Raw genomic sequence first — 117,699 nt, forward strand, 5'->3', positions numbered from 1 at the left:
CAGTTCCCCATGAAGCCAGTTAATGAGATGAAATTCAACCTGCAGAGTTTATTAAAGGGTGCTCCTGGGACCACCACCTGTGCAAAGGAAGGAGCGTGCAGTGCACTTTGGGAGAGGGCCTCAGCCAGTCTCACAGGACACCCTGAAGCTTGATGGCCCTTCAGATTTGTCCTGAGATGGAACTAGGTGGCTGGGCCTTTATATTCCCATGTAAGGCGTGTGATCTTAGGCAAAGGTGCTCTCTGAAGCAGAGGCAATTCCAGGGAAGGCAGAAGTCCTTTAGTCCTGAGGAGATCTGAGCAGGAATGCTACATTACAGTATTCACTCCTGTATCAGTCCCCTTGGGCTGCCGGGGCAAAATACCACAGACTGGGAAACTTAGCAACAGAAATTTATGTCTCACAATTCTGGAGGCTGGAAGTCTGAGATCAGTGTGCCAAGCACGGTTGGGTGAGGGCCCTTTTCCAGTGTGCAGACTTCTGTTCTCGTGTCACCACAAGGTGGTAGGGGCCTGGGAGCTCTGGGAGATCTTGTTTATGACAGCATTAATCCTGTTCAAGAGGGTTCCACCCTCAGGATCCAACCACCTCCTAATGGCCCTACCTTCTAATACCATCATGTTGGGCATAAAGATTTCAACATGAGAATTTTGACAGGACACAAACATTTAAACCATGGCAACTGCAGTTCACTCCTTGTACCCTTAGATCCACCTCTCGGTATAAATTTGAGGAACAGCTCTTCCAGGGTTCTGGAGGAAGGGGCCTCTTCTCCGAGAGAAAAATTAGAGGGGAGGGATATGAGACAAATTACAGCTCTTAACAGAGCTGTAGGGCCACAGTAGGGCCTCTGTTAATCCTGTCTTCTTCCTCCACTCTTCTAGATTTGTGTCACCTTCAGCTAACACCACTACTGGTCTCCATGGCTTACCTAGTGGCACCACCCAGACCCTCGTGTGCAGGAGATCTCAGTCCCTGGATTTTATGTCCCTTTCAGACTGTGGCTGCTAAACCTGTCTATAGACCATCAACATTAGGCAAGAGAGTACCAGGAGACACCCAGCCAGACTACTTGGATATGAAATGTTTCTCCTTGCCCGCATTATGTAACAGCAATGATCAGGGTCAGTTACTTCTGCCAGCACAGTGCCTCCTCTTCACATGCTGTCTCCTGGCCAAAGTGCCCAGGTAGCAACTGTAGCTAATGTTTCAGTGGATCCTATGTCTCCTGGTGAAAAACATTCCCAGTGTTGGAAATCAAAACTGTCAGCCCGGGGAAGCCAGAATTGCAGAGACAAGAACAATTTCCCAGGTGGGTCACTGGGAGTGATGTAAGCAGGGCAACTCTGGCTTCCACTGTGTGTGGTCTCCTGGGGGACTGTGCCCCATCCTCATAAGGCATTGCCTATGAGCTGGACACAAAGGGTGTTTCTCTGCTCTGCCAGGCTGATAGTTTGAGTGGTATGATATCTAATATAAACTAGATTTCATGGTCACGTGCCCACTCCCAACCTCCTTTGTTGTCAAGTGCCTCCCTTGCTTTGATACAGTGGGATATAGGACACCAGTACATTAAACACCACGACCAAGAACAGCAAATCTATATCCAAATATGGGCCTTTTCCTGACAAGACAAATGGATGAAAGGGGCCATTGCAGTCCAACTGCCAGGTGGTTGGTTGGTCTCCTTAGAGTGTATTCATTGTAGTTGGTTCGGGCTGCCATAGCAAAATGGCACAGACGGGGGGACTTAAGAGACATTTATTTTCTCACAGTTCTGGAGGCTGGGTGCCAGCAAGATAGAGTTCCTCCGTCTTCCCCTCTCCTTTGCTTGAAGTCATTTTGATGTCTGAAACGTTGTGACATTTTTCTCTTGAAAGCTTGTAGGTCTGTACCTGGATTACTCTGCAATGTCAGGTGATGATCTTGAATAAGCATCCTTGGACAAGTCTTTGCACTTGTATGAGTTCTTCTGTAGACTAGACTATTAGAAGTGGAATCTACTAAAACTCTGTACGTTTTGAAATTTAGTAGACACTGCTAAATTTCTCTAAGATCACAAACTTGCACTAACAGTGTATGAAATTGATTTCCTCTACTAAAACTTTGTCTAATGTTTCCCAGTCTCATGGATGAAGACAATTGACTAATTCATTGCCACATTAAAATTTGAGTTTTAACCTTTTTTCATTGAAAAAAGGCTTTATATTCTATCATTCTATCATTTGTTTTGCAATTTAAAATAAGGAAGTTTGTGTTAGTGCTGTTGGAAAAGAATGCACTCTCCATTTTCCTGGTCTTACATACCATCTGATCATATCAAGGAAAGCAGTACTGAATGTGGGGAAATGGCAGTATTAGAATTTTTATATTTCCTTCCACTGTTTACAGACCCAGCACAGGCTCTTGAAAAATCAAGTTAAAGCAATTTCAATTGCTTTGCCAACCACACATAGGGAAGGTAGTTTTATATACATAGAGCAGTGGTTAAGATCCTAGACTCTGGAGCAAACTGTCTGGATTGGAATCCCAAGTCAGCCTCACCAACTGTGACCTTGAGTGAGTTACATCTTTGTTTAATCCATCTGTAAAATGGAGATGGAAATGGTACTTATACTACAGGGTTGTTATGAGGACTGAATTAATATGTGCAAAATATTTAGAATCTGACATGGGATGGGTGCTGTGTCTGTGATTAAATGTCTTATCTGTGTAAAAGTGATGATAAGTAATACAACACTTATTGATCTCTTCTTTGCATTGGAATTCAAACTCTGAAGATACGGAAATTAAAACACTTCTCTATAGGAGCTTATAGTGTTGAGCAAAGACAAGCAAATAATGACAAAATGTGATAAGGAACACTCAGCCCAATTTGATAGAGCTGGAGAAGGTGATACCTAGACTGAATCCTCAAGAACCAATGACCAAAAAATACAATTAAAAAAAAAAAAAGAATCACCATCTAACCACTATGCTGGAAACCTGAAACAACTATAAAATACTCAAGTGTCACCTGTAATTGGGGTGGGGGCAGGGGAGACATGGCAATAAATAAGTAATACCTCCCCCTGCAAAAAAGAAGCAATGACCCACAGTAGCAATTAGAAAAGAAAAACTACTGGGGCAAGATGAAACTGGAAGGGTTATCTGGGACAGGATTATGAGCATACCATGCTCTGCAGTTTAGACAGGTAGAAAGGAGTCTTAAAGTGTAACTTTAATTTTTTTCCCAAGTTATACACCTCTTTTTTTGCCAAGTGTAATAACAGTGCCATTATAATAAAAAATGCTTGCATTAGTATTTTTTTCAGATTTTTTTTTTAGAGAAGGGAAGGGAGAAAAAGGGGGAGAAACATCAATGTGCGGTTGCCTCTTGCACACTGCCCTTACTGGGCACCTGGCCCACAACCTAGGATGTGCTCTGACTAGGAATTTAACCCTTTATTTCCATCAGTGCCCCCACTCTAGTCCTCTTCTGAACTTGTTACTCTGCAGTCAGCCCAACAGATTGTTTATCTTATGTTGTGCTATTATTCCTGCTTTTCTTTCTACTACAGTCTAGAACATCCAATTCATTCTCACATGAGTGTTCTCCTAGCCTGGAAACTGGCAGGCCTGTGTGTTTAAAAAGCAAAATTTTAAAACCCACAGCACCCCATTCTTACTTGTCATTCAAAGTTATCTGATACTTCATTCACACCCTTGACCCAGTGGCTCACTATAGCCAGCTGTTCATCATTGCCCCATTTGCTGACCCTCCCAGAAGTGGCTCATAAATTTCAGGGAAACTAGAAAATAACCGAGCTAGTCTGGCAGCCCTCTTACAGTGGCAGTACTGTTCTTTATAGCATCGTGTGCGCTAACCACTTTTTAAATATTTTCCATTCTTAGTCATTGGCAAAATACTTTCCATACGTGTATTTTACTTAATGGTTTTTAAAAGTAATATACCTCAAACTGTTAACTGAGAATGGGTTTTATTTATTTTTTAAAATATATTTTATTGATTATACCATTACAGTTGTTCTATTCCCCCCTTCATTACCCTCCACCCGCACACTCCTTCCCCCACCATTCTCCCCCCCTTAGTTTATAACCACGTCTCAAGTTCTTTAGATTCTATATTTCCCCCACTATTCTTTCCCTCCCCCCTATCTATTTTCTACCTACTGTCTATGCTATTTTCTGTACCTTCTCCCCCCTTCTCCTCCTCCCTCTCCCCTGTTGCTAACCCTCCATGTGTTCTTCATTTCTATGGTTCCACTCCTGATCTAGCTGTTCTCTTGGTTTGCTTTTGTTTTAGGCGTGGTTGTTAATAACTGTGTGTTTGCTGTCCTTTCACTGTTCATATTTTTCATCTTCTTTTTCTTATATAAGTCCCTTTAGCATTTCATATAATAAGGGCTTGGTGATGATGAACTCCTTGAACTTGACCTTATCTGAGAAGCACTTTATCTGTCCTTCCATTCTAAATGAAAGTTTTTCTGGATAAAGCAATCTTGGCTGTAGGTCTTTGGATTTCATGACTTAGAATACTTCTTTCCAGCCCCTTCTTGCCTGTAAGGTCTCTTTTGAGAAATCAACTGACAGTCTGATGGGTACTCCTTTGTAGGTGACTGTCCCCTTATCTCTTGCTGCTTCTAGGATTCTCTCCATTTTAATCTTGGCTAATGTAATTATGATGTGCCTTGGTGTGTTCCTCCTTGGGTTCACCTTCCTTGGGACTCTCTGAGCTTCCTGGATTTCCTGGAAGTCTATTTCCTTTGCCAGACTGGGGAAGTTCTCCTTTATTATTTGTTCAAATAAGTTTTCCACTCATGGCTGTTTCTTTCCCCCTTCTGGTACCCCTATAATCCGGATGTTGGAACGTTCAAAGATGTCCTGGAGGTTCCTAAGCCTCTCTTCATTTTTTTAAAGATTTTATTTATTTATTTATCTTTAGAGGGGAAGGAGAGAGGGAGAGAAACATCAATGTATGGTTGCCTTTTGTGTGGCCCCTGCTGGTAGTAAGCCTGAAAAGAACCGGCCTGCAACCCGGGCATGTGCCCTGACTGGGAATCGAACTGCGATCGTCTGGTTCTCAGGCCCGCGCTCAATCCACTGAGCTACACCAGCCAGGGCTCTCCTCATTTTTTTGAATTCTCATTTCTTCATTCCTTTCTGGTTGGATGTTTCGTTCTTCCTTCTGGTCCACTCCATTGATTTGAGTCCCAGTTTCCTTTCCATTGCTATTGGTTTCCTGGATGTCTCCCTTCATTTCAATTAGTTTAGCCTTCATATGTTCCTCTAATTTGTGACTATAATCAACCAGTTCTGTGAGCATCCTGATAAAGTGTCTTGAACTGTGCTTCTGAGAGGCTGGCAGTCTCTCAGTCCCTTAGTTATTGGCTCTGGGACTTTGAGTTCTTCTTGCACCATCTTTTGGGCTGTTCGTGCCTGTTACGTATGAGGAGCGGAGCCCTAAGTGTTTACCAGAGCAGGGCAACTCAGTTGATGGGTTGTGATGCTGTATGTGGGGGCGGGGTCAAAGAGGAACAATGGTGTCCCGTCTGCAGCCTCCCGCTGCAGCCCCCACAGGTGGTCCATGCCGCAGCTGCCACCGTCACCTGGGCCCGCGCGTTTCGTCCCACTGCACTTGAGTGTGCCACCACCGTTAGCCCTCCACCACTGGGTTCGCCCCCTGGGGCCTGTGTGGTTTGTCTCACTGTGCGGGAATGTGCAATTGCAGTCAGTCTGCCCCACACCCTGACTGGGTCCGGGCTACTTGCGCGCCTAGGTCTGGGGATCTTTCCTGCCCGACCCTGCTCCGCTGCTGGCTCTGCCCCTCTTACCGTCCAGGTTGAACGGTTAGTGGTTGTCGGACTTCCATATCATTCAATTTTCTGCTTTTTGGCTGTGTCTTTGTTCTCCAAACCTTTGTTGTATTCAAACTTGGTTGTGGGAGAAGGCAGTGTTTCCACCTATGCCTCCATCTTGGCGGAATGAGAATGGGTTTATTTTCACATATTTTTAAGATTTATTTACTTTCAGAGTGGGAGAAAGAGGAGAAACATCAGTGTGGTTGCCTCTTGCACACTCCCAACCAGGGACCTGACCTGCGACCCAGGCATGTGCCCTAACTGGGAATCGAACTGGTGACCTTTTGCTTCACAGGCCAGTACTCAGTCCACTGAGCCACACTAGCTAGGGCCATATTTTTTCTTTTATAGTTCTGTAGTCTTTGGGAAATTACTGGGATGGGCCAAAGTAAGTTTACAGTTGTTCATATGGAAAGACACCTAATAAAAGAATAAACTGTTTTGCATATTCACAACTGTAAACCTACTTTTGCCCACCTCTGTATATATTCCTTTTTTTTTAAATCCTCACCTTATTGCTTTTTAAAGAGAAGGGAAGGGAGGACAAGAGACATGGATCAGTTGCCTCTCATACAGGTCCCAACCAGGGACTGAAGCTGCAGCCCAGGGACGTGCCCTGACTGGGAATCAGCCCATGGCCTGTTTGTGGGATGATGCTCCAACGGAGTCACACCAGCCAGGGCAACATCATTTTTGTAATTAAACAACAGAAACCCCAACAAACCTGAGTTCCCTATTTTAAACAAACAGGAGGAAAAAGCCCTAATATTCTGGCATGGCCAACTCACTGCATGGATGAGCTAGGCATCCAATCTTAATGGTTATCTAAATGTGAATAGAGTGATTATCACATGGCATTGTTTCTTAGTGCTTGCAAAAGGTACTTAAATTTTTTTTGGTTAAGTATATACCTGGAATTTTATATCACACATATGAAGAACAATGAATAACTTCAATCATATATGTACTCCACTGTGTTGATTGTTCGTTGAAGGTGCAGAAGGATGGAAGCTGGGCTGAGGTTGTGGTCTCGCCTCTCCCCTGACCCCAAAGAGGCCAGACTTTAAGGTTGTTTCAGAAGAGCCTCTTCAATTTTATCAAAAATAACAAACAAAACTCCAAACCTAGTAATAGCATGTTAATAGTTTTAACACAGTGACTTTTTTTATTTTAAGCTGTTTATTGTAAGATAATTTACAAATATCTTGCTGTCCTTAGTAATTTAAACAATGAACCAACAATTTCTTCTGACCAGGACAGCAGTAAGCTAAAACCACATCAGCTGGCTCAATTTCTCTTCTTTACCTGAAAAACAAAGTACAGAATAAAGATTAATAAGTATTTTTGGAAAAAATCATGACATTAAGAGATAATACAGGGAGTGTTGCTTGTCTGTTACCATACAGCTAATGTATGTTTTTGTCTATTAATTTCATGCTATGTACGAACTACCATAATCAACCTATGGCCTATGAGAAACATGTAAGGTAATATACTTAAAGCCATTGTTGGAAGTTTACAGTGTATTTTTTCTTGTTATATATATATGTTATACAACACTCAAGAATTTTTTTTCTTGAGAAAAGGGTATAAAATGCGAAATCCACTCTTGATAACTGAAAATTGCCAATTGTTTTTGAGTACTTTATTATATTGGGTGTCTTGTCTTTCTTAGGCTTTTTAGTTAGGTTATGAATAATATATTAGATACTTTGGGATTTTAGTTGGGATTTAACATAGTTTGCATTTTAATTCTTTGGTTCTTTGTTTCTATTAACCCATGGCATTATTTTAATAAGTGTTATAATAGCAACCTATAAGAAATTTTGAAAAAGATGACCCATATTTAAGTGGGGGTTAAAGAACTGAGTTTACATAATAAAATGTTACTCTACACTAGTGGCTCTCAAATTTTGGTCTGGGGACCCTTTCATAGGATCCATGAGGGGAAGACCACTTCCATAATAATGTTATTTGCCTGTTTTAGTCTTATTCTCGGGAGTATCTGGCAGTTTTCAGAATGTGATATCCTAATGGCATGAATACATAAAAAGATGAGAATGTTGCTGTTTTTTTTTACGTTTGAGAACCACTACTCCTCACCAATCTATATTTAATATCTCAAACTAATTCCAATTGTCTATACTTAAGGTTTACCTGAAAAAGCCCCCCAGCATTGCCCACTTATGCGCTCCCGTAAGTTGGCTGCTACTGTGAACAGGCCCAGCAATCTAAACCTCTCATCAGTGTCACTGCTGCCAAATTAGCTTCAGCCCTAACGGGGTCTGTTTTCCGAGAGGGGTATGGGAAGAGTGTGTGAAATTTTACCACTTTACCTCTTGTCTGAGGACGAAACTCGGTTTCATTAATCCCTGGTTATTATATTAGAAGAAAGAGACAAACACAAACAAGCTGGTCAAAAGGCAATCCATGCTAGTTAATTCATGTACAATTTCCAACTAAAGAGGTCTGTTTCCTCATTTGTTACCTTGAGGATATCACATACTTACCAAAATATTCCTTTAAAAGAGTCAATCAGTATATTAAAAAAAGTTACAGATCTCAATCTGGTTAGAGGCAATAAAGCCACATTCATGCAAGTAGGCAAGACTGAAAGTATAATTGAAATCACTACTTTTCCTATAAATAGCATACAATATATTGTAAGTTTTAGGCTGGCAACTAATATCTGACACCTCAAACATTATGGTTTATTCATGCTTTTTATTTTATTACTAAAGAGCCAAATGTGTTTGTGTTAAACATCATTAAAGTCTTTAACCAGAATAAACTGATAGGTTAGAAAGCATGCAAGTCCATTCATAAAAACAATCCAATCTTGGGGCTACAGAGCTACCTTTTTTTTTTAAAGAAAGATTTTATTTTTAGAGAGAAGGGAAAGGAAGGAGAAAAAACAGGAACAAACATCTATATGAGAAACATAGATTGGATGCCTCTGGTGCTTCTCCAACTGGGGACCTAGCCTGCAACCCAGGCATGTGCCCTGACCAGGAATCAAACCAGTAACCTTTTGCTTTTTGCAGGAGGACACCCAACCAATAAGCCACATTGATCAGGGCCAGAGCTGACGTTTTATAAACAATGTAGAAGGCCTTTCTAAAAGGTGACAATTTAATGGTTAATTTCCAATTATTGGAGTTCTTTTATTCTCAGTTTTATGTCTTAAACCTCCTGCCCCCTATTTCCCTTGATTTGCTGCTTTGTAGTAAGGTTCCCCACATTTTTAATCTAGAAAGCCCCTAGTCTGCAATTTGGCATAAGGTATATCCTCATACTTTATTTCCAGCTTTCCTCTTTTAAAAAAGAGCAGAAAAAGAACTCTGGTTCTCTGTATCTTACAGCCCTGAACCTTCGGAATGCAGTCTTTCCTCCAGGCCTTCCCACACTTGCCATCCAAGAAGAAATTGGCTTAGCATTGGCATTAGGACGTATAACAAGGAGGATAATGAGTAATATAATTATTTAATCCTTGGATTAGTCCCCGTGTTCTAGATGACAAAGTTGAGTTGCAGAGGTGTACCTTAACCAAGTTTTAAAAAGACATTAGGTGGCAGGGCCACTCATTGCACAGTAGTCTATGATGCTACTAAAACATTAGGGACCAGGCTGAGTGATGGGTTAGTCCATCAAGGAAGGATCCTTAAGATAGCAAAGCTGCCCTGGCTGGTGTAGCTCAGTGGATTGAGCACAGGCCTGCGAACCAGACAATCAGGGTTTGATTCCCAGTCAGGGCACATGCTTGGGTTGCAGGCCAGTTTCCGGCAGGNAATGCAGTCTTTCCTCCAGGCCTTCCCACACTTGCCATCCAAGAAGAAATTGGCTTAGCATTGGCATTAGGACGTATAACAAGGAGGATAATGAGTAATATAATTATTTAATCCTTGGATTAGTCCCCGTGTTCTAGATGACAAAGTTGAGTTGCAGAGGTGTATCTTAACCAAGTTTTAAAAAGACATTAGGTGGCAGGGCCACTCACTGCACAGTAGTCTATGATGCTACTAAAACATTAGGGACCAGGCTGAGTGATGGGTTAGCCCATCAAGGAAGGATCCTTAAGATAGCAAAGCTGCCCTGGCTGGTGTAGCTCAGTGGATTGAGCACAGGCCTGCGAACCAGACAATCGCGGTTTGATTCCCAGTCAGGGCACATGCTTGGGTTGCAGGCCAGTTTCCGGCAGGAGCCAGTTCCCTGCAGGGGATGCAAGAGAAGCAATCATACATTGATGTTTCCTTCCTCTCTCCTTCCCTTCCCCTCTAAAGATAAATAAATAAAATATTTAAAAAAAAAAAAGACAGCAGAGCTGATGTAACTAGTAACTTATAGAATGGTCTCAGTAGGTTTTACTTGTGTCTCCCAGTTTCTATCCTTGAGAGACAATACTTAAGGACCAATTTAAATTTTACCTTAGTGATGAACCTTCCTTAATTCTTAAATATGAACCTATGTTTTCACATATCAATAAAATGTTATTTCTCCCTCTTCTGAACTTCCAGTTCTTAATATACTTATGGCATGTTTTTCATTCACTTAACCACCATTTATTGAGAAAGTATGTGCAGGTGATGGGCCTACAAAAATAAGACAGTCCCTCCTAAGCCTAGGACCACAGAAAGGCAATTCCTAAAAAAATGTTTAGTGCTAATAAAGAGAAGCACAGGATGCTAGAAGGGTACCCCACCCAAACTATGCAAGAGGGTTTTCTGGAGGAAAGGATTCCCCCCAGCTAAGTTAGGAAGGATAGACAAGAATCAGTCCAATGAAGTACCAAGCGTGCAAGGGGAGAAAAGAATGGCATTTGAGGCAAAAACACGTGCCACCCTGAAGGTGAGAGGGCATGATGTGTTAGTAGAACTGGAAGTAGATCAATGTGGCTCAAGTTTTAGGAAAGTGAGAAATGGCAGTGGTAAGAGGCTAGACTATAAAGTGTTGGTGGCCAGAAACCATAGGTTCATATACGCATACATCAAGCAAAGCTGTTTCTGCAGGATAATGTGAGAGAATGGGTTTCTATCATCTTCATCATACCACTCTGTCACTGGGTCAGCAATTTTTTCTGTGAATGGCTAGACAGTTAAGTACTTTAGGCTTTGTGGGTCACACACTGTCTCTCTTTTTATAACCCTTTAAAAATATGAAAACCAGGCCCTGGCTGGGAACTCAGTTGGTTACAGCATTCTCCAGATATGCCAAGGTTGCAGTCTGACATATGGTCAGGGCACATACAAGAAACAACCAATGAATGCATAAATAAGTGGAACAACAAATCAATGTTTCTCCCTCAAATCAATTTAAAAAGTAAAAGAAAACCATTCTTAGCTCTGTGCCTCAGTTTGCTGACTTTCATTCTACTGCAATTTCAAATATCCTCCCTGTCTAGGCTGTGAGCTTTTTTGAGGGCAAATAATGTCACTGTTACATCCTCAGTGCCTAGCACAGGGTTACACAATTAAAAGACTCTCAAAATACATATTTCTTAACCCTGGAGAAAAACAACAAGGATCTGCAGTAAACGAGCATAAAGGAGAAAAAGTCATGGGCTATTCAGAAAGTAAAACTTAGAGAACTTGGTGACCAGTTAGTAGGAGGGGACAAAGAATGAGTCAAAGACACCTTCTACACATTTGATCCTTCATCACAATTATCTGCACATTGTTTAATCCCATTAGACAATAAATACCCTGCAAGGATCACATCCTTTAACAATTATACTTTGCATATAGTAAGTGTGCAATTAATAATTTTTGGAATAGACATCTCATTATCTTAATCCTGGTTTCACAAACAATATTCTCTTGAGGAAAGTGGTACACTGACTTCCGGTGCTGACATAAAAAAATTAATAATTTTAAAAGACAGATTTTATAAATGATACTGAATTGTCCACATCCCTATTCCTAATGCTTTAGGAATGTGAAAGCTAACAATACATTGATTCCTAAAATAAGAAACTAAGCCTGAAACAATCATAATAAACCAGAGATTCCATTTTCACCAAATTTTTATATCCTAACAGTAGGGATGGATATAAAACTAAGAAATGGATCACTGCATCTTTAACAGGCAAAACAAATCCAAAGACTTTTAAACATCCAAAGGTTAACTAGCAGACTGAAGGCAATCTATGAGTACTTACAGAGCTGCAGCACCGGAGATGATTTCAATCAGCTCCTTTGTAATGACAGCTTGGCGGGTACGGTTGAAGGTCAAAGTCAATTTGTCGATCATCTCAGCTACAAACAAAACAAAGCAAAAAGATTAGACAACATTTACAACTAACAAGAAAGGAATATTTCATTAATTTAGTCATAGCTGTATGTTGCTCAATGTAACAATAAGATTTGGGGGTGTTTGTTTTTGTTTTTCGTGGGAGGGACAGGAGTGGTGCCAAAGTTGTCCCCCCAAAATTTCAAGATGATATTTTTAAATATCTGGTGAGTACCTTTTCCAAGTTCTTGCAAATGTACTGCCTTCCAAGTAAGAGATACCTCCTTTAAGGCATACAGTATTACTTCTCTATCTTTTCAGATGAGAAAATTCAAGGAAAAAGATAGTATTTGGTCAAAAGTTTCATGGTACCAGCAGTAAAGCCTAGGACTAGGTCCTAGCTCTCTTGCTTCTCGAGCTACCTAAAGAACGGTCACGTTTTTGATGTGAGGGTCTTCATGCCACTCCCCGCAGCAGAATTTTCTCAGAAATCTATTGTGTGCTTACAAGCGTTCTTGCTTGCGTTGTCCATGGCTGTCATCCTGGCGCTTTGCTCACTCGTGGTAGATTCCTTCAGAGAATAGTAAATGATGTTGGCCAGACTGTATTCCTGGTAATTCTGCAGTACGTCGGCATCAATGTCGTCATAGATACTCATGCTCTCTGTTAAAACAAGTGGTACATATCTCTGACTTAAATCAGTACAAAAACTGATTTAATCAAAATGACTTACTATTATAAAAATCCTCTATAATTACTGAGCAGGAATAAGTGTAAAGTCAAAAGACTCAGTTCTAACAATATCATCTATTTTCACAATGTAGAATACAACAGACTTTCAGCAAAATATGTAAACAAAGCACTGGATATTTAAAATAACTACTACATTTTATGGGCATGAAGTTGTCTAAATAACATCTATTTGAGTGCCTGGCACAAAGCCAGTTTTTTTTAAAATAAATTAAGAACAAAAACTAGTATAGTATAATACAAAAATTTCAATTCAGGCTTTTGATTACTGGAGAAATTATAAAGTGTCAGGAAAATGAAAGCAGAAAAATGTTTCATTACAGTAACATGGTGAAAACATTGCTGTTTCATCAAACTTAAGATACTACAGGTTATGATCCATATCTGATGTAACATTAAGAAAATAACATAGCCAATTAAAAATGATACGCTGTTGACTAGGAGAAGCATCCCAATTTCAGAGATGTAAACAAGTGTACATCTTAGAACAGATGAAACACGATACACAAAAGGGGACTTGGGAAAATAAAATCATTTCCAGAACACTGTTTCTAGAATGCTTCACTGAGTAATGGTGACTCTATTCAAATGATAAAACAAAAACTTACTGGGCCAATGTATATGAATGCTGTGGACACTGTTCTAATCTCTATTCTAGAGCTTCAGATTAATTGGAGGTTAAGGTAGAGTTTGCATACAGAGACTGCAAAGCCAATGTCTAGCTAGGCTCTCTAACACAAGGACAGAAAACATATCTAATGAATGCCCTCAATAGATACTTAATTAGTTCAATTAATGAAGAGAGTAAGAGTAGCCAAACAATGCAGATTAACACATCATGGAAGCCATTAACAAATGTTGATAGAAACAGCCCAATATCATTTTGCTCCTGACAAACTATTTTCCTAAATGTACAAATCTCCCCTTTCTTTGTGGAAAAATACCTGTCGTACAAAAACTACGTACCAGCACTTGCAATGGTATTAAGAGAAAAGATGGGCTTTTCTTCTGTTTTGTAGGAGATGACAGACCTAGAAATGACAACAAATGCAAATTTCAAAATATTAACTTTTAAACTGTTAACATTTACTCATTTTAAAATATGAACATAAACATAAAAAGCTTTGATTTCTAAAATTTCCTTGCCTGAATCGATTAAAGATGATCGATCCTTCATCAAATTCATACCCAGAATTTAGTAATTCCAGGGCAATGACTGATGCATCTCCAAAAGTAGGAGGTTTCCTTCCCACTTCTTTGAATGTCACCAGAAACTGGTCAGAATGAGTCCTATGAGAAATACAAGAGAGCACATAAAATAGTTCAATGGATTTTTTCCTTCTAAAAGAATGTAGGAAAACAAGGAAGAAATCACTATGGATCAAGCAATTTTTTGCTTGGGGGGCGGGGCGGCTGGTGTGTTCACTGAATTAACTTGTTCCATAATTATCATGACTATTACTTTTCTTCAGCACCTGCACAGAACTAAGGACTAATAATCAGGCCTTTCTTATTTTATATTTCTCTATGCCTTTATTTTTCTTCTTCCAGTCTTAATTAACTGTTGTTCATTCTGACATTTGTAGACTGTGATAGCTCCTCAAAGTTCACTCTTCATTTTCTTTTAAATTTTTTATTTATCTTTAGAGGGGAAGGGAAGAAGAGAGGGACAGAAATATCAATCAATGTATGGTTGCCTCTTGTGCATCCCCTGCTGGGAACTGGCCTGCAACCCAGGCATGTGCCCTGACTGGGAATCGAACCGCGATCCTCTGGTTTGCAGGCCTGCGATCAATCCACTGAGCTCCACCAGCCAGGCTCATTCCTTATTTTTAAAAATGTCAATAGCTTTTGATATTAACATTGCACTCCACTTATGGCTTGGCTGAAGAAGCAAAACACAAGTAGAAAATGGGAGAAATCTATATATTCCAGTATATACTGGTAAAAAAACAAAACAAAAAGGGTATAACCTACCCTTTTACCCATAATACATATTTAAATTACCTATGAAGTATACCCCTGATTTTATCTCCAATTCCAACAATTTTAACTTCTTTCCCAGCTGCTGTGAGCGTAGCCACCTCACTTTTCATCTGTTTAGCGACTGAGGAGTGGATAGCACCACAAAGCCCTCTATCTGAGGACACACCGATAAGGAGGTGTTTCTTCTTTTCTTCAGGCCCCTTAATATCAGCCTTTTCATACAGAGCTTAAAAACAAACAAAAAGCAAAGCAAGAATTTTTATATGTAATTCATACTAAATATAGTAATCCCCAGTTTACAAAAAAGCTGGCTGTTTTCAAAATGATGCATTAAAATTTCGGTGGCATTTGACTAATATAATCAAACCCCCGTGTACTTATTCCATTAACAATTAAAATTAAAACCAAAAAGGTTTAAATCTCTATATAACAAAGGTTCCTAAGGGCTCAATAATGGCGACTTTATCTTAAATATTGACTAAAAGATATCCCTGGTACCATTAAAGAACTTTTAATGACGCCAGAATTATAGAGGTGTAACAACTTATTTACTATCAGACTTCTATATAATGTAAATCCTCAGTATACAACATGTCTGAAAAAAACTAGGAAGCAAATCTTTGCTAACCTGTTTATATAACCTGCATATCAAGCTCTTATAAAAATCAATAATATCCTTAGGTGAGGATAAAATAAAAAAACTGGTGATGTTAAAATAATGATGCCAATTTCATGTGTGGGGTTACTTTAACAACCTCACTTTGTTGGTCTAGTTTTCCAGGAAGCAAAGGCCAAGAGAAGATTCAGTAGGATAAAATATACATGGACTTTACTAGGAGATATGCCTGTGAGAAAACAGGAAGTCAGAGCCATCATACCATGCTGCAGGTCTGAGCCATGGAAAGAAAGGTTGAGAGGCAGCTTCCCAGATCACTGTGCAATTTAAGGGAAGTCAGTAAAGCTGCTGGGAACCCCAGGTCTCCCAAGAACACGCCTGCCTCTATCAGCCTGTGCTCAGGTGCAGGCCAGGAGCAGGCCACAGAAAACATGGCATGGAAGCAAACGCAGGATGGACTTCAGCAGCTGGTGCTCACTGTAGTTGCAAGGTCCATCTTCATGGCTACCACATTCACCCATTTCAACAGAATTCCTACCACTACCTTTTTCAGTATAGAGCAGTGATTTTCAAATTTCAATATCTGAGATGCTCAATAAAAAGCAGACAGATGCTCAACTCCAAAGTTGAGTAGAGTTGAGTGGGGAGAATATTTCTTTTAAGTTTCTTCGTATATTTTATATTGTACAGTATAAAATACCTACTTTACAGTTTTAAAAGATTTTATTTATTTATTTTTTAGAAAGGGAAGGAAAAAGAGGAGAGAAACATCCATGTCTGGTTGCCGCTCACATGCCCTCTACGGGGTACCTGGCCCACAAACCCAGGCATGTGCCCTGACTGGGGATCGAACTGGTGACCCTCTGAATTGCAGGCCAGCACTCAACCACTGAGCCACACCAGCCATTTTAAAATATTTAAGTTGATTAGCCACTTAATATTTACCAGTTAGTATATTTTTAGTTTGAAAGACTGAAGTGGATTGGCAACCTCAAGTTCGAGTTTTGGTATTTCTCCACAAATACTATAATCAGATATCTAAGCCAGTTTCTTATTTACTATATAATTTTGTGGTCATAGACTTTTGAAGGGTAACAAATTTATTATACTTGTTAACACCACCAAGTAAAATGACTTTCTTTTTTCATATAAGTAACTAGAGAGTAACTTACCAATGAACATCTGCTGAATCTCGAACTAGATGCTCAGTATTGTGTTAGGCAAGGAAGGAGACATGAAATCAAATAGCTGCAGCTGATAAGAATTATTAAAACCTAACTCAGCAACTCTCCTCTAGGGGAAACTAAGTATGTTGTTTTAAAGCAAGGAGCCATTTCCACTGAGGCCTAGTGCTGTTATCATTTCCTTGAGAAAATATTCTTTAGCAGTATAAATGTATGCTTAAAAAATATGGAAAAACACAAGACAACTACTGCACAGACCAATTTACATCTAATACACAGATAGATTAATATACAGACAGATTAATACACAGATAGATTAATATATTTCAAAATATTAACTTTTAAACTGTTAACATTTACTCATTTTAAAATATGAACATAAACATAAAAAGCTTTGATTTCTAAAATTTCCTTGCCTGAATTGATTAAAGATGATCGATCCTTCATCAAATTCATACCCAGAATTTAGTAATTCCAGGNTGAATCTCGAACTAGATGCTCAGTATTGTGTTAGGCAAGGAAGGAGACATGAAATCAAATAGCTGCAGCTGATAAGAATTATTAAAACCTAACTCAGCAACTCTCCTCTAGGTGAAACTAAGTATGTTGTTTTAAAGCAAGGAGCCATTTCCACTGAGGCCTAGTGCTGTTATCATTTCCTTGAGAAAATATTCTTTAGCAGTATAAATGTATGCTTAAAAAATATGGAAAAACACAAGATAACTACTGCACAGACCAATTTACATCTAATACACAGATAGATTAATATACAGACATTTTAATTTGGAAATAATCAAGTTTCACCTTCTTTATAGTTGATATTTAAACATTGCACTCACATATATAGTCATAGCCTATGTCCATGATTAGTTGGTCAATTCTCCACTGCAGCATACCACCTCCTCCCTACCACGTGGTCCTAAAATACCACATCAGAATAGGATGAAATCAAGCAGTGGAGTTTGATGCTCTATGTTGCTAAATTCTTTTCATGGTACATTGAACAAGGTAGAAAACTTTTCAGAGTACTTAAAAAGTTAACATAATAGGTATCTGATCTCAGGCAAGTTACTTGATGTCACTGAGCTTCAGTTTTTTTCACCTGCAAAGCAGAGGTTGAATCAGTTCCTACCCTCAAAGGGTTGCTGTGAAAAGTGAGTACATGTAGTTCTGGCTGGTGTGGCTCAGTGGACTGAGTGCCAGCCTGTGAACAGAAAGGTCGCTAGTTTGATCCCCAGTCAGCACATGCCTATGTTGCAGTCCAAGTCCCTACTGGAGGTGTACGAGAAGCAACCAATGGATGTATCTCTCACATACTGATGTTCCTCTCCCTCTTTCTCCCTCCCTTCCCCTCTAAAAATAAAAAAATTAAAAAGAAAGGAAAATGAGTACATGTAAAATACTCAGAATAGGCTCACCATCATGGTAAGCACTAAGTGTAAGTCATTAGTAATGACCTTCTTTATGTTAAATAGTTATTTGTAATTTGTGAATTATACTCTTCTCTTACCCAAAGATCCTGTTCCATACACTCGAGCTGGTTTCAGCTCCCTTTCAGCTCGGGCATATTTTGCTGCTGCTACCATTTTCATAGACTTGGTAATTTTCTGGATGTTTTTGATTGACTTCAGTCGCCTGGTAACTGAAAAACGGAAGTGCTATGTTACGATAAAAGAGTTATAATGTCATTTGTGAATATACTGAAATGCAGTATTTTTCTAAACTGCAAGGCAGAATAATTAGCATTTAGACCATCAATTAACAGCATGATGCTAAACTAGGCTTAATGTTACAATGAGTACTAATAAAAGGTCAAACTCAGGTGACAACACAAGAGAATGATAAATCATACATTAAAATGGTATTGAAAATGGCCTTCAACCACATATTCCATTACATTTTTATATATCTACAAATAGTTTTTATTAATTAAAACATTATCATTCTACAGACAATAAATCAGAACCACCATGTTCACCTCTCACTGGTCTTTTCTAAAACAAGTTCAATGCCCCATTTGATGTAGACTTATTTTATTGGTTTTGACCAAATATATAATGGGCTTTAAAAAGCAGTGTAATTTTGAAAGTATTATTTGTCAAAATTTAGTTTTTCTTAATTCACATATTGAGACAAAGTACTTACTATCTTTCAAAGTTGCCATATTTCGAACTTGGATCCTGAGAATAAAGGTTATACAAGTATTTTAGTTTTTTAAAAGATAGCTCAATTATATAACATTAAAAACTCTCAAAGTTACTATGTTTAAAGAACACCCCATAAAGAACTACTCAAATATAGGACTCTGATGTATATATATACATATATAAATTTTAAATTCCTTAATACTGATATACCAAACCCTGTATATCAAAGGCCTCATTTTATTTGACCTAACACAAACTTTTCACTGAAGTCACAATGGCATTCACACATGCCCTATTCCCACCTGCATGTCTTTGCCTGTATTCTTTTCCCAACAGAAAAGTTATTTGCCCTGTTAGGCTACTCAACTCTCAAGGTCAGCCACTATAAAAAAATGCATTCCTTGATTTTCTTGGTTCACCAAAATCTTTTAAAATAACAGTTATATATTATAACACAACAAAATGTGTGAAAGTACCATTTATTTCAACCAATTCTTAGCTTCTCCAATGGAATTCAGTAAACATTTACTAAGTAGTAACTATTCTTCAGGACATGGTCTCTGATCACAAGCAGCACACTATTATAAACGAGATTTAGGAAAACTTAGAGTTACATAAAATTTACATTAGATTTTTCTACAGTCTTTAAAGTATAACACATAAGCCTTAAAATGTAATGTTTCTGACAGATAAGTATGAGAGGATCCCTGCCCTATGGGGGAAGACAACATGTTATCCAACATAAATTATCTTCCAGCCTTTAAATCCATACAAAATACCAGTGTTGGCCAAGTAAGGTCCACGGGAGAACTGAAGAATCAAGAAACAAATGTTTATAAGCCCACAAATCAATTTAGTTTTTCAGTGTATCTTGGACGGCAGTGAAAAGCACAAAATGACTTTGGAATACTGATGACATGCAGACAAAACAGGGGCTGCTGCGGCTTCCAGACAAAAGAAACAAGGATCTGCACTAAGATGTCAGCAAAGCCAACAAGAGACTAAGTGTGAGATCAAGTTCATAAGAATGAAAAGGAAAACAGTAAGAATGACCCAAAATTTTCTGATTGAATGACCTGAGTGGACAGTGTTGTTATTAACCAAGATAGATACGCTGGGTGCAGGTGATCTTCCTGGGAACAATGATTTTGTAAATGATACGGTTAAAAGACCATGGGACCAGGTGGAAATGTCCAATGGGTATGAGAAACATGTGAAGTTTTGAGATTTGAGATACATGTTTGTAACTATCAGTAAACATAGTAGTTGATGCCTCCCCCCCAAAAAGAAAGAAGTGGAAATAGGATTAGAGAAGCAGAGGGACATTCCTAATTCTATGAGGTTAGCATTATCCTAATACCAAAACCATATAAACACAAGAAATAACAATTAGAAAATAACACCTCCCATCAACAGAGGCAAAAATCCTCAACAAAATATTAGCAAATTGAATCCAACAATATATTAAAATGAATTATACACCATGATTAAGTGGGATTTACTCCAGGTATGTAAAGTTCATTCATCATTTAACAATCAAGTATGGTAATATCCATCACGTCAACAGGTTAAAGAAAAATCATATGATCAAGAAATGCAGAAAAAGCATCTGACATAATGTAATGCCCTTTTATGATAAACACCTCTTAACAAATTAAGAAGAAAACTTCCTTAAGCCAATAAATAACATTTACAAAAAACTCTATGGTTTAACAGTGAGAAACTAGAAATTCTCTCCCTAAGATTGGGAAGCACGATAAGGATGTCCTCTCCCACCACTCCTATTCAACATCATACTGGATGTCCTAGTAAATACAGTAAGACAAGAAAAGGAAATAAACGGACACAGACTGGGAGGGAAGAAAAAAACTGTCTTTGTTCATAGGTGATGACTGTCTAGGTAGAACATCACAAAGAATTGGCAAAAAAAAAAGCCCCTGGAACTAATAATCTATTATAGTAAGGTATATACAAAATGTAACCGCTTCTTTTTATATCAGCTATGAACAATTGGAGTTTCAAGTTAAAAAAAACAACAGACTGTACACTTAAAAATGGTTGACATGATAAATTTTACGTATACTTTATAATTAAAAAAACCACAAAGACATATATAAACCTAACAAAATATATATAAGATCTATATGAGGAAAACTGTAAAACTAATAAATGAAAAATCTAAATAACTGGAGAGAGATTCCATATTCATGAATAGAAAGACTCAATGTTGCTAACAGGTCAGTTCTTCCCTATAGATCAAATCTTGATCTATAGATTAATACAATTCCAATCAAAACCTCACAAGTTACTTTTTGACTATCAATAAACCAATCTTAATGCCTATATGAAAAGGCAAAACACCCAGAATGGCCAACACAATAGTGAAGAACAAAGCCAGAGAATGGACACTACTTGATTTCAAGACTTCCTGTAAAATTACAGAAAACAAAAGGCAGGTCGCTGTGGCACTAAGCAGATCAATGAAGGGGAACAGAGCCCAGAAACAGACTCACACCAATACATCAACATAAGTTTGGATAAAATAGCAAAAGTCATTGTGTGGAGAAAGGATTACTCTTTTCTACAAATGGTGCTGGACCACTGGACATTCACATGTAAAAAACTAATAATCTAGAAAATATTTTACACATTTGACAAAAAATAACTCAAAATGGACCACAGATCTAAATATAAAACACAAAACTATAATCTTCTACGAGACTGGACAAGAGAAAATCTAGGTGCTTTGTGTTTGGCCAAGTTTTTAGGTAAAACACCAAAAGCATGATCCATGAAAGCAAAAAATTGATAAGCTGGACTTTATTAAATCTAACAATAACAACTTTTGCTTCTCAAGCCACTGTTAAGAGAATGAAAAGACAAGCTACACACTGGAAGAAAACATTTGCAAAACATGTATCTGATGAAGGACTGTTACCCAAAATATACAAAGAACTTTTAAATTCAACAATAGTATGACCCAAATTTAAAAAATGGGCAAAAGATTGGAACAGAAACCTCACCAAAGATATACAGGAGGCAAATAAGCATATAAAAAAATGTTCAGTATCCTGTGTCATTAGGGAATTACAAACTGAAACAATGAAATACAAGTACAAACCTGTAAGAGTGGCTAAAATTGGAAAAACAGACAATACCAACTGATGAGGAGGATATGGAGTAAAAGGAATTCTCATTACCAGTGGGAATGAAAAAATGGTGTGGCTACTTTGGAAGATTGTTTGGCAGTTTCTTATATATCTTAAATAGTTTGTTTAACTTATGACCCAGCAATCATGCTCCTCCTCAGTATCCTCCATCAGTATCTAACCTATTTTGCTGAAAACTTCTCCTTTGTCTACACAAAAACCAGCACATGAAGCTTACAGCAGCTTTACTCATACTCATCAAAAACCAGAGGCAACCAAGGTGCCCTTCAATGTGAATGAATAAACAAACTGGTAAATCCATACAATGGAGTATTATTCAGAAATAAAAATAAGCTATCAAGCCACAAAAAGACAGGATGAACCTGAACTGCCTATTGCTCAGTGAAAGAGGCCAATCTTTAAAGGCTCTATATACTGATTCTAACTATATGACATTCCCGAAAGAACTATAGCAACAGGAGAAAGGTCAGTGGTGGCCAGGACTGGGGGGACAGATTTTTTAGGGCAGCAGAAATATTCTATATGATACTATAATGGTAGGCTCGCATCATTATGTGTCTATCAAAACCCATAGAGCTATACAATAGGAGTGACCTTAAAGCCTGCACCTCGGTTTACAATGTATTAATACTGATTCCTTAATTTTTGTATATACCACAGTAATGCAAGATGTTAACAGTTGGGGATACTGTTCGAAGTGGGGTGTGGATATACAGAACTCTATACTATACCCTCAATTTTTCTTTAAGTCTAAAACTGTACTAAAAATAAAGTCTGTTAATAATAACTTTAAAATGCAGGTTACAAAATGGTATGTTATATGATCCCATTGTTGTGATTGTGTTTATGTGCATAAAATTAAGTCTGAAAGGTCATAACCAAAACAGTCATCTTTAAAAATCTTGACTTACTACTGGCATTATATTGCTAAAGAAAAATATGGAAATAAGAGGAAAGGGACTTTGTGGAAAATATTGGTTGGGTTAGAATGGATTTACTAAATATTAAGGCTGTTAAATGCTGACAAGAACTACTATTTTGAGTACAGACTTATCGGACATAATGACCATTCCATTAACAAATGGCACTTCAAAACTGACCCCCTTTTTGGTATAAGGACTTTTTCACTCCAAACATTCTAAATTTATAGATTAATAAAAAGTGACATTTGGACATTATAGTTGTAGGCAGACACTCCAACTTAACTGACACAAATTTCTAGTCAGAGAATAAGGTGTGGAACAAATCTGAACTGCATGCCGTATTTGGATGAACACAATGTTTTTGGTTTCCATAGTATTCCAAATGAGGTATGAAAAGATAAGGATCTTTTGTGATTCTTCATGTTTTGCTCATGGCCTAATTTTCTATTTTGAAGTACTCTCATGTTTAGCCTCCATTTGCTTCTAAAAAAGATGTCAATCTATGTTACAATTTTATTTTTTAAGTACAATTTCAGTTCAGAATAATCATGAGCTGATCTGAAATCTCTAGCTTGCCTTGTCTACTGAATATAGAGTATTTACAAACCAAAACTTCTGAATCAGTTTTATGTTCTGGAAAATTGCATCCTGTCTTGATACTCATTTAGGAGATGGAGAAACTAGAAATGTGGATGGAAAAATCAGATTGTGGATTATCATTATCTGCTGACTGTAAAACATTGTTAGAAAAGCTGCAGAAGGCAGTGTGGAGGAAGTTAGCAAGGTTGCTGGATGAATGATTTATCAAAGAATTTTAAGGAGCATATAAATACTGTATAATATAAAAATTAAGGAAGCAGTATCCACTAATTCTTGAGGAATATTATGAAGTATGTCTAATTCTAATATTGAATGCTTGCATGAAGTCCATCACCTGCCCCTCAACCAAAAAAAACGACTCCCTTGCACTTCACCAACCTTCACCCATGATCGTCTTCTTTCACAAGTACAATAAGACTTCTCACATTTTACACAGATACTGTAGTTATAAACTCATTTTCATTTTTCAGTCGGTACACCTGGATCCACACCAGCGTGTCTCTCACTGCTCTTGGTTCTTTACAAATACTGACTCATTTAATCCTCACACTAATCTATTAATTGTGTAGTAATCATCACCTCCATTTAATGGGCAAGGAAATTATATAGAGACATAGACATTAACTTGTCCAAGGTCACACAGCCAGGTAAGAGGCAGTCAGGATACAAACCACAGCCGTTTGGCTCCAGTCCATCTTATACTGTACTCTGCTGCCACATATTTTTTATTTACAAGTAAATATCTGCTGTTACTTTCAGATGGCAATCTTCCATTTCTCTCCTCAAATGCCAACTCTCTTTTCAGTGTACTTAGTTCAATTTATGGCCACTGGTCTTCTATCATAAAATGTTCCATTTTAGAGAATGTGTCGTCAGTAGGAAATAGAGATGTGTTTTCCCCTAATTTGAGACAGAAAAAGCGGAATCTTTTCCTCAAATTTCTCGTTTCCATTTTCTTAATTGCTACTTAAAAAAAAGTTCATTTCTGAAAGTTTAAGGTACTTTCTGATCCCTTAAACAATGAAAATAATTTCATCACCACTTTATTTAGCCTCATGCTTAATGTTGTTCGTATGGAAACATCCTTGAAGCAAAAACTTTAACCACCACCCAGCTGCACATTTAAAAGCTTCCAATAACCAAAACCAAGGGAATGCCCCTTCATGGTTCTGTTAAAGCCAAGGTATTTTGTACCCTTCCGAATTAATTCTGTGGAGTGTTAAACATTAAGACGGCTTTCATTTCTGAATTTAAAGGTCAATTATAATGAATGAGAAGAGAAAGGGTAGAACAGACAGGGAAGACATCAGGCCCCAAGAGTGATAGAAAACACAGAGGACAGAACATGCTTTCCACAGTGGAATACTAATGTTTGATGAATATTTATAATCTACCAATTTAAAGCCAATATTCCAAAGGGATTAAGGTCAGGATTATGACGTCCATTTGATGACTGACATTCCAATTTGGGCCTGTGGCATTACTTGTCTCAGACTTAAGGAGCTCTTATTTAAAACAATTCTTTATTAAAAGATCTTCAAATTGTCTTACAGGGTTTAAAAAAAAGTTATTTCTACAGTGTTATGCAAAATATATTGTCCTTATTGAGGAACTCTTCACATTTCTAAAAGATCAACCTGGATACCACTTAAGGTTTTAAATGTACTGACAGATAACATTAATACACAGTAAGATGGGGGAGGGAGGAGTTTGCTGAGCACCACCGCATGCCTGGAACAGTTCTGCAAGGCTAACTCACTAAGACCATGTCTATTTGTTTAGTTTACCACCACATTTTAGCAACTTAATGCAGAGCAGGAGTCTATCAACAGTGTGCCAAGTGATTTGTAAATGGCACAACTGAGAATTCAACAAAGGTAACTTCCTAATTCTCATGAATCTTCTTTTGCAGTATTAAGGAAAACTGACTCCCAAGGCAAACCCACCAACATTTTTATGTGCGCATTTCACATTACATTAAGTTACTTTCTTACCCTAAAAATCTTGTCTACTGTTTTAAATTTTTTGCTTAATGAAAAACATACTTATTTCAATTAATGCTGTATAGTCCTTTCACATAAACTAGAATACAAAAACCTAGTTTGGTGTTAAAGCTCCTTAGAATTCTCCCTTACTGTAAACCCAGGGAATTGCTACACCCAGCCTATAACTAATAATCTCCTTAGCACTGTGTCTGAAAAGGTCCCAGACTTTGCCTAACATCAAGATATTTCCTTCTTGAGGAAATAACCAAATTATATGGTCCATATTCTACTATATGGTCCCACATCCTTTATCTATTATTCCTAGGCTTTCTAATATGCAACTTTTTTTCGGGAACCAATGCTTAAAATTGTTAAAAATTGCACCGCAGTTAGGTACTTAAATCCACCTCCTGGTCCTCTCAGGACCTTGGGACAATTTCATGACCTTGCAGGGTTACTGCTTCAGCCTAAAGGTTTCAGGATAGCGCAAGGTGTCTTTCTCTTCCTCGACAACATATTTAAGGTCCCTTTTGCACCCAAACTACCCTCGGCCCACGAGGGCACTTACTTGATTCACCAGTGCCCAACAAAGCCCCTACTACGTGGTAGGTGCTTAATAAATGTTCTGGCTGAATCAAACAGCTCTCAAAGTGTTAACTCCGCTCTACGCTGACCCATGCAAACCTTGCCAAACACTGGGTAGTTTCAAAAGGCATCAAGGACTTAAAGCACAACTTAACCTTCCCCTAGATCTTGTCTTCGGTTCTCTCCAACCCCTCACTTTATGGGCCCAGGAAAAGACTGCACCATACTCATTGCCTGGTACAGAACAGGAGCTCCGCACTTGTCAGATGAATGAATACAAGACAGCCCTGAAATTAATTCGGACTAAAGTTTCAACCCCGAGGTCCAAGATGACAACTCCTCGTGGCCCTCATCCCGCCTCAGGAGAAGTGGCGTGACCTTGTGGTCTCTCGAGCCTTTCGCGTGAGCACTCCGAATAGGAGGCGCCTCCCCAGGCCCCGACCTCACCGGGAACAGGGGCCTAGCTTGTCCTGCGACCCTTGTTGCATCCCACTCGCCTCCACCCGATTCCCCTTCCCTTCAATCCAGCTCTTCCATCCCTCGCAACCCTCCGTTCCTACCGCAAGCTGCCATACCATTGCGGCTGCACGGCCCAGGCCGAGATCCCTACGACGCCCGCCCGAGAAAACATGGTGGTAAATGGCCCCGCTGAAGGTCGGTCAGACAGGCCTCAACGCGCATGTGCGAGAGCTTCCCCACGCCCATTCCACCCCGCTTTCTTTTTTAGCCTCGCTTCCTGATACCACGGACGTAAACATCGCGAGCGTTGGGGGCCCAGCCTACCGAGGCCCCACCTTTTTCCGGCTCTTAGCTAGTATTTGTTCCGCCCACCGGTCTGTTCCGCCAGTTCCGTTTCCGGCTGGCAGTAAGGTGGGTCGTGAAGTGTTAGCTCTCCGGTGGTCGCGATGGGAAAGTCAGATTTTCTTACTCCTAAGGCCATCGCCAACAGGATCAAATCCAAGGGGCTTCAGAAGCTGCGCTGGTATTGCCAGATGTGCCAGAAGCAGTGCCGGGACGAGGTAAGCTAGCCCGGGATAGCCCCAATCCCAGTCCTCTTCTTTGGCTAGGTCTGTCTGGAAATACAGGCTCTAGTCCCTGATGCTGAGCTTGAAGGCGTGGATCTCAGGTCCATAGTTGTGGGTCTGTAAAGGGTGAGTCAACTAGTCAACACAGTAGAAACATCCTTCCCTGCAGCCCCCGCCCTAATGGGAAATCATTGGTCTTTGACGCCGCTTTTCTCCCAATTGGTCCCCCAAAGAAATGGGAAATAAAAGATTTTGCAGCTCGAAATGATTCCACTCGAGGTGTCGGAAAACGGAGGGTTGAATAATTAAATGCCAGGCTCCTGGACAATCACCTTTGACGACGTGTCTCCTAAGAGAAAGATATGATTAGGATTCACACCTCATTTCAGGATCAGATGAAAAAGAAGAAATAAGTTCTTGCACGACACTTATTTAACAACAATTTATAGAGCAGCTACAATGGGCTAGAGCCAGGATATTATTGTGGTTAAGATGTGGACTCGCGTCAGACTGAGAGTTATGAAGCCTGACCACACCACTTGTTGCTGCTGTGTGGTCTTGGGGTAGTTACTTTCTCTGTCTGTCTGCTTATCTGTAAAGTGGGAACAATAACTATACGTACTTGTAAGATTATTGTGAATTTTAAATGAGTGGAATATGTGTAAAGACCTCAGGAGGTCTTTGGGTAGTTTTCGAAAAGTTTTATGTGCCCTGCTGTGGAGTTGACACTTTTTGCATTAATGAGGTGGATGATGAATTTGCCTTGAAGAATTGAGAGCACGTTAATGATGTGATATTTTTCTCTGGATATTGAATTGGATAAGGATGGAGGAACGTTGGGCAGTAGGAATCTAATCCATTGTTTGTGCACATGAGATAGATATTTTCGGTGGGACTCAACATTGAATAATATTGATACTGTTACTTGGTTTTGTCTCTCTTTAGTTCTTGCTGTTTAAGTCAAGGTGGAAATCTCACACAGAAAACTAGAGACTAGTACACTGAACATCCATATATTCCATTATTCCATTATGGATAAATTTGTTACCCAGATTTAACATTTCAGTATTTTGTCATATTTACTGGCTTCTTAAATAGTTTAAAGTAAATCACAAACTTCGGGATATTTTACCTTTTAATACTTAAATATGCATTTCTAAAATATCAGGTTATTTTTCTGTGGAGCCAAAGGATATGCCATCACACGTAACAAAATTAATAAAAATTCCTTTATTTCATCTGATACACCATACTCACATTTCCTTAGTTCTGCCAAATGCTTTTTTAAACACATATTTTAAAAACCAAGATCCAATCAAAATCTATGAATTGGATTTGGTTATTAGGGCTTTTTAAAAAGTAAACTTTATTTTTTGAAAAGTTTTATAATGACATCTCATTATCACCAAAATCCATAGTTTACATTAGGGTTCACTCTTGGTTTTGGACAATTTGTGAAGTTGGGCAGATGTATAATGACATGTATCCATCATTGTAGTATTGTGCAGAGTAGTTTCACTGGCCTAAAAGTCTCGGTTCTCCACATTATTAGGATTTTTAATTGTTTCTAAATTGTAAATTTATAATAGGACCCACTTCCTCCTCCCTTCCCGTCCACTCCCCAACTTTTTTCCTTCCTAGGAACTTGGAAACCAGGTCAGACTGTTATCAGAGCATTCCTACTTTCTGGATATGTTAAATTGTTTCCTTGTCATTGTCTTTTGCCTTCTTTCTCTAACTTGTGTAGTTTTTGATTTCTAAAGACTTGACTAAGTTCAGGTTAAATATTTGGGGGAAGAATACTTCATAGGTGATTCAGTGTATTTCATATTGCATAAAGTAAGGAAGCCCATATCATTAAGTAAAGAGGATAGCCTGTAATGTTAGAAAGTAATATTTTCCATCTTGCAAGAGCAACTAGGATGATGTTTTGGAATCATGACCATATACCTAGTTTTCCATCACTTTTCACCTGTATGCTTTAGCATCCTCACCTGAGTTACTTATTTCATTAGGAGTTGCAGAGTGGTTTCTTTTCTAATTCTTTCTACAATCGATTTATCTGTAAAAATGAGCTTTTCTCGTCAGTCAAATGTTATCCTCAAATACAGTTCCAATAGGAAAAGGAAGATAAATACTTAATTCTTTCCTTTAAGGCATTTGTGGTGGTTCTGGCCTTGCTTCCAGATCTGTTTATTTCCCTTCCCTAGGTGAGAGGACAGCCTGGGGGAGGAGAAGTTGACCCTGTAGGTTTCTGCCTCCGCTTTCTGTCTCTCAACATTGGAAGATTGAAGGGGAGGAATGTCAGGTCCAGAGTATTCCACTCCTGCTCATCCACTCCCTTGTATTTCTAGGGTTTAATAACATTATTTTGTTTTTGTTTTATTGACTTATTTTTAATTTGTGGAAAATGGTACTGATTTTTCACTTATGAGACCAATACCAAGTTTCTTTTTAAGATACATTTAAGTAAGAGTAATGCATGGGTAGCACACAGATGAGCAAGAATTGTATAGGGGGTCTTTGGATGATCAAAGATGAAGAAACTACCCTAATCAAGACAGATGAAATCAAGATAGTGGCCATGGGATTGAGCAGAGAGACTGGATAAGAGTTATTGATTTAGAAAGCTGAGTAGGCTCAGTAATAAATGGAGTGCAGGAGGAAGGAGAAAGACACCAGGATGCCAGCCTCGATCTTGGCTTGGGTGATTGGGTATGTGGTATAGTGCTATTCACTTGAGATGGGTACAGAAGGAGAGGCCCATTTTTTCATTTCTATTACTAGTGAAGAATCAGATTCAAATGCTAAGTTGAACAGATACAAAGTCAAAACTTGTATCCTTTTATAATCATCTGATGAGATACAGCATTAGTGTGGTTAACACTAGGATTATGTATTATGTAACTATGTAATTTTGGATAATAGCTAAAGTAGAGAAAAGTGAGTGAAAAATACTATCCTTAATGGAAATTACAGACCCATTTTATTTCATTATATTCTTTGAAGCGCTTGTATAACACTGTGAAATAGGTGCTCAGCAGAAGTTTGTTGAGTCAAAAAAAAACCCAAACCCTGAAATTACTCTTATGTTACTGTGCACAATAGTGTCTCTTACTAATGTCTGTTTTTTAAAGCACTATGTTTCTGTCTCTTTAATACCTAGGATTATTCTTTGATTGGCATGGTTGCAAAACTCAACTTCATAAAAAAATAGAAATAAAAATAGGGTGCTTATGGCTATAGATTTTATTAATTTTTACAGTTTACCATCAAAGAACATCTTTTTTAGAGCTTATTTAAATACTTCTACTTAGGCCTCATTATGACCTAAATCAGAATTTAACTACTCTCTTTACATTTCTTTGTAGAATGGCTTTAAGTGTCATTGTATGTCCGAATCTCATCAGAGGCAACTATTGCTGGCTTCAGAAAATCCTCAGCAGTTTATGGATTATTTTTCAGAGTAAGTAACTAAAAGACATTCTTATGTCATAAGCTTTACTCAGTTGGACATTTAATAGATGCTTAATATTTTATATATTGGAGGCTCTGTTTGTTCCTTAACATACTAACATGATAGCTATGTTGTCTTTTTTTTTTTTAAGATTTTATTTATTTACCTCAGAGGGAAAGGGAAGGAGAGAGAGAGAGAGAAATATCAATGTATGGTTGCCCCTCGCTCGGCCCCTGCCAGGAACGGGGAACTGGCCTGCAACCCAGGCATGTGCCCTGACTGGGAATGGAACCTCGATAGGGCGGTTCGCAGGCCCACACTCAATCCGCTGAGCTACACCAGCCACGGAAGCTATGTTGTCTTTGTACCCAGTTTCTGTCTTCCTGGGACAATTTATTATAATATGGTAAAAATAGTACCTTCTTCCAAGTATTGTCTTTCCTTCATGGGGTTTATCTGAGGTTATATGAGTTAATACTTTTAAACTGTTTAGAAGAGTACCTGATACTTAATATTAGCTGTTAATTATTAATAGTACTTAGTCTTGCTTCAATCTGTCTCTTGCTTTTTAAAGTTCTAGATCTTTTGATCTTAGGATCATCATGAATACCACCAGGGTACAAATGGCACACTTTGGGAATTACCATTCTGGCAAGAGCCACCTACCCTCAGTGTCTTCCTTGCCACCTCCATTCACTCAGTCCAGTGTACTTGGCTGTGACTCTGTCAGGCCCCGAAGAGTCATTCATGGCTTTTTCCATCTTCCTCTTCCTTGATCTCTCCTCAGTGGGTAATGGTCTTAACTTGCAATTAAAACACCTCTCTGATTTACATTTTTCCCTGGTTTCTTCCCTACCACTCTCTGGGCTCACTTCCTTCATTAATTCCTCTTTCTCTTCTAGCTCCTCAAATGTAGCAAGTCCTTCAGGGTGCCTGCTGGGCTTCTTTGCATCCCACTCCACACAGCCTCCATGAGTTAATTATTCTTCAGTTACCTTTAGGTTTGAATAAACATAAACTCCAAAGTCTGGATGTTCATTCCTAACATCTGTCTTGAGTTACAGGTTTTCGTTTTGTTTATTTTGTTTTTCTGGACAGTTCTAATCTATATTTCTGAAGGCTATCTCAAAGCCAATATTTCTAAAGCTCAAATTAGAATTCTCCCCACCACACCTTCTGGTTTCCTGTGCTGGCTGATAACTCCCTACACAGACTGCTGAACTGTAAACTTCAGAGCCCTCTGGGAATGCCCTCAGGTGGGTTCTCTACAATGCCCTTTAGAATTATGCCTTTTCCATTCTCACATCCCCAGTAATCATCCTCAATGTCTCCACCTAAAAGATTTCAGTGACATCCTCGCTGGTCTCCCAACCTGCAGCTTCTGCTCCTCCTGTACCTGTTCTATGCCTGTGGTTCCCAAGCCAGTGCATGTATCAGCATCACCCTGAGGGCTTGTGAAGGCAGAGTGGCAGACCCCCATACCCACTTTCTGATTTTAGTAACTGTGGGATGGGCTGCAGACTTTGCGTTTCTATCAAGTGCCCTGGTGATGTCAATACTATTGATCTAGGACCACACTATGAGAATTATTATTGAATGTTGTCCACCAGAATTATCTTCCAAAATCACAGGTTTTCACAGAGTACCTCCTAAGTAAATTATTTTATATTTTTTATTGTATGCATAAAACCAACTTATTTAGCATGACCTATAAGGTACTTAAAAAATTAGCCCTAATGTATTCCCGCTACATCTGCTCCCTGTTATTCTATTCTACCCCTACTCTCAAAGTCATTTTTATCTGCCTTCAGTGTTTGCCAGATTTGATTGTCATTTCTCAAATGTGTGAAACTTTCCTGTCTCTGTGCCAGCTGGAAATGGGCTCCTCTCCTTCACCTGTATAAGTCCTGTTAATGCTTCACCGCCCATATTACAAATCACCTCCAGGCACCTCTGAGTGTCTCCCTCAACTCTTCCTATGACATTTTGTTATGTCTCTTTTTCAGTTTGACTTCTGTTATGATTGGGTCTGCTAGATTGTAACCTAGGTAAAGATTTATGTTTTACATACCTTCCTTTATCTGTGGAATAAGGGTTTTTTTGTTTTGTTTTGTTAATCATCTGTAGAATGGGGTTGTTACGCCACAATCAGTGGTGCTAAGAGGCTCCCTGAAGGACGCTCTCCGAAGATGATTGGTCGCTTTTGCTCTGGCTTTTGCCAAGACAGAAAGTTTCAACTCCAAACTGACTTATAACTTTAATTCTTGAAAGCTATAATCTTTTGAGATTCTTCCCATGTGTTCAGTTTTTAAAGGTTTATAACAGATACTCAGTAAATGTTCCTGACATCATTTGAGAATTCAGACTTCAATGGCTTCAGTTTCAGGAAGGTAATGCTATGTATTTGTAGAAATTACCTTAATGCTTTCCTTTCTTACTTTATTAGGGAATTCAGAAATGACTTTCTAGAACTTCTCAGGAGACGCTTTGGTAAGCATTTTAAGTGTGTACATAGTAACTTTTAGTCCTGTAACCTGATCAGGATCAGCAGTTCCGTTTTTTGCTCTTAGGCACTAAGAGAGTTCACAACAACATTGTTTATAATGAGTATATCAGCCACCGAGAGCACATCCATATGAATGCCACTCAGTGGGAGACTCTGACGGATTTTACCAAGTGGCTGGGCAGAGAAGGTAAGAATAAGTCATGTTTGAACAGTTGGTATGCGGCTCCATTGCAGGGAGAGAGTCGTTATAGTTTCTGTGTAAATGTATGGAAAATAAGATAAGTAGGGTAGTTTAAAAACTGGTGGAGAGAAGCATAATATTCCAGGGTTGGTTTTATATATTACAGTTGAGTATGGATATCTAGAATCACTCTTTGGACAGAACCAAGATTTATCATGGAAGCAACTTCTCATTTAGATGAAGGATTATTATCAACCCTCTTCTATTCCTCCGCCCCGACCCCCATATACATTTCACTTTAGGAAACTTGTTAACCTCTTCTTAGGGAGATTTTTTAATTTGATTGTTTCTTTTTTCTTTTTTAGTCCTCATAGCATGAAAAATTGGAAAAAAGAAGGAGGTTTTGTATTAATGTGTACTTATTCAAGTGTGTTATTCCATTTTAGGGGAATAATTTCTACTTAATTAACTTACCAGAATATCATGTACTCATTGGATGTCAAACACTTATATACAGTTGAATAATTACTAAGCAAGATAACACTTCTTTTCTGTTTTCTTTGTTTAAATATGTTGCTTCAACCTAGCTAGTTAAACCTCAGGACAATAATTTTTTGTGTTCAAAGAGATAAAATATTCTGCTTAAAATATCTAAATCTCAAAAAAAAATCTAAATCTCATTAACTCTGAATATGGAAAATTCATGTAGTTCATGAGTTTGTTTATTTGAATGAATGAGTAAATTATGCAGAGGCAGAACACATTTGTATTTATCTTTAGCTTTGATTGTATACAAATTTATGGTGTCTGCTTAATATTTTTAAGGCTTGTGTAAAGTGGATGAGACACCAAAAGGCTGGTACATTCAGTATATAGACAGGGACCCAGAAACTATCCGCCGGCAACTGGAACTAGAGAAAAAGAAGAAGCAGGACCTTGATGATGAAGAAAAAACTGCCAAATTTATTGAAGAGCAAGTGAGAAGAGGGCTGGAAGGAAAAGAGCAGGTGGGTAACAGTGTCATTGAGAGAGACAGTAGAAAAAGGGCTAAAGAAGCAGAATTGCTTGTTTGTTAAGCATCGAATTGAGTTTTGTAGGTACTCTTCCTTAACTAAGAGAAGAAGTACGGGTCTGAATGTAAAGGCCCAGGTTTTGGAGTTGAGACAAACTTGGGTCAATCCCTGACATACTGCCTTCACAATCTTATGTAATTATATTATCTTCTAAACCTCAATTTTTGCATCTCTAAAAAAAAAGAGACAATAGTTAATGGGAAAGAAAAAAACAGATAATTTCTCCTCATTGTAATTAATGCAGAGCTAGAGATAAACACTCTGTAGGAACATAGAGGGCCAAAGCTTGCTCTAGCCTGGGGCAGATGTGAAATATTTGAAGGTAGATGTAACCCCTGCATTGAGAAGGCTTGTATTAGTGGTCAGAATCCAGGTACATGGAGAAGGAAGAGCACGGTCGTGGTTTGGGGGTTAGAATAACTAGATCAAGACATTTATTTCAAGGAATATTTATTGGGTCCCTCTTGCGGGCCAGGCACTCCTCCGGGCACAGGGGGTACAGTAATGAACAAAAGATTTTTTTAAATCCTGTAAGATAATTTCAGTTGGAGAGTATTTACAATACATGTAATTTCTTGATAAGAGCCTCAATCATTTTCAGGTTGTATCTTAGGGCTGCCTTGCATTATAGGTAGAAAGTCCTAATTTAGGAAATAATGAATACTGATAGTAAATATGACTCAAACCTTCGAACTTTTCTTCCCCCTTAGGAAGCTCCTGTTTTTACAGAATTAAGCAGAGAAAATGATGAAGAGAAAGGTAATTTTACTTCTTTTTTTAATGTGAATGTTCTTGTGTTGGTTCTGCTAAAAAGTTAACAGCATGTTTGGGAGTGAGACGTAATCTGTCTGAATTGCATTGTTTTCATAGATAAAATGAAAACACAGTACTAGCAAATTGGATGGGATGCCCTCAGTTATAAGTAACAACACTGGCAACTAACAAATTAGCCTACCAGTAAGGAAGTGTCTTGCCATGCCAAGAGTCCCAGAGGTGGGGTAGTTCGGGATGCCATACTGTCAGCAGCTGGACACACAGCGGCTACACCAACCATCATTGCAGACCCTACACTGTCCAGAGGATGACAGAGAGCATCCCTTCAGGAGTACCCTATGAGGAAGGAGGGTTTTTCTAGATGATATTTCTCCTGCCAGTGGACTTCTTTATGAATGTCGTTGGCCAGCCTATCACATGTCCACCTCAAGAACAGTCACTGGGAAGGGAAAGGGATTATTCTGATTTATTTAGACCATAAGAACCTTACTAATCACTTCCCAAGGGTCCCACCTTATAGTTCTGTCACCTTGGCATTAGGTTTTCAAGTAATTCAAACATGAATTTTGGGGATGCAAGCATTCAGCCTGTGACATCCTCTGCACCATGTATGAGAGGTATATACACTCAAACAAAATTGGATTCCTATTAGTGGGGTGAGCTGGGGCAGTGGAGTGGAGAGGCAGCCAAGGCTGTCAGCTACAGCTCGATCATGAAGGTCTTTCCCAGCCCTGTAAGCATCCATCCAGTATATTCTACAGGAACTCATGACTTCTTCGTAGCAGCAGTCCTGCTCTCATTTATTCAGAGTGCTCATGGAAAACAACGATGACAACAGACTGCCCATGAATGTCTATTTGAATATACTGTGGTATCTTACATGGTAAGTTTTATTGTGGTTTTCCTGAAATACATGGAATACCAATTTTTCTCTTCTAGTGACATTTAATTTGAATAAAGGAGCATGTAGTTCAACAGCAACATCTTCCAAGTCAAGGTGAGCTACATGAACAGGTATCTTAGAATTTGAGAAGTTTTGTGAAATGCTGTGAAATTTCAGTATTGTGAATAATATTTTTTTCTGGTTCTATTTTCGTTAGATTGTGTTTAATGGCTGGATTTTTTGTTTGTTTTGGTTTTTCTGTGTGTGCGTGTGTGTGTGTGGGGGGGTGGTTAGCCACTGTTTGTTTGTTTTTTATTTGCCTGTCATAAGTTGATTGTTTTTTGAAAAAAGGCTTCTTCTGATTAGTGGCTTCACGTAGATAAACGTGCTTCTCCCTGCATCCTTCCCCACTTAGTGGTCCCTCTGTGCTGCCACAGTGCTGCTTGTTTTCCTGTCATTGCCGCTTAGCAAGTTTAAAGGTCAGCTAGGGTGTACATTTTTGTTTTGTCTGACGGGTTGTGATTTTTCTGAGAATAAAGGCTCATTAACCTGTCTTGTTAATACCATCGTCTAGTGCAGTGTAAATACACTAGTAGGCACTAGCAGTAATTGCTTTCACTTCCAGATAGTTAGTGCAGGCGGGACTCCACAAACTTTTCAGTCAAGGGCCACACAGGAACTACTCTAGACATTGTTGGTCGTGGGTCTATGTCTTTGTCACAACCATTTGTTTAACTGTGCTGTCAGAGTGCGAAGGCAGTCGTAGGCAGTGCTCAAGTGAGCATGGCTGTGTTCCAGTAAAATCGTATTTATAAAAACAGGTCACAGGCTGGATTTGGCCCTCAAACTGTAGTTTGCTAAACCCTGATATAGTATGAAGCCATTCCTATCCACTTTTTATCTTCCTTTCTAGTTATATATTCTTTTATCAGATACTTATTCATTGTTTGTGATGTGCAAATGCAGTCGCTTAAGTTGAAGTTTAGAGGCTAAATATAAGAGATGTTCTGGAAGGTACCGATATATGTGTGAGTTTAGCTTTAAGCTGTGTTTTACGTGTTGCGTGTTAAGGCCCTCATGTGGGGCAGGGAGCAGGGGTTAATTTATAGGTTAGTGCCTATTTGCATGACTGAAGTGGCTAGGAGAATTGAGGGAAGGGCAGGCCGAGCCAGCAATGTAGACCTGCTTCACAGTGGCTTACCACATGTCTTAGCTTTGATCAGAATGTTTCAGTATTAACACCTACATCAGGTATCATGAAGATATTGGTTAATTGAATTCTGTATATGGTACATTTGAAAATTCTTTTTAAGCTGTTGATACGACATTTGAAAATTCTTTCTAAGCTATTGATAGAACCTGGAAGACAGGCTTGAATATATTATAACACACATGTCATATGGTTTTAGATCCTTCTGTATTTCTCTCTGTTCTCCTTTATTATTTGTTATTCCTAAGCGTAGATGAGTGTTACAGTTGGTCCCAATGCCCCCAAATTGATCACCTTTGCATTAGTTTTCTATGACTGTGTTAATAAATTACCACACACTAGGTGGCTTGAAACAGTGGAGATCTCTTCTGCTTCTAGAGCTCAGGATTCTGAAACCAAGGTGTCCGCAGGGCTGAGCCCCACCCCCACCCCAGAGCCTCGCGGGGGGCGGGGGGCGGGATATGCTTCTGCCACCTATTGGCCCTCCTTGGCTTATGGCTGCGTCCCTCTTGTCTCAGTGACCAGGGTCTTTAAATTTCTCTGCTTCATCTTCGTATCATCTCCTATGTATGTGGCAGATTTTCCTCTGTTTTTCTCTGAAAAGAATGTTCTAATGCTACCTTTAAATATATTTTTTTAAATTTTAATATTTAGAACAAATAAGGGACAATAATAATTATCATCACACTTTTTTTTCTTGGTTATCTCCATGGTAGCTTTGCTTTGTGAAAATATTTGTTTAATATTTCCTTAAGATGACAGATTAAATAATTACACTACAAGGTGGGATGTCATGTACGTCTTACAGTGCTATGGCATTTCAAATAAACCATTCTTCAAGAAACCTCATGAATGATGGATCTTAAAGACATGTAACAGATGTATATAAATGGAGAGATTATTTTAGGTATAAAAGAGGCATGTGCAAATTTGCAAAGGCGTGAAGCATAGGGCATAGCTCAGTCAGTAGCAAATTGTTTACAGTGGCCGGTGAGCATAGTAAGCCAGAGATACTAGTTCTCCTGGTGCCAGTAGTCCTGTAAAGGATACAGATGGATCCTTCCCNTTTTTTTTTCTTGGTTATCTCCATGGTAGCTTTGCTTTGTGAAAATATTTGTTTAATATTTCCTTAAGATGACAGATTAAATAATTACACTACAAGGTGGGATGTCATGTACGTCTTACAGTGCTATGGCATTTCAAATAAACCATTCTTCAAGAAACCTCATGAATGATGGATCTTAAAGACATGTAACAGATGTATATAAATGGAGAGATTATTTTAGGTATAAAAGAGGCATGTGCAAATTTGCAAAGGTGTGAAGCATAGGGCATGGTTCAGTCAGTAGCAAATTGTTTACAGTGGCCGGTGAGCATAGTAAGCCAGAGATACTATTCTGGGATCAGTGGTGACAGTTTTATATGAGCACTAAAAAAAATAGAGTTTACACTGTCAACTCTAGGCAGTGAGGCAATCAAAAATATTTAAGTGATATATTAAGACCTTTGCTTTAAGCCCTGGCTGGTGTGGCTCAGTGGATTGAGCCCCAGCCTGTGAACCAAAGGGTGACGAGTTTGATTCCCAGTCAGGGCGCGTCTGGGTTGTGGGCCAGGTCCCCAGTAGGGGGAGGGTGAGAGGCAGCCACACACTGATGTTTCCCTCTCTTTTTCCCTCGGTTTCCCTCTGTCTAAAAATAAATTAATTAAATTTCTTTTAAAAGAAAAAAGATCTTTGCTTTAAAAAATAGAATTGGCAGTAATGTGCTAGACTTCTACCAAACATTTAATTCTTGCATTTGAGCTCCCAGTTGGGTCACGTTATTATCCTCGTTTAAATGAGGAGCTCACACTTAGAAAAGCTTATGACTCCAAGCCCTAGGAGAATTAGTCTCAAACCCTGATCTGCTTAACACCAACGCTGTTCCTGTCATCACTGTGCTCTACCGGTTATACTGGCACTCACTGAAGTGTGAGGAGGAGGTAGGGGGAATTAAATACAGGAAGGGTTACATGTTCTCCTGGTGCCAGTAGTCCTGTAAAGGATACAGATGGATCCTTCCCTGTTTTGACTAATCTATTATAAACGAACGGTGGTGTTGATTCTGCACATTCTAAAGCCTTTGTCTGTGTATAGTGTTGTTAACAAGCATGGCTTTTTTATCAGTTCTTTGGGACCGAGTGCACTGAAGGTGATAGAGACTGCAGCGTCAGTGAAACGGAAAGAATCTCCCCGGAGTTCATCTCAACCAAAAGAAAAGAAAAAGAAATCCGCACTCGACGAAATCATGGAGGTACAGTTGGTCAACTTCCTGGTGACTCTTCTTTCTTTTTATTGACTTTATTGGGGTGACATTAACAAAATTAAACAAGTTTCAGATGCACGATTCACCTGCACACAGTATTGTGTGTTTACCACATCAGGTCTCCTTCCTTTACCATTTATCCTCCCCACATCCCTCCACCTCTCTCCAGCACCCCACCAGCAGCAGTCGCCACACTGTTGACCCTGTTCATGAGTTTTTCGGGTTTTTTTCTCAATACCCCTCCCACCCCCCCACACACACTGATGCAGTTTAAACCAAAGAAACTTCAATAGCCCTGGCTGGTGTGGCTCAGTGGATTGAGTGCAGGTCTGCAAACCACATGATTGTGGTTCAATTCCCAGTCAGGGCACATGCCTGGGTTGCAGGCCACTTCCCAACGGGGGACTCATGAGAGGCAACCATACATTGATATTTCTCTCCTTCCCTTCCTCTCTGAGGATAAATAAATAAAATCTTAAAAAAAATAAACTTAAATAGTTTTCACCATTGTTAGGTTACTATAAAGTTAGAAAAATGTGCATATACTAGGTTAGGGAAGGGGATCCGAGATGCAGTTCTTTTGGAATAGAATTAGGACTCCCTGACTAGGTTTAGTTTCTTGCCTCAAGTGGGATCTTCACAACTCTCCGTGCCTCTATGGTCAGTAGAGTTCAAAGAGAAGGACTTCAGTTGTAGTGGAAGCTGGAAGTGAAGCTCTGGTCCTCATCTGTGGCTGTGAAATTGTCATCCACCATAGATTCCCCTGCCAACCTGTGCTCTCCTACTGTCTAACTTCCCCTTGCCGCCCCCTTCCCACCTTCTCCCCCTTTCCATTCTTCCTTCTCAGCAGCAGGAAGAAGCAGTGACATAGTTTTAATGCGATTTTACCTGATGGCTAAGCTTATGAGATGAATCATTAAGAACGTGTGACTACCTGGACCTAGGGCCATGCCTTCTGCTGGGACCTCTAGAGCAGCCCTGCAGAAGGTTCTTAATGTAGTCCCAAATCTTCCTTTCTCCCTGCTAACCCATCACCTTACCTTACCAATGAGTTTGTGAAATAAGTGGAAAAGAGAAGAGGAATGACAGATGAAGAGAAAGAGTAAATGGATACAAGAAACAGCTCTTTTTTCCCCTGTAGTCTCTCCATTGTTTTCTTCGTATGTGGAGGGATAGGAGGTCACTGTTCAGTCTTCCTTGTTACTGAGTCCTCACACAATGAGCAGCTGTCTAAAAAGTATAAAGTATAACACAAGATATGTACAGCCTGAGACGTGGTCGTTACATCATTCAACAAATGCTGAGTCACTTACATGCTAGGTGCGCATTGTGTGAGGCTAGGGTCTGTAGAATAAGGATAAAAACAGTACTTGTGTGCCATGGAGCTTTCATTTTGGTGAGGGAGATGTTCCCCAAGCAAGTGAACCAGTGCGTAGTTACATACAAAATGCTAAGCCTGAGGAGGTCTGAGCATGCAGTGTGGGGAGGTAGCTTGTGCGGAGGCAGGAAGGAGCAGAGGTCGGGCATCTAAAGGAAGAGTCGGTGTGGCTGCTGCGTGCTAAACGGAGAGTTAGACAGAGAAGCAGAGAGGGGGTTTTTAATTTAATTCAAAGGAAAGTGGAAGGCCAGACCTACCTGCTTGGAATGTAAAATGTGCCAAATTTAGGGAGTTGGAGGAGTTAAAATGAGGTGTAGGAGCAACCAAAGAGTGGCATCATTCAGTTCCATGGAAAGTTGGTACTTAAGGTTCAAACTTTGAGCAGCTGAGAAAGAAGAAGGTGTGATATAAAGCCATACTGGCCAGTCAGGCTTTTACATTCTTTTGGTCTCCCTTTCATTTCCATCTCTCTTGGTTGTTTATTTCTTCCCCTCCATTTATAACCTTCATTATCCTTATCAAACAGGGAAGCTCCTCTTGGCCTAAGACTCAACTGTGCTGAGCTAAAGTGGTCCATAAGTGTTGTTTTTACCACTTGAAAACATTGCTTGTTCATGACAGTCGCATGGGAGGAAGGTGGGGGAGGGCAGTACTCTGGTGTGCAGATGGCTTCGCAGTATTGCCTACATAGAGGTTATTTGTGTTTATTTTCTTGGTCAATTTACTTGCTTTATGACATTTTTTTAATCCAAGTTCTTAAAAATTAAAACTAATTGCAAAAACATGTTTATTTGTACATCAGAGCTTGCAAATTATATCATTGATCTTTTGAGAAGTATGTTTCCTGTTGTTGTTTTTTTGCTAAGTAGAATGTTATTCAAATGAGGTGAGGATTGCAAAGAGATCGTTTTGTGCGTGTCTTGTCTGTCCCACAGGTTGAAGAGGAGAAGAAAAGGACCGCCCGCACGGACTACTGGCTGCGGCCGGTGCGTACTCAGCTGCGGTGTCTAATTTCTGAATGTACTTTCAGGGGAATGGTTTACGTAGCATTTGGTATAAATGACTACACTTCTCAAGTTTATATAAATTACATAGATTGACATAACTTCAGTGAGTGTTTTTCTATTTGATCTTTAATTAGGGCTTGCACCTGTATTGGGAGGTTGCTTCAGGCTAATAATATTTCTTGAATTCAATGCTAAACTTGTTTATGGCACCTTGAATTTAAGCCCAGAATTATTTTCCATTTTTGTTATAAGACAAAAGATTGCAGTTTCAGAAATAGAGTTAAACAGAATGTAAATGCAGAAGTACTTGTTTTCAGCTTACATCTACTGAACTTAGAATACCCATTTAAGTACTTTGTTAAAAAATAACAGGATTTAGTTTTACAAACTCAAGGAAAGCTTTGTATTTTGATGCTTATTATTGCTTATGATTTTAAGATATTTTACAGCAATTTGTAAACATTTAAATAATATTAAAATTACTTATTGATGCTCTGTATTGAACTTACTGAGATGTAAAGTTCCCAGAAAATCTTCAGGGTGCCTAAGTTATTCCTAAAGAACCTGGTTTGGTCAATAACAGGGCAATAAAAAGTAATGTGTTATTTAGACAACTTCTGATTTGAAAAATAAGATTAATAATAAACTCAAAGGTCAAGAAGTTTAAAGTTCTCATTCAACTCTTCATAGTCATTTCCGCACTAGCTTAGAAATAATTTAGCTTCCATGTCTTAGTTTATATTTTTATGTAATGAGAAACATTTCCACCTCGGGGTCACATGACAGATCCTGAAATAAGTTATTTAATAACATAATACCTACTGTGTTAATAGAAAGTACTCATTTTGTATAAATTATTTCAGTTAATTCTCATATCAGCCCTGTAAGGTAATTATTATTATTGCTCTAATTTTGTAGGTGAGAAAACTGAGGTGTATAGTATTTGCGTACTTGCCTCAAGGTCATTTAGTTAGTGGTGAGCCTGGGTTTCCCTGGCAATCTGATCGAGTCGGTTGTACTCTTAACTAGTAAATGGTACTTCCCGGGAGGCTTTCGTCACCCTGACTCCATCTCTGAGTAGAATTTTGGGTCAAGAGTAGTACAGGAGGAACCTGTAGGGGAGAGACCGCCCGTGAATTATTCTCGTTTCCCCTGTTAGAGTAGCTAACATTTGAACATTAATAGTTTTATATAAAACTTTTGAAAATGTAATCAACAATTTTGATTAAAGCAGTAGTTAGTTCTTAACCAGGAGTGATTAAGACAGTTTTTCTGTGTTTATCTCAGTGTCTATAATAAAAAACATCATAGAACACCTAAAAGCAGTAAGAAGAAAGGCAAAACATTCCAAATTTTACTTAGTCTAGAAATTCTCTTCCCACTGGTCAAACACTCAGTTAAATATTACTTTCTGTAGATAATTTTCTAACATTGTTAATTATTTAGCTGTTTTACATAGTCCTCTCAGTGTTACCTTAAAGTGAGGATTACCCAACAATGCTCTGATGACTCCATGTGGTTCTTATTTTGAAAAGGGCAGTATGTTTGCTTCAATGGCCAGCAGTCCACAGAGAGAGATCAGAGAGCTTCATTTTTTAAACTCAGAAAAGAGAGATTTTTGAACAGATTTGTTGTGAGCAAATATCAGCAAGTCCAATGATGTAATGAGCTGTCTCTTAATGAGGGCCTTTGAGAGATTTAGTCCAGAAATACTCTGGCTAAATCAGAGAAGCCATGGTATTATTTTCTTTATTTGAGAATCTTACTGAAACAGAGACTTAAGAATAAGACCCTTCAAGTCTTCTCTTAAACATGTCCGCCTTCTATTAAATACCCTTCCCCAAAGTCCTCACTGAACTTGTGTTTGTACAATTGTTAGTACAGCTTAGTGAAGTACTTGTGACCATCTGGTACCTCTCTTATAGTTACTTGAAGTAGCAAATGTAGAATTACTATAGTGAATATATAGCAACAAGGTAGGTGATTTAATTTCCATTATCAGCCATTAGTGCAGCTAATCCAAATCAGGAAAACAACAATTAAAGAAGCAAAATCGAAATGTGTTAATATAAAATAAGCCCAGATTTCTCTTACATTTGAGAATAGTTACTCAACAGAAGGATGCTTTAATCTGGAGGAATCTCGTCTGTATCAAAAATTCAAAGCAACATAATGAGAACAGCACACTGGAGAGTGTTGTGTCCTGAGAATCCCCAGTGAGTCTCTTGCCATCTGCACTCCTGTCTACAGTGAACACTAGCAGTAAATATCCTCAATGCTCTTCACTTCCCTCGGTGGGTAGGAAGAAGGAACCTCTTCATGGAAGATGTGAACTAATAGAGTTGAAATTTGTAGATATAAGTCCTAGACTTCAAGAAACTTTCCTTCACTATGGAAATCAGTCATTAGATAGATATTTTTTTCCTCTTGGTTACTGTATTGAAGAAGAGAAAGGAGGAACGAAAGACTACTAAGGAAGCGCCATTGTTGGGAAGGCTTAGAATTCCAGATTTTCTTACTTAGCAGAGCAGTGCGTTTTACAGTGACTTTTGGTAACGTTTAAAATGAAGGGGTAAAACAGAAAAGGTAACTTATTTATTTCCTTTCATCTTTATTTTTTATTGTAATTCTCTAGGAAATTATCGTGAAAATTATCACCAAAAAACTTGGAGAGAAGTATCATAAGAAAAAGGGCATTGTTAAGGTAAGAACTGAAGTCACGAATGGAATTTGTGAAGGGAGCTGGTGGGTGACTGAGGAAGACCGTTTGGTGTTCCTCACAGATCAGGTCCTAGTAGCAGAAAGCACATGTCTAAGGTTCTTGATGGCCCTGTGAAAGGAGAGCTGAATTTGTAATCATTGGAGAGAAAATTCATTTTCCACCATTTTTGTACTTAACCTTCATTTGCTTTCTTACTGGAGTGTGTGTGAATAGTATACATGAAATCCCATGGGCACCTCCTACACTCAGTGTGCATGCCTTGCTGATCAGTAAGATACACTCTCTCTGTTGATGGTGGGCAGTATAGTTGTGCTCCCAGAATTCCAAGGAGGCCTTCCCTGTGGTTTGCCTGAGAGATGGTCTTTTGACTGCTGTAGGATTTTAAAATGGAAAAATCAACTCTCCAGTTCTTTTTTTTTCCTTTTGCTTTTCCTAAATATAGTTTCATTTCAGCATCCAGGCTGCACGTGCATAAATTGTTCTTCCACTGTCCTTGAAGCTAGACGAAATTATCCCTCTCACTATATTTCTTTAAGTCTTCTCATTTTTAAAGATTTTACTTACTTTTAGAGACAGGGGAAGGGAGGGAGAAAGAATGAGAGAAACACCAGTTTCTGGTTGCCTCTTGTGCACCCCACACTGGGGACTTGGCCCACAACCCAGGCATGTGCCCTGACTGGGAATCGAACCAGTGACCATGGACCAGCAATTTTTAACCAGTGTGCTGCAAAAATTTTTAATACTTGCAGTACCTGTTTAGTCAGGGGCATAGACCCTTTTCCCCTTAGATTGTCAGATTAAAAAAGGCAAAAAATAACTGTCTGGTGTGAGTGAATAAAAATTATACCCATTTTTTGGCAGATCGGCAAAAAATACATTTTTTGGTGTGCCATAGAATTTTAGCATTTAGTTTATATGTGCCATGAGATGAAAAAAGGTGAAAATGGCTGCCGTGGACTAAGAAATAGTAAATGGTTACTAGAAAATAGTGTTGTTTATAGAAGGAGTTACTCTTCCTTTGAATGGAATTTTATTTCATTTTATTTCTGTCATTTTGAAATTTGTGTTCACAAAGTATTGATTTTACATGACAGGAAGTAATTGACAAATACACAGCTGTTGTAAAGATGATTGATTCTGGAGACAAGCTGAAACTTGACCAGACTCATTTAGAAACAGTAATTCCGGCACCAGGTAAATTTTTTTGGCTGACCATTTAATGCGTATGCCATCAATAGGAATGCTTCCATCCAAGCCATAGCTTTTTGATGTCACTTGATAGTTATAGATACAAGTTTCCGTACATAGCTGCCATTGTAACTGATTCTGTACTTGGTGATGTGGTAATTTGCCAGTCTTCTGAGAAAGCTGTGTCATGAACACATTTTCCCTTCCCAGAGCTTGATTTCCCAAGAGCAAAACACAGACATATTTGGATAAATTCAGTCACATTAGGGTTATTATTAGTATTCAATATTTATTTAGCTACCTGAAATGTAAAATAAAATTCAGTATTTTGTTTGTTCTTTTCCATAAGTATCTATTTTTTAATATATTTTATCGATTCTGCTGTTACCATTATCCTGGTATTTCTCCCTTTGCCCCACTCCACATAGTACTCCCATTCCCTCCAGCATTCCCCCGCCTTAGTTCATGTCTATGGGTCGTGCATATAAGTTCCTTGGCTACTCTGTTTCCTATACTGTACTTTACATCCCCATGGCTATTGTGTAGCTACCAATTTGTACTACTTGTTTGTTTGTTTGTTTTTAAGATTTTATTTATTTATTTTTAGAGGGGAAGGGAGGGAGAAAGAGTGAGAGAAACATCAGTTTCTGGTTGCCTCTTGTGCACCCCCCACTGGGGACCTGGCCCCCAGCCCAGGCATGTGCTCTGACTGGGAATTAAACCAGCAACCCTTTGGTTCGCAGGCTGGTGCTCAATCCACTGAGCCATACCAGCCAGGGCCAATTTGCACTTCTTATCCCTGTATCTTTTCCCCCATTCTCTCCCTCCCCCCTCCCAACTGGTAACCCTCTAAATGATCTCCATATCTATGATTCTGTTTCTGTTCTGCTTGTTTGCCGAGTTTGTTTTTTAGATTCAGTTGTCGATAGTTGTGAATTCATTACCATTTTAATGTTCATTGTTTTGATCTTCTGTTTCTTACATAGTCCCTTTTAACTTGGTCATTTGGATACTAATACAATGTCTGGTATTAATGCTCTTCGGTCAGGTTCTTTCCCTTTGATACAATTTCTTAGTGGTGGTGCCATTGCTGGCACAGTGATCATGTTAGTTTTTAAAATATTTAATTAACAGTGCCTTCATTCTTTCACTCTAAAATAAAAACTCAATCCAATGGATTAAAATTTTTCCCAATAAACTGGACTTTTTAAAAGTATACATTTTGATAAGTTTTAACATGTGAATACTCTTGTGAAACTGTCCTTAAATCAAGATAATGAATGTTTTATCATCCTCCCCCCATACCCCCTCCCCCAGTTTTCTCATTTTCCTCTATAATACAATTGTTCCCTCTCCTCCTCTCTTATGGTTTTAAAAAGTAATGAATTAAAGTAAGCAAATTTTTCTCTGATTACTTCTGGATGCTGAGCATTTCTTCCAAATATGTTCGTTATACACCATGCAATCTAAAATTAAAACCATACCCCTTTGACAAAGAGGTGAAAATGGAGTCTTATAATGTGATAGCAATTATGGTATTCTAAACTCTGCTTTAGAATATTATAGAGTTCTTAAATGATTAAGAACTTATAAGAGGAGGGTTTTGTTTTTTGTTATGTTTATTCAGTGTAATTGCATTTTGCTATGACAAAGTAAAAGGAAAAAATGGACCTTTTCTTTGCATTCAGAGTTAAATTCTTCTCTATTGCAGGAAAGAGAATTCTCGTTTTAAATGGAGGCTACAGAGGAAATGAAGGTACCTTAGAATCCATCAATGAGAAGACCTTTTCAGCTACTATAGTCATTGAAACTGTAAGTATGTTCACACAAAGACAGAAATGTCAGAATGCCTTAAAAATGTGTCAATTCTTAGTCATTGGATTGGTCTTTGTTTTACTCTAGAGCTTGGATTTTTTGTTTGCCTTCTGTCCTGTTTAGAAAAATCCATAGGCGTATTTTCTCTAGTGACTCTACTGTTGTTAAAACATTTTCTTTTCTGATTACAAAAGAAATGCCAATGTGTCTTAGACCATTCGGGCTGCTATAACAAAATACCATAGACCTGGTGGCTTATAAGCAATAGAAATATATTTCTCACAGGTCCAAGGGCCAAAAGTCCAAGATAAGGCACTGGTGGATTTGGTGTCTGGTGAGGGCCTGCTTTTTTTTCATGTGTCTTCACATGGTAGAAGGGACAGAACTTTTGGGGGTCCCCCTACAAGGGCACTAATCCATTCCTGAGGAGTCCGCTTCTGTGACCAAAGGCCCCGCCTGTAGGTCTCATCACACTGGGCGTCAGGCCGCAACATACAAAGTGTTTGTGGGACACGTTCAGTCGATTCTAATGCTCTTATAAAACCTGGAAATTACAACTCAATACGAATAACTTTTTAAATTACCCATAATCTCTCAGACAAATGATAACCCCTATTAGTATTTTGGTCTATTCCTTTCCAGTCTTTATATTTTGTAAACACATACAGTTTTCATATTCTGACTTTTTCTCTCTCACATCTAATATAAAGCTCAATTTGGCATGGTATACTTAGTGGGGAATGTATAGTCATAATTAACACATCAAAAGCCACAGAGGTCAATTTTTAAAATTGCCCCTTTCATAAAGGATTTAAAGTAGCAAAGATCAAATAATAACTTAAAGAAATCTGACATAAAAATTGCCGATTTAGAACTGATATTTCAGTAACGGGTTTGTGCGTGAGGCAAAGGGGGGCTTAGGATGTCTGAAGAAGGGAGAATGGGAAACATTCGGTGGCCCAACTGCCTACACTCTTTAAAATCTGAACTATGTATTATATATCTTTACCTCTAAATGAAAGACATTTTCGTCTCCAGTTCAGCAAGTGTGAATATTTGGGGGGAATAATAGACGCCTTGGAGAGTCTGATGGAAGTTTTGAACTCTCTCCAAAAAAATGTTACGTATCTGCCTAATTTTATGTACTTGTTGTCTTAAGGAACGCGTAGGCCCCTAAACACACCTGTGGGTTGGTTAGAGAACATGTGTCTCACGAAGGTTTTCTGAAAAAAGCATCTCCTTACTTGAGAGGAATCACATTTTAAGTGGGTCAAGACTTTTTTTCTTGTCCTGGGCAATACTGACATAGAAACTGTCACTGTTAAATTAGAGGGGGAAAGGGAAAGGTAGTTTCTTCTGTCATTGAGGAATTTATCAAGCTGACTGAATGAACAGATTGAGGGTTTTTTAAAGTCAGGTAAGTTTTTCTCTCTGACTGGATCAATATATGGCTATAAAAAATCTTATATTTCTGTGACTGCTTGATCCTCCTCTACTTTTTAATTTCATAATACTGTCCAATTTCGGTCATGCTTTATGTTTTCATTTTAGGGGAACACAAAACAACTAATTACTATCGAGGGTATTTTAGGTTCCATCCAGATAATCTTTGGTTTACTTACACTTTGTATGACTTTTCAGAACTATTTTCTTCTCTTCCGCACCAAAAACCCATAGTCTCCCCTTCCTTTCTCATGCTTTAGTTGCTTACAGACCTGTCCTGAGATAAAACCTATGAGGAAATCCTCATAAAAAGCCTGTCTAGTTAATTGCAAAGCAGTACTTACTGTTGGAAGAGAAAAACATGGCAAATTTTTTTTTTCTTTTGTGGCCTGCCTGCCCCCAGGAAGAAAACTCTGTGTTTGCATGTGTCTGTGTGCGCATGTTTCCTCACATCACTGCCGTGGAACACGTGAACATTTCACATGATTCCTGCTGTTTTTACCATTTCTGTAATTTTGAATTTATTATCAGTATATTGGAAACATTTATTATTCTTACATATTATGATTTTTAAATAGCTAACAAAGTGTTCAAAAACAACCTCAGTCTTTTAACTACTTGCCTAATTAACCCAAATATCTGACTCATTTTTAGTCCCCAACTTTGTGGTTCTTATCATAAAAGTGTAATTGATCATTGACCTTTAAACTTGATAATGAAAAACTCAACCTTGGGTCATCCATTATATGGAAACTTATTTCTTTTAAATGCAATCACTATTATATATTAAAAGAATGGCATTTTACAAAGCATTTTAAATGGAAGGCATGAGTAAGTAAAAAAATTAAAATCTCAGTTCAGGGTTGGAGTCATTATCATTCACACCATCATTTTATATTTTGCAAGGAGAGAATCGTTATATTTTAACCAAAAGATTTAATAGTGAGTTGAAAATTATTGAGCTCATACTCATATTATGTTCTAGGTAGTCTAAGTATTTGGTATGTATGTACTCATTTATATTTTCCCATAACCAAAAACTACATGGTTTACTTACAGGCTGAGGGTGGGATTTGAACTTGGGTCTAGAACCTGTATTCTCAGCCTCCATGTTCCCAGGTTGTGTCAGCTTTTATGACAAGTACTTTCATTATCTAGTTTTCCCTTCCCATTTTGGTTGGATATAAAGAGAAGATGAAAATATATTTCAAGTTAGACTTATTTTCTATAATAAAGACGAGCTAACTTTTACAGCTAAACTAGACAGGGATGTTTAAGTATCAGTATTGCTTAAAATAATGTTATTTGCCATATGTAAAAAAAACTTTCAAATTGATAGTGGCGCAAATATAGTAGAACTTTACTTCTCATTCTACAAGTCCAAAATGGAACAGCTCTTTTCCAAAGGGTGATTTGTGAGCCCGCAGCCCTTCTGAAAGAAGGCCCCTGTGGCTTTACCACCTTTAGTAAGTGGCTTTTTTTACAGTTGTGTTTGCTTCGTGCAGACCAAGGAGAGTGTTGGATTGCGAGTGGAAGATAGTGTGGTCTGGCCCTGGAAACACACGCACCACTTTCTGTTCACCTCTGTTCACTTCCGTGGGCTGGAGCTCCACCTCGCAGCCACACCTCCCACTCAGGGAGCTGGGGCATCTCACTGTCCGGGAGGCACAGCAGACACTGAACAGTGAGCGGGTCGTGCTGCAGCATCTGGTGAAACAGCTTTCAAATGTCTTCGAAGAAACTTATGGCAGTTCCTAATTAGAATGCCACCGAACGCTGTTGAAGTTCATAGACATACCGAAATGTTAACTCTACCCAATACGTATTTCTGAATGTAGTTCATTTTCCTGTCATAAGTACATGTATGTTTTTGACCTTTTCTTCAATTTCTTTCATTTGTAGGGCCCTTTGAAAGGACGCAGAGTTGAAGGAATTCAGTATGAAGACATTTCCAAACTTGCTTGAGTTTGAAAATTGATTCGCATTAAAATCCTAAAGCATCAAATTGGTGTTTGCCGAGGCATTATGAGACTCTACTGTGTTAGGGTGTTTCTTTTGTATAAATCAAATGAATTATTTAAATATTACTGTATCGTTGTTTAGCTAAATTTTTAAAAACTAATTATGTCTCATAAAGTATCAAAACTATGTAAATTTGTTCTTGTTTTTTCTTTTTAATATTTCCTTGATTTTTTGTCTTTATTAAAAGAATGTTATTACAAAGTTTTATATAAGGCAAATGAGAATCATATAATTAGAGGAAATTGTTCATATACTCTATATTTTTAGTACTAACGTTGAACAATATAATTACATTTTAAAAAGTCGAACTACATAGAATAGCTTTATTGAGATACCATTCATATACCACATAATTTACCACTCATTTAAAGTTTATAATTTTGGGGGTTTTTATTTAGTATATTTACAGAGTAGTGCAACCATCACCATTGTCTAATTTTGGAATATTTCCGTCACCCCTCAGGAAACCTGTGCCCATGGTCACTCCTCTCCCTCGTTTTCCAGCCCCGACAGCCGCTCATTTACTTTCTGTCCACCTTAAGGGTTTGCCAGTTTGGGACATTTTGTATAAACAGAATCATACAATATGTGGGTTTTTTATGACTGGCTGCTTTCATGTAGCATAATGCTTACAAGGCTTCTCCATGTTGTGGCCTGTTGCCTTTTTGTTGCTGAACAGCATTCCAATGTATACCACACTTTGAAAAATCCATTTATTAGTCGGCAGACATTTTTATTTCTCTTTTGGGGCTCTTACGAATAGTGCTTCTGTGAACATTGTGTACAAGACTCCGTGTGAACATACGCTTTCTGCTCCTAGGAGTAGGGTTGCTGAGTCGTGTTGGGGTTCACCTGATAATCAGCTGTACTTAACACTTTGTAGAACCGCCAGGCTGTGTTCCACAGTGGCTGCACCATTTTACAATCCCACCAGCAATGTTGAACTATGCATTTTTAAATACGTAAAGCAGTATATTATGTAGGGATGCAAAAGACGGAAACCCACCTCACATATTTGCATATGCACAAACAAAACGGAATTTAGAGTTCACATAATTTTAAAAGGGAGGGTGTCCAATCTTTTGGAGTATCTTGGCTACAATGGAAGAAGAGTTGTCTTGGGCTACACATTAAATACACAAACACTAACGAAAACTGATGAGCAAAAAAAAAAAAATTAAGTAAACTTAGGATTTTGCATTGGGCCACATGCAGCCCATGGGCTGCGCAGGTTGGACACCCCTGGTTGTTGTGTTCTATGGGATTCAGAGTGCAAACAGCCTTTTTCTAAGGGCTGGGTCATACTGGGTTTTCGGACTCACTTCCAACTGGGATTAGGCTGAAGAAAAGATGCCTCTTTTCATGATACTAAGTGATCCTTTAAAGCATATAGAATGATTTGAATAAGACCTCAGACCAGTAGGTACAGACCTGATTCATAGTTCATTTCTACCGTGCGTTGAGACAGTCTTTAATTCCCCTTTTTGATTTGTTGCTCTGAACTGCCAGGTTTCCAACTCTAAGAAACCTTGTTTAATTTTCAGTATATTTTAAAAAAACAAGCAAATTTATGACAGAGAAATGATCTGAGCCAAAAGTCTGGTTTTTCTGAAACATAGGCTCTCATTTTCTTGACAAGGCATATGTGTTTAATTGGTTTAACAGAAACTGTTTGGATTGATACCTAGGAAAAGGTTTGAAGACACTGCATAAATGGTGAAGATGATTAATATGACAAATTCCAGCTCTATATAAAATTAAATATTGATCAATTACCAGTGGGTTGCAAGGTGCTCCACAAAATAAACGTAATATAGGTAATTGTCAGGTTTTCCTTCATCACTGAGAGCATAATACTTTCAGAAACTAATCAAAGGGTGGACATGGAATAGTTCCTTCCTTTCCAGTGATTCCCATTAATTTGGTTCCTTTGTTTGGAATTCAAAAGTGGTTATTCATTTGTAATTCAAAATTAATTTATATAGAGAAGGCATATTTCTGGTATCAAGGGAAACACATGAACCATATTAAAATTTTTACAGGCAATGAATTTCAAAAACAGCTATTAATAAGTTTTGATCATTTGAATAACATGAATTTAATTTTAAATCTAGTTTCTTTTTATAGGACTCTTGCTTGATATCTGTTGCATATAAATATGCATCCCAACATTTTCATCATTATTTTAAAAACAACGAAGCACAAGTAAAATACTACAAATCAAATTAAACTTCCTAAAGGTAGCAATGTTAAAGTCAAAGTTTTTACCAAGTAATAACTGTAAGAACCCATTTTTGAAGTCTATTGTATATTAGCATTTTAAATAGTATTTTTGAAATAGGAAATGGAAAACAGATTCTTTAAAAATGTATCAAAGGTGACCAATTTTTGTAAAAGAATGAAACTAAAAGGCAATGCCACTTATCTCAGTACTGAGATTATATTACAGAAATAATATTTGTTTAGTATTTTACAATTATGTCAAAATATAATAACTTGCTTTTTCAAATATGGGTTGAGTATTTCAAGAAGAGGTAATTTTGTCCACATTCTAAAATGAAAAATGATTGTTACCAAATTATAGAAAATGTCATAAAAGTACCTTTGAGTTTTTATAAATAATTTTGTCAATGTGGCTGTGAAAATATGTACATTTCAGTAATTGATTTTAAATATTTTGTCTATTTTTAAAGAGAGGAGAAGGAGAGAGGGAAAGAAATATTAATGTGTGGTTGCCTTTCATGCACCCCTTACTGGGGACATGGCCCTCAGTACAGACATGTGTCCTGACTGAGAATTGAACCTGCGATCCTTTGGTTCACAGCCCATGCTTAATTCACTGAGCTACACCAGCCATGGCAGGAATTGATTTTTAAAAGAAAGTTATAAACAAAGGAAAGCAAAGAATTATAATGGGTAAGACTTGGACTGTATCACCAAAATCTTCTGTACTAATGTGGACATGATAGTCACCTGATTTCACCTTCTATTTCTTGTTTACTTATTTTGCCTTATTAATGCCCTCAGCCTTTTGTTAGGACATAATTTGCTAGTTATCTTGAAATAAATTTAGGGTTTAAAATGAAAGGTCATTGCTCTTAGAAATTGCTTAGCTATGAACAAAATGAAAGACCTACGAGGATTACTCCTAAGGAGGGTACACATATGGAGACCTGTTAGATCTGTACGACACTTGTGGCTTCACAGACAGAGGGGCTTCGAAGCATCTGGAACTTCAGAATTCACAGTGATGTCAGTACTGCATGCAACTAGCCATCTGAAACGATACCCTGAGCAGTGTTCGAGCCTGAGGAATTTAAGAGCAACAGTTTCCAAGGTGATTTTAGAATAGTGTCAGGGAGGCAAGACTGTTAAAGGATTATCATTTAATCAGAAGACATCTACCCAAATGTATTTTGTTTTACTTGGAGAAGGGCTGGCCTAACAGAATGAGAGTGGCAACTAAGGCCTTGTGATGGCTTATTTTATGTGTCAACTTAGATGGGCTATGGGGTACCCAGAGAGTCGGTCAGACATTTTACTGAGTGTGTCTATTTTGGATGAAATTCACCTTTAAAAAGGTAAACTGAGTAAAGCAGAGTCCCTCTTCAATGTGGGTGGGCCTTAACCAATCAGTTGAAGTACTGAACAGAAAAACCCCGATCCTTCCCCAAGTCACTGCCTTTGGACTTCACCTGCAACATTGGTTCTTCCTGCTTAGTGGCCTTTGAACCAGAATATCAGCTTTCCCTGGCCTGCACCATTGGCTTGCCTTGCAGATTTTGGACTATCTGCCTTCATGATTGTACAAGTCAATTCCTTATGCATTATAATTTACTCTGATCTTATTTCATGCTCACCATATAACCTCATAACTGAATTTCCCACATAACTGACAACATAAAAATATACATTGCAAAAAAAAAAGAAAAAACCCTGCAAGCTTGAAGACCTGCAAAGTGAAGTCACAGGAAATGCCACATGGAGGGCCCTGCCTGGATGCCAGCCTGACTCACCAAAGCAGCTTTTCTTCGCATCATCCTAATGAACACGCGTTAGCATCTGAAGACACAACAAAACCCCAACGCTTCTTTGTAAAGCATTTATTTTCTTCATATGTGTTAATATCTGGTTAGTTTTTTTAAATTATTCAAACTGAAGAGTGACTGTAAGAGTGGCAGGGGAAAAATGTATATTTATACATGTAATTTCCAAAACTAAAATCCTTTAAGGCCATCTGAGGAAGCTATAGAGCTGAGGTACAAAGTAATCCTTGTAGTGTCCATCAATGAACCCCTTTCCACTGTTGTGCACAAACCAACAGGGAACATCTGTTCCAAACACTTGATCTGTTCGGTAGTCTTTCTGGAGGCCTCTGCAAGGAAAGCGGTGCACGTGGTTAGGGCACAGACCAAGGCATGGCAGCTGCATATCTCGAAGGAGGCATGCTCCCTACCCCAGCCGCTCTTGGCTCCCCTTCCACCGCCGGATCTGCCCGCCCCCACCCATCTCCATGCCCCAAGTCATCAAAGTCTGCAGCTGCGTGTTGGGAGGACAGAACAAACCGTGTCCTCTGGTAGTTCCAATAACCCTGACTGAGACTGACCAACATGGACTTTTCCAGCAAAGTAAGGAGGGCAAATGAATTTAGAAGTGGAAGGGAGGTGGGAACACAACTCTCAAGTGTTGTGGACATAGCCTCACGCAGTTGAAAAGAAGGCTCTAGCTTTAATTTTTAAAAAATCTACATTTTCTAGCATGATGGCATGTGGGTATTTTTATGATTTCCTCCTTTGATCGCCTTTTTCAGTGATTCGGCCTCTAATGTGTGAGGGTGAGAACAAGAGATTAATTATATATCTAGAGTCACCATTTTCATTTCAGAGGGACAAAATGCAGTGTCCGTGTGCACAGGTTGTATATGCGCCCCTTCCTGGTGGATGATGGATGGTTTAGGTTGACATAGGTCGTGCTGTGCAAGTCCAATGCCAGCAGGAGCCCTTTTCGTTCTCTCATAGGCATCCAAGACTTACCTGGTGACAACCAGCTTATGTCCTTTCACCTCCATGCTCGCCTCTGGCTTCCCAGGGTGTTTTCCGGGTCGCTCATTGAAGATGTGTATCTTTGGCTCATGCATGAACTGGCCTGGTGAGATAAAGGCTAGGCAGTGGTTTACATGTTACCCAAGAATAAACAAAAAAGACAAGCTGGTTATTTGATCCAAGCTACCAGTTGGTCCTCCCTCCAGAACTTCTGGAGCGGAAAGATACCCTTAGAGAAAAAGGGCACAGCGCCAGGAAAGGTGTGGCTCCCTCCTGAGAGCAAATCCATGCTGTTCACTTCACAGTCACTTTGCATAGGAGGCTGGTCTATTGGATCTGAAGTAAAATCAAATCCCGAGTGGGGTTGGGGGTGAAGTTCAGCACCCGAGAGCATAGCTCAAATCACAGAAACAGGTCTATTTGGGATGTCAGAGGCCTAAATGGAAACCATTTTCTAAAAAGTAGGGAAGGTTGGCTTAGATGCTGTGCTTATTATCACAGACTTTCTCAGCCAGTTCACCTGTCTTCAGTTAGAAAAAGAAGTCTTCATCATAAAACTTAAAATTTACCTGCCTCTTCTCTTGCCTAGTTTGCGATGATGAAATCCAGGTTCTGGAAAACCTTGTTTGTCATGGTAAAGGTCCTCACTATAGAGCATTACTGAGACACCCTGCACCGCTGTGTTTCTTACTTTCTATATATTATGATATTGAGCAACTTAAAACCCCTGTCTGGCTCAGGAGGAACTGCCCCTCCCAGATGAGCCAATTCTGAAAGATAGCGAAGGACTCTCCCAGGAGCATGCTTTGGGTACACAACTTAACCAACCCAGAGCCAGACCTCATCTGCCGGCCCGTATAACACAGAAGACGTCATGCCAGGGCCACGTACCAGGCAGCTAGAGACCACTCTATAGCCCCAAGCCCGTAGAAATCGTTCAAAATGGCCAACCCTAATCTACCCTGCTCTGCCTTGTCTTTCCATGGAAACCCCTATAAAGGGGGTTTCCACTCTGGCCTGACCTTATCACTTGCTCCTGCTTCCCCCGGCCAAAACCCGGTCTTCCTCCTGTGGCCTGGCATGGCCAGCCATGCCTCTTGTTTCTAGGAGAAACTGGGACTAACAGTTAATGTTTCTTCCAGTTGCATTGGCCTCTTTGTGTTGTCGCTCAGTCACCTTTACAAATTAAGACCCGGGCTCAGAACATGGGTTCTACGCTTCTGAGTTCACACCTACCACTTCCCCAAGTTCTAACCACCATTATCCTAAGCTGCTCCAGCCCTAGCGTGGCCCCACACTCATCAGATGGTTAATCAACACTTTACCTATTAGTCCATGTGCTTTAGGTGAAAACTTGTTTGTGGAGGGAATGTAGATCCCCAAAAAGTCTACATTGATCGGATGCTTCTTCCAAACACGATGAAGTAACACAGAGAAGGACAGTTCCTTCTCCAGGGTAATCGTCACAGTTTTCTCTTTCTTCACCGACACAAGCACCCTAGTGGAAAAGTTGAACATAGAAGCAATACTTCCAGAGCACACTCTTCTTAGAAAGTCGCCCCTCTCACCCCTCAAATGAACGCTCATCCCTCCAGTACAATCCCACTAGCCTTCTAGGACCTTTTCCATGTTTTTGCCACAAAATGCTGTTTTGTTTCTCTGAGAAATTCTGACCAGTTATATATATACTTTAAAACAGTTACTAAAGGGAAGTTATTACTCACGGGACATAATCATAGTGTATCTGGGCATTTCTGACACGCAGTTGCCTGTGGATTTCAGTTGATGGACCCAGTCACTCACCCAACTTGGATTTATGGAGAACTTACTATGCGCTAGGCAGGAGGTTAGCACTGAGGCCCCTGGTGACCCAGACGCAGGCTTCTCTGGCTGGTAGGAGCAGGGCAGGTGGGTAGCAAGAATTTTTCTCAACATTAACTTATTTATATTTAAACTGATGATTTTAAGGTTTATGTTCATGCCTCAGATGTCGGGATTTATTCATGTCATGTGTCAAGGACCGGCCCAAATTCAGACATAATAATACTTGCCTCTGATTAGTGACCTGGGCTGTGTCAGACCAGGATAAGACCGATGTACGAGAGCCCCAGTTCAGGGTGATGCTCTCAGTGCTAATTTCTATTTTCATGTCTTCATTTTGGAAATAAAATCCCAGTTTTCCAAAATAGGTGCTTAGTTTTTTATTCTTGGGCTTCTTGGCACCAATGAGCTGTCCATTGACCAAAATCCCTACAGGAGGAACAAAAAGATTTTTTTCTCTCTTGGGTGCCATTCTTTTTTCATGTGTGGGCACCATAATTTGAATTTATAAAACTGGACATACCATACCATTGTCATTTTGCTTTAGGATTTACCTACTTCTTCCTCTGTAACTCTCTCTATATAGCTGTAATTTATTATAGTTTAATTATATTATACAATATGCTAGTTTATACTGAGAAAGAGTATATTCTTCCTAATAGTTCAAACACTTAAAAATATATTTACACAATTTTTTCTAACTAATTATAGGAATTTGAAAAACATAGGACTTCTATTACGGTGAGAAAGAAATCTCAGGCAGTGGCGGTGCAGCGTGACAAAGATCTAATTGTCTAATTCAAGTATCATATCTTTTTATTTTTACCTGATTCTGGATCAGAAACAAGGTTGAGGATTTTTCCAGGTTCTGAGTCAATATTGAAACAAATATTCTTTTGACTTTTTGGTAGGTAAATGATGAAGTGTGGGTCATTTTCAACTGGAAAATATATGAAGAAAATGAAAATAAGAACATCATAAAAGGGAAGAAGATTTTGAAAAGTATTTTATTCCTAAACATCTTTACTTTCACAAGAACAAATATTTACTGTGCTCCCACTATCTGCTAGGCACTGTCTCAGCACCGGGAGCCCAGTGGTCCATACTCTTCACCCCTTTCTCAAACAGCCTCGATCAGAGCTTTAAGTTACTTTACAAGTGTGGTGGATACTTATTTGGTAGCTATCACATACAGTATTTTTAGGACTATAATACACACACACACCCAAATTTGGGAGGAAAATGGAGGTGCATCTTATAGTCAGAATGTAGCTTACCTGGCTTGCTGTGGTAAGGGGGGTGATGGAGTGGGGTCACAGGTTATTAAATATTTTACCACATTTTTTCCTTCAAATTTTTTTCCTATTTTCCTCCTCTAAAACCTAAGTGTGTCTTATGGTCTAGTGCAACTTATAGTCCTAAAAATATAGTATGCACTAGGTTAGAGATAAAAATGAGTAAGAAAGGCACAAGGAATAAGACATACATACTCACTACACATGTATACGTATATACTACATATGTGTAAATATATACAGTGAATATATAGATAGATAAATAGCCATGTATTTTATTAAGTAGGCATACACAGTGCATAAAATAAAGAAGACATAATATTATTTGTTGGCATACAGATTAATTTATTCCAAGAGCAATAAAAGATTAATCTGCTCCCAAGAAATTACCGAATACTCTTTTGTTACTGGACAGCATTATTCTGGCTGATCTTGTTTGTTTGTTTAACCATTCAACAAATATTTAGTGAGAAAAAAAACAACTATGTGCAAAACACTAAATTAGGCCATGTTCACTGTAGCTATAGATAAGTCATGGCCTTCAAGAAAGTACCAATTTAATGAATGAGTGACAAAGTTTCTCTCCTTGACCAAACTCTATCCAGGCTCCCTTGAACTTCTCAACTAGGCCTCAACCCTGGGACTTCTGTGCTGGACTCTGCACTGTTCTCTTGTAGCAAAGGTACTGCTGAATCAGTTTAACCAGAAACCCCGCCCTCCACATCGGACCACCCTCACGCCCTGATCAGGATCCTCGTCCCCACCACCCACCAGCTGATGTCTGATAGTACCACTCTGCCTTTAGCAAGAATCCTGTGAGGAGTGTTTAGCCTGGACCCGCTTCCCCTGATTGCTTCCTCTTAGACTTTTCATCCACCGACCCCCACCCTGCTCCTTGTCTTGAATGTCCCACTCTCCCACGCTGCATGCGCACTTGAGTGCAGTCTGTCTCCCCCACTGCCAAACCCCACTGCAGCCATCCCTGTCCCCACTCTGTCCCTCCTTAGACACAATCTTCCTTACCATGCTTTCACAAATGTCACGAATAATTATGTTCTTTAACAGTTAGAACATTGTTTTTCCTTCTTTCAAGGAAGCAGACACAACCACTGACATCAACTAAAATAAAGAAGATGATACAATAACAGCCTAGCACAGTGCTCTGAGAATGAAGATGCAGGTTGGCTGACGCCACCTGGGCAAGTTGAGAAAGGTCTTATGAAGGGTTTGGCTTTTGAACTAAGCCTTCAAGGTACGAGGGGAAGAAGGGAAGACTAAAACACAAGAAAGAGAGATATTTCATTCTGAGTGGACAGAATGAGGAATGGTGTAGAGGTAGAAAATTGATGATTTGCCCTGGCTGGTGTAGCTCAGTGGATTGAGCGTGGGCCTGCGAACCAGACAATCGCGGTTCCATTCCCAGTCAGGGCACATGCCTGGGTTGCAGGCTGGTTCCTTGCAGGCCAACTCCCAGCAGGGGACGCACAAAAGGCAACCATACATTGATGTTTCTCTCCCTCTCTCCTTCCCCTCTAAAGATAAATAAATAAATTTTTAAAAAATTTAAAAAATTAAAAAAAAAAGAAAATTGATGATTTGTTTAGAAAGTAACGTGGTGTGAATAGAGGATGGGTTCCTGAAGAAAACAGAAAAAGATCAGACTAAAAGGCAGGTGATGGAGACCATGGAACACCGTGCTAAAAGAACAGACCTTTCTTCTGTTGAATAACTATTAAAGGATTTTGAGAATAAATGGGACATGATTTGAACTTCATTTTAGGAAAATGTTGGTTATAATATAAATTAAATATTTTGCCCTGGCTGGTGCAGCTCAGTGGATTGAACACAGGCCCGTGAACCACACAATCGCGGTTCGATTCCCAGTCAGGGCACATGCCTGGGTTGCGGGCCAGTTCCCAGCGGGGGACACATGAGAGGCAACCATACATTGATATTTCTCTCCCTCTCTCCTTCCCTTCCTCTAAAGATAAATAAATAAAATCTAAAAAAATAAATTAATTAAATTTAAAAAAATATTGGAAAGCAGACATAGGAAGGTCATTTAGCAGCTAAAATGGCAGTAACCCAGGTAGGAAATGTTAAATTTAAGAAACTGGGATGGTGAGTGGGATTGGAGAGGGAGGGAACATTCAGGAGACATCTGGTAAAATCCATAATAGTTGGTAACTAGTAGAGAGGGACAACTCAGCACTACCAGGCTTCTAGCCTCAGTAATCAAAGGGATTGAAGAAGGAGGTTTGAGTTGAAAACCAGCAGCGGTTGTGTTTTCCAGGATAAAATTGGAAGAGTTAGCTGCCACCCATTGACAGGCTAGTTTTCCAGATATGGTCACAAAGCTCCTTGCAAACATTAACTCTCGCTCCGAGCACAGGACATGTGACCTGTCCAAGGTTACACCGTGGAGTTAATAAGTGCCAGAGCTGTGGCTGTTATCCAGGCTGCCTGATTAAAGCCCACTCTCCCAACCTCTCTGCTATGCTCACTCATTTTCAAGTGTGTGTTCTGACATCTAGAATCGGGAATAAACTAATCCAGGGCAGGAACAAACCTTGCATTTCTTTGCATACCTCATACCACCAAGCTCATGTATGTATTCAATCAATGCTTGTTTAATTGACTTTGTGTTGGAGCTGAGCACTAGAGGGCATCGTTAAAACACAAAACAAAAGATTGCCAACTCCTTAAAAAATTTTTTAATTACTTAATTATGCTTTCTTCTCCCTTCTTCTCAAATATGTTTTGAAACATTTTGTTCAAAAAATTGTTTTTGTTAAAGACAACAATTGTTTTGCCATTTTACTTCAACTCAATCCCACCAATCAAACCTTCTTGTATGCAAAAGAATCAGGGCTGTCACATTGAGTGGATACAGGTCTAGGCAACAGAAAGAAGCATTGTGTTTAAGTTCGTCCATGCAGCCTCAATTTTGATCACACTGAAAGTACATTGAAGGCTCCCATGACTAACTTCATAGATTTCCAGGGCCTGGGGTCCATGAGCATAAGAGTAGCTCATGTTTATTGAGCTTCTACTAGGAACCAGGAACCTTATAGCCACCTTATAGCAGGGCAGGTATGAACATCTCCATTGTATACATGGGCTACCTGTGGGAGATAATTTAGATGAGGTCATGAGAGTGGGCCCCCATGATTGGATTTAGTGTTTGTATAATAAGGATCACCGGGAGCTTGCCTTTGGTCTCTCTCTCCCAAGGTCATGTGAACTCACAGGAAGATGGTGGCCACCTACAAGCCAAAGTACTGAAATCTACCTTGATGGCATCTTGATCTTGGACTTCGGCATCCAGAACTATAAAAAACAAATTTCCGTTGTTTTAACCACACTTTGACTAACACATGGAGTAACCTTCTTTCAACAGAAGGCAATGATGCCTAGTCAGCTAATTTGCCAGAACATAGTGATTTTATTGATGCATAGTGCTCCATGTATTATGATCTGATGCAGACTCGGGATGTGGAAGCCGTGTTGCAGTTCTCTCACCTGTCGTCACATGCGGAGGAGGAGTGGACTCAAGCACGGGAGCTCCTTCCACAGGCATTGGGATCCTGGGTGTCGGTGAAGGGTTGGCCCAAGATGGGAGTGAAGTTGGAGGAACCTTGCTGCCATAATACAGAGCACCTAGGTAGAAAAACCCATATCTTTTAGTTTCCAGGTAAGTTGCTTACGATTCCAAGATTTATGCAGGCTCCAGAGGTTCTCAGCTAAGGTTTTCTCCTATTATTTTTATTCCTGAGTTCTTTGTTATCATGCTGCGGGCTTGGCGTAAGGCCCTCCTCAGAGTCTGGGACCCGAGCTTGGACCTGCAGCAGGAGGGGCTGCTCCGCAGAGCTGGGGAGGGGCCTCACGCCTTCAACACAGGCCGGAGAGATAACGTGCAGCCAGCCCCTGGAGAATCCTGGATTATGGTCGGCACCTACCTGATACATGCCCATTTACCCACCAAAAAGTAATCTGAGCAGGTTAGTTTCCCAAAGAGGAAACTGTACTGGTTACAAATAGTTCATTTGGCTTTCTGATATCCAGTCAGTTTCCCTGTCTTTGAGAAGCAAATGCCAGTTCACCTAGGCATTTTGTTTAGGTGATGCAGCATCACTTAGATATGCCAGTTTACCCAGACAAATTTAGATGTTCCAATCCAATGTAACTGGGAGGCCAGAAGTCAGAGTTCCTTGAATCCTGGGCCAGTCTTGTATAGCTGACATCTCTCTCACTTGGACAAAACTGAAAATTCAAAAAATATTCCCTTTGCAGGGATGTCAAACTCATTTTCACTGGGAGCCACATTAGTCTCATGGTTGCCTTCAAAGGGCCAAACAGAATTTTAGGACTGTATTAATGTAACTACTCCTTAACTAGGGACAAGGAACTCTACATTTGGCAGTCTTTCTGAGTTTGTTTCTGTGTATTAGGTAGCGCTGCTCCCTGTCTTGCTAGTATGGCCTAATGTGGTAAGTGTCCTATAGGGTCCAGTGGCACAGCCTCTCCTATTACCCAAGTTTGGTACTTGAGGTGCAACATGTGGGCTGAGTACACCCTCCCTTTCTAGTTGAAGCTTGGTTGCTGTTGGCAGGTCAATGGGAGGGATTTACCCAGGCCAGTCAGCTGCAAGGACTGGCTGTGACCACTGACCACCAATCTCTGCCCTTTGTGGGGGCAGCTGTGCAGGAGTGGGGTGGTGGTGCTCTAATATGGTCTGCAGCTGTCCACTGGGTGTGCTGGCCCTGGGGTTTTCTCGGTGGTGCAGGCCAAGGTCAGCCCCACAAGTGTTTTGCCTAGGGAGCCCTATGGGAGCTATAAAGCAATCTGAGATGGCTGCCACTTGTGCTGAGCTTGGAGATTCCCAGGTGAAACCAAACTGTGAAACTAGGCTGGTTGCTGCTAATGCTAGGCCTGGGGCCATGTAGCAAGAGGTACAAGGGTTGGGGGCTTAGTAAGGCCTGCTGCTGCTTGTTTGATAGGATTTAGGGTGTTGTGAAGCATCAGCAAAGACCAGCCATTCATATGGAAAAGCAGCTTGGGTGGGGCTGCATGTGGGGCACAGCAGAATCTCTGGGGATCTCTAAGGCAGGTCAAACAGTGTTAACCAGGTTGATGGAGCCACGGATATAGCACCAGCTTGCTGGCTTTGTGGAGGAAAGTTTAGAAAGGGGACAATGGCCTCTATTCACCTTGAGGACAGACACTTCACTTTCTCCCTGTATACCACTGGTGCCTTTCAAGCTGCTACCCAGGTGCTGGAGCTCAGAGGGAGTGAGTCTAAGTAGGTGAGTCTGTGTGGGGGTTCTTTAAGAGAAATTGCTTGGGGCTAGAGCAGTTTCTTTCATTGACTTAATCCCTGCTGGTTTTTGCAGCCAGAAGTTATGGGGACTTATCTTCCTGGCACTGGAGCCCTGGTCTGGGGGGGCCTTGTGCGGGGCTGGAACTCCTTGCTCCTGAGATATGCCTTCCAAATGTTTGCCCACCATACGTGAGTGTGGGACTAGACCATTTCTCATCTGCCCATCATCTCCAACCCCCCACCCCCCATCCATCCAGTCTGGATGGATGTGGTTTCTATAATTTCATAGTTGTCAGACTTCCATTCAACTTGATACCTGATGGTTCTGAGGGATGGTTGTTCCATATTTTAGTTGTAATTTTGATGTGGTTGTGCAAAGAGGTGAGCCATATCTGCCTACCCTGCCATCTTTCATCATAGTTTTAATAAAACTCAATCCAAAAGAAACCTTTGAACACTCAGAATCTTATGGCACAAGAAACTGAAAAAATTAAATTTGTATACATATTTTTCTTATGGAGAAGGATGAAATAAAAGGATTAATAAAAGACTTTCGAGCATAAAATATATTACATTAGAATATGATTCTGCCAAAAAACTAAAATGAAAATATAGTTCATGTGGAAGTCCAACAACCAACAATTTAAAGAAGCCACATTCATCCAGACTGGTAGGGGGGGTGGAGATGCAGAGAGAGGTGGAAAGGCACAGAGAGGCAGAGAGCAATGGGAGTGGCATGGAGCCGAGGGAGTGGTGCAGAGAGGCGGAGGAACAAGGGGGCAGGATGGGCAGTCCCACATGCCCATGTGGTAGGTATGAATTGAAAGGGATGCCTCTGGAGTGAGAAATCCCAGTCTCAAACCAGACCACCCAGCAGCTCAGAGTTCCAGTGCCAGAAGGATAAATCCCCATAACCTCTGGCTGCAAAAACCCGTGGAGGTTGGATCGGCAGAAGAAACTGCCAGATTATCAGGAGACTGTTTTTAAAGGGCCCACATGCACTTAGGACTTACACAGACGCACCCCCTCTGGGATTCAGCACCAGGGAAATAGCCGGAAGGGCACAAGTGGCATACAAGGTGGAAATAGGGCGGGTACTGAGTGACGTTTTCTTCCCAGGGAAACCTCCAAAAGTCAAGTACCGTCTTTGTCCCCTCTCTGAGCCCTCCCCACACACAGAGCCACAAAGCAGTGACGTGGGTTGTCCTGCCCTGGCGATCACCTAAGGCTCCTCCCCACACAATTTATAGGTCTGCTTTTCTACAACAGGCCATGTTGCTAAGACAGGGAGTCAAAGCAGCTCTTCTTTACACAAAGAAGCAACCACAAGAGACTAACAAGTTGAGGACAAAGAAATATGGCCCATTGGAAAGAACAGAACAAAACTCCAGAAAAAGAATTAAACAAAACAGAGATTACTAACCTATCAGATGCAAAGTTCAAAATACTGGTGATTAGGATGCTCAAAGAACTCATTGAGTAAAGCAATGGCATAAAAAGACCCAGGCAGAAATGAAAGTGACATTAAGTGAAATAAAGAAACATCTACAGGAAACTCCCAACAGTAGAAGGGATGGAACTGAGTGTCAAATTAACAATTGGGAGCATAAGGAAGAAAAAAGCATTCAATCAGAACAACAAAAAGAAAAAAAGAATTCAAAAAAACAAGAATAAAATAAGATGGCTCTGGGACATCTCCAAATGTACCAATATCCGAATCATAAGGGTGCTAGAAGGAGAAAAGGAAGAGCAAGAAATTGAAAACTTGTTTGAAAAAATAATGAAAGAAAACTTTCCTAATTTGGTGAAGGAAATAGACATACAAGTCTCGGAAGCACAGGGAGTCCCAAACAAATTGGACTCAAAGAGAACCACACCGAGTCACATCATAATTAAAACTGCAAAGGTTAAAGATAAAGAGAGAACTTTAAAAGCAGCAAGAGAAAATCAGCCCTGGCTGGTGTAGCTCAGTGGATTGAGCACAGGCCTGCGAACTAGAGGATCGTGGTTCAATTCCCAGTCAGGGCACATGCCTGGGTTGCAGGCAGGTTCCCTGCAGGCCAACTCCCAGCAGGGGACGCATGAAAGGCAACCATACATTGATGTTTCTCTCCCTCTCTCCTTCCCATCTAAAGATACATAAATAAATAAAATCTTAAAAAAATAAATAGCAGCAAGAGAAAAATCAGAGAGTTACCTACAAAGGAGTTCCCATAAGGCTGTCAGCTGATTTCTCAAAAGAAACTTTGCAGGCTAAAAGGGACTGGTAAGGATTATTCAAAGTGGTGGAAAACAGGCCTACAACCTAGATTGCTCTACCCAGTAAAGCTATCATTTATTATCAAATGGCAGATAAAGTGCTTCCCAGACAAGGTAAAGCTAAAGGAGTTCATCATTACCAGGCAATTACTACATGAAATGTTAAAGGGACTTATTTTAAGAAACTGAAGATCAAAACTAGGAACATTAAAATGGCAATAAATACTCAACTATCAACAACTGAATCTAAAAAAAATAAACCAAGCAAATAAGCAGAACTGGAGCAGAATCATAGATATGGACAACACTTGGAGGGCTATCAGCTGGGAAGGGGAAAAGGGAGAATGGGGAAAAAGGTACAGGGATTAAGAAGCGTAACTAGTAGGTACAAAGTAGAGGGATGTTAAGAACAGTACAGGAAATGTGAAGCCAAAGAATTTATATGCACGACTCATGGACATGAATTAAGAGGGGGAATGCTGGAGGGAATGTGGGTACCACGTGGAGTGGGGCCAAGGGGAAATATCAGGGTAATTGTAATAGCAGATCAATAAAACATATTTTAAAAAATAAAAATATTTTAAAAAGAACGAATCTGGTATTCAATTTCATTGGATACACTTAAAGGAGTTATATCACAATTTCATTATAAGATCAGACATTAAATACATTGCAAGTACTTAAATAAGATGAAAAAATGTTAATGTTGATTTTTTTAAATGTGTGAAGGGGTTTACAAGTTATCAAAATTCCTTTGGAAAATGTGAGGGAAACTGTTCAAAGATGGCAATAAACTGTCCTTACAGTAATTTGACAGGAAGAGCTCTGCGGACAGAGGCTTGGGAGCTAGAGGGGGACGGGAGGGGGAGAGGCGGAGAGGCCTGGAGACCTCGACTCAGCCTGTGGAAACGGGGTCATGGTGTCTCTCCACCAGACCCAAACACCGACCTGAGCAGCAAGTAGGGTCTTGCGGAGGGGAGTCGGCCAGCATGCGCTCGTTCCCAGCTTCGTTCTCAATCACCATGGCAGTGAGTGGGGTCACTATGTGATGTTCCAGGGACATCTGCAGGATTGTTTTTGTAATTTTCTTTTTCTCAGCAGCTGTAGTAGCCAGGCTTCTGCATTGGAGAAACAGAGACATTACAGAGGTTCACTTTATTTAAGGCTGAGTTAAAGGCCCACACCCCCGCACTTCCGGTGTACAACCAGGACCCTGGGGGCCATCAAGGGAAGTAGAATGAACTTAGTGTTTTATCTAGTCATGCAGTCCTAAGAAATTTTTTAATAGACTTGATTTTTTTTAGGAGTTTTAAGGTCACAGTAAAATTGAGTGGGAAGTACAGTGATTTCCCAAATAACCCTTACTCACGAACTCCCCCATTATCCACATTCCCACCATGAATACATTTGTTATGATTGATGAACCTACACGGACACATCATTATCATGCAAACCCTATCACTGACATTAAGGTTCGCTCTTGAGTTGCACATTCTGTGGGTTTGGACAGATGCATAGCGACATGTGTTCAACAATATAGGGTAATACAGAGTAGCTTCATTGCCCTAAAGATTTCTGTTCTCCACCTATTCATCCTCCACACCCTCCAACCCCAGCAAACACTGATCTCTTTTTACAGGGATTGTTTTTAAAAAAATCAATATTTAACTTTTGCAGCAATATGCTATCTGCCTTTAACTGCATCCAGTATGCTTCCATAAAGGGGCAGAAGTATTTCTCGCTCACTTCAAAGCCACAGCTTAAAGCCATGTGTCTGTTTATAATCTTATTGACATCATAGATTTTCTCTGTGAGTAGTTATAGTAATTTTTTCCAACCTAGTTCAGATGACTTCGTTCCATTTTTCTGAGACTCTGATAGAATAGGTAGAGTGGGCTCGGGAATAGTAATGTTCTTATTCAACACTTGTACGTAACTCCAAAGCAGGTGATCAAAGAACCATCCATTGCTCTAAAAATATAGTTTTTTTATTGGAGAGTTTCAATGCAGTTCAGCTCAGAAGCCAGAGATGAAACAAATGACAACTAGGGAGCCCTTTCTTACGTGATATCATAATCACATAATCATAGATTTCTCGCTGGATTATAACCTGTGCCGTTGCAGACAAAACTAATTGATGGTGACAAATGTCTGAACAGTGATTCCTGCCGGAGGTGGTGGCGGGGGTTCAGTGGGGAGGAGAGCAACGGAGCCTTCAGAGATGAAAGAAGCCTTTCCTATCTGGATCTGGGTGCCGATTACATAGGTGATGTATAGCAAATTTCATTTAACTGTATACTTAAAATCAGTGTACTTCACACACTTTGTTTTATGTATGTTCTGCCTCAAAACAAAATAAAATATAGTGAACTCAGCTTTAGTTATAGTGCTAGGAACCAGTGGAAATTAATAATCCAAACCTCATGACAATTTTCTGCCTTTCTTTATTCTAATCTTTTTGTGCATTACCCCAAGTTTTCAAGGCAAATCTTCCAATTTGCAAATCCCTGTGGTGTACGCAGTTTTTACCTCTCTGCTAAAAGTTGGTTGATTGTCAGGTAGGCCCATAATTTCTTGGTGAAGTCGGGATCTGCATGCTTGTCTTTTGATAGAAAATCCTCCAAGTCATCCATTTGGGCCAGGGTCTCCAAGACTAAGTCCGTGCTGGCCTGGATGATGCAAGGTGCAGTTCAAAGACACCAGGAGAGCAGAATTATAGTCAGTCAATTCCCATTTTCATACCTACCCACAGTGAGTGAACCAGGGTACTAAGCAACTTAAAGGAGAAATGTTTCAAAGGAATACAAAAGAGGAAGTCAAGGGCATACTTCTGGAGTTTGCGATTGGTCTGGGGTGAAAAGGGTAAGGATTTACACAATAGTTGGGAAGATGGCCAAGACAGTGTCACACCTTCCCTTTCACTATTGCTTTTATTTTACCGGTACATGCACGGTTCTTGAATGCAGTGTTAGCCTGTTAATACACCCAATGGACCATATCCAGAGGACCAGTTAGTATTTTTAGAATAAGCAGATAAGCTGAAGTACCGAGGTTGCAGTGATAATGCTCTGTAATTGCGCCGATTTTTCAGGGTCAAATTTTCCTGCCACCACAATCTCTGAGCCTTTAAAATAGTTATGGAAATTGTTTTGAGTGACATCTGTTACTGACATATGGGGGTAGTTGAACTGAACGTTCCGGAGCAATGGAGTAGAGACTTGGTTGTAGAATTTCTACAATTCATAAAAAACAAAAACAAAAACAAAAAACAAAGAAAACAAAACAAAAAAACAGAGGAATCATTACTTTGATACCACTTTATAGGTCTAAAGCATTTTTCTCTGAGATTCTTCAAATGCTTAACAGACATCTTTTCTTCTCACAGGACCTATGTGGAGAGCTATGGAACAAGGAAAATTCTCATAATTATCAGACAAACTGGAACACAGAGAAGATAAAGACTTGTTAAGAATACTACCATTGGCCTAAGAGCCCAGGATATTTTTTCCTATTATGACCAGCATGAAAACCTAATGGGACACTCCTAATCAGAAACATCAGCTAGGTTGATAGACCCCAAACCAGAACTTATCCCTCTCTGTCCGCAAGTTTTAAATATGGTGCCCACCATTGACTTATGGTGCCTGGTAGTGACAGAGGGTAGGGTGCAGTCTAGTCTCCTCCTACACTTGTTTCTTGTTTATTTAGTCAAACTAAATAAGGAATTCGTATTCTTAATGTTTAAGGAAACTTACATCTTGATCTGTGTTGCCTTACAAAAAGTTAAAATGCAAGATCCAATGTACGTTAAAGGAAAAACATGGCCATGCTGGTCAGGAGGACCACATGTTCGGCAGGACTGCAGGGCCACACTGCTCTGGCGGTGGCTCGGAAAACTTGTTCAGGGAGTCGGGGAGCACTGTCCCTTGACCTTTTCTCATGTCACGGCTGATGCAGCTGTGCATACGCAGGGTGCAGGGCATGAGAAAACAACGAACTCTTTATTCTTGCAACCAAATTCGGCTGAAAGAATGGCAATCCTCATTTAAATTTGGCCATCGACTTTTAGGTATCAGATAGTGCTGGTTGAAAGATTTTTGAGTGAGGACAAAAAAGAACAAAAAAAAAGTTACCTTGAGCTGGAAAGAGGTGTCCTGGTTCCCATAAATCCTTTGAGCGATCCCACGGTTGTCATTAGAGAGTCTCTTTAGAAAATCGTAGTCCACGTCAAATCCTATCCCCAAACTGAACAAGGAGATGTTGTCCTGTATGTTCTGCTTCACATTTTTCTGAATTTTTGACAACTTCAGTTCACCTAAAATTGATGGCGACAGAAAGGAAAGAAAGGAGGAGGCAACGTTATAGTTTTGGGGAAATCCATGCAGAGCAGTTTAGTAACATTTGTCAAAATCAAAAACTCACTCTTTGATCCAGTGACTCAATTACTAGGAATTTTCTTACGGGTGTACTCATACATGTTGAAATGAAGTATGGGCAATAGTACATAGTAACATAATCAGAAACAGATACATATTAGAAACAAATGTACAGCAATGGGGGAGACTGGTTGAATTATGGTCCATTCAATTTGAGAAATACTATACAGTTATTAAAAAGAACAAAGCAACTGTATGTATTTACTTTGAATAACCTCAGAGACACATTTTTAAAAGGGAAAACAATGTAGTAATTGGTATATGTAGAATGTATTTATATATATGCATGCCTATGTGTATGTATGTATGTATGTATATATTCACATGTATGTGTGGATGTATGTATATATAGTATGCAGTCATGCATAGAATATCTCTGGAAAGATACACAAGAAACTGGTAGCAAGTGACTGCCTCTGGGGACAGGAACTGGGTAGTTGGGACAGCAGTAAGGAACAGACTATGTTTCCTTTTCTTCCTTATGATTTTATTTTAAAACTGGATTTTTTAAGTAATCTGATCCAAGGGAGAAAAACCCCACGGAATCTGCAACAAATCCATAACAACTGCCATTCTAGTTTCCCCCCTAACAAAATGGTCATTCTCTGTCTTTCTAAACCTCGGGTGCCACCGTCATGCCCGCGTCACTGGTTTTCCTCCCACGGAGCTGTCTGGCACGGGTTAGCCACAGTCCTCATCCACCTGACAGACAGCAGCACAACCTAGCACTCCATCTTCCTTATATTCGTCAGTGTAAAGAGACAAACGAAACAAGTAAAAATAATAGTACATGATCGAAGCAGGCAGAGGTTGAGCTATTTTGTGGATAAGAAAAATACTTAACATATAGGCTGTAGGAGAGACAGTAGATTCTCTGGTTGCAGTGAGGAACCGGGCAGGGTGGGGGTGAGTATGGAGGACAATAAAGGTACATTACTGAGGACTCCAGAGGCACAGCTGGAGATCTGGGACCAATGCCCATCACACACACTTCCCTTCCATTCACCACCTCACACACTTTAAGTTGAAGAAATAGATGCATTTCACTAGTACGTACTAGCAATCATCATAGCATATGATTACAGTTCAAATTAAAGTTTCCCCGCATTGTAGACATGACACCAGGCATTCAAGGGCATCACTGAAAACATATCTGGGCACCGATTTAAGCAGGATGAATGTTTCAGGGTCTAAAGAAGTCTTTATTTTAGGAAGCATCGGTTTAAAATGGTTTAGACGCTCAGGTTAATGCCATTAGATTTCCCATCGTAAGTGAATCGTGTTCCCAAGAAACAATAGTAAAAATATCTGTAGTAGAAAGTTGAAGTGCTACTTGCCTACTGTTGGGTCACCATCAGAAACCAAAATGATCAGAGAGACTGAGTTGGGGTCCAACATTCCCAGGTTATTGGCTTCATTCAAGATAAAGATGGCCCGCAGGAGTGCCTCGTTGATATTTGTGCCTGATAAAGTAACAATATAACATGCTCATTCTGTTATATGCTCTTTCTTTGCACAGAAACAATCACATCTTGAGTTCAGGTTCATCAATCTGGTGATTACTCAAGAATAATTTATTGGATACCCAAATCTTTTGATGGCTTTCTAAGCGACATCAGTTTTGCCCGGCTGGTCCAGATCTCCAGTGGAGTAAAATATTTTCTTTGTAGTAAACTACTGCCTTAGGGATGAGTTAGCCCTTTCAAAGCACAGTCTGTCACTTGGTTGAACACCAGGTTGAAGGTGCCTGGACCAGACTTTCTGACAGACTGGGACACTGCTCTGTAGACAGTTACATTTTACGCTATGCAAGTAATGAGAAGGGGAGTGTTATTTTACTGACACTTTTCTGAGCAAGGTAGAAATAATTAAAAACCTGTATGGGATGGGTTGTGTCTTGTACCTTTGCAGTGAACTTAGTATTCATCATTTATTAATAAATATTATTTAAGATGGACCACTGCAAATGGGACAAAGAGCACTGTGGTCGGAAATAATATTTCTTCAGTGAATCAAGATTAAACCTTATGGAAGTTTCTCACTGGGCTTTAGGCGAAACCTACTCACCTCCATTGGGCTGGATTTTCTCAATATACCTCTTGGCATCTTCAATCTGTGTTTTAGTAGCTGGGACTAAATCGTTTCTCCAGGTTCGCACGTTGTGGTTGAAATCAACCACAGAGAATTGGTCGTCAGTTCTCAGGTCATCCAGAATGGTTTTCATTGCTTCCACTGTCTGTTTTAAAAGACAAAGGAGAAGAGTCTCATTAAATAAGGTCTGAGCCTGAGAAGAAAGGAGGAAGATGAAGACTTCACTCTAGTAATCCCTCAAGTACTGATTCAAGCTATAATTCTTACAGAAAACCTCTTAAATCCACCTCCATCAACACAGACCTACTCCCCACTTATTCTGAACATGGATTGTCTGCATTTTGAGACTTAAAACTTTTACTGACTTATTGGTTATGCACAACCACTCTGACTAGTCTTACTCTAAGTTAAGGATCACAAACTTCAGGCTCGCCCTTAGAGGGGCCTCCAAATCAAATTTATTTCCCAAGTCTATCCTCTTACCCACTCTCTTAGACTACGTCTGCTCATCACCACCAATACCTCCCTGCAAATGGGATTCCTGATTCCTAATACACTCACCTTTTTCCTTTCTTTTTTTTTAAAGATTTTCGACCATTGAAGATACTTTTAAATTTACTTATTATGTTTATTCTTTATTCTCTCTCCTCCTCCCTCCAAATGTAAGCTCTGTAAGCTCCATCGGGGCAGGGATAATTAAAAATAAAGGTTTTGGTTGATTCTGTTATTGATGAATTAAGTACCTGACACATAGTGGGTGCTTAATAAATGTTTGTTAAATGAATGGATAAAGCAATGAAGCAATAGATAAACTGTTGTACTAAGGCAGTGGTTCTCAGCTGAGGGTACTTTGCCCATTGGGGGCATTTGGCAATGTCGGAAGACATTTTTAACTGTCATAACTGAGGGGTGGCAATTACTGGGTAGAGGCCCTGGGTGCTGCTAAACATCCTACAGTGTACAGAGTGGCCCCTACCAGCAAAGGATTCTCACATCCGAAGTGTCAGTAATGCCATTGCTGAGAAACCTAGACTTGAGTATGAGCACAGTGGGCAGGGGCCATGTATTTCCCCTTTTTTTGGATGTTAGAAGAGTAGTGAACACTTGGATGGTCAGAAATGGTTGGCGAATAATGAATGAGTGAATGGATAAATAGACAGTAGGTTGTTCAGATGAATGGTTAGATGAATGGATTGATGAATAAAGTAAGAGATTTCCTTGTTATCCTTTAGAATGGTGTCTATAATAATTTAATGCGACATAGGCTATACTGAGCTTCACACAAGAAGACAGGAGACACAGTGGCCTCCCTCAAAGAATTGCAGTACAATTAGAAAAGATACACTTATATGCTTTCAAAGTTATTTGTGAAAATGGCAAGATATTAAGGTAAAACATTATGCAGAAAAACCAAAAGACTATTAAGCAGAAGCATGATCAGGATGAGAAGAGTTTACACTGAGATAAAATTTTTCACAAAGGTGAATTTTGAGTTAAATTTCTGTTACTTCTAAGCCATCCAGTCTGTGGCACTTAGTCACAGCAGCTCTGAGCTGTCTAAGGCAAGCCCTGGGGGTACGATGCTTAGAATGGTCACTCCATTGAGAAGGAATCAAAGAAGGTAGGGAGTCCCACATACCATGACAACAAGGGGTACTTACTTGTTTCATTTTTACTCCCCACATTGAGCCACTGACATCAATGACAAAGAGGATGTTTTTGGGAATTGGATCCATGTTTTCAGGAGCAAAAAAGTGGACAAAATATCCATTAAATACCTAAAAAACAGAACATATTTGTGGACCAAACCATTACCAATGTTTGGAATGTAAGAAAATGGGGGTCTGGGGACTCAGAGGAGAGGTGAGTCATGGTGAGCAGGAGATAATGACAGTCATAAAGAAGAACAGATGTGGCAGCTTGGCATCCATCAGTCTCTCCCTTCTTCCTTTCCTGTGAAGGTCCCAGCCCTCCCCAGGGTGTTTCACTTCTCTCTTGTCCTCGCCACTGTCCTCCAGTCCTCCCTGTTTTACCGACAGCCTCTGCTTCAGGCACTCTGCTAGCCAATGGTGAATCAGGCGTAGCCCCTGTCCTCCTGAGCTCATGGGCCAGTGGAGGATCCAGACAAGTAATGAGGCAGTTTATAGCTCAGTGTTAAGTGGTGCAATCAGTGATATAAAGGCTCCAAGAACGCCCAGTGGAGTAGCATCCAATTTAGAAAGGGGAGTCTTTCCCAAGGAAATGGCATCTACTCTGGACTTGAGTATGAATTTGGAGTTAGCCTGCCAGCACGGGGTCTGGGCCAGGTTGGGCATGGGCAGGTTAGGGCAGAGAGTTTCAGACAGTGCTGTGATGCTGCAAGTGAATGAGGCAGGCCTGGGGCTCTGTAAGTTGTTCGGTACAATGAGGCCACAGAATTCAAGCATCTGGGGAATCAGGGTGGAGAGTCCACAGGGCAGATCATAAAGGACCTTTATGGGCACCCCAGAGAGTTCAGATTGTTCTTGAGGTGAAAGGGAGGCCATTCCAGCTGGCTGCTCGATCCTCCTCCTCGTTGCCTGCTGCAGGCTGTAATGATCAGCTCCCCTCATTCTCTTTCTACTGCTCTCTGGCTGCTTCTACAAACGTGTCCTAGGGTTCCCATGTAGGGTATGTAGCTGTGGGTACTTTCTATCTCCCTGTTCCTGGAGAGAAGCACAGGCCTCTGGGTACCCTCTAAGGGCTCTATTTTAGCACAAAAGAAATACAGACACACATTTAAGATGTGACAAAAAGGAAAGGACACTTTCCAGGAAATCTCAAAATGAACACTGATCCTGGAATTCACCCCTGGCTGCGATCTTTCTCTAGGCATTGGTCGTGCCTTCCATCTAGCCCCAAGACCACTTTCTTTAATAGTCTAGTTGCAAAGGGCCTTGAAAGGTTATGCAAAATTCCCATTTTATTATTTTCTTTTATTCTTCATGTAAGGCCTAGAATCACCTTTCTAGGACAAGGACATGTGACTCGACCCTTTATTCAGTTTTCTTGATGTGAAAAGATATGTTTAGCAATATGGAAATATGATTTCAGTCCCTTCTTTGCAGACTTGACACTTGCCTTGGCAGCTGACAACTACCCAGAGGCCAGGGAGTTTGTTCCGCAAGAGATACTTCTCTGGCCTCAGTGAGGTGGCCGTCCTAGAGTCTGTTTTCACCCACCTCAAGCTTCCCGGCGCTCTCCTCTCTGTTCACATCATACAGTACCACCAGCTCTCCATCCACCGCAGTCTCAGAGCAGTTGGAGCATTTTCTTTGTTGTGCTACTGTGGGCTTGAAGGACACATGGGCCTGGAAAGAACAAAGTTGTCAGAGACCAGTCCCTGTCTCCTTTCCTCTGTGGGTGAAGGGTTGACACTTGCACCTTCTCATGTCCACAGGAAAAGAGGTATGGCCCAGTGGCCCAATGGCCATTCTGCACCCAGGGAGCATCACTGGTACAGATGCTATTGAAAGGGACAGTGCCAAGGTACATGAGGGGAATATTTGGCAGACTCTGGGGCTTTTGGCCAGGTTTCAGGCCTTTCTGAAGAGATTCAGAGAAGTCCTCTATTCCCCCATGGAAGAAATGGCTAGCAGATCTAGTTATGAAAGGTAATTATTGGAGGAATAATGACTCCTCCAGAGTTGGAGGAGTTTGACTCCTCTTGAGTTGGTTATTATCGGTGTTAAGGCAGAAAGAATCAAGCTGAATATCTCTTGTTTTGATTAATGTAAATCCACCATATGTTATGTGAAAGCTGTCTTTTAGTTACTGGTCAAGCAGCTGGCTTGGGAGAAATGAAGCTCCAAAAGGGACAGTCACTGGTCAAAATCTGATGACACAATTGGGAGTTTTGCTTTGTGTATCCTGTGGAAGACCCTAGACTTGGCTCAGGGATCACTGCTCCTGCATATAGTTCCCTCGGCTCAGCACGTGACCACTTTTCTATTCCCCAGGAGACAGGAGGAGAGCAAACCCATGGCCACTCAGACTCTCTGCCACACACAGTGATGTGACTACCTTCTGGCGTCCTTTAGATATTACTGGAACACCATCGAAATGGCCATCAGATGTGTCTGGAACATGAAGAAATTTCAATCCCTGGGGTTCAATAATCCACACATCCACCTGGAGGTGACAAGGAAAATTACTCAAGGCATCAAAATATCTTTCAAGTCTTTTTGTGCAAGAAGTACAATTGCTAAGCCCTCTGCTGGTTTGCTCTTCTTTAAGTTTTCTCAAAGGTGGCCCAGCATGGTTCCATGATCACTTCTGCAAGTTCTTTAAGTTCCCTGGGATGTGGTGCATTTCACCACGGAGGCTGAAGATCTTTTGGCAACTCAGTACTCACCTTCTATTGCTTCATTTCTCTAGGATTAATTTATTCTATTCTATTCTATTCTATTCTATTTCATTCCATTTAAGAGCATTCTTGTTGTTAGCACACACACAAAAAAGGAGAAAGCCACTGTTAAATGGTCCTGCATTTACTTTGTAGATCTGCCAATAAAAGACTATTTTCCCCACATTTTGGGTCTTTTTATTTATTTTTCTGTCTTCTTGTTTTGAACAGAGCTAATGGGAGGGAATCCCTCTTGGTGACCTTTGGCAAAAGTATGGTCAGTCATAGCTGCCATTTCTCTATGTATAATTTAAGTGCTATGCTGAGCAGCTTACATAGGGAAACTCATTTAACTCTCACCAATATTATTATTATATGTTATTGTTCTTGTTTTTTATTTCTCATTTGACAAGTGAAAAAACAGAGATTCAAAGGGACCAGCTAGTAAGTGGACGAGCCATGCTGCGGACCCAGGGCCCGAGCTCTTAATGCTTCATTCCTGGCTTCTTGACTTTCAAGCGCTTCAGTCAGCTCCAGCTTTTCAGTTGACATTGCTGTACTCACATGGTATTTTAGCCGCGTGACAAAACATGTGATGATGCCTTTTTTACATGTGAAAACATGGACACTCAGAATAATTTGTGCTGTGTCAGAAGGCTGGTGTAGTGGGTTGAATGACAGTAACCCAAAAGAACTATCTACAAGAAGCCCCTGGAACCTGTGAACATTACCTCGTTTGGAAAAACGTCTTCGCAAGTGTATTAAGAATCTTGAGATGAAATCGTCCTGTACTATCCAGTGGGTCCTAAATCCAATGACAACTGTTTTTATAAGAGAAAGGGCAGAAGGGGACTTGGGACACCCAGAGGAGGTGGGGTGATCCCTGAGGCTGAGACTGGGGCGAAGGTGGCCGTGAGGCTAGAAGTCAAGCGATGCCAGAAGCTCCAGACACGAGAAGAAGCACAGCATAGGCTCTCCCCTGGAGCCTCTAGGAGGGCAGCCCGACCAACAGTTTGATTATTTCAGACTTCTCCTGAACTGCGAGAACATAAATTTCGGTTGTTTAAAGCCCCCAGTTCATGGTCCTTTGTTACAGCAGTGCTAGGAAACTGGCATAGCTAATAAGAAGCTGAGCTGGCACTGAAATCAGTAAGGCAGTGGCCTGGTGGACTGCAGACCTATAACCTTTGCCCTACCCCTGTCTAGCAGAGTGTAGTAGCACCCCACACCCCAAAGAGTGGTGAACGACAGAACCATAAGAGGATAGTGTCCCTGCGCCCCCTGAAAATGCATGCTTACCTCTAAGTGTTTGGCCAGACGTCCTGGCTGCAGATGAATCCTGTGTTCATAGGACCCCAGCTTCCTCCACTTCACTTCCTGGTAATGGAGTTCAAACTGCACCTTTGCTCCAGGGAGGACGTTCACTTCGGTTTTGAAGTTCTCCATATCAAGAACATTGCTCCTACAGAGGTGAGCCCCCAGTGGAAGTTAGCACATGCACAACCAAGCATACGACCCAGAATCTAGGCGAGGGCAGCTAGGCCTTCTTGAGCAGTCACACCTGCCCAGCTGTGCATGAAAATGAGCACCAAAACCTCCCTATAAATTTAATTCCATGAATCTTTTAGTCTCTTCTCCGACCTGATCTTCTTCTCCTGGAACCTCTTACAGGTTTGAAGGACTTTTGCAAAAACGACCAATTACTGATTCCTATTATGTGCCAGAAACTTGACATTTGTCATCAGAGCTTGCAAAGTGGCTCAGCAAGATGGGTATCCGTACCCTCGTTTATCCTGCTCAAGACCACACAGCTACCTGGCTGTGGCGCTGAGACTCCCACCAAAGTTTAGATAACTCCGTGGGCAGCGCCCATTTCCTCTGCTGCACTGTAGACTCCGTCTAGGAACTCTTCATATTTCTGAAAGTCTCTCGAGAGAAGAGGTCTATTATTTCATCACCTTGAATATGTATTTCCAGGATAAGCCTTCATTTAGTCATGTATATATTAAGTTTAATACCACCACTGATCTTGAAGTGTTTATAGTTTTAAAGAGAAATCATCAATGAGGGCAATTTGAGCATTGGGATACACAATGAATATTTTTAAAAATTAAATAACCAAATAAGCAGGATGAGACTGTGATAATGAGCCCATTGGGCATTGGGCAAGTACTGCAGGGAAGTTGCCCTGGGGTATCAGGTCCCTGAGGAAAAAGACGAGCATGGATGGTGCACACCTTAGAAGTGCAGTGGCGATGAGTGGTCTTCTCAGCGGGGGTGGGGCTAGAATGTGAGCTCTGTGGTCTCTGTTGTATCTGCAGTACCTAGAAGAGCTTCTGTTACTAACACATATTTGTAGAAGGAATACATAACTGATGAGTGGACAATGTGGTCAAAGGGATGGGTAAAGATGGCTACATGATACCCTAAAGATAAAAGAACCTCTTAACCCGGGTCAATATTGGAGGTGTTTGTTCCCTCTGCTTGGAACTTTTTCTCTCCTTCCTCCATCTGGATACATTTTTACAATCTACTTGCGCTCAGTTAAACATCAGGTCCTCTGTGATGACTCTTCTGGACTCCCAGACAGAATTGTGCACTTGAACCCCCGTAGGGGTTTGTACACTCTCTACATTAGTACTCACTGCATTATATGAGGGGGGACCCCCCAAAACTAAAATTATCTTCTGGAGCGGGGGTGGGGGGCTTGTAGGACAGGCTTCTGCTTCTGGGTGAGTGTTCTAGGAGTCCCTCTGTATCAGTGTACCAACAGAAGTTGTTGTGAGAGGCTGTGTTTGGCTTCAGCAAACTTTTTTAAAAAAGACTCTTTCAATGTGTTTGCCCATTTCATGATGAGTGATTTATCAGCGCACCTGTCCACACTGAGCTAAGTGTTTAGCAGTTTTTGACCCCAAATGGCATGACCCCCATGCCCCACCCTCTCTATTCCCTGGATGTTGCCCCAAGCAATTTCTGTTTGTTTGTTTCCCGAAGAAAAAAGTCCTCAAAGGGAAACATTCTGCTGATGTGGAAAAGTTGAAACAAAAAACAGCAGAAGGACTAAAAGGCATTAAAATTGATGAGTTCAAAACCTGTTTTGAGCAGAGGAAAAAATGTCTTGACAGCTGTACTGCATCAAATGGAGAGTACTTTGAAGGTGACTGAAGTTTAAACGTTTAAGAATAAATGCACAATCTTTTATAAATAAATTCTGAGCTTTTGAGGCTCCACTCATATACTGTATGTAATAATACATAATTATATATATTGCCATGTATATATATTATAGCCACCCCTATATTACAGATTCCTTGGCTGTCTCCTGCCCCAGCCGGCAGTGTTTGCTGTGGTGTTGCTGTCAGCCAGGTGCAGAGCTCAGTGAATTTTCGCTGAATGAATGAAGGCACGGGTGAAATGGAAAGAGTTTCAAGTAAAAGTGAATTGGGGGGTGTAGAAGAGGAAGAGGAGATAAAGAAAAAAAGGATGGCAGGATATACGCAGTGTGAGAAGTGATTGGTTGAAAATTCCTTTGAAGTTTCTTGCTCCCAAGAGGCTTTCAGATGATTTGGCATTCCCAGTGTCTTAAACATAATCAAAGACACTGAACTAGAGAACAGGCTGACAGTGTACGGAGGGAATTTCAGGGGAAAGGGGGAAGAGTTTACAGGAACAAGTATAAAAGACACATGGACAAAAACTAGTGGGAGTGGAAGTGGGAGGGAGTCGGGGAGAGCTGGGTGGGTGGGCTGGGATGGGAGTAAAAGACAGAAAACTGTACTTGAACAACAATTAAAATTAAAAAAATTTTTAAAAAGAGTACAAGGAGAACAAAATAAACATAACCCAAGCTAAGTAGCTGATACTGAGAAGGGCTTACCTGATAAAAACAGGCAGAATAAATCATTAAAACAAATTCCAGATCTTTCTTTCGGTGTACAGCTGACCCTCAAACAACGCAGGCCACAGCGCAGCAGAAATTCCCTTGGAACTTCTGGCCCTACAGGCCCCCATTCCTACTCCACCGGTTTCACATCTGCGGATTCAACCAACTATGCAAGAAATACAGTATTTGTGATCTTGGATGAGGGATCTGCGGTGGGGAATGCAAAAATACTGTTTTCACCGGAGATTGGTTGAATCTGGGGATGCGAAGGGCCGGCTGCATCCACTGAAACAAAGCCACACATAAGGGGACCCATGCAGTTCAAACTGCATCGATTGGGTCAGCTCTCTGTGCTGAGTGTTGTCACCAGATCACCAATATTTCTGTAGTTGACTTGAGCAAATCAACATTCACTGCAGAACTGCAAGCTATGTAAAGAAGCTCAGTTGTTGCAGAGAAGCCCTAGGGAATAGAAATTGGACCACCCAACTCAACCACCTGACCACAAGGCTGTGTGCCTTTCTGGGCCTGTTGTGCTCTTGAGGAAGGGGGCGTGGGGACAGCAGTTGGGAGGGCCCCAGCCTGCTGTCCAGCCCTTACCTCACCAATCCAGTGCTTTTGCCTTTTGCTCTCGCCTGCGAGTAGAGAGCCCGGGCCACAGTTTTCTCCTTAATGGAACTAGTGAATGTGGTGCCATCTACGCTCCTAGAAAATGACAGGGAGGTACCAGTTGGTCTGAATGGTAAAGCAAACAAAAATAGCAAATAAACAAAAACCAAGCAAATGTGCCAACCAGATGGATTTACTGAACGGGGACACTGATCCTTTTGCACCTGGAGGAAAAGAGGAGAAAGGTATTTGCACATTTCACACACAGGAGTCCCCTTATCTGAGTGTGATTTACGAGGGACGTGCAGACTCTCATCCTAAAGGCTTTCCCTCGCTACTGCTGTTTGTGTTTAAAAAGTTTCCTCATTTTCAAATTTGACCCTTCAGATTAAGCATTGTTTTCTTTGGCTGTCTGTTTTTAAAAACTTCTATTTTTTAAATTATGGTTGAGAGTCAATATTATTTTATAATAGTTGCAGGTGTACAGAATAGTGACTAAACATTTATGTAATTTACAGAGTGATTTCCCTATAAGTCTAGTACCTGCCTGGCCCCATACATTGATATTACAATATCACTGACTGTATTTCCTATGCTGTACTTTACATCTCTGTGGCTATTTTGTAATTGACCACTTGTATTTCTTAATTCCTTCACCTTTGCAAACAGTTTGTCAACCCCTCTTCACTCTGGCATCATCAGTTTTTTCTCTGCATCTGTGAGTCTGGTTCAATTTTGTGTGCTTACTTATTTTGTTCTTTAGATCCCACATATAAGTGAAATTATATGGCATTTGTCTTACTCTGTCTGACTTATTTCACTTAGCATAAGTCTCTCTAGATCCATCCATGTTGTCACAAAAGGTAAGGTTTCATTCTTTTTTACAGCTGAGTAATAGTGCATTATACAGAGTCTGGGAGAAGTAACGCCTGCTTGAGTGTGGTTGGCAGGGTAATAATACAGGTGTAATAATTTATGGTATTAATTTCAACATTTATTCTAAAATGTCATGTGGTGTGCTTGAGCGTGATATTATTATGTTACAGAATTACATGCTTATGATTTTGTAATAACAGATTTTGTAATAAAAAGGGGGCATTATTTGTGCTGCACCCTGTATATATGTATCACATCTTTTTCTTATCCGATCACCTATTGGTGGGCACTTAGGTTGCTTTAAGTATCCTTTTTGAATCACAAATGTGCTTAGGAGAGGTAAGAGATAAGTCATATTATCTGGCTTACATTTGGTTTATAAGATCAATCTTCTATGAGTTAAGAATCTGCCACAGCTTAGGGGCATTTTGCTCTCCTATAAGGGTAGCAGAAAGTAAAGACAGCTGGAGGAATGAAACACAGACCCCTTTGCAAAGTCTGTGTTTACCCCAATAGCGTCTCCCTTGGGGGCCTCTGCCCTCTCTTTGCCGGTCCATCTCGCCTCCTCTGAATTTCAGCTGGCTGTGATCCAAACCATACCAAGAAATGACTCATCAGAGCAGTTGAATTACAGAATTTTAGAAATGAAAGGAAGCTTATGGCACTCAAATGGGCAGTGTCTTTCCCCCAAAAGGAACTTCAAATTATGTGGCAAAGTTTTTGGTTGTTCTGATGACTCAGAGTACTACGGCTTGGTGGGAGGGCAGCAAGAACGCCAGAAATTCTGCAGTGTAAGGGAGAGTTTTACTAAAAATTTTCCCTTCCCAAATGCCAATAGCATGCTTATTGAGGCACACATCTAGGTTTGCCTTTTTAGAGGAGAGAAGTCAGAGCTAAGTAGACAAGTGTCTTGTTCAAGGTCATGCAGCTGGTCAGAGACTGAGTTAGAACTGGACCTCATGTGGCCAGGTTGGCTCTATTTCTATCAAATCATACTAACGTTCTAAGACCAAAAAGCATTTAAGACAAAAGGAAATAATTTCTAATGGTAGAAAGTTTGGAAGCTTCATAAAAAGGCAGAAGAAATATTTTGGATATGGAGATCTGCACAACTCCTATTAAATTGTGGTTATATAAGCAGCTATCTTCACTGGTCTTATACATTCAGCTCTGTGTTGAGGGAGATCAAAATAACGGTGTATTCACTGGGTAGAAAATGGAACAGGCTTCAATTAAGAATAAGAAATACTTCTAACAGACCTATCAACATTTAGTGGATTGCCATGGAAAATAGTGAGTTTATCATTAAGGAGGCAATCAAGTCAAGCCTGGTTAACCCACTTGTCAGTGCTATAATAGAATACGTCAATCACTGGACAGGGAACTGGATTTAATCAGTAGTTCTTTTTTTTTCACATGGAGAATCATATGACAGATGATACTAAACTACTCTGCACACACTTGTACATGGTTTTCTGGAAGCCAGGGCAACTCATATTTCTCTCTCTCCAAGAAAGTACATTAAAGTGTAAGCAGGAGCTTGTTACTATGGAGATAGCTTAAGTTTACTTTAAATTTATTAGAAAAGAAAAGTGAATCTTTCACACATTATGATATTTGGAACAGAAACAAAGTAGTGAGACCCAAGGGTCACTTCACAATGACCCTTGACCTCCCGTGGGCCCAAAGCCCTGAGAATGAGCACCACTGGAGTGATGGCCAGTGAGGCCAGTTCTAAGGACGACTCTGTGAGGAGAGCAGACCAGTTCCTGGTTATGGAGAAGGACTCACATGGAGAAGTTGGAAATGAAGGCCCCCTTGGGGATCTGCACGTCGAACACAACATTCTGAGGCTGTGGGGAGTTGTTCACCACTTTGGTCTGGATCATGGTGTTGGCCGTGCGGGAAGTGACAGTGGACTGGACTTTGTAGCTATAAAGAGTTATTTGATCAACATCTTCCTGTAATCGGCAAGAAAGTGTAACTGTACTCAGAGAAAAATTACACAGAACTTCACTATACATCTGATGTTAAGAGCAATACATTTTATTGTGAATAAGCCCAAGGCATTGTAAAGCATACGAGTATAGCTCAGGCATTATACAGCATCAGCCTAGCTTGAAACACCACCCAGGGAGAAGTCTGCCTTTATTTCGAGCTATCCTGAGATGCCTTTCAGCTCTATAAGTCTGTAAAAAATGATTTTTAAACTTAGAACACAAGTATAAAATGGTTGAGGGAAGCAAAATTGGATTGAGAAAGTCCAGGAAATAACTTCAAATGCAGGGTTGTATGAGAAAAAGGATACAGGATTGAAATGCTGGAAGGGGACCTTGGTTGCACCTCCAGATTGGAGTGCAGCCAGGAGTACAGTGTGGTGGAAGACACACGTGGTCCCCATACTGCTATCTACTGTCTTTGATTTTATCCATTGCAGTTTTATCTTCCCCCAGTCTTCTTATCCTTCCCCACATTAAAACAAAATGTGACAACACTGAGGGGTGTGAGCAACAGACAGAGTATCATTTTGATGCAATTACTGGTCTGGCATTCTGAATCTTCTTTGCCAGTTTTCCCTACTCATTTAAACCAGCCCCAATGTTAAAAAAGAATGAGTATGATCAGAGGCAAGGGATTACAAACACACATCTTGGAGGTGCTGCCCGAGAACTGCAAGCTGCTTCAGGACTGTGGAAATTAGGTAGCCCCAGTAGATTTTGCTTTTTTTTCTTTAACAGGATTTGCTTATTTCAATACCAGGTGTCATCCCCCAGACTTTCTCATTCCTGATGAAACCTTCTGATGCAATACACATCTCACCTCCAGCTAAGATAAAACCCAGACTAAATTATTTGTCCTTCCTACCCCTTAAACCTGTGCTTCTCACCATTTCTGTCAGTTCAGAGCAGGAAGCCAACACAAACCACTTCCTTTTGACGTTTCCTCGCCATAAGAAGCATGGCTTTGAAAATCTTGGGGAGTTGGGTCATTTCATGTTTAAGAGTTCTTTTTCCTCTAAAGCTGTGAGATGTCGTGTTTAAATCAAAACTGTTAAGTTGGAATGCTTGGATGAAATTTTTGTTGGTGAAAATTGAGCGAATAAAGAGAAAGGGCATTTTCAGCTCTTGGTGCCATCTCTCCTGGCTGCATGCTCATGGTTCTCTTTCACGCTGAGTTTGAGATACACTTCCAAACAGAATTGGGCAAGGGGGCATTTCGAAAGTCAGGTAAATGCTCTCAGTGATGGAGACAAAGGAGGCAATAGTACTGGTTTTTAGGTAATAGGTAACAGAAAAATCGTTCAGACATCAATTTTTAACAAAATCCAAGCAAACTTACCATGGCTTCTCCAGATTCTCCAGAAGCACTTCTCTGTGAAAGGAAGTTAGATAATCATTCTTTAAAAGTGTGTTACTGATTACCTTGAGGGTAAAAACTGCTTTCTCCCAGTAACAGTTTCTTGAATACTGAGCTGTAATTCATTCATTGGAGCCCAGATATAAATATCAAACATTCTAAAATACTATTTCCCACTGATGTGTTTCTGTGAAAAAAATCTCCCAGCCCCTTTTGCATTGCATGCACATCAGTTTTTATATAATGCTAAAACAAATGTTTTTTAATGAAAATATTTGAGCCCTGGCTGGTGTGGCTCAGTGAATTGAGCGTGGGCCTGGGAACCAAAGGGTCCCTGGTTCGATTCCCAGTCAGGGCACATGCCTGGATTGTGGGCCAGGTCCCCAGTAGGGGGCGTGCAAGAGGCAACCACACATTGATTTTTCTTTCCCTCTCTTTCTCCCTCCCTTCCCCTCTCTCTAAAAATAAATAAATGAAATCTTAAAAAAATAAATGAAAATATTCCACCCAACTCATGCCAAGTAGCATATATCACCTTTATCCTATTTGTCTGGTTGATTTTTTATTGCATTGGATGGTTGTTTGGGTGCTCCTTTCTACCATGGGGCTCTGGACACGCCATCCCAACTCTCTGCAATACTCCATTTTCCAGGTCATCTCTGTTCCCTACCTCAATATCACTAATTCCTAGTCATCCTTCAGATCTCAGCTCAAGCAGAAGTTTCTCAGGGACGTTCTCTCTGACCCCCCATCACTCCCAGGCTAGGTAAGCTTCCTTTACTAAGCACTTTATAGCAGCATAGCGTTTCTGCAGTGTGAGACAGCTGGGATACATGTCCATCTTCCCCATTAGATTAAGCTGCACGAGAGTAGGGATCTTTATGTGTTTCCTCCTTGGTGGAGCTAAGCATGGTGACTGCCATGTGGAAAATTCTATAATCTAACAACTCTGACAGGGAATTATTCACAGGCAAGATTGTCTTGTAGGCGTGGAAAGCTGAATGGCTTTAGAGTGACAGATACACATTTAATGTCTGATGGATTTTAAAATAATAAGTCAGATGTAGCCTTAGCTTTCCTGATTTGGAGTCAACTGAGGTCTTAAGGGGTATTATATGACATACTAAGGTCAAGAGTTGCCCAATTTTAGATGTTGTGAGTGCAATTCTCAATGGCTAAGTTTTCTTTCTTGTGGGTAGATGAAGACCTTGACATAAGGGTTTGCCTATTGGATTTTAATATTATTGGTCTACAAAAACCTGGACTTCTAAGGTCCTCCCAGTTGTGGGTATGTGAGAGGCAACCACACATTGATGTTTCTCTCCCTCTCTTTGTCCTTCTCTTCCCCTGTCTAAAAATAAATAAACAACAACAAAAAATACATTGTAAGCCCTGGCCGGCATAGCTCAGTGGATTGAGCGCGGGCCTGTGAACCACACGATCGCAGTTCGATTCCCAGTCAGGGCACATGCCTGGGTTGCAGGCCAGTTCCCAGCAGGGGACTCATGAGAGGCAACCACACAGTGATACTTCTCTCCTTCTCTCTTTCCCTTCCCCTCTAAAGATAAACAAATAAAATCTTTAAAAAATACATTGTAAAAAACCTGGACTTCTAGAAAGTCAAAAATTCACACCCACACAAAATAAGCCATCAGTTAGCCTAGGGTCACTTCCACAAATACCTCTTTTCTCAGGATACTGGTTGGAGAAGCCAACCCCTTCCTGGCTTCCTGGAGAACTCATCCCCATGAATGAGGGGACTTTGTCTCCGCTGCTGCTGGTGGCCTCCAGGGGCAGCCCTCAGTGTGGCGAGGTCTCTGAGTCACTCCCATGCTCTCTCAGCACCCGAGAGAGAAGTGACCAGAAGAAAGAGAACGTGTAGCTGCAGTGGTAAAACCCTCCTAAGAGGGAGTTCTTCCTCACCAGGCAGTAAAGTTATCCCATAATCGTCAAATGTGAAGAAAACACCTAAGTATGCATCCCTTAAGGGACTAAGCTGAACACTATGGTATGGGGGCTCGCGGACAGCTCTGTGGAGGCCTCACTTGATTTCACCTTGACAATGCTTCCACCTGGGTGTGAACCACTGGGTTCTTCTTTGCTAACTTAAGTCTTCCTGTACCTGATGCCTCCGGTTCTCGGGCATAAGTTGAAATTTGCCTGGGGCCGGTTCCACGAGATCTTCATATTCTGCAAACTTAAAAAAGAATTTAGGATGTTTATTTCTATTAATAAAAAAGGTAAAAAGAAAAGAGGCTGCTGGTGACAGGCATAAAGCTATTCATTATGTTATTTTATCTTATTTCTTATACCCTGACCAATATCACATTTTTATACAATGATTTCTTTAATATGTTTATTTGCTAGTTATTAAGTGGAAGAAATTCATTTCTGAGTTTTCTAGAAGATGATGGGACATAGGGTAGGGCTAAAAATTACCCAGTGATCAGGTGGGTACCTGGGGAAAGTACTGGGTAGACCTTGGGAGTATCCAAAGTGTCTGCCTGGATAATGTGAACCGTTAGTTATCCATTGGATTAATAATGTCTATATAAAAGGAATACCAGTAAGGAGTGACTGAAAAAGCAGAAATGAATTTGGATGTCTTGGCTTCAATTCTGGTAGTTTCCAATATACTCTGGTGGTTTTTGAAGTGTTGGAAAATATGGAGTTTCTAAGCAGACAGAATGATTTTTCCCCCCTTGCATGCTACTCTGTTTTTTGGCATTTTTTGTAGCTAATCCACTCTGAAAGTATTACAAGCTGCTCCATCTCCTAGGATACTCCCATAGTGCACATGTCTTTTCTGGCATCAAAATACCTCTTGCATGTATGACTTTCAAAATGGTTCAGTCCAAAAATTCCCTCATGTGGGGATGGCCAGAGGACCAAAGCGGAAACCTTGAGCTCTTGGAATAATTCCTGCACTCTCTCAGCCCGCCACATCCCATTTCCCCCTTTAACAGGCATATTTAATGTGCCCTTATTACAGAAATCATTGTCCACTATGAAAAATGATAGTGCTTTGATAGTGACTTTTCTTACACTTTTAGTATAACAGTGGTGATGACATGTCATCATCACCACCATCATCATCCTCATAGCTAATAATTACTACATGCTTCCTAGTGTTTGTCCTGGGTAGGTAATTTACATATGTCATTTAGTTCTCAAACACCCTTTGAGTTAGGTCATTTATTATTCCCATTTTTTAGATAAGAAGTAGGCATCTGCAATCTATAAATGCAACATGACGGGGCCAGCACAGGGCCCTTGACTTCATCTTGTGCAAAAGCATTAATGCTTTAAAAGGTAAATACACAGTCCAGTTATTACAACAGCGAGCACTTGTACTTAGATGAGTTTATCATAAATTTCCTTCCCACCCAAAATACAGTCCTTGAATAGCAACAGCAATGAGTTAGTTCCTGAGCATATATATATATATATAGGCCAACAGCAAGGAGGCTTCTGAAAGTACTTACTTCTGGAAGCTCATTGGTGGGGATTTCAAAGCCTTGTGCCTCAGAGAGAAAGAGCCAGATGAGAAAGCTGGTGAGCCATTTCATTTTGCCAAGGTCTCCAGTGCAGGGCCTGGCGAGAATTCCTCTCCTTGCTGAACCAAAGTTCAAAGGAACAAACAGAGGAGTACAGTTAGTTTTTAAAAAGTAGAAAAATGAGGAAGAATGCTCTCAAACTTTGCTCAAAAGTGGGACAAATATTTGTTCTGGAGGTCAAACTTGAGCTGTGGGGGTGGATTGGACACCCAGAGGTTATTCAAACAGCAAAGCCGGAGGCAGTCCCTGGGTTGTGAGGACAAGTCAGGGTTGGAAGGACCTGCTGCTTCTGCTGCTGCTTCCCCCCTCCTTTGTTGATTTCTGTTCCTCTTAAAATTAGAGAGACCTGGAGACGAGTGCCATCCTTTTTGAGGGACCAAAAGAGGCACTGTACTGAGAAAGAGAGTCAGAGAGAAAAAAGGCTAAGTGAAGTTTTTGGAAACAAAATCCTTTGATTTACATGAAAAACAGGGGGAATTTAGCAAAAGTGGGAGATGGACTGAAAGCTTTTCTGAGCAAAGCATTCCTTGTCAGTGTTTTCCCTCTCTTTGGTAACCGAGTACCTATGACAAGCGAAGAACTGGGCCAGCAGCTGGGCCGGGTACACAGGCACGCTCTTCTGTGAGGATGCTTCATGAAATGGTGGTTAAGAGAACAGTGCGTGTTCCTGCTGCCCTGATCAGCCTTTGTTCAGGTCAGTGGCAAATTGATTCTCCCCAGTCCCAGAATCAGGGGAAGCCCAGCCTGGAAGCAGAGTGTATTATTCCTTCTGGCTTGGGGTCCAGTATGATAATAATGCCAACTAGGATTCATTGAGCCCTTCCTGGTGCTAGGCACTTTTACTTTCACAATCTTTAATACTTTTTTTTAATCTATGAAAGAGCCATTTGAGGAGTATACTGTATTTATCCTCATTTACAATTAAGGACAATAAGGTTAAATAATTTATTTCACATCTCACAGTTGCTAAGTGGAGACAAACCTGACCCCAAGGTCTTTGCTCTTCATGACTATGCCCAAGGGAGGTAACCTGCCATCCATCATTGGGATCCACTGTCCCAGGTGTGAACTTAGACTAGAAGAGAAGTCTACTGGACAAGCCTCCTTTTTATAATTCTTACGTGAGGACATGTTTTCATTGCTTTGAGAGAGAGAGAGAGAGAGAGAGTGTGAGAGAGACATGTGAGAGAGAAACATCGACTGGCCATCTTCCAAACACATCCCACCTAAGGAATGGAACCTGAAACCTAGGTATATGCTCTGACTGGAATTGAACCCACCACCTTTCAGTGTATGGGACGGGGCTCCAACCAGCCAGGGAAACAAGCCCTTTTCTTGAGCCTCCATGATTCCAGACATCTGCTTGCCCTGTTCTAGCACCTAGTCACAGACTTGCTGCTGGGAATCTCTACTCTCTAAGGCAATTTGCCCCCAAATGGGAAGAGGAAGTTGGCCATGGCCTCTGAAACATAGGAGATAGGGCTGTTCCCACCAGATCTCTGTCCAACTAGACTCAGCAGGTTCCCTTGCTCCTCAGAGAATCACTGAGAGGATTACAGAGAACCCTAGATAAATAAGTAGGTCAGTTGTCTAAGATAGCTTTCTGATTTGGTTTGAAGGGAAATGGTTAAAGTTCATTTCAAAAACAATTCCAGATGAAAAGAGAACATAAGAAACAATGCAAAAAAAAGAGGAACTTATGTGTTAAAATATGCAGGATGGTATTTTAAAAACTATGATTTTATTATATTCAAGCCAAAGATCATTTAAAATATAAAAATTGATTAAATTTATCTGCAAGATTATAAAGGGTTAGTAATTTTTTAAAAGGTCAACCATATTTTGTTTCTAAAAGTTACACTTTGTCTCCATGAGACAACAACAGAATAAAAGTCAAGATTGCATTAACATCTGTTCTATTTACAATACTTCAAATACTCAAGAAACAGGGATTACAAAGATGGTGTCAGGTTAAATGTATCTCATAACAAGTAATAAAAAGTCAGAAGAGATCAATAAATCTAAGATTAGAAATCAACTATTTGGGGAAAGGAGATGAAAATAAAATAAAATGTTAAATTAGAAGAAAGTGATAGATTTGTCCAATTCTATAGAAACAGAATAATAAATTAAATACACTAAATTAGAAACAAAATGAAGTATATAATGATTAACATGAAAATATATACTTTTAAAAAATCCTCACCCAAATATAGGTTTATTGATTTTAGAGAGAGAGGAAATGTGAGAAAGAGTAATATCGATGTGAGAGAGAAGCTTTGATCTGTTACCTTCTGTTCATATCCCTACTGCCAGGGATCTAACCTGCAACCTCGGCTTGTGCCCTGACCTGGAATCGAACTTGCAACCTTTTGGCCTAAGGGATGATGCTCCAACTAACTGAGTGACTTGGCTAAGAAAAGATACTTCTTTTTTTAAAAATGTTTTATTTATTTATCTTTAGAGAGGAAGGAAAGGAGAGAAATATCAATGTATGGTTGCCTCCCATGAGTACCCCGCTGGGAACCGGCCTGCAACCCAGGCATGTGCCCTGACTGGGAATCAAACCGCGGTTGTGTGATTCGCAGGCCTGCGCTCAATCCACTGAGCTACACCAGCCAGGGCGAAAAGATACTTCTATAATAAATGTAGATACTACTAATAGAGCTATTGACCCATATGTTGAATTCATAGTAAGTCTTATATGAAATGTAAAATATTTTAAATGGCCCATAATACGGAGGTAAACAGACCCAAAAACGGAGAAAGAAATAAAAATTACATAAAAAAGACTTGAGTCTGTCCAGTTTTTTGATCTTCATCAGAAATATAATATCTGGGCAACATAAAGTAATAATGTGGTACTTAATTTAATGTGGAAGGCATTGTTCTTGCCTCCCGAATCTGAAAAGTACAGCACACACACAATATTTAAGACCAATGTTAAATATCAGTTAAACATAATAAATGTGCGGCAAGAGGGGCGCAGAAGGGGAACAGAGGGGATGGGAGTCAGAAAAGGAGGAGGAGAGTTGGGGAGGCGGCGGCGGCGGCGGCGGCGGCGGCGGCTCCGGAGCTGCCCTGGGGCCCCCAATCCGGAGCGAGGAGGTCGATCCGCGCTGCTCTTCCTCCGGCCGCCGAGCCTTCCTTCTCGCCACCGCCCCGAGCGGGCCTCGCACAGCGCCTGGACGCTGGAGCGCGAGGCCAGCGGGAACTTCAGTTGGGGGAAGATGATTTCACAGCTAAACCAGGGAAAACACCGATGCAGGTATTACACGTGTGCGGCGTGAAGACCAAGAACACCCCCGTTTAAGAATGTGAGAGATCCGAGGTGCACGTACCCGTGCCCGCTTTCACCTGGTGTGTAACCACGTAACCTGCGCAGGGGAAGAAGGTACAAGGAGGAAGCTGGCGAAACATGCAGCTGCTGAGCCTGCCTTAAGCATTTTGAAAACCAATGAAAGTATTTGCTTTGCAGTTGCGACCCCTCGATGTCTGACCCTTCCCTGCAACCGAAGAACCAGCCTAATCCTGTTGGTCGATTACAGGGGCCAGCTACTGGGCGAGGCCGGAGACCCCGAACGCACTCTCTCCCCGGAGGGACGGTCTGCGGTCTGCGCGTAGGAGAGAAAATAACCACAGCTGCGGGCTGGCGCCTTTATAAAAGCTGGAAACAAGCCAAGAGAAATGTTGCTGATAATTTTCTCGCCAAATTCAGTAATATTTCTCCAGAGAACCATTTCTTTAACAAATGTGGTAGGACGTTCTTTAGGATGTGCTTGAGGAATTCTGGTGAAAAGATCAACCAACTGAAAAGAAGCCTCCTCAGTATTCCAAATCAGACTACGTCCCGCTGCTTAGTGAGATCGCCAAGTAACAAGGTTTTAATATAACATATTTGGATGTAGAAGAACTGAGTGAAGGCGGGCAGCGCCAGAGTCTCGCTGAACCTTCCAGCGGTCCCATAACTGTCTCTGCCACGGCTCTGGGATGTCCTGCGGCAATGCGCACAGTGGTGCCCCTCGCAATGCTTTGCAGCATTTAAAGATAATAGTAGAAAGAAAGTAAACTGGGAACAACTTAGAAAACCCTTCAGCAGCACAAAAAAACTTTCCTCTTTCACCCAGTTCCAAGTAAAATCTTTTGAGTTTGTGTGCTGTTTTTAAACCTCTTTTATAGGTTTCATCAACACTATAGATTTAATGATCTCCTAGTTGTTCTTAACTTTTTTTAGTGGCTTCAACTTCGTATTTGCATATTATATTTACAGACTTTGTACCATAGGCAGAGTGTCGCACCCATTTGACCATGTCATGTACACACAAGGAAGAAATGGAATGTGTACCGATGACGAGGAAGATGGTGAAATAAAACTGCTAACAGTCTTTCTTACTGGTGCTTAACTTCTTTGTGCAAGCTTTGAAAAGAGGAAGCCCCTTAGTAGTACAGTGTTGAGGAATGCATTAACACGCTTTTGTTGAATGTGGTTGTTAAGTGTCAGGGAACACAATTGGTCTGTGTATATGAATCCATGTAATAAAGAGCTGTTGTTATAATGGGTTCTACTCATTTTATTAAAGCGTTCCTGGCTTGAAAATTTTTTTAAAAATAATAAATATGCTCCTGGATAACATTTTTGTAACGTGGAAGAATAATTCACTATAACTGAAATGGAATAGTGTAAGAAATCAAGGCTCATATTACACATGACAATTTATCAAAATAAAACTTAAGTAAAAATAGTGAAAATTATTTTACTATCTTAATAGCTATTTAAAAGCCATTCAATAAATTTCAAAACTTGTTTCAGATTAAAGTACTAAAAATAGTAGTTTTAAGAGGGAATTTTTAAAATATGACAGGAGGTGTATGTATGTGTATATATGTGAGAGCTATTTGGAAAAGTCACTCTTTTCTTAAAAAGAGAAGCCTAAAAATTAGTTTTGTAGAGGATGTGATTTTTTATTTAGAATATTTAGAGAAACTAATTAAAAATTACTAGATGTGACCTGGCTGGTGTAGCTCAGTGGATTGAGCGGGGGCCTGTGAACCAGAGGATTTCGGTTCGATTCCCAGTCAGGGCACATGCTTGGGTTGCAGGCCAGTTTCCGGCAGGGGCCAGTTCCCTGCAGGGGATGCACAAGAAGCAACCATACATTGATGTTTCCTTCCTCTCTCCTTCCCTTCCCCTCTAAAGATAAATAAATAAAACATTTTAAAAAATTACTAGACGTGGTACATTTATTTAGCCAAACAGCAAGATACAAGGTGCAAAATCAGTTACATTTCTCTTAATTAGCGATTACACAGAAAACAGCATGAAAGAAGTACCTTTTTAACCACTTGTATTAAAAGCACATGGGAAATTAAGGTAGGGATTTAGAAGAAGAAATATCTTTAGCTCTGGTAAAATAAAAGAACACACGAATAAATGGAGCATTCTGCTGTTAGAAATACTACTAGTTCATACCAATACTACTAGTTCATACTAATAAGTGATTCATTAGCTAAATTAATATACACATTTTATAAAATATTGATGTTAGTGTCTCCATAGAAGAGTTTGTAGAACCTGAAAACTCTAGAGAATGAAAAGACAATAAAAGCCAAGAAGCAACGGTTTTTAAACAATAAGAATTATGCCTCGTTCTTTTCTTTAGATTCTAAAATATATTATAAAGCATAGATAAAAATATGGTTTGAGGCTTAAATATAGACACTGATCAATGCAATAAAATAGTGAGTTCAGAAATGTTTCATGTAGAATATATTACAAATCTAAAGCGACAAAATAATGGGGAATGAATTCAGTCCTGAATCAATGGTAGTGAAACAACTAGACAGCGGTATGAGGGAACTAACCTTAATCCAATCCTTCCTTCCCTTGTCTAGGATGGGCCAGGTGAGCTCCTAGCCTTGTAGTTAGCTCTGCCCAACCTTCACGAAAAAATCCTGTCATAGTTTTGCATTCTTTGCTGGGATAATGCCTCTGAGCAGTTGAGAAAATTGCTCAGAGGCAAATAAAAATATTTATGATTCCCACTATGGAGGATCAGACCCCATAGCATGTTCTAAAAAAATATGAGTCCCAATATTATGGCCCCTTTATCTCTTGATTGTAATGTGGTATTTGGAATGACCTCAGAACAACCAAACTGAGGGCAGCCTGGGTCAGTCTTCTCTTTTTCATGCTGATAGCCTATCTCTAAATTCCAAGGTCTTGGACAAAATTCCATGTTTGATCTCTTGATGTTCAGAAGCTCCATGGATCCGTATCAGAGCTGGTGTGTGTTCAGGTCACTAGGTGCTGAACCTGGGGCTCTCCCACCCAGCTTCGGCCTGGGAAGCTGTAATTTGGTGAACTGAAAGTATCCACTGTTACTTCGACTCTCCTGGTTTATAGGATGGAAATCACTACCACAAATGCTGCAAGAATATTCACTTTCTTTTTTAAAATAATGTTTATTTTCAATTACAGTTGACATACATTACCGTATTAGTTTCAGGTGTACACTCTAGCAATTAGACATTAAATAACCTAATAAGTGATCATCCCACACCCTTCTGACACCACACATATTTATTAAACTACTATTGGCTATATTCCCTGTGCTGTACTTTATATCCCATGGCTCTTCTGTATCAACCAATGTATACTTCTTTTTTTAATTTTAGTTTTTAAAATATATTTTATTGACTATGCCATTACAGTTGTCCCATTTCTCCCCTTCATTCCCCTCCACTCTGCACACCCCCTCCCACCCACATTCCCTCCTTTTAGTTTATGTCCATGTGTCATAAGTTCTTTAGCTTCTACATTTCCCATACTATTCTTGCCCTCCCCCTATTTTCTACCTACCATCTATGCTACTTATTCTCTGTACCTTCTCCCCCCTTCTCCTCCCACTCCCCTGCTGCTAACCCTCCATATGATCTTCATTTCTATGGTTCCACTCCTGATCTAGCTGTCTGCTTAGTTTGCTTTTGTTTTAGGTGTGGTTGTTAATAACTGTGAGTTTGCTGTCCTTTCACTGTTCATATTTTTATCTCCTTCTTCTTAAATAAGTCTCTTTAACATTTCATATAATAAGGGCTTGGTAATGATGAGCTCCTTGAACTTGACCTTATCTGAGAAGCACTTTATCTGCCCTTCCATTCTAAATGAAAGCTTTGCTGGATAGAGCAATCTTGGCTGTAGGTCTTTGGATTTCACGACTTAGAATACTTCTTTCCAGCCCCTTCTTGCCTGGAAGAAATCTTGCCTGATTTCTCTTTTGAGAAATCAGCTGACAGTCTGATGGGAAGTCCTTTGTAGGTGACTGTCCCCTTATCTCTTGCTGCTTCTAGGATTCTCTCCTTCATTTTAATCTTGTCTAATGTAATTATGATGTGCCTTGGTGTGTTCCTCCTTGGGTCCGCCTTCTTTGGGACTCTCTGAGCTTCCTGGACTTCCTGGAAGTCTATTTCCTTTGCCAGATTCGGGAAGTTCTCCTTCATTATGCTTTCAAATAAGTTTTCAATTTTTTGCTCTTCCTCTTCTCCTTCTGGTACCCCTATAATTTGGATGTTGGAATGTTTAAAGATGTCCTGGAGGTACCTACGCTTCTCCTCATTTTTTAAATTTCTTGTTTCTTCATTCTTTTCTGGTTAGATGTTTCTTTCTTCCTTCTGGTCCACTCCATTGATTTTAGTCCCAGTTTCCTTTCCATCACTATTGGTTTCCTGTGCATTTTCCTTCATTTCAATTAGTTTAGCCTCCATATGTTCCTCTAATTTGTGGCTAAAATCAACCAGTTCTGTGAGCATCCTGATCACCAGTATTTTGAATTGTGCATCTGATAGGTTGTTTATCTCTTGGTTGCTTAGAAGTATTGGCTCTGGGGCTTTGAGCTGTTATTCTGCTTGAGCCATAATGTTTTGGTGTGTTCATGCCTCTTATGTTTGAGGGGCGGAGGCTTAGGTGTTCACCAGGGCGGGTCAACCCAGTCGCTGGGTTGTGACTGGGGGTGGGGTACAAGAGGGAGAAATGGCATTTGTTGGGCTCTCTCTCAGATTTTGGTCCCCTCTGCCGCTTCCCACAAGCAAATTGGGCCCTTCTGGTGCTGGTCCCAGGTGGATGGGCTTGTATATGTTCTAGGACCCTGTGGGTCTCTCCAATGAACTCTCCTGTGAGGCTGGGAGCCTCTCCCCTGGCACCTCAACTCCTGAAAGTTTTTTCAATCGGTGCTTTTAGACTTTACTTCCTGGCACTGGGGCCCTGCATTTCTTGGTCTGTCTCACTGTCTGTTTTTCACCTAGTTTATCTGCATGTGAATGTGTGACTGTGGTCAGCCAGCTGCCTTGCACTCTCACTGGGTCTGCCCGTTGCCACCCTGCGACTGGGATCTGCCATCCACCACCTGTGCACCTGGGTTGGTCCGGCAGCCACCGCTTTTCCCTGCCAAGACCCCTCTCCCCCGGCTGCTGACTCTGCCCCTCTTACCAGTCTGAATGAATGGTTTGTTATTGATGTTGTCAGACTTCCGTACAGTTCAATTTTGTGTCTGTTTTGGTTGTGTTTCTGATTCTAAATCTTTGTTGTCCTTAAATTTGGTTGTGCGAGGAGGTACAGTATTTCCACCTATGCCTTCATCTTGGCCAGAACCCTACATGTTTTTTAATGATTATGAGCCATAGTTTGCATCTGTCTTCTCCATCTTGTTCCTTGAATCCAATGTGTACTTCTTAATCCCTGTACCTTTTTTGCACCTCCCCAACACCCCTCCCATCCAGCACTCATCAAAATATTTTCTGTATCTATGATTCGGTTTCTGTTATGCTTGTTCATTTATTTTGTTTTTTAGATTTAATTGTTGACAGATATGTATGTATTGCCATTTTATTGTTCATATTTTTTATCTTCTTAAAGAAGACCCTTTAACATTTCATAAATACTGGTTTGGTGATGATGGACTCCTTGAATTTTTTTGGTCTGGGAAGCTCTTTATCTGTTCTTCACGTTTAAATGATAGCTTTGTTGGATACAGTAATCTCTTTTGTAAGTCCTTGCTTTTCCTCAGTTTGAATCCCTTCTGGCCTACAAAGTTTCTTTTGAAAAATCAGCTGACAGTCTGAAAAATAAATAAAAATCAGACTGTCAGCTGATTTTTCAGGGAGCTCCCTTGCAGGTAACTAACTGCTTTCGTTTGCTGCTTTTAAGATTCTCTTTGTCTTTGACCTTTGGCGTTTTAATCATGATGTGTCTTGGTGTAGGCATCTGGGACTTGTGCTTCCTGGACTTGTATGTCTATTTCCTTCACCATTAAGGAAGTTTCTTGTCATTATTTCTTCAAGTAGGTTTACAATTCCTTGCTCTCTCTGTCTCTCTCTCCTCCTTCTGGCATTCCCATGATGTGAATGGTGGTGTGCCTGAAGTTGTCCCAGAGGCTCCTTACACTATCCTCATTTTGGGGGGATTCCTTTTTCTTTTCTTTTTAAAGATTTTATTTATTGATTTATTTATTTATTTTTAGAGAGGGCAGAAAGAAGGTAGAAAGAGAGGAAGAAAACCATCAATGTGCAGTTCCCTCTCGTTGGCCTGTACCCAGGCATATGCCCTGAGAATTCTTTTTTCTTTTTACTGTTCTGATTGGGTATTTTTTTGCTTCCTTATATTCTAAATCACCGATTTGATTCTTGGCTTCATCCACTCTGTTATTGATATCCTGCAAATTATTTTTCATTTCAATTAGTGTATCCTTAATTTCTGACTGGTTCTTTTTTATGCTGTTGAGGTTCTCACTAAGTTCATTGAGCACCCCTATAACCAGGGTTTTGAACTCTGCATCTAGTAGATTGCTTGTCTGTTTTGTTTAGTTCTTTTTTCTAGAGCTTTGTTCTGTTCTTTCATTTGAGTCATGTTTCTTCGTCTTCTCATTTTGGCAGCTTCCCCCCATCTGCTTCTATGTATTAAGCAGAGCTTCTGCATCTCCCAGGCTAGGTAGAGTGGCCTGATGTGGTAAGTGTCCTGCATGGTCTGGTGGCACAGCCTCCCCTGTCACTCAAGCTGGGGGACCTCGAGGTGTGCGCCCTTGTGTGGGATGTGTACACCCTCCTCATGTCATGAAACTTGATTGCTGTTGGCAATTCAATGAAGGGGATATACCTAGGCCAATCAGCTGTAAGGACCAGCTGTGAACACTGACCAGTGACCTCCGGCCACTGTGGAGGATTAGCTGTGCAGGGGCCCCCTCCGTAGAGCAGGACTTCACTTCAGTGCTGAGTCCACTCTTCCAGTGTTGCTTATGGTTGGGTGGTGATGCTTCGATGAGGTCAGAAGCTGTCTACTGGGTACGCTGGCTCTGGGGCCTCCTGGGAGCTGAGGCCAAAGTCAGACACCACTTATGTTCTGTCCTGGATCACCCAGCATAAGCTGCAAAGCAAACTTCAGATGGCTGCTACTTGTGCTGGGCTTGGAGGTGCCCAGGAGAGACCAAGCTGTGAACCAAGGCTGACTGCTGCTAGTGCCGGTCCTGGGGCAACTTAGTGAAATGTTCAGGGCTTGCTGAAGCCAGATGCTGCTTCTTTGAGAGAATTTAGGAAAGTCTGAAGCTTGAGCCATTCAAATGAAAAGGCCTCTGGAAACAGCTTAAGTAGGCCTGAAAGTTGGGTGAGGAGGGCCTTGGGGAATTACCAGGTTGGCAAACTATGTGAGCCAGGTTGGTGGAGACTCAGATGGGCTCCTGCCTGCCTCTGTGTGCAGGGAGGACTCAGCCAAGGGACAGTCATCTCTGCTAGCACTTCCAGCTGGGACAAAACTGCCCCTCGAGACCTCTCCCTGATGCAAAGCAATCCAGCTCCTCCCGTTTATTTCTGCTGCCTTTCAAGCTGCTGACCCATTGCTGGAGCTCAGAGGGAGTGAGTCCAACTAAGTCCATGAGTGGGCCCTTTAAGAGGAACTGCCTGGGTCTCTAGAAGCCTCCCTCTTCCTCAGCCTCAAATCCTGATAGATTTTACAGCTACAAGTTATGGGAACTTCTCTTTGGCACTAAACCCTGGGCCAGGGGGCCTGGTTTGGGTCTGGGACCACTTGCCCCTTGAGGGAACCTATGTAGCCAAGATATCCTTCCCAATTTTTATCCACCACACACAAGTGTGGGACTAGCCTGTTCCAGGTCTCTGCCCCTCCTACCAGTCTCCACGTGGCTTCTTCTTTAATCCCATAGTTGTAGGACTTCCACTCAGCTAGATTTTAGGTGGTTCTGAATGATGGTTTTTCTGTAGTTTAGTTGTAATTTTGAAGTGCTTGTCGGAGGAGGCAAGTACCTCACTTTCATAGATTAGAAAATTAGTAGAAAATCCAAGTGGAAAAAATGTAATATTTTTCATAATGTTTAAGCAAACATATAATGACTCACTTATTATTCAATAAGAACTCTAAGAAATATCAATAAACTTGAGATTTATGACTGACTATGTTATTGCAGCTTAGCTAAGAGTGTGGCAATAGCCATGAGACATTTGTAAAATTCAGTTCTAGATCAATCATTGTGAAAGTATAGTTTTATTTTACTTTTTAAATATATTTCATTGGTTATGCTATTACTGTTGTCCCATTTTTTCTCCCCTTTATACCCCTCTTCCCTCTACCGCCCTCCCCCCAGCATTCTCCCCTCCCCCTTAGTTCATGTCCATGGCTGGTACATATAAGTTCTTTGGATTCTCCATTCTCTATACTATTCTTAACCTTCCTCTATCTATTCTGTACCTACCATTTAGGCTTCTTATTCCCTGTACCTTTTCCCCTCTCCTTCTCTCCCCCTCCCCACTGCTAACCCTCCATGTGATCTTCATTTCTGTGATTCTGTTCCTGTTCTAGTGCTTTGCTTAGTTTGTTTTTATTTTATTAGGTTCAGTTGTTCATAGTTGTGAGTTTGTTGTTATTTTACTGTTCATATTTTTATCATCCTTTTCTTAGATAAGTCCCTTTAACATTTCATAGAATAAGGGCTTGATGATGATGAACTCTTTTAACTTGACCTTACCTCGGAAGCACTTTATCTGCCCTTCCATTCTAAATGATAGCTTTGCTGGATAGAGCAATCTTGGATGTAAGTCCTTGCCTTTTATGACTTCCAATACTTTTTTCCAGCCTCTTCTTGCCTGCGAGGTTTCTTTTGAAAAATCAGTATGTAGTCTTATGGGAACTCCTTTGTAGGCAACTCTCTCATTTTCTCTTGCTGCTTTTAAGATTCTCTCCTTATCTTTAATCTTGAGTAATGTAATTATGGTGTATCTTAATGTGTTATTCCTTGGGTCCAACTTGTTCGGGACTCTCTGAGCTTCCTGGACTTCCTGGAAGCCTATTTCCTTTGCCAGATTGGGGAAGTTCTCCTTCATTATTTTTTCAAATAAGTTTTCAATTTCTTGGTCTTCCTCTTCTCCTTCCAGTACTCCTATGATTTGGATGTTAGAACATTTAAAGTTGTCCCAGAGGTTCCTAAGCTTCTCCTCATGTTTTTGAATTTTTGTTTCTTTATTCTGTTCTGGTTGAATGTTTATTTCTTCATTCAGCTTCAAATTGTTGATTTGAGTCCCTTTCCTTCACTGTTGACTCTGTATATTTTTCTTTATTTCATGTTGTATAGCCTTCACTTTTTCCTCTACTTTGTAACGATACTCAACCATTTCTGTGAGCATCCTGATTACCAGTGGTTTGAACTCTGTTTCTGATAGGTTGGCTAGTCTTCTTAGGTTAGTTCTATTTTGGGAGCTTTGATCTGTTCTTTCATTAGGGCCATATTTTCTGTCTTGGTGTAGCTGTTATGTCATAACAGGTAGAGCCTTAGGTATATGCCAGGGTGGGGAAATCCACTTTGCTGAGTTGTGGTGCCGTATATGGGGGAGGGGTGAGAGAGGAAACAATGCCAGTTGCTGGGCTCTGTGCTGGCTTTTAGTTACTTCCTCTGCTACTCACAAGGAAATTGGGTTCATCTGGTGCTGATTCCCAGGTGGGTGGGTTTGTCTACATTCTAGAACCCTGAGGGTCTCCCTAATGAAATTTCTTGTGAGGTTGAGAGTTTGTCCCACTGCCACAACCCCCAAAGGTTTTCGTAGGCAGGCGTTTTGAAACTTCATTTCCCTGTGTTGTAACCCTGGGTTGTCTGGTCTATCTCACTCCTTAGTTGTTCCTCCCAGTTTATCTGCATGCAAATGCAGGACTGCCCTATCCTCCAGCCACCACCTTGACACGCATTGTCTAAATTTCAGCTGCCCATCTCTGCCTCTCCTATGAGTCTGGGTGAATGTTTCTTCTTTAACTCCTTGGTTGTTAGACTTCCATACAATTTGATTTTTGACTTACTGCCAATTTGATTTTCTGGCAGTTCTGCTTATTTTTTGTTTTTAAATTTGTTGTTGTCCTTCTTCTGGTTGCGCGAGGAGTCCAAGTGTGTCTACTTATGCCTCCATCTTGGCTGGAAGTCCTGAAAATACAGTTATAAAAGTCCAAAGCCAAAGGTGAATTAATTTACAAATAATTATGTCTGACAATTTACTGCTTGTTCATTAGTTGAGATGAGAAATAATATAGAGAAAGTCTGTATTCTACACATATTTGTACTCTGATGGCTTCCTTCTCATACTGAGGTTAAGACATTTTGTTTTAGGTTTAAAAGACTATTTGTTTTAGTGTCTCAAGATGGTATTCTATCATTCTGTCATATCTCTTTTCTTCTCTCTTAGGCACAGGTGAGGATTAATGTTATTTGGGGCCAGAGAGAAAAAAATTGCAAGAGAAAAATGTTGGAAATTGGTAGATGTACTATAAGCCAAAAATACAAAATTAGAAAGAGTGGGGTTTAAAGCAATAAAGTTTTGCCTAATTCTTGCATATACTACCTGCTGCCCTCACTCAGAGGTCCAGGCTCAGAGAGGCATGGGAAGAAGAATGAAAAAATAAGGTACTTCTTTTTTGCTATCTTCTGTGTAATGACTAGCTAAGAGAAATGTAACTGATTTTGCACTCCATTTTATATCTTGCTATTTGGCTAAACAAATGTACTATGTCTAGTAATTTTTTTACTAGGTTTTCTAGATAAGGAGTCATATCCTCTATAAAACTAACCTTTTGGTTTCTCTTTTTAAGAGAAAAATGACTTTTTGGAATAGTCTTTCTTACACACACACACACACACACACACACACACACACACACACAATCTCCTGTCATGTTAAAAAAATATTGCCTCCTCCCGGGCTGGTGTGCTCAGTTGGTTGGAGCATCATTCCATTTACTGAAAGGTTGCTGATTCAGTTTCAGGTCAGGGCACATGCCTAGGTTTTGTGTTCCATCCATGGTCAGGCACATATGAGAAGCGACCCATCAATGTTTTCCTTTAGCGTCGATGTTTCTCTCCATCTCTCTCTCCCTCCCTTCCTCTCTCTCTAAAGTCAATGAGCACGTCCTCAGGTGAAGATTAAAAAATGCCTTCCATAAATCAGATTTATAAACATAAATCTAAGATTTTTGAGCACTTTCATACAAATTTTGGAATTTATTGAATCCTTCTTAATAGCTATTGAGATAGTAAATAATTTTTAGTATTTCTTATTTTTAAAGATTTTTAAAAGTCTTTATTTATTTTTAAAGAGTGGGGACAGGAGGGGGAAAGAGAGGGAGAAAAACATCGATGTATGGTTGCCTCTCTTATGCCCCCCACTGGGGACCTGGCCCACAACCCAGGCATATGCCTTAACTGGGAATTGAACCAGCAACCCTTTGGTTTGCAGGCCAGCACTCAATCCACTGAGCCATACCAGCCAGAGCTACTTTTAGTATTTTTCTACCTGAAGTTTCATTCTGATAAGTTTTTTGTGTGTAATATCAGCCTGCTTCTATTTGGAAGTGACATGTTATTTCCAACCATGTGTGAATGGCCAAAGCAAAGTGCATAGCTATGCTTAATTTCAACGTGTGTGGGGAATTGCAATCTTTTCTTATGCTGGGAAAGATAGGGGATTTGGGATTTGGGTATAGAATAATGTCTACCACTGGAGGAAAGCTGGAACTGAGATTGGGGATTCAGCAGGAAGAAGAGTGGTGTTACCAAGAGTTAGGTACAGAATTTTTGGAAATATCAAGGAGGCCCTTGAGCTTCCCACAAAGCACAGAAGAGCACGTTTAAATACCCTTAACCTAAACAGCAAAGGTGAGTAGCTAAGAAAGGGTTACTTCCATCACAAATTTGCGTTCCCCATCACACCTTGCAGCCCCTCTCCCTCAGGCACCCAGGCAGCAGTACTGACTTAACCAGGAGCCCCTTCCACATATTGTAAAGAAAATAAATCCTTGGGATCAACTGATCAGGAGCGTGTGTCTCCTAGGAAACACTAGGGGTGTTTTCAGTAGGAAGCTGCTGCGTGGCCACAGAAGAAAGGGGGCAGGAATCTGGGAGAGACTGGAAGAGGGATTTTAGAGCCATGGCTTACTGGGAGAAAGAGCCCATTTTCATTCCATGTTCCTGGTTTTATATTGTGTAAGTCTCCCCAAATGGCATTTGCATGGTATCAATATGAAATTCACTCGAAATGTTTTTCGAAATGTGTCTCCACTAGATGGCGAAAGGTGCTCACCTATTTCGAACTGACCCAGAGGACCTGATTTACGCAAAGTAGGGGATGAAGAACTTGAAAGTGTGGATCATACTTTCAATGGGGTGGGAGCGGGTCATGAACTTCTCCAATAAGAAACCTTATTGTAGGGCGTTGAATGAGTATAACTTAATATCACTAGAACCGATTATGTGGTTTTCCTCTCTGAAAGCATAATTAAATCATCACATATTAAATCTATTGATTGATTCTGACATATAATACATAATGAATAGACAAGAGTGATTTGTTTATAAGTATTATGAATACACTGTGCTTACAAAATAGGAGATATGGATATTTAGTTGCAGTAGACTAATCGACCAGCCAAGCCATCAATATTACTGAATACTTTTCTGCACGCAAAGCGTGCTGTCACGCTGTCTATGGCGTATGCAGCAGCCAAGGGGGGGGGGCTGGTTAAGAGCAGAGTCTGTGGGGCCTGGGCTTATACCTTAGTTCCTACCACTTAGTAGCTACCACCTTGAAAAGTTGCTCGCCCTGTTCGGAATTCTTGTTAAGTGAAAAATAAACACCACATGGAGTTGGTCACTTCCCATTGGGTATTCTGTCACATGCAGATGAATACCTCCCATCTGGTGCAGTCACTGTTTGTTTGTTTGTTTTTAATTCTTATCATGAAACATTTCAAAACATAAACAAAAGAAAGGAAAACTAGCATGAGTACCCATGAGGAGCCCTTTTTTCAAAAAACACACTGTTTCATTATTTAATTATTTTCTTCCAGCATACTTGTATTTGTTACACATTTGTAATTCCAAGTTATCCTAAGTGTCAGTTCTCCATATTGGTGCTTTTGGAGTATGGGGAAAATGTTTTAAAATTGCTTTTCAAAATGGAGATGAAATAAGATAACACAAAATTAAGCATTCTACAGTGAACAGTTTGGTGGCGTTTAGTGCATTCAGAAAGTGATACAAGCTGCACTTGTATTGAGAATGGGGAAGTCGAACAGAATTCAGAGGTAAGCACTGGGTGGCCCCACAGGTTCCTTGCATCAGACTGGGAAGCCCCTGTAGGGGTGACCGGGTCTCTTTTCCCATTCCCCTTCCTTACTCCTGGTTTTCAAAACTTCGCCGGGTATGTCCTCTGGGGTACACAGAGAGAGACAGGAGAGGTGAGGGCCAGGAAAGACACACACAGCCCTAACCCAGCAGAGGCTCTGTGATGGTTAGCATTGGGTGTGAACTGGCTTCCAGCACGGTCGGTGCTTAGGTGTTTGGCAAACATTCCTCTGTGAGGCTATTTGGCATGAGATTAACTTTTCAGCCGGTGGACTTTGGTGGGCTTCATCCAATCAGTTGGAGGCCTGCACAGAACAAGACTCACCTTTCCCCAAGTAGGAGAGAATTCTCGACTCAAATTGAAACGCGTTCCTGCATCTCCCCCTGCAGATTTTGGATTCACCAAGCCTCCAGAACCATGTGAGCCAATTCCTTACAATAAACATCTCTCCTATGTCCACAAATCCCGTTTCTCTGGAGAACCCTGACTAGGACAGGCCCTGTGAGTGGGGCTGATTTTGTTTTTCTTATGAACAGGCAGTCAGGACACTTTCTCCAGTGCAGGAATTTCCACCTGCAACCCCCTTGGCAAAAGCCACATCTGTTCTGCAGTTGCTCAGAGTGCCTTCCTCAGCCATGGTCTTCCTGCTCTCTAGCCCCTTCTTCTGGGGTGACGTTGAGTGTCTCCTTGCAGTCCTCATGCATGAAAACCAAGCGACTCATTGCAGCTCCTTCCACAGGATGCTCCCCTATTTCCAGAATGCACACACATGTTCCCCAGGCAATGTGCAGTTCACTCCTCAGTTTGCCTTTCCCCTCAGAGATGGCTTCCACCAGCTGCTTGGGGAGGGGAGACACCAGAGTGCACCAAACAACCTTCTTCTCCAAAGGGTCCCTCACCTCAGTCCTTCCATCATCAGCCCTTGAGGAGGCTGGAGAGTGAAGGGGCACAAAACTGGCTTGGGGACACATCTTTTTAAGACCTGCAAGGAGAGTAAGGGTAGCACTCATGTTGCAGTGTGGCATGATGTATCATTTTGCCCTTGATCTTTGAAAGAGTCCCTGTAGAAGATGTTTCTCTTTTTATTATCCTCAGATGTGCAAAGTGTAGGCTCTAGGGCAGTACATCAAGTAAATATTTAGAGGGTGTGCTAGGCTGAATAATAGCCCCAAAAGATTTCTACACTCTAATCCCTACAACCTGTGAATATTTTACTGTACAGGGCAAAAGGGATTCTGCAGGCGTGATTAAGTATCTTCAGATGAGGAAATTACCCTGCATTTTCTGGGTGGGTCAATGTAATCACAAGGCTCCCTATAGAAGAAAAAGGGTGAAAGGTGGGTCAGAGTCAGAGAGAAGATGTGGCCACAGGAACAGAGGTTGGAGGGTTGCAGGACCATGAGCCAATATAGGTGGCTGCCAGGAACTGGAAAAGGCAACAAAATTCTCCTCTAGAGTCTCCAGAAGTAACATAGCCTGCCAACCCATCTCTAGCCTTCAGACCTACAGAGCTGTAAGAGAATACGGATGTGTTGGTGTAAGCCGTTAAATTTGTAGTCATTTTTACAGCAGCCATAGAAGACGAATACCAATGCTCTCTTGGGCCATCGACCACTGGAAATATAACACGCATGCATAATACAAATACAGAAAGGAATATTTCCCTGTTGTGATCCTAAAGTTATCTTGATATTAGGGGGACCTTATTAGTATTCCTATTTGAAAGGTGGTAAAACCTTGGAAATATAAAAGACACTCAATTATGATGTTCAATTGCATAGTCAGTGACATTTTCCCTACTATATACGATGACTAAAAAATTTAGAATAGAGAATAACACAGACCAATTATTCAATAAAAACATAGCAGCCCTATGAGGAAATATAAGCTATCCTGTGGTTTTAAGGTTCAGATATGGATTTCTTAAATCCAAGCTCCACTATTTCAAAGCCTGGAGGAGTTATTTTATCACTTTAAAGTAATATTTATCTGTGCGATGGAGATTTCCTGAGGAAGAAGTAAGATATGGCATGTGCAACTTTAGTGTAATGTTGACATAGGGTTGGATTAAGAAGAACAAAGCAGCTGTCTCTCTTGTGTTTGTAAAGTTGTCTTAGCAAGACTCTTGGCAGAAGGAGGACACATAATGGTGTTTCCCTTTAAATGATGGGACAACTATGGCAATGTTTTTTAAAAAGATACTTCATTAGAGAGTTACGTTATGTAATCAGTGGCAAAGCTGAGAAATGACCCCGTATAGTAGAATTTTGTTGGCCAACAGTTTCCTCTATGCATTTTGTTGTGCCTAATAGATAGAATAAGCCAAGATAGAACGACTTTCTTTATTTCTGAGTGAGCAGGTAAAAAAAATAAAGGTGGTGACTATGGAATAAAGAAGGGACAAGGTGACCACACACACACCTACAGTTGCTGGAAACTTCCTTCCTTTCCTTGCCCTTTCCTCCACCTCGAGTTCTATTTTCCACGAGGATGTAGGGTAAATTAAACTTTATTTTTTAATTTTAATTTAATTTTGAAATGACTATAGGTTCACAAAAAATCGTAACAACAATACACCAGCTTCCATGTACCCTTCACTGTATTTCCCCACTGGTCACGTCTGACATGAGTATCGCACAATATCAAAATGAGGGAAACTGTCGTTGGGGCAATCCACAGACTCACTCAGTTTTCACCAGGGTCACGAGCAACTCTGGCACGCATCTGGAATCGTGTAGCCACCAACTATCACAGCCAAGACACAGAACTGTTCCATCCCCATAAAAATCTCCCTTGAGCTATGGCTCCTTTATAGTTACACCCAATCCCTCCCTCCTTCAGCCTCTTGCCCTGTCCCTAAATGCTGTCCTGCAAACACTAGTCTCATCTTTATTTTTTATGATTTTATTATTTTGAGATTGTTATGCAATTGTACAGCATGTGAACTTTGGGTTTTTTTCCACTCAGCATAATGCCCTGGCGTCCATCCAAGCTGCTGCATGTATCAGCACTTTCTTCCTGTTCGTTGCCAAGTAATATTCCATAGGCTTAACGTACAATAGTTTGTTTCATCATTTACCCATGAAAGAATAGCTAGGGTGTTCCCAATTTTTGTTTTTTATGAATAAAGCTGCTATGAATATTCATGCACAGATTTTTGTGTGGACATAAGTTTTTATTTCTCTGGCATCAATGCTCTGGAGTGGGATTCTTGGATTGCATGGTAAATGTATGTTTAATTTTTTTAAATTGCCAAACTGTTTTCCAAAGTGGCTGTGTCATTTCACATGTCCATCCTCAGTTCTGAGAGATCTAGCTTTTTGCATTTTTGCCAGCATTTGGTATTGTCATGGTTTTGTGTGTGTGTGTGTGGGGGGTGTTTGGTTCTAATAGGTGTGTAGTGATATTTCTTTGTGGTTTTAACTTGCATTCCTCTAATAGCTAACAATGTTGACTGTCTTTTCTCATCTCTACTTGCCATTCATATATACTGTTAGTGAAATGTCTTTATATGGCTTTTGCTCATTTTCTAATCAGAGTGTTTATTTACAGATGGGTTTGGAGAATTTTGTATATATCAAAGTCCCCACCTCTACATTGGAGGTGAGGAGCTTCAATGTACAATTTGGGGGGACATGAACATTTAGTCCATAATGCAGGTGATGACCAAGAACCAGTGACTCCTCTCCCTCATGGCTTATGGCACTTAGAGCCAACAGACAGATACATGGGAAGGCAAGGAAGCTATATTGAAAACAACTCTTTGATTTAAAAAACATGAATGATTTATCATAAGTTGGCAAGAGTGAAGTTCATGCTACATGGGAACTCAGTATGAAGATAACTCTGAGATATTGAAAAAAGGGGATTATGTATTTTTGTTGGTCCAGTCCGCACCTGTGCAATCTAAACTTGCTGCATGTGACACAGACAAGAGGCTTTCTCCCTTGCCAGCCGGGCAGTGAGCCCCTGAGTGCCACCAAAACAACCTGATGACAGCTTTGCTGACAGGTCTTGATTTCATGGACTGCGGTATAGCTCTTGGCATCAACCACAAAGCCAACACTTTGCTTCAGTCAAACCCTTCCAAAGGCACACCTGTGGCTTTTAGCAAAAGCTCTCTGGCTATCTCTCAACATCTGGAAAAGATCTGGCAAGTCTTCAGGGACAAAACACACCCTGTGGATCAACTTTAGGCCTTTCTGGCTTCTGTCTTCGTGCCTGGGAGTCAAAGAAAGTAGCAGGGTGGGGCGTCCACGTGGGCACTGAGGCAGGCCGCACTGAACCTCCCTCTCCATCAGAGCATCAGCAAAACCTCTGTGCTCTTCCAAGTTTCCTGTGGGCCCAGGCTAAAGCCAAGAGAACCAGGATACCGCTTGTCCTTCTAGGCATGGTTCTAAAAGAAAATAAAAATGACTAAAAACAAAGCCTCTGATTTAAAAAAGTAAAAAGAGAAAACTGATGCTTAACTTTGCACTGAGATGGTTTGGTGTTCAATGAACATTTCTGTAGAGACAAACCATCACTCAACTGATGGATACACTTCAGCACTATTTGCCTGGCCTTGCACTACACATGAATGCAGATGCAGATGACGGAAGACAACTATCCACAGCTAATGCCCAAGAGTGAAGAACTGGCTATGATTTTTTTGTGTGTGCACCTTTAGGAAATGAGGCAAAATTAACGCCCACAGTGTCTTCTGATGACCACAGGAATATTACTATTGAATTACTAAATAATATAAACTTGAAACATTTTTTAGAGTGAGCAATGCTCTTTGTCTGTGTATTTGGAGGAAGACTATAGCAGTTTCTGAGTGCCAGTGTTTGAGGGGGAGATCCTTGAAGGGGCAAAAGAAAAACGGAGGTAGGAGTGAGGAAGTTGGTGGATCAGAACTTGCTTCTCACCAGGTAGAATACAAGTCTATCAGAAATCTAATACTCTGGGAGAAGATTGGACACCAGATAGAATATTGTATTTCGGGTCTGTAACTCAGTTGTCTTTCCCCAGTTCTCTCAACTGTAACAAAGATGAATAAATAATAGAAAGGGATAATTGTGCGTCAAAACATATCTGGCAGTTGAGTAGTCAACGCTATGTTTTTCTTCGAAAATGTTCACCTGCAGAGAGGTAGATCCTCTTTGTTTTTTTAAATTTTGTATTATTTGTTTATTTTTAATAATATTTTTTTGATTATGCTAATACATTGTCCCTTTTTTTCTTCCCTTTATTCCCTTCTACACTGCACTCCCTCCACCAGCATTCCCCCCTTAGTTCATGTCCATGGCTCATACATGTAAGTTCTTCGGCTTCTCCATTCTCTATACTATTCATAACTTCCCTCTGTCTATTTTGTACCTACCATCTATGCTTCTTATCCCTGTACTTTTTCTCCATTCTCCTTCCTTCCCCTTCCCCTCCCCACTGATAACCCTCCATGTGATCTCCATTTCTGTGATTCTGTTCCTGTTATAGTTCTTTGCTTAGTTTGCTTTTGTTTTTGTTTTATTAGGTTCAATTATTGATAGTTGTGAGTTTGTTGTCATTTTACTGTTCATATTTTTGATAATCTTCTTTTTCTTAAATAAGTCCCTTTGGCATTTCATATAATAAGGGCTTGTTGAAGATAAACTCTTTTAAACAGACCTTATTTGGGAAGCACTTTATCTGCTCTCCCATTCTAAATGATACCTTTACTGGATAGAGTAATCTTGGATGTAGGACCTTGCCTTTCATGACTTCGAATACTTCTTTTGAGAAATCAGAGGGCAGTCTTATAGGCACTCTTTTGTAGGTAACTATCTCCTTTTCTCTTGCTTCTTTTAAGATTCTCTCCTTATCTTTAATCTTGGGTAATGTAATCATGATGTACCTTGGTGTGTGCCTCCTTGGGTCCAACTTCCTTGGGACTCTCTGGACCTCCTGGACTTCCTGAAAGTCTATTTCCTTTGCCAGATTAGGGAAGTTCTTCATTATTTTTTCAAATAAGTTCTCAATTTCTTATTCTTTCTCTTCTTCTTCTGGCACCCCTATGATTCGAATATCGGAATGTTTAAAGTTGTCCTGGAAGTTCCTAAGCCTTTCCTCATGTTTTTGAATTCTTGCTTCTTCATTCTGTTCCAAGTGGATGTTTATTTCTTCCTTTTGTTCCGAATCATTGATTTGAGTCCTGATTTCTTTCCCTTCAGTGTTGGTTCCCTGTACATTTCTCTTCATTTCATTTTGCATAGCCTTCACTTTTTCCTCCGTTTTGCAACCATACTCAACCATTTCTATGAGCATCCTGATTACCAGTGTTGTGAACTCTGCATCTGGTAAGTTGGCTAACTCTTCATTGCTTAGTTCTATTTTTGGAACTTTGACCTGTTCTTTCATTTGGGCCATGTTTTTTGTCTCAGCCTGCCTGTTATGTTGCATAAGGGGTGAAGCCTTTGGTGTTTGCCAGGGCAGGGCAACTCGCTTTGCTGCATTTTGGTGCTACAGGTGAGGGAGGGGTCTGAGAGGGAACAATGCAGCTTGTTTGACTCTGTGCTGGCTTTCAATCACTTCCTCCACTACCCTCAAGCAAATTGGGCCTTTCTGGTGTTGATTCCTGGGTGGGCAGGTTTGTGAACATTCTAATGCCCTGTGGGTTTCTCCAGTGAACTCTCTTGTGAGGCTGGGAGTTTCTCCCACCACCACAATGCCCATAGGGGTTTCAACCAGAGATTTTCTTATGGTTGAGAAGCTTTCTTTACCCATGCTGGAACACTGGGTTGTGCAGTGTGTCTCGCTCCCCAGTTGTTCCTCCCAGTTTATCCATGCAAATGTGGGATGGCCCATTCCTCCACCCGGCCCTCTAGCTGCTGCCTTGCTGTGTATCCTCTCCACCTTTGCCCCTCATAGCAGTGCAAAGAAGAATGTTTCTTCTTTAACTCCATGGCTGTCCGACTTCCAGCCAGTTCAATTTTCTGGCAGTTTTGCTTATTTTTTGTTTTTAAATTTGTTGCTGTCCTTCTTTTGGTTGTGCGAGGAGGCAAGGTGTATCTGCCTATGCCTCCATCTTGGCCCAAAGTCTCAGGTAAATCCTTTTTGTATGTAAGGTTTTGCATCCAGTCAGTGACCATGCAGACTGGTGTCCCAGGCACTGCCACTGAAAAGCACAATATGGAAGACACACCATTTACCTGAGACTTCCTCACTTACCAAAAACCATTTCTCAAGCTCAGGTAATGTGCAGGATGCTGACAAAATGTGTGAATATAAATAGAACATGGGACCTGTCCTCCACGGGGTCTGGGTTTACTGAGAAAGACAGACAGGCAAACAAAGAGATTAATCCTGCACAAGTAGTACATTCACAGTGTTCAAAAGCCAAATATTGAAGGTAGCAACAAATCTTTCCCTTCCTCTGCTGGATTCTGCCCTGTCCTCATCCTCTCAACACTCCACTTTCCCCCTTTGCTTCGTTGTTTACATTTCCTAAAATCTCTTTATGCCAATATATTTCATTATAACTATGCTCTTTAATCTTCTTTCTTTCTTACATTAAAGACAACCTGCAGTATATACTACACCTGCTCTTTTCCTCCTAATAATATAGTATTATTATTAGGGTTGTTTGGATGTCTTTCTATATTAATACATAGAAAGTTTCCCCGTTCCTTCTTCCAGCTTCATAGTACTATGTCATAGTTGACCAGACTCCCGCCATGAACTTTTGGATTATTTCCAATCTCTGCGCATTAGAAACAATGCTGCAATGAGTAACTTTTACCTACATCATTTTGTTTCTGAGCAGGTTTATTTGTATGATGAATTCACCAAGTGGGTTTGATGGGACAAAGAATAGATATATGTGTGCAGATTTGATAAAGATTGCTGCCAGAGGCTTATATTAATAAGTAGGCACATCACATTAGTCTATAGAGCTTAGGGCAGTCACTTAGCCCAGATGAATCCTGGAGGCAAAGTTGATAGCACTGATGTCATTAAAAAGTACCTGGATGCATCTACTCACTTTATAGCATTGATAAGAGGAGCGAGCATGGGAAACAGAAATAGTAATAATTTCTGTCATTTCCAGGTATATGGCACAGTGTTTGTGGGGTGTGTGGGCAGGGTTTCTACATCATCTGGGAGATTTTTCAAATGATTTCTGCCACTTCTAATGCCTTCCTAAGATTCTGGTTCACCATCTCCTCCCTCTTACCCTCAACATACACCCTCCCCTGGGGACAAACCCCCCTTTCACTCTTATACCCCATGGCCCCACAGTGAGATGGTCATGGATGGGAGGGAAAGAATCTCAGAGCAATGGATAGCTCTTCAAATTTAGAAAAAAATGCCTATGGAAAAAATATATCACAATGCCTTTATTTTTCTCCTTTTGCAAGAAGTCAGAAAAAACATTGTCATGAAACACTGCTGGTCAGCAACTTGGCATTTGAGGACCCCTGCACTTTCCTTTCCCACCTTTCAGCTCAAGAAAATTTACAGGTAGCTCCCCAAACTTGAAATTTTCCCCCAGTATTTTGTGTTATCATTTCTCTTATGTCAAAGGTTTTTCCACTCTTGTGCCCTGTCCTTTCCCTGTCTTCTTCATGTTCTTTCTTCTCTATCTGGCTTTCAAAATCTGATTCATGCAAAGAGTAATGTCTACTTCCTTCAGAAAGACTTCTTTAATTATTGTACTCCACAATTACAATCTCACCCTCTTCTCCACTTAGCATCTCACATGCTTATTGGTTCCACCTTCAGATCTAAATGGTAAATTCTTCCAGGTCATAGACCCTGTCTAAAACTGGTTATATGACACACAGCTAGCACAGGACAGAATAATGGCAGATATACATTCCCTCACTCATCTCTCAAACATACTGTGTGTCCACTCTATTCCAGGCCATGTGCCAGAGACTGGAATTATAAAAACATGCGTGAGATAATCCTTGCCCATGGGGAAATCAGAGTCTAATTACACAGATAATTAAAATAAAATATGATATGTTGTAGTTTGTGAATAGTTGATAAATTCAGCAAATCCTCAGTCAGAAGAAGTTAGAAAACTTCATTCTCTGCTTCCTCTTCCACAAATCTTGTCTCTAGATAAAACTCAATGGTCGGTAAAGTAGGTGAAAAGTGGGCGTAACTGGACTCCTAAGATAGTGCGGGCTCCTGAGCAATCATAGAGCTAAAGCCAAAGGAACCCCTTTCCTCCCCAACCTCTTTGATTCAGAAGGGGAAGAAAGCCAAGGTTGTAAGAAACTATAGCAATTATGCAAAACTGTCAGGGGTCCAAGAGAAACACGAGGTCATATAAATAGATAAAAAGGTGAGACAGAGTGGTAAAAGAGCCCAGAACAGAACAATGGCCTCACAGACACTCAGAAGGGAGCTGGGAGAGGGGGAGGATGAAACTGAGGGGGTGCCCGGAGGACTTGGGGAGGGCTTCAGTCTCAGAGCAGCTGGATATAGAAACCAGGAGGCATCAGGGCTTAAGTTCATGGGAGAGAAAAAGAAAACAAATGCACAAGCTTCCTTTTCTTTGTCAGTCTCTGCCTTGGCTACAGTAACCGTGGCTTCAGGTCCATCCATTAGCTGTCTCAATTGGGAGACCAGGATAAAGCTGATACTTCTAAGGAGCCTGATTCTAAAATTTGGGGATGCTTGGCCCCGTCGTTCAGTTACCTGAGGAGGTGTTTTCTTGAAAGAGCTGGCGTGGAGGGCCTCTTGCACGGAGTAGTTCCTCTTCATTCTCTCACTTGCTGCTGAGCCCTGGGCTTCGATTTCTGTCAGCGAACACTTGGGGCCTTGCTGGTAGTTTGTCTCTAATAGGCATGTGATCCTGGGCAAACCCGTTGAAGTGTCCTGTTGGAAAACTAGTGTTGGGCAAGATGTCCTTTAGGATCTTTTCCAGTTTTGAAGTTCTAGGAGTTCAGTAGTTTTGAACGAGAAAATCAGCTCCTCCAGGACATGAAATGAGAAATGTGGCATCGAAGGATCAGTGTGTGGGACACCTCAGCCCCTTTTTGGGGGGACAGTTAACTTTTGCATCCTTATTTATAAGGCCAATGTAAATAAATCATTGCCTACACTCATCAACCGTTTTGGAAAACTTCCACTGGGTCTTCCTTTATTATACCCACTTGGTTTTAAAAGACCATTTCTACTTGGTTATAGAAATGCTCAGATATCATATAGAAGCTATTTCAGTTTGCAAATCCTAGGAAGTTTAGAAATTCTCTCAAGCCATGTAGCTTGACAATGATCAAGTTCAGACAATAGCCCAGTCCTCCCCTTCAGTAGCACAGCCAGCCCAGGCCCCCTTGTTCACACATGCAGATTAAGGGAAAAGCCCCAAGACCTAAAATCTACCTTTGTAAGCAGAGAGCAGGGAAAGAGCCAAGAAAGAGGCAGGTTACTCCAGCCTGGTAATTAATGGAGTGTATTGAGGGAAGCTTATATACAAGGTGTGTCTTGGGCAGTTGCAAGATAAAATGGATCCCTGTGCCCCTTGGCAGGGGCCAAAGAATGATGCAGGGCAAAGGGAATAGTCACAAGTGCTAATACATGAATGCTACCAAGTACAGGAAATTGCTTTAATGCTTAACCAGGTTAGACAACAACTTGTTCCAGGAAGGAGGAATACATAGCAGAAGGCAAGGAACGGGTATTGGTTTATGTCAGAATGAACATCAACTACAGTCCGACAGTCTCTTAGGGGGTTTGCACAGGACAACCTCCATTCTGGCCCTGGTCTGGCGTGCAGGACACGCAGCAGCCGTGGAACAATCTCTCCTCCATGCCCCCACCCTCAGGCCTAATGCTATTCAGCAAATTTTCATGAAGTGATAACCCTATAGTCAGCAAAGTGCTACAAGTGGTGGAAGATCCTTGTCCTCAAGGAACTTCTGTTCCAGTTGGGGAAACTGTCCTTAAAACAGACATGAACAATGCAGAAGCACCACGGTCTAGAGCAGAATCGGAGAGTCCTCCGAGGTGAAGAAAATAAACATTCACTTATCTGAATGTTGGACCTTTGCAGAAATCAACTGGGACAAATGGGACAAAGAACAGATATGAGGTCAGAAACAGGGATGTGTGGGAGAGGGATGGTACGAAAGGAAGACACAA

General features: G+C 40.4%; 3 protein-coding genes and 1 pseudogene across 7 annotated transcripts; 2 read left to right on the forward strand and 2 right to left on the reverse strand.

Annotated features, from left to right (window-relative positions):
* Window positions 1–7,003: 7,003 nt before the first annotated feature.
* On the reverse strand, window positions 7,004–26,721 carry ATP5F1C (ATP synthase F1 subunit gamma). Of its 5 annotated transcripts, none has more exons than XM_037065964.1 (10): window positions 26,593–26,720; window positions 18,768–18,802; window positions 18,133–18,264; window positions 14,844–15,048; window positions 13,983–14,126; window positions 13,803–13,867; window positions 12,594–12,749; window positions 12,016–12,112; window positions 8,198–8,233; window positions 7,004–7,166 (listed from the first exon to the last, which is right to left on the reverse strand). In XM_037065964.1, the coding sequence occupies exons 1-9, from the start codon at window positions 26,661–26,663 to the stop codon at window positions 8,227–8,229; spliced, it is 912 nt and encodes a 303-aa protein (XP_036921859.1). In that variant the 5' UTR covers window positions 26,664–26,720; the 3' UTR covers window positions 7,004–7,166; window positions 8,198–8,226. The 5 variants fall into 5 exon arrangements, with proteins under 5 accessions (XP_036921859.1, XP_036921862.1, XP_036921860.1 ...); XM_037065967.1 differs by having other exon boundaries at window positions 26,608–26,718; XM_037065965.1 differs by lacking the exon at window positions 8,198–8,233 and having other exon boundaries at window positions 26,593–26,721.
* A 140-nt stretch (window positions 26,722–26,861) lies between these two features.
* Window positions 26,862–51,144, forward strand: KIN (Kin17 DNA and RNA binding protein). The gene is made up of 13 exons (XM_037065963.1): window positions 26,862–27,051; window positions 30,429–30,523; window positions 32,961–33,004; window positions 33,085–33,207; window positions 34,027–34,208; window positions 34,985–35,033; window positions 35,988–36,045; window positions 39,306–39,432; window positions 41,758–41,808; window positions 44,465–44,533; window positions 45,646–45,745; window positions 47,451–47,551; window positions 50,900–51,144. Exons 1-13 carry the CDS (start codon window positions 26,938–26,940, stop codon window positions 50,960–50,962), a joined length of 1,176 nt encoding a protein of 391 aa, XP_036921858.1. The 5' UTR covers window positions 26,862–26,937; the 3' UTR covers window positions 50,963–51,144.
* Window positions 51,145–55,107: 3,963 nt separating this feature from the next.
* Window positions 55,108–90,077, reverse strand: ITIH2 (inter-alpha-trypsin inhibitor heavy chain 2). The gene is made up of 21 exons (XM_037065969.1): window positions 89,857–90,077; window positions 88,494–88,568; window positions 86,354–86,386; window positions 84,806–84,975; window positions 82,130–82,234; window positions 78,946–79,108; window positions 77,325–77,432; window positions 76,484–76,612; window positions 74,945–75,061; window positions 73,260–73,428; window positions 72,530–72,655; window positions 70,890–71,071; window positions 69,804–69,989; window positions 69,286–69,425; window positions 67,705–67,874; window positions 62,700–62,837; window positions 58,709–58,822; window positions 58,113–58,311; window positions 57,387–57,559; window positions 56,053–56,164; window positions 55,108–55,394 (listed from the first exon to the last, which is right to left on the reverse strand). Exons 1-21 carry the CDS (start codon window positions 89,938–89,940, stop codon window positions 55,247–55,249), a joined length of 2,841 nt encoding a protein of 946 aa, XP_036921864.1. The 5' UTR covers window positions 89,941–90,077; the 3' UTR covers window positions 55,108–55,246.
* Window positions 90,078–93,291: 3,214 nt separating this feature from the next.
* Window positions 93,292–94,527, forward strand: LOC119000776 (interferon-inducible double-stranded RNA-dependent protein kinase activator A-like; annotated as a pseudogene).
* The last annotated feature ends 23,172 nt before the right edge of the window (window positions 94,528–117,699 follow it).

The sequence above is a fragment of the Sturnira hondurensis genome, unplaced genomic scaffold (genome assembly GCF_014824575.4).
Source record: "Sturnira hondurensis isolate 20B ecotype Veracruz unplaced genomic scaffold, ASM1482457v3 Scaffold0016284, whole genome shotgun sequence".
NCBI classification, from domain to species: domain Eukaryota; kingdom Metazoa; phylum Chordata; class Mammalia; order Chiroptera; family Phyllostomidae; genus Sturnira; species Sturnira hondurensis.

Bases quoted from the DNA above. Each gene is read 5' to 3' on its own strand.
- ATP5F1C (XM_037065964.1), bottom strand. From the start codon at position 26,663: ATGTTTTCTCGGGCGGGCGTCGTAGGGATCTCGGCCTGGGCCGTGCAG. The intron at 15,049-18,132 runs GTAAGAGAAGAG...TTTGTTTTTAAG, and splicing joins GTATGGAACAGGATCTTTGG to CTCTGTATGAAAAGGCTGAT. The intron at 12,750-13,802 runs GTACGTAGTTTT...TTGTTTTAACAG, and splicing joins TAATACCATTGCAAGTGCTG to AGAGCATGAGTATCTATGAC.
- KIN (XM_037065963.1), top strand. From the start codon at position 26,938: ATGGGAAAGTCAGATTTTCTTACTCCTAAGGCCATCGCCAACAGGATC. The intron at 33,208-34,026 runs GTAAGAATAAGT...AATATTTTTAAG, and splicing joins CAAGTGGCTGGGCAGAGAAG to GCTTGTGTAAAGTGGATGAG. The intron at 45,746-47,450 runs GTAAATTTTTTT...TCTCTATTGCAG, and splicing joins AACAGTAATTCCGGCACCAG to GAAAGAGAATTCTCGTTTTA.
- ITIH2 (XM_037065969.1), bottom strand. From the start codon at position 89,940: ATGAAATGGCTCACCAGCTTTCTCATCTGGCTCTTTCTCTCTGAGGCA. The intron at 82,235-84,805 runs GTGAGTCCTTCT...GTCATTTTCTAG, and splicing joins TTCATTTCCAACTTCTCCAT to GAGCGTAGATGGCACCACAT. The intron at 56,165-57,386 runs GTAAAGTGTTGA...TTATCTCACCAG, and splicing joins TAAAGCACATGGACTAATAG to GCCAGTTCATGCATGAGCCA.